Source organism: Ruditapes philippinarum, unplaced genomic scaffold (assembly GCF_026571515.1).
Source record: "Ruditapes philippinarum isolate M1 unplaced genomic scaffold, ASM2657151v2 ctg3249_1_1_1_1, whole genome shotgun sequence".
NCBI lineage: Eukaryota > Metazoa > Mollusca > Bivalvia > Venerida > Veneridae > Ruditapes > Ruditapes philippinarum.
In genome coordinates this window covers 85,672-229,850 of record NW_026864970.1, presented here as the reverse complement: position 1 = coordinate 229,850, position 144,179 = coordinate 85,672, and the positions used below count along the sequence as shown (strand labels likewise).

General features: G+C 32.2%; 2 protein-coding genes across 6 annotated transcripts; both read left to right on the top strand.

Moving 5' to 3' along the window:
* The first annotated feature begins 25,397 nt into the window (after positions 1-25,397).
* Positions 25,398-132,949, top strand: LOC132727446 (uncharacterized). 5 transcript variants are annotated; one of them, XM_060712968.1, is made up of 6 exons: positions 25,398-25,457; positions 67,634-67,698; positions 94,206-94,281; positions 122,627-123,032; positions 129,249-129,402; positions 130,132-132,949. In XM_060712968.1, the coding sequence occupies exons 4-6, from the start codon at positions 122,641-122,643 to the stop codon at positions 131,203-131,205; spliced, it is 1,620 nt and encodes a 539-aa protein (XP_060568951.1). In that variant the 5' UTR covers positions 25,398-25,457; positions 67,634-67,698; positions 94,206-94,281; positions 122,627-122,640; the 3' UTR covers positions 131,206-132,949. The 5 variants fall into 5 exon arrangements, with proteins under 5 accessions (XP_060568951.1, XP_060568950.1, XP_060568952.1 ...); XM_060712967.1 differs by lacking the exon at positions 25,398-25,457 and adding an exon at positions 29,350-29,652; XM_060712969.1 differs by lacking the exon at positions 25,398-25,457 and adding an exon at positions 46,875-46,954.
* On the top strand, positions 79,541-80,818 carry LOC132727445 (putative nuclease HARBI1). The gene has a single exon (XM_060712965.1). It carries the CDS (start codon positions 79,541-79,543, stop codon positions 80,816-80,818), a length of 1,278 nt encoding a protein of 425 aa, XP_060568948.1.
* Positions 132,950-144,179: the final 11,230 nt, after the last annotated feature.

Here is a 144,179-nt window from a genome sequence, read left to right as displayed (position 1 = left end):
CAACAGCTCAATGTAATTATATCAAGAACGCGAGACTGTATAAAGGAATTGTTTGTGAAGACCTCTTGAAAGAAATTGCATAGAGAAACACGTTTTCCCACAGACATTTTTATCAAATTGTAAATTTAATAGTTGTTTGTGCGTCCCTCGCCTCCTTTCTATACCTTCTTGCACTCTTTCTCATTTTTTTAGTTCAATGCCCTACTGGGTACCTTCCGGGGCGACTTGGTTAAGCCGGGACTGCGCTCTGTCAACGTCACCCACCCATGTTGATCTTTGATCTGATTTTTCTCCCACTGTAAAGAAACAAAATGGCGTTAATTCCATCCTTTAACGTGTTTTTTTTTTTAGAAATAGTTTAATAATCAGCAAGACTGAATGCTGTTTCTGTTGAAATTAACATTATTAAGTTATCTTTAGAACTAAAATAGATCCAAAGCACACATTACAGTCAGATTAACTTATCTGAAGCCATTAGTTGTGGAAATACTCGTACTGAATCGCATTAGTCACTAAATGCATACTTCAAGAGTTTTTAAATAAAAAATCCCAAATAACAGATAGTAAAAAAGGGGTTTTAAAATGAATACAAATGATATTTTAATGTATATGTATAATAAGTTCATCCAATTAGCGAATGCCTATTTATTATATGTTCAATTCTGCTTCATATGATTTTTCTTAAACGAGTTTGAAAATGTTGATTTTCAAAATTGTAAAAGTTAAATGACAACGCCACTTTTTAGGAATTATATAAAGTTGACTCCTTAATGCCTATATTATACTCAAATAAGTATATTTGAAGCTAATCTGTAACATTTTGCCATACCGTGTGTTGACTGTGGAATTCTTTAAAACAGAATATTAAGAGGATCGTGAGGATTCTGACTAAAAAAACTACCTTGGCGAACTTGTAGTCGTCAAATGAACCACTTTGATAAATTGAAAGCAGTATATATAAAACATAGAAACGATCTATTGCATACGAAAGACCGGTGCAGACATTTCAACTTCTTGAAATCGCAGGTTCATCTTCACTAATTCACAATTTCAACATCAGGAATTCACGATTTCAACATACATAATTTACTAATACACGATTTCAACCTCATGAATTCACAAGTTCAACTTTTCAACTTCACGATTTCAACTTCACAAATTCACGATTTCAACTTCGCAAATTTACGATTTCAACTTCATGAATTCACGTTTTGAACTTCACGATTTAATTTAAGTTTTATGAATTTACGATTTCAACTTTGAGACGTGAAGTTGATTTCTTAAAGTTGAAATCGTGAATTCGTGAAGTTGAAGTCCGAAATTCATGAAGTTAAAATGTCCCAACCGGTCTTTCATACTTTAAAAATGATCATCTACAGGATGAGTAGTACTTTTACGATGTTATCTTATTGTGACACAAAAAGAATGAATACATTCAGTTTGTTATTACAGTATCTGTCTAGAGATGGACCATTATTTGTATTATATTTGAAACTAATGTAAAACTGACAATTTCGAATATAATGTCCACAACGCAATGTCTTACTTTTCTGGAGAAAAGATCGTATTTGAACATAATTTTATTACGTTATTCCCAAGAGGAAAGCGTTCGCTCTATATAACTCATTTGGACGGTTTCCCAAAAATATGAGAAATAAATTGATCATATATAAACAAGGGTTATTTATTGTGTATATTTGATCGATACCAGTCCATCAATTATATTTTCTTTTCAGTTACATGATTTAGTTGCGTTAAGAACATTAAAGCTGCGTGCCTCCAGATGAACCAAAATATTTCAAGAAAATCAAACTTGAGAAAAAAGTACTGAGATTTTAAGAAAAGTAAAAAAGTTCAAGATAAAAGTAATAATTTCCATGTTATGTGCGATTTATGACCAATTTTGCAGTATTTTTCATCATATATCTACTGCGTTACTAACGTTGTCGGGCTATTTTTGCATATTTTTACCTCTTTTGGGTACATTAAATGGGTTGTAAGCGCTGGTTTCAATGTTATTTTCTTTGTTCACTCAACAATTCTTTACATTTTAATACATTTAAAAAAAATTCATGAAAATTATCATGAATCTAGAGGCGTGTTGGTTTAAAGTGTTGTCTTATTTTTCTACAACATTTCCTATTTTTTCTATTGGTCGTGCAATGGAAAAATGCATTGCTAAATGGTTTAAAGTAAATGAGTAAAATAAATATTTTATAAATGTGTCATATGTAAACATACAAAACAATAAACATACAATACATGAACTAACACTAATATACACCCGGTCTATTTGACTTAAACAAACAAACAACATGAAAACAATAATTTGAAAATACGTGAACAATATAAAAGGACTGTAAAGGAAAAACAAAAGGAAAAAATGTAATACATAAGATAATAGGATAAATATTCACTGTCAAAGGTAAAAATTGTATCACAAGGCAACCAACAAATATAATAAGAAAAATAAATAAAAAAAAAGGTAAATAAAAAAAAATAAATAAATAAAATAAAAAAGGAGTTACATCTGTTCCATGCAGTAATCATTGATACCAAATTAATGGGGGTATGGTTTCATCAAGACACGCTACGATTTTTAAATTATTATGGAACACCCAACTTTATCAAAATGTTAACATTTGTTCTTAACATATAGAGCAGATTACAAGATATATTGCCTGAACTTTGCTTTTTTCTCGTATAAACATGTGTAATACTGTCCACTGAAAGTAAATAAAATATTAAGATATCCCTAAATGCTATTTTTAATTTTTTTTGTTAAATTATATGGAATACTATTGTTAAGGTAACAATAACATAACCTTTCAAAACTGAATAATGATTGAATAATAGAATCAGCTTCAGTAGAATCTAAAATATTGATATTTTTTCAATGTATGTTTCTGCAGAACCAGTCTTAAGATTTAGGTTATTATTGTAGCATTGCCCTTCTTAACTTGTAGTCTGTTGGTGGAATTTGGCACTACCTAGACGGCAAGTACGGACTAAGATAAGCCGCTTGTGCCTTCTCATTATGACCTTCACTTTTCGCTTTTTCGTCCATATATATTTCCCCTAAATGATGAAAGGTTTTTTTGTCCAGATTATGGACACATAATTTAAAATATTTAACATGGTCATTGTGACTTTATGATACACCGTTATTTGATTGTATGCCTTTTTGTTTACATTTATTTTCTTGTAAATTGCGGTGTTGGGGGGGGTGACTTGGTGAAGGTTACACTGGCTGATGAAAGTTAATCACTATGATCACCCAGTTATTAGGCTTATTCAGCATCATTAAGGTATGCCGTTGCACAAGTGTCCATCATTCTGCCGACAAATATGATTGTTCGCAGCTGAAGCAATCCCATAATAATTAGTGTTTAGCAAGGATAACGTAAGTAAATTACTACGAGTTAAATAAATAATAATTGTGTGTTTATATGTCCAATTATCTAACAATAACATCTGGATTAAGGTTGTAAATAAACGCTAATCAAGCAATTATGAGAAGCTTTGTTTATGGTTTTATTAAGGACGTCTGACAATATTTATAAATTGGCTATTATCAGTCTACCATTTCGAATTAGAAAATCGTGAGATCTTCTGTTTATAAAAATGGAAGTTTTTGCTAGTCTATATATCTAATAATCCTAAAAATCTCGTAATAATTAAATTACAATCTCGCGAGATGTTCCTGTTAAAAAATACTCTGGATGTGGCAGCTTTGGATGTATTGTCTACATGCCCTGCCTGTCTTCTGTTTAAGAATTAAATACTAGACTATCCCCTGAGAAACTTCCTTTTGATGCATTTTAAATGTCATAAAACGGTTCGATTTTACCACAGTCATATATTAAGTGGATAAAAAAACATGTTTTTTTAAGGAAATACGAACGTAAAAAAAGCTCTTTAACTATGACGTATTTGAAGTCGAACCGTGCATTATTTTACAACAATTCTCTCAGAATTGATATTTAATTTCTAAATAATGTACGGAGGGAACTGGAAAGTCGACACAAGACCAATGCAGTGTCCTAAAACCCGAACAAAAGACGTTTACAAAAAGCAGCAAAAAATAAAACAAGAAAGTAAAGTAACATCTACTTCCTGATGAATTATTTTTTTAAAACAGCTATTATCGTTTTTATCAACATAAACAGGAAAATAATAAAATCTAATCATCACAATAAACTTGACTGAATTAATGTAACGGTAGCTCGTATCACATTTTATCTTATTGTATTTTTATGAGTTATGAATTTATAACCACTTGTTAAAAAACACAAAGCAGGAAATTTATCTCCACAATGTCCGTCAACAGATTCATCATATAACTTCCTTGAACCAAATTTTCTTTTACGACATCAATATAAGTTATAGTCTCGAATATGGTTTAAACAAGGTTCAGATACTTTAACTGTCACATTCGTTATTATATTAGACTATCAATTCAATTCAATTCAATTATTTTATTAGCATATAAACATAAACATGTTCATCGCCATACATTCAATTGCGGCGGTTACATACAACATGAGAAGAGCATGAGTATTAATACATCTATATCATGTGTATATTAGTAGTATTATTATATCAACATATATTAACATTAATATATCAATATCATGTGTATATTGTAGTATCATTATATCGACATATATCCCACACAATGTTTATATAAAACATAAACAGTAACGAAAAAAAAAACACAAGACCAAAAATAACATGAAAATTGATTTGATACACTGACCTAAATTATCGTGTTGATTGTCGATGGGTGGATACTTTACTGTCATATGCATGATATACGTACATGTTAGTTTGATTTTGCACGTGAATTCAGTGCCATATAATGTTGTCATTTTTTTCTTGTTATAAAAAGGCCAATGTATGAGATCAATTAGTTTCACGTGGCTACATTGTAAAATACAAATACATCATCATTGAAATATGTAACTAACACATATTTCTAAATAAAGTATATCATCCGGTACGTTTCTTATTTGCTATATAAATAAATTTTGCAAGTTTACACAGAATACTTGTTTGATTTGAAGCTAACAATCCTTTAAATTTTTGTAAAGATGGCCAATTACAATAATATTTTGGAAGGCATTCTTTTCTTTCATCTCTATAAAACGGACAGACCAATACAAAGTGATATTCATCTTCTACTACCTTCATATTACAATACACACATTTTCTATTACAACGTTCTATATTTCGAAATCTACCTTCCTCAATAGCTAATTTATGTGCTGAACAGCGTAATCTTGATAAAGCAATACGATGATTATTATTAACAACACAAGATAAATACTTTTCCTGACATATTTTTGTTTTAATTTTCTTATATGTACTTAGTTTAGGCATATTATCTAACTTACTATAAAAAACTTGATAATATTGATCATATAATCTCTCAACAACTTTATCTATTTGAACTCTAGTGACAGACATATCATTCCATAAATAACTAAAACCTAGTTCGTCAAGCAGATTTTCACACCCGAAGCCCAAGATCCCAATGTATTAGTATTAACTTGATTGATGAAACATTTATATATCAATGTATCTTGGGAGTTCAAAATTCTATACCAATATTTCAATATTCTCCCTTTACGAAGCAACATCTAATGGAACTTTACCCAGTTCACCAAGAACAGCTATATTTGTAGTTTGAGACCTTACACATAATAATTGTTTACAAAATTTAATATATACCCTCTCAATATCAAGGGCCTTATGAAATCCCCATATTTCGCATCCATAATTTAATATTGGTAAAATCATTGAATCAAATAGTTTAATCTTCTCGTTAACACCAAGTGGTACAACATCAAATAAGGAGTTCAATGTAAATATGGCACGAAGTGCTTGTTCTGATAAAGCTTTCTGAGCATTATAAAATTTACCATTTCCTGTCAAAACTACACCTAAATAACAAAATTTACTAACAACATTTAACCTTATATCATCATAATATAAATCAACTTGCTCAAACCTACTTCCTAATTTAAAAATCATAGCAACTGTTTTTGTAGTATTTACAGTGACATTCCACTTTAAACAATATGACTTTAATTTATTCAATAATATTTGCAAGCCATTAGACGAATATGAAAACAACACAGTATCATCTGCGAACATGAGCATAAATATTTGCAATTCTTCTAAAGTTATTGTATCAGCACTATTATCAGCAATATACCTTTCCATGTCATTTATAAACAGTATAAAAAGCAAGGGAGACAATGTTTCGCCTTGCTTAACGCCCATATAACTATCAAAATAATGAGTAACATTACCTCGCACCCTTACACAAATTTTCACAGAGTTATACATAGACTTTAACATAGTTATAAATTTAGAAGAAAAATTATATTGCATTAGTTTATACCAAATACCACTCCTATATACCATATCAAAAGCTTTTTTAAAGTCTACAAATGCACAGTACAATTTTTTACGTTCCTGGTGGATTATTTTATCAATTAATGTCTGCAATACAAAAATACAATCAATTGTGCTTCGTTTTTGTCTAAAACCAAATTGACAATCTGTTAATATGTTATTTTCTTCGGCAAATTTTCGGGCTCTATTATCTAACAAATATGAAAATATTTTTGAAAAGATGCTTGTTAACATTATTCCCCTATAATTGTCAACATTGCTAAGATCACCTTTCTTTGGAACAGGTACTAATATTCCCTTTTCCATGATTCGGGATAAACACCCTTACTATATAAAAAGTTAAAAAGTTTACATAATATTGGTGCTAATATATGTTTTGCATCAATAAATATTTCAGGTAGTAACAAATCCACACCTGCACTTTTATTCCGTTTTAAATTTTCTAGAGCATTATATATCTCAGCAATACTAAAGTCACAATCTAGTTCATTTACAGCAATATTTAAAAAGTCATGGTCAACAATTTGTTAGGTATCTGGGTCAGAATAAATGATATCATTTGAAAACAAACTCTTAAAATGTTCGTAAAAATCATTTGCAGTCAGATTTGAATCTTCTTTACATTTTTTTCTGTATTTACGAATCAGGTCCCAAAACCTTTTAGGATTTTGCTTCGCAGCATTATGTAACTCAGACTTCTGTTTTAATTCATATGCACGTTTAGCAGTTCGTTTAATCCTTCTGTAATAACGCCTTTTATTTATAACCAAACAATAATTTACTTGTGTTCTATGTTTCCGATACACTTTGTTTGCATGATTTAATTCAGACTTAGCGGTTCTACAATCGCACGTAAACCACGGATTAGAAACCTTTTTTTCCCGTGTACTTACAAATTTGTTTACACCAAAAATTTTAAATGCACTGTTATACAGTACGTTTCCAAAAGTGTTGATACCATCATCAACTGTGATATTTGACGATATTATATTGTTTACAAATGTCATTCAATATATCTGTTTCTTTTTTATTAAAGAATCTTTATATTGGTCAACATGATCATTATTCCATTTCAAATGGCATGTGCTATTTAACTTATTTAAAAACATACTTTTATTTCTATGAGCTGCAATATTGATTTGAATAGGTACATGTGTAGAAAATGGAAATATATCATGTACAATAAAGTCACTTATTATAGGAAATAAATCGTAAGATGCAATACCATAGTCTATAACACTTTTCCCAATATTTGATAAAAATGTTACTCGTCCGATATTTTTATCGTCGCCCATACGACCATTTAATATCTTTAAATCTGAACTTTTGCAAATGTCTAGAAGTTTTATTCCAGAAGAGTTACATACTGTATCCTCGCTCACCCTTGTGTCAATTTTGAATATACACTCCTCTGTTTCAGCATCAATAGTATGAATATATTTATCAAATAAGTCAACTGGTTCGATAAAATCATCTCTGGTACCCGTCCTTGCATTTAGATCTCCCATAAGACAAATTTTGCCAAGTTGAGAATATTTTCTAATACCTATTTCTAACTGTTCATAAAATCCTATTTCATGTGACTTAAAGTACACCGATTCATTTGGGGGAATATAAGTAAAACATAGACAAATATCAAATTCAAGTTTAAAATATTCTTTTTCAAGCTTTATCCAAATAAAACCATTTTGGTCAGTTTCAAGGATATGTATACCATCTACATAAGTTTCTTTTATAAACAAACACACTCCACCGTGGCCTCTATAAGATTTTCTATTGACCGAAACGCTTTCAAGTCTAGGAACACAGACACTTTTGTAACCATTTAGTTGAAATTCGTCATTATTAACTTGCCATGTCTCACTACAGAAAATTAAATCGAAATTTCTGACAAAATTAACAAAATCAGCGTCCGTTAAACAATGTTTCAATCGTAGTACAGACTACCATGGACTCATGATTGATATGAGTGATATCAATTACTCTAGTAAACAAACTATTATTGTTTTTGTAATATCTGTTTTACATTATTGTTGTTTTTTTTTGTTGTTTTTTTAATTCGATACGATCTATACTTTTTCTTCTTTTTACCTTTTAAAACTAAACATAAAAGTAACAGTTTGCTTACAATCCTTTCTTTTTCTAGTTTCCCTTCATGTTATAGATAATTAGTTGAGAAATATCACATTTTGACAACATTAACAATTTTTGATACCAGATCTCATTTGCCATGACTCCAAATGTATCGGTTTCATATATGGCTCATATACGTATTGCACGCAAATCTTTATTATCAATATAAAAGAGGGCAACACTGACTTATTGTATCTAATCTGAGTGGGATACTGAAACACCACAATCCTACTCGGAAAATATGCTAAATTCGCGTAATATTTTACCTTTTGTTAAGACATACGTAAAGACACACTTTTTCCCCATTCACGGAAGTTAACGCTAAAAATGTGTACACAATCCATTACTGGTAAAAGTATTGATGATGAAAATACACAAAAGGTAAAAATAAAGACAGAGCACTATACATGTATTTATATTGTTACACTGACCTTGTGAAACAAATTTTATCGTTTCTTAAAGCTATATTAATTTTGGTAAGTATTCATTATAAAATTGTTATACAGTCATGTATAATAATGAATTTATGCATTTTGATTTGTTTACATGCTTTTATATGTAATATGATTAAAAGATAATACAATTTACTCGGACAATGCAATTTGAATTAATGAGTGGTGTAATGCATTTAATGAGACAATAAGCTCATCAAATTGTAAGTTCAAATTTTAAGTTCGTTTCCTAAAATTTTTTCAAATTTATATCCTGCTCCCCAAAATTTTTATTTACCACTTTACAAAAAAATTTCCAGAAATAATTTCAATATATGAAAATTCGTTAAAAAAAGTGCGGGATACTTTCCACTTTCCCTTTTTTCCCTTTTCCCTCTCATTATCAAAGTTTGTTAATCACATTAAAAAAACCATTTTTTTTAAAATATATTCTAAGTTAACTCAACAAGGCATAAATGAGCATAATGTCATTTCAAACAATCAGTTTATATGGAATAAAGCTAGATTTCATGCGTCAAGTTTATGTTAAGTTGTAGCAGATATTATACTTCAAAGATGAAACGAATATTGTTTAGAAAGGATTTCAGCGTGAATTAAAGAAATACATTAAAATAACCAAACACTATTTCTAAGAAAAAAAAATGGTATCATAAAATAAAAGCTTTTGACATTTACCGGCGTTTAATGAATTTCCTTACGAAACCAACACTGTTGTTGCAATCGATAGCTAGGCAGGAACGCCTAGACAATCTATAGTATTGGAATGATATATCAGAAACTTACCGACATTTGCAATTAAAGCTCTAACAAAAATGTCGAAAAGAAATTTCGCACGCTGTCATCTAATTGAAATGTCATCTGAAAGTGACAATTTTAAATGTAGTGTCTGCAAGAAGTCGTCTGCTTTGTCTATATATCTTTTAGATGATAAGATTAAATAAATGTTCCATTTGGATATTGTTTTGTGTGATGTTGTAGACTTAACAGGTTGTTTTGCATCTCGCATCGTTTATGTTATAATTTAGCAATACAATATGTTACTGTATGAGGCTATATCTGTTTCTATAAAATTTAATCATAAATCTCCTGAACTAATTTCTTTGATGGAGATTTATTTCATCTTAAGAAAACTGTAATCTTCAATCACATATTGTTTATTTTTATTAATATTTAAAAGACATGCCCCCGATTCCCAAGATCAATTTTGTTTTGACTTAATGGTTACCGAAAACTGCTTCATTCTGGAATTTACGATAATATTTCTTCATGTAAGTATTTTACATAAGTGCCTCTTTAGATAATGCAGTATCTTGGAAAGTATTTCGGTTGATTCAATTGAACGGGTCTATGTTAAAGGTGAAGCTTATTTTGCAATAATTGATATATACCGAGGGACATTAGTCTTTCATTGACCCGAAATGTTCCGAAAATAATGTCCAATTTGTGTCAAACAGAACAAGATGTTCTTAAGTTATTTTTACCTGATTTTATGACAGTTTCGTGTGACTGTATTGGTGCCTATTTATCTACAATTGCTGTTATGTTTGTCTCAATTTAAGATTCTCCCTCCAGCCGCACAACAATAATAGATAATGGCATATGTGTAAATTACATTGAGGAAAACTATGACGTAATGCATTTAAAATCCGTACACAAATTGCTTATAAATCTCGCGCAAGGGATTGTGGGTCTGGACGGAAGAAAGTTCTATTTTTAGAGCTGCTTATCCCTTTGTAATAAGATTCTCTGTGTTTAGCAAACCTTATAAAGGTTTTATGACTAAATTTTGCCAATAACAGAATGCAAAACTTAATGTATATTTGCACGTCGATTGCACGTGTATAATATAGTGATATCCGTATATAGATAATGCTAGATCTTTGCATTCCCACTATTTCGTATTAAACAAGAAGAAATTTTTCGTCCTTAATTATAACTAAATTAGAAAGCATTACATATCAAAATGATTCAAGATAATTAGAAAATGTAACAAATTCGGATACAGTATTGCTATATTAAGAACTGCAATTAAAATCAAATGGAATTTGATCAAGGTCAGCTTAAAATAAGATATTACAAAACAATATCTCTGTAATTTTAGCTGTAAAATTTTATTTTCGTCCTTGACGTCAGTTTAATTATCTTTCTTAATTTGATGCAATATATGTCTTTGCCTATTAATGAACCTTATCTTATTGTCATTGTCGAGTTTTATATGCTAGACATAACGTCATATTATATGTAAGAACATCACGATGATGTGCATTATTGCGACCTTTATTTCCATTCATTCTAAATATAAATCAAAGATTGGTCTTTTATCTCTGTCGTGATAAAATACCTTTTTGTGCGAATATACCCATATACTTTATCAAAATAACGAAATAACATGAAAATAGCAGACTCGATGCGATTGAGTCTGTACATGGGAGATAATGAAAACGTGCAACATTCCTCACACACCCTAGCACCGGCTTGAGCGGTACTTAATTTTCAACACTGTCAGTGTTGGAACAATGATCAAGTAGAACAAGGAAAATATAATAACACAACACATACAATCAAATTCTTTTATTATTAGAATAAATGTAAACAACGAGACTAAGTGTAGCTCTAGTGTTAAAAGAAATGTATTCTACTTTTTTGTATAACAAATTTCTTAATACCATACCATTTAATATATTCAAAATCTGCAGCAGACAAATATAAAATCAAGTTTGACTGATTGGATATGCAGCTTTAAATGCCTCTTTGATTGACAACAGGTTTAACAAGGTGTGCAAATAATTCAAATAGCTGTGCATATTTGCATACACCGTTTTTATTGGGATTCTGATGTATAAATCGGATAAGGCACCAGTAATTTACGGCTCTGTAAATGAAAGAACACGTTGATTTAACGGAAAATGAGAATGCACATAGAAAGTGCTATTCAGTAAAAAGAGTGAAAAATATGATAGTAAACTGCATAGCAAATACATTTTAAAATCCCTGAATCCTGATTCATGAATTCGTTTAATGGGTTTTGCCTCTTCTCATTATATGGATTTCTTTTTTATCATTTATGTGAATTTCATTTTCCTCATATGGATTTTCCTTTTCCTCATTATATGGAGACTTCATGATCAATTCAAATTACCTAGGACATTTATTTAACAACCAAAATGTTTTGCTCCCAAACGGTGTTGCTCCGCAGAGGTTGCACTGCACTTAAGCAATTTCTTTAGAGAATGTATGATCTAAACGTGGTATTAGAAACATTTATCTCTAAAGACAAGATAACTATTATAATCATTATAATAAGTCAGTTATAATTACTTCATTATAATTATGTATTTTTCTGTATTTTCAGAATAGTGGATTTTATTCATACAAAGTGCTAGTTCTGATGCTTTCGAATGCAACAATGATATGATAAGGTAAGCATTTTAATCTTAAATCGCTAATGAGAAAACCTACACATCTTGGTGCTCATGAAAACATAGTACATATATAGCGAAATAGTAGGGCTATGTTACAAACTATATTAACAATCATGCATTTTGTACATGCAATGTCATTTTGTCTGATCGTTTCCAGCTAAAGTATTTGTTTTAAGGGTTTATTATGTCTTTTCCATTATTTAAAAAATCTATTCATTATCTTTGAACTGGTTATTTTGTATGGCTATGAACTTGTTATTTGTTTTATGCCAATACAATTATTTGAGTTAAGTTGAGTTGAATTTCTGAGTCTTTATTCGTTTCATCACCAACAGGTGTAAGAATAAAATGCTAAACACATAAATATAATAAGATTTTTTTTAATGGAATGTTGTATGTGCAGACGACGTTGTCATTTACAGTCAAGGTGATGTCAATAGAGAAATTACCGTGAGGCCTTCTACCTTGGGAATGATAAAATAATGCAGACCTCACACATTTGAAAGTTTCCATAATTAAAATGGATTTTCTAATTACATGGTGTGTCTGTAAGCGCCTTAAAGACATAAGGTTTAATTAGCTTCCTTTCATGACGGTCTCTCCTAGTCCAGCTACACAGATATACTCGAAATAGCTTGTTTGGCCTTCTATCATAACCTTTCCAGACTCATCAGTTTCAAAACAGATATAGTAGACAATTTATCAATGGCTTGATGTCATGATGCATTCCCCATGATTTCCGTATCTAATACATCAATATATCTTTACATAAACTGATATGATACGTGAATAGTTTCTTCTTCTTTGATAACAGTATTGCTCGAATATGTTGCAATGAAGTATAAACTTCTGTGTAAAATGGCATGCATCAATCAGACCATAATTGTACCCATTTTTGTTTAATGTTTCCATTTATTGTAAAGCAATGAAATATTCAAGCTGTTTTCAAAATGGTTATAATATTTTATATTGAAATATAGAAAAACAAATGCGCTGATTTCGTAACTACAACTTTTCGACACTTTCTTTCATGGTTCAAATGGTAAGTGACTTTGTACACAATAGAAGGTTCTCATGTGGTACTTGGGTTTAATATAAGCTTCAAACATTAAACATTTTATCAAGGCAAGGCTTGAAATTGTTGAATCGTTTAATTATTTAATTCCATCTAATTAAAGTCAACTCCTGCCATTCATTATTGTTTCCGAAATGAAGCCGTAATCTGTGAGGTGTAGAGAATATTTAGCTGACTTTGAAACAAATACGATTTAAGTTTTATGTTAGTTAACTTATTCTTTCTTTTCATTAAGGATTTTTATAGGTGTATCTGTAGTTACATTATAAAATCTAGTTATGACTCTAGTATTCTTTGACTGTAATACAGTTTACCAGATTTGAGTCTCATCACGTCTTCGTTAAATCATTGCGCAAGATGTGCACTTAATAACTTTTCATTACAGTATACTTACTAAGTTAGGTTCATTTAGGTCTAACAGATATAAAGTAATTAGAATGTTAATAAGTGTATAAACGTAACTTGGAATTATTTTCATAATAACAGGTGTGAATCTTCAACTAAAACAGGAAATTTCAAAGGTAATCATTAGTGCATTTTTTCATGTTTCAGTCAGAACATCAGAAATTGATGAACACGTATTTTAACACTTTAATGATGTGTTCCATTTAATGCTTTCCACATATTGTAGAGATGTTTTTATTTGTGATGCAAACCGACAGCATATCAGTATTAGATTTTTATTTTCTTGTAGCAGATACTTTATTTTAGATACATTGAATAGACAAAGTCTACATTCTTTGAATCTTTATGGAATTGAGCATGTTGATATATGCAGTGCAAAAATGAAGATTTGAATTGTAATGGTATTAGTTTTGTCAACGAACACCTATTGTAGTTTAGTTGTTCATATCTTTTACATGCTTAACATAAAAAAGTTTAATCATATGTATGTATTCTGAAGCTCTGACATATTATATTTGAAGAATAAGAACCCCACAGATTGGCCAAATCAGATTAGCAGCTAAACAAATATTATTTTATGTCAGTCTCGTAGGGGGTCGCTTTATGTTTTATTTAAGGCGGAGATGTTTTATAGTAAAATCAGATAGCGATACATTTACACAAAATTACACAAAAGTTATGATGAAGCTGTGGTTCATTCAGCAATGACATTCAGGGGGTCATCATTAACGCATGTTTTACTACGGGATACAAGATTTAGCTGTTGATGAAATAAGATAATGTTCGATTATGCTGTAATTGGTATCTTATCAATATAGGGACATACTTATATATACAATTTTCTTCTTTATTTAATGAAATTTCAAGGTAATCCCAGCTTACCGATAACTAGTTATTTAATTGCTGATGTGATGCTTGTTTAGTGCGCCATAAGAACAAGTGGACAATATTTTCTCCATTTCTTTATTTATTTTTTAATAATTTAATAAAGTGCAGGACAAGCGTTCCCCTAGAAATTTGATAGCTTCGCAGATAATAATAAGTATATAACACTTCTGATGAAATAAAGTTTAATGAAAAAATTGAATAACAGCACAATTTTGCTGTTTCTAATGCTCAATTCTTAAAGGATTTATAACATAGAATGCCTAGGTATTTTGATATAAATTAATATTGTTGTTCGATCACAAAATAAAATGTTCCGGAACAAAATATAAAGATGCTATGTTTGGCGATGATTTGATGCCTGAACAAAAAATATTGACCAATTTATTTCATTCTAAATACTCTGTTATCGTTTTAATTATTCACAATATAAACAATGATTATTTTTCAACCCACATATCAAATTATATAAAGCTTTATTTATTTGTACATAGTAGCAGTGCATGTATTCAGATTTTGAGGCCTTTTAATGTATAAACTTGAACATCTTTCGGCTAACATACTTAAACTTTTCTTTTTAATATCAATTTGGATATGTCAGCCAAACAAATATTATAGCGTAACAAGTACTTTTCAAATTATAATGCTTACAGTAGGGGGTCATGTAATTATTACGTATTAAAAAACTGACATGTGCCAATCATTTGTAAAACAAACTGTTAATGATATCATAGAAGGCATATGACGTTTGTTTTATCTTCACGCTATTGCAGATAAATCATAGGCCTAAATATATCTAATATATATTTGATAGTTATTAAGATAGAAAGATCTATTAAAGAAATATTTGATAAAGACTTATAAATAATCTAATTCGTACTGTATTCTGGAAAATATTTAAACAATAAATCAACTATGACTGGTTACTGATTTGATTTAAAACAAAAACAGTTTGCTTAATGTGCGAATTTAGAACGTGGAAAAAGTAGTTTTAAACATTAAGCTACGTTGCAATGAAAGTAGACTATGTAGTATCTGTAATACTGCAGTCTGTTTGAAATCTAAATAAATTAAATGAATGATATATAATTATGTGTGTTACGGTGATGTATCCGTGAAGGTAGAGGTATTATTCAAATAAGTAAATGAGTAGCCGTCACACATTTGAAAACATAATGAAAATGCAATATCTATGCCTTTATTTATAATGAAGATTATGGTGCTATTTGTGGGACTTTTTTCTTCCTTAATTTTGTTTACGCATTGTAATCGAATTGTTATCCTAAGGTCAACACAATACGAGGTATTCTTTTACTAAGCGCGTGTCTTTGTTATTGACAAGATATAATGCCTTGTAATGGTTATTTTTATCCGATTACATCGCGTAAGATGTTGATGGTTTGCTGAAGAATAATTAGTTTTCTCAAGGACATGTCTAGACTTTCAATTATTGTAAAAGTAATATTGCACGCTCTGTTAAGGGGATGGACATTTTTCAATGTATTACAGACTTCTTTACATTCTTCTAGGGAATTGTGCGGAAGTCGGTTAGTGCCATTTTAAGTGTCATATGTCGCGCTTGACTGTCGACACATGGCACTTAACACGATTCCGTACAATTGTGCAATACATTTAATAAATGACAGTATTTTATAAACAAAATTAGAAAGGTCTGACAAAGATTTAAAAGTACGATCGTCATAAAAAGTTGTTTAATATTTTCAAGATAATTATCAATTTTCACTTGTATAGTTACATATCTTGTATAATCCGGATAACAACTTAAAATTTAAGCATTTATATGAATAATTGTGCTATTGATTTATGAAATATTATATACATTTTTGTATATCTATCGACGGAATTGTTCTAGATTTAAAATGACCTTATTACTATGTAACGTGAACAAATCTTTTCATTTATTTTATTAAATGCGTTATTTTTATCAATTTACAAATTCATTTTTTAACATTGTAAAATGAAATGAGTTTGCAGAATTTTCTTTATAATTCATGCTGTCGGGATTACTAGGATAAAATGCTCTCAGATAGCTTTAATGTGCAGGCAATGTTTGGCTGTTTGGCATACTGAAGACTGTTTCATAAAATTTAAACTGAATTAAACTTTGCATGATTTTAAAATATGATAAAAGAAATATTTAATGTGAAAAAAAATAAGGTCGACGATTTGGCACGAGTTATCTGTCCTTGACCTTAAACCGTTCTTATATCCTGTTATTTACCCTTTGATACCCTAAAGAAAGATATCTATCACAGAAGTAAGTTCGAAAAACCTCGAGCCATATTAGAATATTTCTAACTTGTGATAAAACCCTATTATTCTGTCCTTCTGTCTTAATCATATTCTTTCACGTGAACCAATAAATGACCCGATTAATATAAAGATAATGTTAATTTTCAGTATCTGACAAGAGATTTATTTCTTGATACACGTGCGATACACGTGCATTTAGCGCCGTTTAGACAATGTTGATTTTCTAACACAGTATCAATGCGACAGTTATTACCACCATGGCTGCCAGAAACTTTTTCACATTATTCTTTTTTGGTTGTTAATATGATCAAGTGACTTTTAAATCTGTTTCTTCTTTAACGAATCCAAAACATAACGTATAAAAATCGACAAGTTTTCATGTGCTTTACTCAATCGAGCTGAAATAAATATGTTTAAACTTAACGAAGTGAAATTTTGCCTACAGGTCAAAGAAATACTTCCAGAATCGTCAAAAGTACCTACTGGTTAATCTTAAGAATCGTATGTATCTGAAACATCAGCCTCTTCTCCGGACGTTTGATCAGTGACATTAAACATTTAAACGTACATATTTATATTTTTTATACACTTAATACTTAAATGAATGTCCCACTGGCAGATATATATTCAATAAGCTACCACAAATACCATCCTAATTGCTTTATATCTTCTTTAACTGATGCGGGCATTTCGACATTTTGTGTGTTTTATCACCAGTTTTTCGTTTGGTGTCTTTTTATTACATGTAGTTGATAAATTAGTGAGTTTTACATTTTTCTGAAAAGGAAGTGATTCAATTATCTGTGGATATTTTAGTTTCGTAATGAAGGTAAGTTTTAGAAAATTTAATTTAGATACACAAATCCTGATGGGGATGTGAAAGTATGATATATTTAGTTATATATAATAACGAATTTCTTCTTGTTTTTATTTATTTATTTATTTATTTATTTATTTTTATTTATTTATTTATTTATCTATTTTTTAACAAAATAATAGATAATTTACAATATTTTTCTTTTCTCTTTTTAAATATTTAAACCTTGAAATTTGTATAAATACTTAAATATTTTAACGCGCAAATTTTAAAATTAAGCAGAATCTCCGTTCGCTATTTTTTTTTGAAATTTATACAAAATTCGCAATCATTTTGATTGTGTTTTCCATGTTATCTGAAGTGTTCCGATTGACTCATAACGCATGTCAATCAAGTGGTGGGGAGTATTTAATTTTACATTCTCTAACATTATGATCTCCCCAGGAGTATTTAGAGGTGTCAGTCTTGTTGACAGGTCTGAGTGGCTACTCTTCTAGAGCAGCTGGCAAAATTCATACTTTATCTTGGGCTTCTGTTGGCGATATTGAAGGAACCATGAGGATAATTTTGGTTATGGAGATAACGATAATTATAATGACGGTGATGATGATGATGTTGTTAATGATGTTGGTGATTGTGATGATGATGATGATGATGATAATAATGATTTAAATGTTGGGGCGATGATGATGATGATGATGATGATAATAATGATGATAGTGATGTAATTGATGGCGTAGACGATGATAATGATGATGGTAAAAATGATAATAATGGTGATAATGAAGATGATGACGATAACTGTTATGGCAGTGATGAAATAAATAAGTAATGTATTTTTTTTTTAAATGAATCATTTATTTATACATTGCATCGTGTATATGCTTTTTATAAAAAACAAGTTCAGTTTATGTAATAATTCAATTGTAGTTAGGTGCCGTCGAGTGCACATTTTCTTTGACATTTATTTAAATAATTTCTTTTAGTTACTTGTTTCTATTTACGCTTTATATTTTATATTATAATGATGATATCAAACAAGCCTAAACTCACTTTTACATTTGAAAAAAGTTCAAGGATATATTCTATTTTAATGTCCCAGTCATTTATTTTGTTCTAGACTACATATGATTTATATGCCATTAGTACAGATTAAACGACAGTTGTATCATAGTTTGGAGATCTTTCTGTTGAAAATGTGTCAGGGTTAAATCGTATACATATACATGCACAGTGCGTTAACTGGAGTGCGGGTATTAGTTACCCGCACTCCAGAGCATGCCCATTGATTGGCTCATTTTTGCTGGGGTTTACATATTGTGACGGCAGAGAAAGGGAAAGCGACAGAAATATCATATTGAGATGTTCGTTCATTGGTTCATTTTTGCCGGGGTTTCATATTGTTACAACAGGGAATGTGTTTTTATGTTTGACTATGATACAAAAGAGAAAGAACACCAAAACACTCGGTAATCCGATTAATACTCGGGGGCTACGCCCCCTCGTACAAATCAGATAACCTCGTGTTTCGGTGCTCTTTCTATAACTTAAACAAAGTTTACTTTACTATAAACTGTCTACTGTCATGATTATACCGAGTTAAGAATAAAGGGGAAAATAAATCATATCAATTGTTGTGAAAAACTACGGTTACCATAGAAACCCAAATATGTCGTTCAAATTTATGTTTGTATAATTATATTAATTTGAATGATAGACAAAAAAAATCAGCGTATAGTAATTACTGCGTATAATCAAATACTTAAAATTGGTTTATATTATATTTCTACGAACGTGGTTTGCTAATAAGAATAAACTTTGGTCTGTAAAATGATAGTCTAAGAAATAGAAGGAATAAAACTGTATGTTTAGGGTGATTTAGAAACATTAGCAAATTCTAGTCTTGAAACATTTCTTTTTGTATTTGTTCCCTAAATTAAATGAATTCTAGAATCTGACGTAATTTTTGACAGAAATCAAATTGTCATCTACACATAAAAATATTACAGTACTTTAACGCCCCTTTTGATACTTATGAAGTGAATAAATAATATTAAAACACAGCTGAATGCACATGTCATAATTTATGTAGTATTACCACTGGTCATTTCATTTTGGAGTCGACCGTGGCCGGGTGGTTAATGTCGTTGAATTCAAACCACTTGCCTCTCACCGCTTTAGGCCCGAACCGCGAAAGCATCTTAGGATTCCTTCATGTGCAGCTAGCTGACGAAACCTTTGTCGTTCTACTCAGGTGCCTGTTTGTGCTTGAAATACCACAAAAAGGGGCATCCGATGTCTTCCTTCACAAGTAAAGCTGGAAAATCACCATATGACTGTGTTGGTGCGACGTAAATCCCAATAAAAATATATACATTTTGTATATTCCTGGTATATTCTTCATATTTTTTGTGCAGAGCAGTTCTCTAATATATCGTATTCACAATCGGTTATTCTTCATGTTGCATGATAATCTATATTTAGATGTATTGAACACATATACTAGATGCTTAGTACCTCGAAATAGGTTTTAATCTATCCAGAAACATGTTCTAATGGATATAACAACTTGTTACGGCCATAAAGCGCATGTACTATCTTGTTGTCCATATTGAAAATGTTAATGGCTATAAAAAGAACCTTTCTAGAAATGGCACAACATGATTCTTTTACACGGAGACAGAAATACATGCTATAAATATTAATGTGTTACTCCGTTAAGACTTGCAAAGTACATTGACGGCAATATTTTACGGAAGGAATAGCAAAACCATTTATTTATACGAGTTTATACCGTTTGAATTAGCTTGTTATTGTAATAATTTGACGTAAAATAAGGAAAACATATGAGCCGTGTCACGACAAAACCAACATAATGGGTTTGCGACCAGCATGGATCTAGACCAGCCTGCGCATCCGCACAGTCTGATCAGGATCCATGCTGTTCGCTATCAGTTTCTCTACTTGTAATAGGTTTTGTAAGCGAACAGCATGGATCCTGATCAGACTGCGCGGATGCCCAGGCTGGTCTGGATCCATGCTGGTCGCAAACCCATTATGTTGGTTTTGTCATGACACGGCTCATATGTTTAATCATAATATCAAACTTTGCCATTTCGCATTAAGTTGGTTGAATAATAACAAGTGCATAACACAAGTATTAAACAAGCACTTATTCAACCCGTAAGCGAAAATTAAGAAAATATGCATTTAGGAACCCTCAGTGAAGAAAACAATACTCAGTTAAGAGACTTACTTGAACATTTGTTGCAGTCTAATAAGCAATATGACGATGCTTTTGAAAAAACGAGTACTTTACAACACTCTATTGTAACTTTAAGTCATTAATATTCTGTGCTAGTTCTTGCTGTATTACCAAATTAACCTATTTCCTCGAACGAAAATTAAATTATTGCGAACTTTAAAATAGAAGTTACAGAAGTATCGGAGAGCCTGATTTAAATTTTCCGCTTGCCATACTGCATTATATGTAGCTGTTTTAACCACCCAAGGTAATAAAAAAGATTGCGCTGTTGAAATTACTATAGTGTTTAAACTAATTAAAATGGGTTTTATTTTCGATTTTACAAACGAGTTCCATCGGTATGTTTTATGTTACTGTTTTAATTTTTTCCAACTGTTAAGTCTTTTTGACTTCGAGAGAATTAAAGCAAAATAGGCATGTTCTTACGTAAAAGTGCGTCTTTTTTATTGCGTTGCTGCAGTCGGTACTTTTTTGTTTTGTTTTACTGCGAATGTTTTAACTGTTACGATGAAAAACTGCGATTCTTTTAATGTTTGAAACTGAATGGTAACAAATCAAATTAATGTAGATTAAATAAATATTTTCTATCGGCGCGATTTTTCCTTACTTTTCTGAACCTTGCAGTTGTGTCAGTCTTTATTGACATGACTTTTCTTGAACATTTGTAAATTTATGCTATTAATTTAGAAAGCAATTAGTCCGTGATCCCAACGGAATCACCAGGCTGGAATCACAGGGATTTCTCCCGACTTATTTAAATAATCAGGTACTTACAAGTCGGCTTTTAGGGCCACAACACATAGAAACGCCCTTTTTAATTAAGGAAACATATAGTAACAAACACATTCTAGAAATAGACATGGCCTTCACCAAAAAGAACTTCGACAGAGATACTGTATGTCGGAAATAAAATAAATGTTATCATGGTAATAAAAATGTCTTATCATCAGTCATAATTGTTAGAACGTATATTAATTCTAAGAGTGCACCAAATCTAATCAATAAGCCCGTGCCATATTCCGAGCTATTGATACATTTTATTACTCGTCATAAAGATAACGTCCGTTTCCTATATTGCTTTTATTTGCCTGACATGTTCCTCTCCTTGCAGCCAAGTGATAAAGTACGTTGATAAAACTTTATTGTAATCATCCCTCGTTAGAATGAATTAATGATATACGTGCATTTGGCACGGTACATACATTGTTGGAGGATTTCTATGAGAGTGAATACCTACACATTTGTCATCGCTTTTCTATGAAAGCTCTTTTTGCAGCACATACTTCCCATTATTAAAATATCGGGGGCGCGGGAATATTGAATCGCAAATTTGTGTTAATTCAAAAATAACCAATTTGTATTACAAGTAGGTGAGTGGGTTTATTGACCTTTTTAAGAGATGTTGAAAAAGTTATTGAGCCGCGTCACGACAAAACCAACACAAAGGGTTTGCAACCAGCATGGATCCAGATCAGCCTGCGCATCCGCGCAGTCTGATCAGGATCCATGCTGTTCGCTTACAGACCCTATAACAAGTAGAGAAACTGATAGCGAACAGCATGGATCCTGATCAGACTGCGTGGATGCGCAGGCTGGTCTGGATCCATGCTGGTCGCAAACGCACTATGTTGGTTTTGTCGTGACACGTCTCATTTGTGTTTTCTGTACATTCTTTAAAGGTTTAAGTAAAGGTTTTGCAATATTTCGAGAAATATTATTTCAGCCAATCATATTATTTTTCCAAAAGAAAAATAGTGCACATTGTCATGTTTTATTTATTGGCAATGTATTAAAGAACATCATTTGTTTGAACAATAGTCAATTAGACTTCGCAACATATGTCTCACACTCGTTAGTGACATCGATAAATTGTTCAAGTGCATCCCAAACCTGTTACTTTCATCTAAACAAATTTACTATTCTCCCTTTGGAACTGTAAGTTTAACAAAGCCATCGATCTAGTGTGATGTTCTTGCTAAGTGTCAGACTAATTATGACTTCTTAGACACTTGTATTCTATCAATCAATACTGTCCTAGATACCTGTAATGTACGTATTATGTATCAGTCAAATAATGAAGAGACAGTTGATAATCAAAACACTATAGTCATCGGATATCTGTAAATGTTAATAAATAATCTGAAGTCATGAATGCTTTGACTTCAGATTTCTTTAATATAAAATATGTTGTTATCGTTTGTTTTCTTCGAATATGCTTCAAATAATGCATTTGTTTTTCGTAGTCTTCATGCGCCTTAATATCTTCATCATAATTTAAATTGCTGACCCTTAAAAGTTTGTTTTTACCCCTTGTGCTGCTTTGAGTTTCTAACACCCGAGGTCAGCCAAATTCATCTTTCCTGTTTCGGCGTCATATGACCTATACTTTGTTGGTAGGCCGTAAAAACCAAACAAACCAAACCAAACTTGAATATTTTAGTTAATATTTAAAATAATGTTTCTTAAATTTCCTTGTCAACTTCCTCATGTCTAAAAACTGAAATATCACAAATATCAGTTTTTACTGTTTTAAATTCAATTTCCCTTCAATCGAAATGGCAGATATCCTGCAAAATAACATATTCACACGGAAGCACACGATATAATTTTGTAATTATAATAGGTTTAAGTCCTTATTATTTAAAGGTCGACTTTAACAAGCAATTGTACAGAATGTAAAAATGACTAGTTTTTACTAGTGCGCATATTTTTATTAATTTGAATTGATGAAACAAGTTAAAGGATTTTTTTGATAAATGTATAATTAATTACTTTATAATAAATGATGTAAATAAGTTTTAAATCTGTTTACGAATGAGGAAAACAGTATTACTAGTGACATGTGATAAATTGTTCATGTATATACGTTATATAAGTAAATATCTACATGTTGTCTATCAAATTATTTACCAATTATTTAAAACTAAATGCTCAAATAAAAAAATATATATACATTTTCCGGTATCTTTTGTTTAAATCTTAAGTCAGTATAAAATTGTAATTAATGGATTTAAATAGTGTTAATATATTTAAATAGAAAAAAAATCAAATAATATGACCATGGGAATTTTTTCTTCACAAGGTCTTTGTAGGTTCCATATTTAATATCTTAAAAAAACAGCGCTTCTGATACAACTAGTACGGTAAAATATCAATTTATTTGGTAATTTACTTTGAGTCTTCGTTATTTATAACGGTCATCAAATGTGATCAAAGTCGGACGGCCATCTTCTGGCCATAACTGTTTTAAAAATCAAATTAATTCACATATTCCCTTTCCGGGATTGGAAACGTTTTATTGAAATCGAATTCTTGTTTTTGATATAATTCGTCTTGAATTAATGTACAATATATCAAACACATTTTGATTTCTTCAACTAATAACATAATTTTTATTGGCTGGTTGGTTAGATGAGCTAGTTCGTATTTCTTCAGTTGAACAGCTATTGAATAATTAGCAATTTTTCTCAACAAATGGTCTAGACAATCAACTGTTATAGCTGCATGCATCCAGATGAGCAAAAATATTTCATAAGAATCAGACTTGAGAAAAAGTGTACTTAGACTTTCAGAAAAGTAAAAATTATTCAAGATTCATGTAATAATTTACATATTATGTGCGATTAATGACTGATTTTGAAGCATTTATCGACTTATGTATATTTATCAACATACATTATTTCAACTGCGTGTCGAACTTGGCTGCTTTTGCATTTTGACATCTTTGTGGTAATAAACGTAGATTGTAAGACATTAGTGTAAATTACTTTCTTTGTTTACGATTTTTTTACCTTTAAACACATATTTTGAAATTCATGAAAATAAGTAGACATGAAGTGAACATGAGCTTAATTAAACTACAAAAATCATTTTAATATTTTCATAATCGATTTATAACGGATAATCGTTTGTTGTATTAAGCATGGTTGTTCATGAGTAGAAATCGTTACTGTTCATGAATCTAGCATCTATAACTTTCACATTAATGAGCTATTTGACCATTTTAACACATACATAAAATCACTTAATGGTTAATGCGTACAAATACGTGAGGGATCAAGTATATTTATTGCACACATTTATAGTGAAATTAATGTCCAACCGGCGCAGATTTAATAAACTACCTTAAATACGATCTTTATTGCTTTAAGCTAGCCATATACCGTCCTTAAATTGAGGCAGATAACAAAATTTATTCAAATGCCCTGTTATATATTTTTCCCCGTTTTTATTTTTCAGATTGTTGGATTTTATATTCCACCTAAAGTGATTTGAGGATTAATGATAGTTTCCTGAAAGTATTTAGGTAAGTTGAGTAAATATAGTTTCATCATATTTATCAGTATACCGTAAGAAACATTTATTTATCCAAATCGAAAAGAAAAAAGTAAATGTTTTTAATTTATAGACTGGTTCAAATAATTTGTATGTAATGACTAAATGTTAATGTCAAAAATATTACATGTAGTAAGAATGATTGTCAACCTCAAATGACCAAATGAATCTTTTTCCCTCGTCCAATTCGCATATGTCCGGCAGCTTTGCTGGAAAGGGAGAGCCTTAGATAAGTAATCAAGGGGTCATTGGTTCGACTCCCGGTCGAGGCAATAATTATTATCCGTGATAATTGATCTTCAACATTAAGTATAATGGTCATTTGTCTCTCAGCGCTGATTCCTGTGGGACTGTGTAGTAATTACCGGCTATTTATCAAGGCCTTTCAGATAGGTGGATCGGCGGCTAGGATATGGCAAAATATGTGTTATCAAACAAATCATGTCTAAGTAAAATTCTGAGTTTCCGTAGATCAATGAATGTCTAAACGAATAAAGTTTTTTTGTCATACATACATAGCTAATTAATCAAACAGTAGGGGTATCACATTTATTATTCTAAAATATTTTAAGCTCACCAAAGGAACTTAATGTATCAATTTTCTTGACAAATGAAAGTGGTTTTTGTGCTACAGTTTACTTCTAGAAAATTTACTGTGTTAAATTGATACATAGATTTCTTGCCCAATAATACTCGTATGTAATGATTTTGTAAACATAGGAAAGAGAGGAGATATTGTAACAAAAATGAAACCCTGGATAAAGCATGAAAGAGTGTATGTATATACTTGACCATCATGCGGACATTTTTTGTCTCAAAGTTTATATATGTTTTTAATGAAAAAATTGTCCCTTGAAAAGGGACCCTTATTTTCATATTTGAAAATGGTTGTGTGTGTGGTGATGATTATGATGATTGTGAATGGGAAGTTTTTTTTTTCTGCACGGTTTTTTGCTTTTGAAAGGACAACCGTGTTTTAAAAAATTTTTCTTCATTTATTTCTTTCTATAAAGGCGCCCGGGTTACCCTTTTTTTTTGACTTTCGTGATATTTTTTTAGCTTTTTTATTTCATGTAGTGTTTTTTTCCTTTGGTAAAAAAGTTTTTCATTTCTTTTTCTTCCAAAATTTTATTATTATTAGACCTGATGCCACTGGCATCGATTTCATATCAACTTTATGTGTTGACGATTGTTTGTTGGCCAATAAAAGTGTCTCGCCAATGAAAGCTAGCTTTACTTCTTGGACGCAATCAATCAATTTGTACATTTTAGATGATTACAAAACTAGAGTCCCCCTGTTGTGTTTTATTTATATAAATAGATTGTATGAACGTTTTTTGTTGATTCTTTTTGTCGTGTATGTAATTCGTCTTATAGACTCTAGTTACGTAATTGTGATTTCTACATCCCGTTTCTGTATAGGAGAAGAACTATATATTTGTACTTAGCCCAGGAGAGCACTGTCTGTAACATGGTCGATAGTTTTTTACAATTGAAGAAGAAATGCGATACTTAACTTTTCTGACACTCTCTTAGATTGTTTAACATGTATATACCATTATACTATATATAATATAGCTTTGACAATGTTGTCACAAACATGTGACCATATTTTGAAAAAAAAGATTTGTTGAGTTTTACGTCGCACCAACATAGAATAGGTCACTATGCGTCTTTACAGTTTCATTGGTTGAGGAAGACGTCAGGTGTCCTTCCGTGCATAATTTCAGGCACGAACGGGTACCTGAGTAAAACCGCCGATACAATTACCACTTTAACGATGTTTTACATGCAATTCAATGTCAATAAAAGATATATTAAATTTATTTATTGGTAAACCCTTCTGTGTTCTGGCGTTCAATTCACCTTTCTTTTGGTATGGTTAATTTACAGTTTGAACACTTCACCAAACATACAAAATAGCATTAAGTATGTCTTGATATTGATCATCGGTAATACTTTATCAGAGATATATAATCCGATATTCCATCTTAATATAAAGATGGTATACCATATAGACTATAATTATCTCTTGAGAGAGTACGTGTCACGTCAAAATAGACATAAAACGGCTTAGCTTTGGAATGTGTATGGACTAACCAAAATGTTGTTTTTACTAAAAGAAATCAATACACTTGTTTCAGATACCATCTCCCATATAATTATTAAAACTTTGGGTACTCCCATTATAGTAATTCAGAATTTTTCGAGATTGCTTTGATTCCACTGTCATATTAATCAAAGAGAGATGCGTGATCTTGTGTGAAGATAAAATTCGTAATTATTTACACTCATTTAGCATAATTGGCGAGACACGTGCGGTTGGCACGGAACATGATTTGATGTGTATTGCTCGATCTGACGAAGCCGACATTCTATTAATACTACTATCAGCTGGCGTTGATTGGTGGTAATCTCTAGCAATGCAAACAACAACGTAGCAGGTTATACTAAAATGTTTTGCTTCTATGAGATGATGCATACTCATACTATACGTGAGACTTCTATGTTCATTGCAACGGCCGGCAGCATACTTTTTATAAGTAATATGAAATTTTGTATTTTTATTTAAATTGTTAATTAAAATCAGCATAAAATATTGTAATACTTGTATAAATATAATGTTTATTGTATTAATTTATTTACTTTAGTATGATTTGAATGAAAATAAAAATTCAACAATGCATTCTAGTGAAAAAAGTCTATTTTTACGATAAGAAAGCAAGCGATAAGAGCATATATATTGTATAATGTTTTCTTAGGAGTAAGAATGCATCTTTCTTTACAAATGTTGCAACGTTAGAAATGGTTTGTAGATATCTTTTTTTGTCTGAACCGTTTGCAGTTAAGCACTTTCATGTATCAAAGGCAAATTATTAAGTTTTGAGTCAGTATATCAAGTTTGTTATATTGTGTACCATCTTTCAATTATTTTCTTGGACTATTTTCATTAAGCAATGAATGGTTTATACCTAGAATTGTTTTTATAATTTTGTAGAATTGTTAGATGTTAAGTGACCTGTTAGGCCTTGCTAAAAGACGCAAAGTTAGAATACCAACCCTAACAAGGAAATAATAGGTATGTTGCCATAGCAACATTGGCTCTGAAAAATATGCTTAAAATATAAACGTGATATAATCACACTATTATAAGGTTGTCTGTTGCGATGAAAGGTCGAGCTATTATGATCGCTGCATCGTCGTCGTCATCGTCGTCGTCATCGTCGTTGTCCTCCTGCAAAAACTTTAATGTAGCCTATTACTCAAACAATTTTAAAGGTATCATAATGAAACTTGAAATACTTGATTATCATGGCAAAGGGCAGTTGTAGGAAAATGGGGCATCATTCTGAAAGCTAAATGTTTGGAGTTATGGCCCTTTTTAACAAAGAATATTTGCCAAAATTTGATAATTTATCAGACGAACGATAACACCGAAAGAAAACACGTATATTTTAATATCAAGACGTTTCGTCTACACTTATGCAATTCGATTATCCAGAATTATTACAGAAATAAATGACAGTATGGGAAATCTTGAACGAGAAAAAACACATATCTGATTAACTTGATCGAGAGTCGGCTGTCTGAGAACCTCTACGAGAGAATATAGGTATGTCTAACAAAACACCATTGGTTTTATATGATAGAGCATTTATAAACAATATTGAGTTACTTCTAGGCTGTATTCTTTTCTACATTGAGTGTTATTTGAGAATACCTTTTTGAAAATATAGGGGAATCTTAAATGAAAAACAATTTAATTTGTGCATTAGACAGGGTTTCTAGTGTCTACGAGCGTCTATGGGAGAGTTTCACTGTGGTATCGGTTTTATATGATAGAGTATTTTATAAACAACAGTAAGTTACCTCTCTCGGAATATCATCAGACCAGCTGGAAAGATGTTGTTTTCTTTGCTTTAAAATATGGAATGGAAAATAAACGTGCATACCATGGATACTACAAATATATATTTTTAATAATGAATATTCATAATGTGGATAAATGAATTTATATGAGATTTGTTTATAAAGATACTAAACATATCCTGTCGTATTAAGAGAAAATTGTGACATACAGTTCCGGATTTAATATTAGAATTTAGTGAAATTGTGTAACGATAAGTAACGAAATGTTTAGCAACGATAAGGATTTCTAACTGCGGGTAAGTTACACTTGTTATAGAATATTCCCTATAATCTAAGCTTTATACTTTTGCTGAAAGGTAAATATTTGAAATTATAAGCTTAAAGTGGATAGGTCTGCAATGGGCACATATTCCAGTAGTATTTCAAATATTGATACAATCGATAGAAATATATCTTGGATTTTCTTAAAGATCCTGTATGTTTTGTGATTGATATTGTTACTGTGTGTATACGAATGAATGAAGTTAAAGCTTAATGAGGGTCCATCCGCCCTTTCGGGCACAAAATGCAGCTTGCGCTGTCGAGTACGGACCCCGGACATGTCACCAGTCATGTCCTGAAAGAGTTAATTTTGAAGCACAAAGTGGTGATAATTTACCTCCATGCAATTTCCACGGAGTATTAGCCAAAGATATGAATTTTGAGCCAAAAGTAGGTCACTGTACGGCGGTCAATGAGAACCTAAATGTACAGTAACCTGTGACAATAGGAAAGGTGGTTAGCCTTGAAAAGGGCTGTTTGCGCCAGCTATAGGCCTGCCTTTCAAGCCGTCTAACCGTGCAAGGGGCTCACGCACCCTAGCACACGGTCCTCGTCGACCCCAGCGCCTACTTTGTAGGGCCACTCCCCTCGGCATTAGTGAGGACACCGGCAGCTGGTCCGCAGTTGTTGACGAAGTAGGAGTTTCGTAGTTAGCGCCCACGGTTGAAGGCAAAGTTTAAGTTGTCTAGCAGCCAAGCTGTAAATCTTCTTTATATAATAGAAGTATATAATTATGCAAATAAAACAATTTTCAAACATCGAAGAATATTTAAAATGTGTACTGCAAATATTTGTGCACATTATATTTAAAGGAATAAGAATGGATCGATTGATGTCTGTCTAATATAAATATTCATCATTTAAAAAGAAGAACCATGACAGTTTCCCTATTGACATCAACCCTATAAGAGAGAAATTCGTGTTTAAAGACACTATTTTTTACTTGAGAAATAAGTTCATGGACGCCGCCATTTTGGCGTTCTGTCATTCTCGCGAGACAGACGAGACCGAGATTGTGACGTGTAATACCCACTTCCGGTATAGTTGTACACGCTGGTACAACTGAAAAATATCTTGATGAAGAACTTATTAATTTAATTGCGTACATTATATATTATTTATGAAAACATCATATGGAACTGAATTGCTTTAATTAATTAATTGAAGACGCCGCGACATTAATTATCATTTGCCCGATACTCAAGCTTGCTGATGACCCCACCACATGATTTAAGCAATGACTGCTTAATTTTCAAAGATAAACCATAAATTTACTTTGGGTACTATGAGAAACTTCTTCAAATTGACGATATATCCTTTTATTTTGTACTTAATTTTCGCTAGACAAGCTGTCCAAATAGGGTACATCGCCGGTCATATATCTTTTTTCAGGTAAAATATCAACTAAATCCAATATGCTGAGGACGCGATTTTCCGCCATTGACGCTAAAAATGAGAAAGGCGCAGGAAAATCGGCAGCCAGACTTATATCGTATGAAAACAAAACTGTCCGTAAATGTCCGTAGATGTCTATTTCGTCATTAGAATATTTGACAAGGGTGATTAACCAATTAGGGCAACATTGTGCATGATCAAAAGGTCTGTCGGCACAGAGGCATACAAGGAGCAATAAAAATCGTCAGTACACAGTGTGACAGGAGCATTTGGTGCAAATTAGGAACAATTAAAATGGACAATGCGCAGTATTAGACATAAGTAGTAAGAACCAGCAATTGTGTGAATAAATTATGCAAATTAGATTTTTGAGCAGCCAATAAAAATGATTTGCCTGCAGTTAATATTAGGCTACGATTACGATGCGCAGCATCATACGTTGACAGACATGTTAACAATTTACTTTTCAAAACAGTTGCTGATATTTTTGAAATGTGTACATCAATTATAACATATGTTCACACCTTTAAATTTGAAAGTCAGAATCAAACTGCAAAAAATTAATTATATGTACTATTAAGAACACGTTTTAGTAGGGTTTTTATAATGGAAGTGGCTAGCGTACGGGCCCGTACGGCTAGCCAAAAGTTTTAGCCGTACGTGAGTCACGTACGACTAGCAAGGACACGCTGTATTGGCTAGCCGTACGGCACTTTTTCAAAATTTTAATGGAAGTCGAAAATGCATATGTTATTTTATGACTTTAAGCGAGGATTTTAACCAAGAAACAGCATTAATTGTCTTTGGATGTTAACTTTTTAGAGATTAATCGCCTTGATCGCTATATATATCGATCTTTGTCATCGCAAGATGTCGAGAAAAAATAGCCTTTGCTTGCATTTACACCAATTGAAATAGTTTACAAATTTTTGATAATAATCCTTTTTTGTTTCATTAAGTTTAATTTTCGACACCTTTTTATATGGAAAAAAAACAACAACAACAAACACTGAAAATGATTGTTGTTAGGCTCTTTGATAATTGCGACAATTACCGACGGTACTGTATCAAGGAAAGTTTGCATGTTCCGTGAAAGGCATTCTAAAATTCTATTGTCAGTCCCTGGATATGTTTAAATTAAGGCTAATTAATTGATTGACTGTGCTTTTATGTTCGATATTTATCTACTGTTTTGAAAATTATATAATTATTTTTGCATTTCACCGTTTTTTCCCATTCAATGTTCTTTTTATTTATTTATTCCACTCCGATCATTTTTTATTCGATCCATGTGCTTAAAATTAACAAAAATGATTTAATAATTCATACAAATTAAACAACAAATGATAAGCATGAAAATCAACAATTTTATAACGTTCGACTTCCATATAATTTTGAAAATTGCCGTACGGCTAGACAATACAGTGCGTCCTGGCTAGTCGTTCGTGACTCACGTACGGCTAGAACTTTTGGCTAGCCGTACGTTTCTTTATTTTTTATTATTATTTTTTTTGATATTGTTTCGTATTTTGAACCATAAAAAATCTCCTCTACACCTCCTGTGAAAATTAAATTGTCTGATCAATACTTTATTATATTAATATTTCCTTACGATTCAACTAGATTTATCATGAATCTAAAAGATGTGGGGAAATGACATCACGCGCACCTGTTTTTATACGGCCAATACACAAACATGGCCGCGCTTACCGATTTGTAGAAATCGGTGATTTAGCGATTTAAATTTTGTTATCATTCGTTTAATATTATTATTTGGCGGCAGAAAATTTGCAGACTTATTATTTATAGTGTTCTTTTTCTGAAATCAAGTTTTTATTTTAACCTTGTCTTTCCCTTTAATCAATTAATTATATGCATTCATTTATTATTGGAAAATTTGACTTAGAAGTTATAGAAAATAAATTTTTAATTACCTCCCTTTATTTACTTGAAATGTTAAATTCGGTCATATCTTTATAAATAATGCTTATTGGAACTTACAATACTGACAAATCTTAATTTAAGCATCATATTTATGAAACAAAACCATAAAAAAATGTGTTACAGGACCTTTAAAAATGCGGATTAAAAAGTAGGAAAGACAAAAAGTAATTTATCTGATTCATAATAATATTTTGAATTATAACACTTAAAAAGACCCCCTCCCTAAATCTACATATGTTAGTTTAGATATGTCCTAGTGTTCCTTTGATAAAGCAATCTACTCGTTATTCATCATCAACATACTTGAGCCGCGTCATGACAAAACCAACATAATGGGTTTGCGACCAGCATGCTGTTCGCTATCAGTTCCCCTACTTGTAAAAGAGTTGGTAAGCGGGCAGCATGGATCCTGATCAGACTGCGCGGATGCGCGCAGTCTGGTCTGGATCCATGCTGGTCGCAAACCCATTATGTAGGTTTTGTCATGACGCGGCTCATTTATATGTTACAGGAGGCAAATAAACAACTGTTCAGTTCTTCTATTTATCTTGTCTATAAATTAATTAGCTTACGGAAGTTAACAGAAGCAGATATGTCAATTGTGTATAGGATCTGTTTCCAGCCTTAACCACATGCCGCAGTTTTTTGTTGTTGTTTTTTTTTGCTTTCTCCAAAACAATATATTTTCGCAAACGACCATCTGATTTAAAGAGAAGGGAATGAAACATCAAGCATTTCACAGTTTTGTGTTTTAATATGAATCAAATTAAACAAAGCATACACAATATTCTTAACAAAATTGAATAAAGTAATTCTTTTTTATATCTTACTGTTCCTTGATTTAAATATCATGTTACTTAACTTAAATTATATTACTTAAAGAAATATTGAAGCAGTTTTTAACTTGAAAAAGGCAAGACAAGTATCTATTCGAAGAGACTTTGATTGCATGTCTTATCTGATTGAAAACCTTTCAACACAGAACCGTTTATGTTTGTATGCAAAGTAAGCTTTTCTCGAATGCATTGTCACTGTATGAAAATTAAACTAACATCGAATTTAGCGGAAAAGTCTATTCTTATGGTACAGTAATAAACGAAACGGGTAATCATTGAAGTCATTTCTGTGGTATGAATTAACATCAGTGGTAAAGTCACGCAGTAGACAGTTACGTCAAGAATAATGGTATATATTTTGCAAAAGAGATGTTTATGTGTTGTGTCACTTAAAACAGAAACCTTGTGTTAAGCGCGGTGGGTAAATTCATTTCAACTGACAGTTGTCCCTATATGTCTAGTTCACACAGACATACAGCTTCCAGGTAATTTATGTTGACATAATGACCATCGGATAAAGGTCATATTAAATGTGTTGCACTTCATGAATAACAAGTACTGTATAGTTGAGCAAAACGCAGTGTTTTGTGTTTAACATAAAAAGTACATATTTTATAACAGTTCTTAAAATAATAATAATGATACAGACAATAAAACTAAATTGAGGTACAGTGAAATAAAAAAAAATACGACTAGAATTTGTTTCAATAACTATCATGCTAGATAATAAAGACCCCTCTTTACTGAGTCAAATTATTACTAGTATTTAATAGATCTAGTTTAAATTTGACTTGACATATTTACATATTTATTTTGCTTAATAGTTTCTTAACAATCTTCTATTAAATTAACTGTCATTTATGCTATATTATGCAATCATTCTTGAACGATCTACGATTATATTCAGGTGTGTATTCAAATATCATAAATAATTTAATAAACATATTGCTTGGCTAATTCCGATCGCTTCTGTATTAGAATCATATTATAAAACAAGGTACATGTACATTATATTAATTTGTGGATGGTTAAAAAGTAATATGTCAAATATTATCACTATTTTAATAAACGTTGAAAAATTGACTGACATAATCCACTCCGAACCGCTATTTCTTTGTAGCAAAGATGCGTTGACTATGCATCAAAGAAATAACGATGCGTTGACTACTCATTAAGTTGTATCAACAATATACGTGCATTTGGCAACGTACTGACATTGTTATGGATTACTGCAGAAGTCATTATCATACCTCTCTTAGAAGGTGTTGATGTGCGGTAATTGCTTCAGATAAAAACATTAATTAAATGATGAAATTTAGGCGTTAAATAAGTTATGGTATATTCGTGTGATTTGTGTTAATTTCCTACTAAATTTACATGCAAAGTCAAATCAATTAAATTAAACTGCTTAAGATGATTTTTTGTTCGTTCTATAATATTACATGTACACAATACAAATGTTATTTCTGCAAAATTGCATCGTTGTCAGATGTATTTGATAGGTTTACTTTGACTTTAAACGACGAGGGGAAAGCATTCTGAAAGTGCATTTTAGTACTAAAGAATTAACATTTATTTTCTGAGCACTGTTAATTAGTCTGGCAACTATAGAGAATATTAGTTAGCAAGGAAAATATCAACAACACGATGTGTATGCAATGCGTAAAAAGTTGCCTGTATCTGCTAATATTACTTACATAACATACAATAACTGACAGAAATGAAATAAACTTACTTCTGCAGGAGCTATATCTATGTAATCAATATTGCTAAATAAACACAAATACTGCTAACAGGCCTGGGAGACCATATGCTGGAATATCTTAGTATGATATTAAACGGCTAATGTTTTTAAAAAAATTGGAGTACAAAGAAAAGATACTCGGTAATCAATTTATAACACATCTAAATGGATACATTGCTTATTTATAATGTCCCTGTTATGTATGATAGATTTTAAAGGAACTCCACTTAGGTCCAAAAAGCCTGAACAAATTCTTACATAGACTAGTTGAGACACTTAAAACAGAATAATATGCAAAATTTAATTAAGAAATATACTCAGAAATGAATTGAAAATTGTAATTTTTTGCTATAATCATGAACCAAATTTTAGTGGTCTTTTTTAGCAGTCTGGAAAAACGAAGTAAGCGAAGGACCTGATTATTTGCAAACAAGCTGTTGGTACCTATATTATATGGAACCTTAATCTCGAAAATCTATTTCTAGTATCGCTATAAACCTTAATAAAGTAATAATAGTAATAAGAAGTACTACTGCGAGCATATTTTGCATTTACTATGCAGGAAAAACAATGAATTAGTCTGTATACGGTTCTTATTAATGTCCATTTACTGTGAAGTATTTAGACATACTAGCGCATGTCATTCAAACGACAGGGGGTATCTAATTTTATATACCCAATCATTATGAACACCCCGGGAGTATCTAGTGTTGTCCGTCTCGTTGACAGATTTCAGAGACTACTTATATACGGCAGCTGGTAAACATCTTACAATACTGATACATTAGCTTTATCTTGTGGAAGACACAATGGCAAATGTACAAACCAATTCAGAAACGCAACCTTATGTTGCCGAAATATAGTCACAACGACGCTAAATGTCGCACTTGCCGCTAAAAGTCGCAACCGCCGCTAAATGTTTCAGAATCATTTGCCGTTAAATATCGCAATGATGATATAAAATGTCGCACCATTTTCCATTACCGTTGAACTGTCAAATTTCGCAATATCTAAATTAATGCAAAACAACTGGTATTATGTCAACATTAACGGTATGTAAGTGCTCTGGGGACTAGCTGTCTATCAAAAAGGAAAGGATTTGATGTGATGTACAAAATAATTGGTTGAAATTGAAGTGACCTTAGTCGGTATTATAAATTGACGACCGCAATTTATGCCAAAGAGTCCAGTGGTGATAAAACACATTTATATACGTTCTTCATTTAGTAACCTAGATGAGGACACCAGCTTGAGATGGATCTAACAGAATGATTTAATTAAAATTCAATCTCAGATCAGACGTTTGTGTCGACCTTTCACCTACAAACATGTTTGTCCGCGGTTTTATCTGAAATAAAGGAATAATGCTATCGGTATTATTATTTTGGCACAATCAGATTACAGTTTTACAAATTTTAATGTTTAAGGTTGCATATGCAAAATGTCAACCCAGTGTGTCTTTTATTGAGAATGTTACATACGCCCGAAGTGAATATGCTGCCGTTGTAGGCAGAAATGTATCTTCGAGGCTGCATATGACGACTGAAAATGCTCTGAAACTAGCTTACATTCTCACAGAAAATCAAGCTCACTCTTTTATTAATTCGTTTTATTCGTATTGTGCATTTATCGACAATAGGGGCCTTTTAAACTATGATTTGCAAAAGTTTTCTGGTGACAGAATAAATGTTAATGCCAAGAGGTGCATCGAAAAAGCTTTTTGATGGCACGAAGTTACAGGAAAAGAATTAAACTATATTCACTACGACCAATTTTTTCTATATATGTAAGTAATCTATTACGTCACTCGTAGACGTAGGGTTATTCGTAATATTTTCAGGTGATGAAATTTTTGTATATATGACAACTATTAAAAGCTCTTCACCTCCACACTGCTGGAGCCGAAATGAGTTCACCAGTATAGAGATATATGTAAACAAGCCTGTACGTCCGTACAGACAGAGCTTATAGCTGACTAACTTTTGATTGACAGTTTTAAAAAATGGAAGCTTGAAATGTGAATTTTACAAAGATAAGGCTTGCAAATATGTACAGTCTTTATCAGTGTCAGTTAATCTGTTTTTCCTTGCAGCCCATCACATTACCAGTTTTATTACAAATGCAATAAGTCGAATATAGAAATTAAATGCATAATTTGGCAAACATGCCCCCAGGTTAATATTTTCAAAGCGTGAAAATTATCTCCCATATTTAATGCATATAAAACGTTTTTGAAACGTTCATGCTTTGCAAAATTTTATTAATTCTGTTATAAACATAGAACGCAAAGAAGAAAATATTGTAAATTCAAAACTTTCCAAGAAATTATATATGATCTTTTTAAAGTTTCATAGCGGACAAAAATGGACGTTAACAAATACCCCACTTGGTCTGCATTAATAGTGTTGTATATAAACCAATTCAAGACGTATTTATGAAAATGAGCCTCCTAATCAATAACGATTAGGAAAAGGCATATTTTTACAGTCTGCTCTTCAATATAAGGGCGGACGACTTTTTGTCCCTTTCTCAAAAGAGAAGGGGAATCCTGTGATGCGTGTATGTGGTCGCACGGTCACTTTCCTTACATCATGTCCTCGATGCATGTATGTGGTCGCATGGTCGAAAATCTTTAATAAAATGACAACGTTTTCTATAGTGCTTGGTATGGAAACGTCTGGTGAAAAATTTTAATGTTTCTAAAACAAATAAGGACTTTTTACTAATAGTTAGGAGAAATAAATCTAATAACAACTTTGTAACTCTTAATAAAATGTTTAAAAAGCCTAATTAGGTGAAATGAAAATATTTTAGCAGTTGACAAATAAAATCTTAATAAGGAGGAGCTTAAATAAGACTTGTAAGTATGACATGCACAGTCCAATCCAAAGTAGTGTTTAGTCATTAAAATATCCCACCAACACAGCTATAAGGTCATAAATAAACGTTTGTATCAGAATATAGTTGACAATAATCGATCAATATAGAAGAAGGTCTTTGGAAACTGGTGACCGTTGAAGACCGGAGAAGGTCGAACATAAAACGATTATTTCTTTTTAAGAAAATGATTAAATTTGCCTACCATTTTATGAATAATTCCGAGCAAAATATAAATAAAGTAAACACACAAGTTTACGCAGAAAATGTCTCTATTTATTATGGAAAATGCCACACATCATTCAAGTTTTTCCACCTTAAACGGTAAAATAATTATAGAAAATTAGAAGTAACACGTAAGTTTTTTTGCTGTCAATTAGGTATGATTTGGACTAATTCCCTACAGGTAAATCCGTAACGTACCGGCAAACGGTATTTAGCTGGGTTTTCGAAAAGGTCAATTAACCAATCATATACGGTTTACAGATCACATGCTCCTCCCTGTACCGAAAACAGGTCACGTGCTCCTCCATGCCTCAAAAAAGTTAAACGCGTACCAATAAATTTGCAAAAGTACGCAAGGTAATACACTTAAAATGTGGGTATTATATACACCTAACAGAGGTAAAGTTGCATAACTACGGTTAAATCAATGGTGCAATATCACGCCTAATAACAAACCATGAAATAATTTTATGTGTATGTTGATAGAACAAACAAAATATTGTGCAATTTATCACTACCATTGCGACTTTCGCGTCATTTAGCGGCGGTTGCGAATTTAAGCGGCAACGGTACGACAATTAGCAGTGGTGCCAAATTTAGTGGCGTTGCAACATATAACGGTGCTACAAACCCTCTTGTATCATAGTTTGGAGACCTTTCTGTTGAAAATGTGTCAGGGTTAAATCGTATACATATACATGCACCGTGCGGTAACTGGAGTGCGGGTATTAGTTACCCGCACTCCAGAGCATGCCCATTGATTGGCTCATTTTTGCTGGGGTTTACATATTGTGACGGCAGTGAAAGTGAAATCGACAGAAATGTCATATTTAGATGCTCGTTAATTGGTTTATTTTTGCCGGGGTTTCATATTGTAACAACAGGGAACGTGTTTTTATGTTTGACTATGATACAAAAGAGAAAGAACACCAAAACACTCGGTAATCTGATTAATACTCGGGGGGCTACGCCCCCTCGTACAAATCAGATAACCTCGTGTTTCAGTGCTCTTTCTATTACTTATTTGCTGATAGATAGATTTTTAAGGAGCGTATTTTATTAATGTCCTGTTCTTCTCATCCAACTAAATCTTGTTACCTTACTCAAGTAGCCATTGACATGAAATTACCCCGAGCATGTAATGTTTGTTGCAACTTATTACACGGATTATACTGATAATAATCTATCGGTTTTCTGCCATTTCTAGTTTTATAGCGTCTGATATAGTAGGGTCTGATTACATTTTATTTATTCATATATATGATGCTGCGAGGTCATCGATTACATATGGTATATATTTCGATCATTCATTAAACCATGTTAAGAATAATTTATGTTATTATTTCGCTCCTCTCCTTTTTATGTGCATTATTAATGCGTTGTGTTTCTTGTTGTTAATGTTTTTTTTATATTTTACTTTTTGTTCATGCACGCGATAGACAGATTTGAGTTGCTTTCTTATAATCTTACCTTGATTTATATATTACTAGGAAACTCTGATATTTTTCCTAGAAATTTACCGATTGATATGCTTTTATTACGACATCATTTCAAAGCTTAACTAGAAAAAAACGGTAATGGAGAAAATGTAGATACATACAGAGGGACATATTTCATTATTTCTATGTTTGATGCTGCTGCTCATCAAACGCTCTCTTCGATACACCTGCAACTTTAAAATGCTCGTTAATAGAACCATTAAAGTCTCGTAAAATAAAAAGAAAACTTAGCCTAGCTGTAAATGCTTTTCTCGTTCACACTTGTGTTTTAATGATGTATCCATCTGTTCAACAATAACAATTATTCATACCTATTTTTTTATTGCGATTCACGATAGTTTTCCGCAAAAAAACGCGGACATTAGACTTAAACTCCCGACAGTAACAGCACTCACATCTTGAAGTTATTAGTGTACAGTTTTATACCGTAGCAAAAAAAGGTTTGATCATTCGAGACAACAGAAACTTCAGAAACTTCTTTTCTTTTTTGCTTCAAAGAAAAAGTTTAAGTTTCATACTCTTATATTCTCATTACATCGTTTAATTAACAGTGGAGTGGTTATTTCTTTGTTTCTTTGTAAACAATGAGGGGATATTTTGAATGATTGTGAAGGCTAGACAATGTTTAAAAGTATAATATGCAACGTTCAGTTGGCAACAGTTGCTATAACAATTTATGCTTCCTCGATTTGTTTATGGACTTTCATTTATTTTGCTGCCCAAAAGCATTGCAGTCTATCCTATGCCACTTGATAAAATTGCTTCAAATATTTTCAAAATTGAATGCTGCTTAAGCCGGAGATTCTTTCTTGTAAATCTTATATTTCATTCAAAATTTTAGACCAATGTTGCGTTTGTAATTGCAATCATGTACAAAATTTATCAAATCTAAGTTATGAATTTTGTTAAATGGCATTCAAAGGCTCTAACATTTCTTCATATCGTTCAAATCAAACACTTACGAATGTTTCCAGATGTTTTACTGATATTAGCATTTCTACCTAAAGTAAAAAATTGCGTTCATTTTATGGTTCTATTTTATTACCGCTCTTACCAAAACAAAAATATTGTATAGTGCAAAGAGTTCCTGGTTGCAATTGCTTGAGAGAAATGTCGTTTAATTGTCATCACTTTCTCATTGTTTCATAGTCATCTAAGATTCCCAGAAGACATTGATAATGTATTGTATTGTCCTTCAGCATACGTGTTAGTTTAATAATCATCAATAACAGCGACAGATGACAAACATTCTACTAAATGTTTTTGACAAACCAGTAGTCATGTATGGGAATTTTGTGAAATCTTAACCACTGTTTATCATCTGTAGCTAATTCAGTCGGTGACTCATTAAGAGAAATATTTGAAGTGTTTCACGAAACTTGGGACATCATTTTATGTTCTGTGATGCATTTCGTAGACATTGTTACCAAAATCAGAGATCCATTTGATTTTGATCACCGTTTCCCTCTTATAGTACAGAATTTCAAATAGAATTCATTTGAATGACCTTAGGTTTCGATAAATGCATATTTGAACCTTGGATTTAGGATCACAAATACAAGCATTTATGCATTAATACAAGACTAAACAAAGCCTTTAATTGATTACATGTACATCCAAACTTGTTATGCTCGTGCTATCATGTTTGTGGAGATTTGTGCTTTTCAACGTTTCTTGAAAAATACTTCAAATTACTACTACTTTAATACATGTAATATTCGCTGAAATACATTTTGAGATCAAATACGTAATTATGATGAGAATTGAACGAGTTTAACAGGTTGTATAAACATACCATTAAATTTGCTTAACAAATATTGCTCTTTGCAGAATAAATAACATAAAAGATGTCTTGCTGCAAAAAAACGATAAATATTCTATTGAAGAAAAATGATTCTGTTGATAGGGTGTTGTTTTTCAAATAGCATATTTGTGCAGCCATTTCTTAATTTTGTTTAAAAACGTATATTTAATCCAAATGTGTTAGGTTATCTCTCTTTTTAAGACAAAAACGATAATGGTAGAGACTGAAGTCTACTTTACTTATTTGAAATAATAGATTGACTTACACGGCTTATTTAGCTTTAGTAAATTCAATCGGTGTAACAATTATTATACACAACACAACTTTGTTAAATTAATTCAAGAGTATGCTGTAAATTTGTTTATAACATATAGTAAATTAACAAAGAATTTTTAAGTAATGTTAAAGATATACTATGCTCAAATTGGATATCAGAAATCTTTGGTTTTTGCAACACAGTCTCTTTGTAAATATAAAATAAACATGTTTTGACTTCACACAAAGTAGATATTCTATGTTTAAAACTCTACACACTATAAGAGGTCACAATATGAATATATAGTGTTGTTAAAAAAAATGGCAGTTTTTTTAAGAAAATACCAACTTAACTTGTCCTGTAGAAAGGAACGCGACTTCCAATACATAGTTAATTCGTTTTATTATTCAAATTAGAGATATTCAGTAAGGATTTCATAGTTTTTAACAAATTTCTTTGATTAAAATATTTTACTTAAAGATGTGCATAGTATATCTTTACGATCTAAGTATTATATAACGACATAACAACATATCATAATGAAAGTTTTTTCAATGAATCGTATTCTGACAGTACATTGTTAATTTGAAAACAACATGATTTTACATTAAAGTTATTTCTATATTATCAACACATAATCTGTTGTTATAGATAGGATGAGACTGTTTTGATTTTTTTCTTTTTATATTTATTCTGGCATCATAATTTCAATATCAATTACATGACAATAATCCAGATACAAAACAATTCTACGCAATTAAATTGTAAAAGAAGATAATACAATTAAGTACAGATGTTCAGTTAATCAACACAAATTTTGTTAGAATCAAATGCATTTTACGACACGTGTTTGTTATAATTGCTCTTTGTTCTAAGTGCCATGAAACGTTTCATTTAGCCGCTGGACCTTTGATGCGCAATGCCATCAAACGAAAAGTAATTGACTATGTCACCTTGTTCATATCTTTAGCACCTCCATAAAGTTCTGTATGCTTATCACGTAAAATGGCAATACATTTTCTGAATGTTTCACGCTTATCTGCGTGGGAGCACGTTTTGTTGAATTGACTTCTATGAAATTATGCAAAATCTGACAACAAAAGTTTGGGTTATAAGTTTATAATCGTTTGTTTTAATTCAACAAAGGAAATATGCATTATTTGAAAATAAATGAGGTCACTGAATCAATTCTTTAAATTCAAATAATTATTTAAAATGAAAGTGCATTGTTTCCGCACTATATTTCAGTTTTTGGTTTATTTATTTGTTTGTTCTGTTCTTTTTTTGTTAATGTTTGGTGACTATACATATATTTAAAGTAACAAGAATAACTAAAGAATGAACATAGAAAAGGCATTTCATTTGTATAACAGAGGGTAAATGCATTTTTTAAAAATCTTCTTTTTTTCTTATGTTTTGATAATGACACTTCAAATAACAAGGCCGTCAATGCCGCGAGTTTTTTTTACATGGCGCCCTGAATCACACATATTAAAAAATGTGCAACAATGACCATACAAACGAGATTTTATTTGTTTATTCATGTTTTGTTCTCCGTGTATTTATGATACTTGCAAGTCTAGTTTTTATGCAAGAATAAAGGTTGCTACACGTTCGACTGCACAATTTGAAGTTTAGTAAAAACCATTTTGAGTTAGACATAGTTTTGTTTCCCTTAATTCTTTCTATCGGTATTTGAATAAATTATTTGTCCGAAATATATATTCGCCATCATATCATATACTACATTATATCATATAGGATAACAACAATTGATTTGAGGTTTATAATTGCGTTTACTGAGTAAAACACCACAATAATTACAGCATACATTGGCAATTTTAAGTTTCACTTTGCCATGACTTCAATAATTATTACTAATGTCATTCAAATCTAGACATTATATATTTTAGCCATGCTTTATTTTGAAATATATTGATCTCCAAAGACATATCCGCCTCTAGCTTCAATCGAAGTAAAACTTTTCTACATTTTAAAATGATGTAATGAACTTTACACAACATTTTCTGCAACCTTGAGCAAATACAACATCAAAGCTAATTCTCACTCTAACACTGTATTAGCATGCAACGCAAGACCTCACGCAAACGACACATAATCCCAGAATGTAACTTTCTCTACGACGACATCCAACAGAAGCTGCACGCTAATGATTCTTGATTGTAATTGTTTGAGAAGAAACAGGCTGTAATTAGCATCATTTCATTGAAGCCCCTGAAGCCTTACAGTTATCCAAGAATCTCCGAGGAGTTTGCTAATGTATTGTATTTTTCTTCTACAAGCCCGCTTGCGAGAATTTCAAGACAGCTGACAAGTTACCGCAAACTGTTTCTGACACGGACTTGTCATTTGTATGGGAAATATTCTGAAGTCTTACACGATTATTTTCTTTTTTGTCTGTTGATAAAAAACTGACTCATTTAGAAAACACTGATCAAAGGGATGTATCAACGAGATAAAAATCGGTTTGAATAATAAAGTCAGTTAGAAATTGTTATTCAAAGTAATTACAAAACAGATATAAAAACAAACAAACAACAAAAAACTTTCGATGGAATGATTACTGATGCTCAGTAGTTAAAGTAGAGAGCGGCGCATGCGCATAGAATAATTTTGTTGAATTACATACAATCATGTATGTATATCTTATATATCTAATGCTTTTACAGTATCTTCAATGTTATCTTTTTTCAATATCGAATAAAAATGTTATCATAAATATTCAAATGGAAACGTACCTCAGTTGGTAATTTTACAGTGTTTTACCTTACTTATACATTAAAGTATATGAATAATATTTTATTTTCATACTGTCAATAATGTCCTTTATAAAGGAAAAGATCATTGGAATATACTTTTGCAAAAAGTCTTAAAAGATGAAATGAAGGTTATTATCATACCCTATAAATCATTTGCTAATTCCATTCATCCTGATACGGCTTCTCTCGGTTTACAAAATGTTTTAATAATTAAGCAGGCGAAGAAATAGACAGAATATTTGTCGATATCGATCAACGCTAATGATTCTCCAGAGCTCCTTAATCCGATTTTCTATGCTAAGATGAAGATGGTTTACCTTATATATATTGATTACCAAACGAAAGTGTTGCGTCCAGAAAGAAAAAATCACCACGACCTTTAAATAAGTTGGAATGAAATAATGTAAATAAATACAAATCACGTATTAAATCAATACTTCCTATCATATGTTTTGTAATTATTTAAATTACCTTTGAATTCTCCCAAAATGCATTTTGAAAAAGCGATTTCTTTATTGCTTTGAATCGTACTGCAAGAGACTGAATATGCAGGTATAGCCTCTTTAAACTTTATATGATTTCTTATTGATACTCATGTATAAGTTCTTGCAGTTATCTTTAAAACAACAGGAACAAAACGTTTAAAATGTGCCCCTAACAGTAAGTATGTGCGAATTATAAGGACAAAAAGGAGTGGGTACAACTGATTTTTTTAGCCGGTCATTTCAGTAGTTAATAAATATATCGGTAACAAAACGTTACTTTGTTAATACCAAGTTGTTAATAAACAGTAAAATATACAATAATAATCTGCCCATACTACTTTGAATTAATGATCGCACCTTTATTCACTTTCATAAGTTACCATTATTTAAAACATATATACATGTATTCCCTTAGAGGTCAGCTGGTATTATTGTTACTATATAGCCTCCATGACTAATGAAGTCTTTTGAAGTTGATAACAAGTCACGTGCAATGCAATATATGACACATAATTAGAGTACCCAGGGGAGAGATAATGATAAGGTGTGGTGTAGACTCCTGGGCAGTAGGCGTGGTGAAATGAAGATGCCTTTATTGATTTATTGCTATGCTTCGTTACTTTACATGTATCAGTTATTTCATATACCTTGTCTTATTCTTTATTATAAAAACGTTTTTCTCCTTTATTAAAACAATTTGAAAAGAAGATACACGATGACTGAGGAAACAAAACATTTTATACGTTTTCCAATTCAATTTATTCAGAAAAGTGATTAACGTGAAACTTTTGAAGTTATTTTCTTAAACTTTAGTTGTTTTTCCTTATTTTGACGCCGATTTATGAATGAACTAAGTTTAAAAAAACCCTTAATTGACGCAAAAGTTCCTAATTCATTGCATCTGCTCTATATTTTTGTGTCGGTTCCTTTTTACGCCGATTATCTTTTTTTAAAATTCTTTTGATATAAAGATAAAGTAAGAAAAGAAAAGAAACTATGTTTCTCTTTGATTCATTTGTTCCATTTCTTATCTGAGTTAAACATCAATAAAAAGGTCGATAATGTAGGGACATCCTAAATAGAAAACAACTCTATAAATATCATCGAGACTAATCTAGGAGTCTTATTATATGAGAGTAGCTACACTATAGGAATTAATATATAAACAACAGAGGAAATAATAGAGTGATGTTTATATGAACTACTGGACGTAAAGGAAATGTTTATTGTGTTTATGTATATCAAAGATACTACATCTATCTACAGAAAAAAATGAACTTATAGTGATCTGGGATTTAACGTACTGTAATAATCAGTTGAAAATCTGTCATAGCAAATACCAACACAAGCAGGTGATGTGAGAAAAAATGATTTGTTGGAAATGCAGTCTTCGGTCAGGACGACAATGTGCTTATGAGCCATTTTGCTAAAAGTAAGTTCATAGTCATTTAATTTCGAATAATCTATCTAAATATCTTTGAACGTAAGGCAGAAGAACAGATATAATTATTAAGCAGACTATGTTTTGAAAAATATGCCCGATGATGCATATAAGTATCGCATGTATATCAAAAAAAGGCTTGTCTCTCTCATGTTTATATTTTCTATCAATTGCATGTTCAGGGACATTAATCAAATAATGCCATTTATGCCGATTTTTATTTTCCATTGACTCCAAATAAAAAACCTTCAGAAATGTTTAGGTTATGAAAAGATTTTGGAGAGAGTCTGGATAAAAACATAAAACAATAGAACCTTCCTTCTACACATTATCTTAGTAGTCTTTTGTTGCAAAATATGAGAGAACATTGGTATAATACGTCATGTATATACAGAGTGGCGCTTGCTGTCATACATTATTAATAATTCAATGTGTATTATGGCAGTTGAAAGCCTTCTGTATTTCATATCCAATTATTTAGAGTATACATCTCTCTCTGTGAAAAACACTCATAAAAGTACCGGGTTGCCTGTTGACATTTATTGGCGACGCCGGTGAGCGGCGTCGTCTTTTATGGAATACTTTTTATTTTGGCCTATGGAAGGAGCTGTTATTATTAGCAGTTAATTTCATGTTGTGTTAATTATATTTATTTTGATTCGTAAAAATCAAGTAAACAAATATGTTGTTATATTTGTATTTAATAACTTTATATAAAAAGCATGTGCATTGTGATATTATTTTAACGAAATTGCAGGCTCAGATTAACAGCTTGTCCCTTTGTTTTATTGACAATACTAAAACCCGGATTTCGAATATCGTTGTGGTCTACATTGATGCTCATTCATTTATATATTTTCAAAACTTTCCTACAAGAAGAAAGTTCACCTGCAAATGAGTATTAGGATAGGTAATGGACTGTTGTAAACGATTATCCTATTGATTTTATCCATATTACGTTTATCTGTTGAACAGAATGGTTGTTTTTACAAAGTGTACCAGTATCCGGATGTTGACAGCTATCCGATTTTCTGCAATTACTGCTGTCACATGGCCATCTACTTTTTTATGAATACTTTACCATTAATTTGCATGGCATAATTAAAATGAGCCTGCAACATTTATTAATTTTGATGTTTAGGGTGTTCTTTTGGGTTTCATGTTTTCTTTATTTCAAGGGGAAGTAACTCATGTTTACTAAATTATTTGTTCTTTTCTGTCTATCTTAGGTATTACTTACATTTTTTGTTTTATAAAATTTACCAGTTGTAAGGTCATCAAAAGCATAGAGGCCCTGATGAGTGAATATTGATATATATATACTTTTACTGGCTTTATATACCCAATATTTCATATTTATTTAATACAAACTTGGAATTATTAATGTTATGTGCATACATTTATATCTTAGTATATTGGTATGATGAGACTTATAATATTTCTGAATTTAAAGAGTTGCAGTTATGTCATTATTATTAAAGAGATGAGACTTTCATTTAAAGTTATAAATGATAATACATGTATTGATTGAAAATGTCCTGAAACTTGGATCAAGCAATATAATTGATAAAGCCTCAAAAAATCATGTTCTGAAAAGTTATTCTAATTTTTTTCTAACATGTGCATAGTTTGAAAAGGACAGCTTCTGCCTTATCTATTTGTAATGGAGGGATACCGGTCTCAATCTCCAGGTCTCCTGAGTCAACCCGACAACAGACTTTTCATAGAGTAGATTGATACTTGTCCTTGAATAAATTTGTACACTAAATTTTATAGTGGGTGATTTGTGCCACATGAAAACCAACAAAGTACAAAAAGTAACCGGGCGCCAGATGAAAACATGAAAATACAATCTACCACAAAGTGGTTCGTTTGTTGCATTTTCATGTTTTCGCTCGGTGCCCTTGATGTAAAATACAAATCAGCCTTCATAAAATTTCTTATCATAGATATTGTACATGTATTAGCACAGTTATATTCTCTTTCAAATTGACCTGTTATAAATAATGGCACAACCAATAACTGTCTTAGCCCTTTTTAGTAAAAACAATTATACAATAATAATTATATAAAGTGTTATTTTAATTAAGACTATGAGTATGTAAGGTTTTTTTTCTTATTTATTAATTAAGAATTAATTATCTGTTAATTCAAAAATCTAAATATCTGTCACGGTTTAGAACTGTTCACTATTTAGGGGAGAAAATGTGTAAGCGGCCAGATAGCTCAATCGCTACAGCCGCGGTACATTATTCTGTGGGTCACAGGTTTGAGTTCTGGTCAAGCTGAAAGTTTTTCTCATCCTGTTACTGCAAATAACCATGAGTTTAATTCACTATGCTCTGTAAACATCAGAAATTCAAGTACATGAATCAATATAGTGGGGAAAAAGGTTTAGGTTTAGAACTGTTTCATTATTACAGAGAAAATGTGTAGCCGGCCGATAGCTCAGTTGGTCTTCTGAAAGTCATGGGTTCGAGTCATGATCAGGCAGTTTCAGTCAGGGTTTAGAAGTGGTTTTTCAACTGACACATGTTTGATTCATTTAATAGATTGCATTTAATTTGAAATGGACAAAGGCAGTTTTGCTTGATACTTTTAAATCTACAAAAAGCATTTGGTACAGTTGATCACACTAAACTGCACATGAAGAAGTTCTTTTTTCTTCTTCTTCATCTCTTCAAGCATCTGCCATTGTAATGACATTCTTGCATGGTTCAAGTCTTATCTATGATAGCAGCTGGTGAATGTGGCTGGTACTCCTTCTCTCTGAATACCTATGGTGCCCCCCTGATGTTCATTTTAGGTCCTCTTTTATGTATGACATGTCTGCAACCCTAAGCAATAAGCTTTTATTATATGCACAGGCACAAGGTATCAGACCTGGGAAGAAAAATATTACCAGATTGATAAAAAAAACTGTGTTCATCTTAAAAGTGTCACAAACCAAAAAAAAATGTAAATGATGACCCCCTTTAAAAATATACTTTAAGTTAATAGTATATTTTTAAAGGGGGTCATTATTTACATTTTTTTTTTTGGTTTTTGACACTTTTAAGATGAACACAGATTTTTTTATTAATCTGGTCATATTTTTTCTTCCCAGGTGTGATACTTGTGCCTGTCATTATATGATGATGACTCAGGTATCCTTGTATCTGGTAAAGTAAATCTTAAGATTGGTTTATTGACTATAAATTGTCTTTGCATCTTGGCAAGACAGAGTCTATTCTTATTGGTTTAATTAAGTTTCAACATAAACTGGGCCAAGCCTCCAGGTCACATGAAATGGTACTGCTATAAAGTACACATCTTTTGTTAAGTATTTAGCACACCGTATTACCGGCGGCAGTGATGGCAGATCACTGCAGTGATGGCAGATATCTGAAAATTACCGATCGGTACAGGTAGGTTATAAATTTGGTTGGTTTAATTATATTACACAAATACGGCCCATATCATTGCTATAAAACTATTGTCCATTGAATGGAGATACTGTAAGGTAATTTTGGACTCGTTTTTTCCTGTTTTAAGACTATTTTGAGCAGGTTAAAAGTGACAGCCTTGGAAAAAATCCGTGAAAATGTCTGTTTTCTGTTCAAAATATCTCAAGTTTTAAGTAAATGGCAGGATTTCCTGTTATCAATATAGACGTTCATCCATTGGGGTCACGCAAGCCAAATATCTACCCCGTGAGTCTTTTCTTGAAAGTTTTACAGACGCTCAATCTTGTCCGGTCGAAGAAAAAATGCTGCCGTTGTAGGCAGATACATATTATAAATGCTGCCGTCGATGGCAGAAATACCATGAAAGTGGCTAACATTCTGACAGAAAATCAAGTTCAATCTTTTATCAATTCCTCTTTTCTTTGCGTCCTTTTAGTCGGAATTGAGACGTTAAACTATCATTTCTAATATTTTCTCAAGATAGAAAAGTTATTAATGCGGTGTGTGCATCGAAAAAAGCTTTTTAGCAACATGCAGTTACAATACAAAAAGTGATGATTTAGTACGACAAAATTTCACTATAAATAGAGAAATGAACATGAAAAACTTCATTTTTCTATGTTCATGCATGTGTGCTTGATCTGTTCATATGAATTGAAAGGTCAAAAAAGAGAAAAAGAATATAACAAATAAAAAAATTCTAGTTTTTTTTCCCTATAAATACAGGATTTCTTTTCATCTTGTGATATGAATCATCGAAAGGTTCATCTTTATAAATTGTCATGGTTACAACTAAAATGAATGAAAAAATACATAGTTAAATGGGAGCACGTGATGTTAGAACTGTTGTTAATAGTTTAGCATAGTAAATGTAATTCAAAGGCAAACTACAACGCTATTACAAACATGAAAATTTAAAGAAATGAATCCACGTTGTCGTGTTTTTCAAGAACTTGATAATATAGGAAAATATTTGAACTGTCAATAATATTATCTTTCCATTTTACATTAACACTGATACCAGTTGCGAGGTTAATAGTCTCCCCTTTATTACATCAATTTAATAATTTATAATCTGCGCCGATTAAGTAAATTTCAGCCTTTATTTGTCATAAAGCGATGAACATTATTACCTCGAGAAAATAATGTCATATGCTAGCAAATGAATATCCACTTACAGAAGTTACTTGCTGTAATATGCAATTGGCGTTATGTCTTAAAAGGGAGTGCGCTGCTAAACTTAAGATACATAATTATAGTATTGTATGCATGTAACTGACAGACACAACAGATCAAGCACACATGCATGAATATAGAAAAAATGAAGTTTTTCATGTTCGTTTCTCTATTTATAGTAAAATTTTGTGGTACTAAATCAAAACATTTTGTATTGTAACTGCATGTTGCTAATAAGCTTTTTTCGATGCACATACCGCATTAATGAAAAAAATCAAAAAATCTACAAAACAGCAATTTTCTTCAAAATTATATGTGAGGCCATGTTTTAACATGGAAAAAACGCGTTTTTGGGTAATTTCGTTTTTTTTCTTCATCATTTTCTGTTAACCCATTACCAGATATATACGCCTTTCTACGCCTGTTTCACCCCCCCCCTCCTTTTTTGCTTTCTCAAATGGTGAAAAAATGCCTTATTTAGGCCCCCAACACTTGTTTTTGTTTGATAAATGTTGTTTAAAAAATTGACCACTTTTTCGGCGCGGCCCCCACCCCCAACCAAAAGATACATCAGGGGGTTGCCAGAAGGGGGATGTGCCCCTTCTGTTTGGGGGGTTTGAAGAGGGGCTGAGTCCCCCTCATCGCCAAGAAAACTTTGGACTTGTGGGAGGCTAAAAATGACCCCAGGTCGATCACAAGGTAACGTGTAACCAATGCTGAAAAGCCTTTGACTCTATCTCAATCCATTGAGAAGTGGCAGCACTTTGAAATCAATTTTGATGGAAAAAATCAACGCAAAATAGTGATTTTTTGGCAATTTTGAGATGTCCCCTAGTTGCTATGGTAACAGGAAATTTCAGACTGAACATGTTGTTACAAAGGCAATGGTCCAGTCAACATTTGTGCCAAGTTTGATTAGTATTGAAGCAGTTTTTATAGTTTTATAGCAACTTGAACTTGTAACGGGAGACCTTTCAATGAAAACAGCCATTTTTCACAAGATGCTCATGGGGTAATGGGTTAATAACTTTTCTATCTTGAGAAAAATATTAGAAATGATAGTTTAACGTCTCAATTCCGACTAAAAGGACGCAAAGAAAAGAGGAATTGATAAAAGATTGAACTTGATTTTTCTGTCAGAATGTTAGCCACTTTCCTGGTATTTCTGCCATCGACGGCAGCATTTATAATATGTATCTGCCTACAACGGCAGCATTTTTTCTTCGACCGGACAAGATTGAGCGTCTGTAAAACTTTCAAGAAAAGACTCACGGGGTAGATATTTGGCTTGCGTGACCCCAATGGATGAACGTCTATATTTGATAAACAGGAAATCCTGCCATTTACTTAAAACTTGAGATATTTTGAACAGAAAACAGACATTTTCACGGATTTTTCTAAGGCTTTCACTTTTAACCTGCTCAAAATAGTCTGAAAACAGGAAAAAACGAGTCCAAAATTACCTTACAGTATCTCCATTCAATGGACAATAGTTTTATAGCAATGAAATGGGCCGTATTTGTGTAATATAATTAAACCAACCAAATTTATAACCTACCTGTATCGATCGGTAATTTTAAGATATCTGCCATCACTGCAGTGATCTGCCATCACTGCCGCCGGTAATACGGTGTGTTTAGGTGCAAACCTGGATCAAATTCTTTTGGCGTCGCCCTTTGATGCTTTGCATCAATGCTTTTCTTGTTTCATATCGCATCCATTTCTTCAATATTCATATACTACGAGAGTAAATTTGATGAATAATGACAATATGGGTTGGCAATTATGTTCATCTATTCATTTGCGTAATAGTTAAAATCTTCCATGAACTTCCATACTTGGACTGAGTTCTTTCACATGATGGCTGAGTGTTTGACGTGCCAGGATTTTAATAAATTTTTCGTTTTTTTAGTTTTTAATCATTTGATGCAGGTCTTGCCCAGAAATGTGTGTGAACAATTTCATGTCATTCGTTCCATTCGTTTTTTCAGAACAATCATTTTGATTGAGCAAAATGACTGCAAAACGAAACCCTTTTAACTCCAATGTCGTAAGGAATCGCAAAGAAAGAAAGAGAGAAAAAAAAAAACAAAAACAACAAACAAAAGACTGTTTTTAATTTAATGTTAAGTATCTAAGTAATCTTTGTGTATATCTTTATTTAAACTTTGTTTTTCTTTTCAAGTGCCCTAGTTGATCCATGTAAACATTACAACGTTTACATGTTTAGACCTTTGAACTTATGTGGAGTTCTGTTCAGGATTTGGATGATGTACACATATATCTGATGTGTTTTCAGATATCTTTGTTGTAGTAAAAAATGTAATTCAAGGACTTGAGCTACTTAAAAGATATTTCGAACTTCAAAAAACGAAATGTCTGTAGTTGTTTGAAGAACCAAATTGGATATGTACATCATGTACTTTTCGGGTATGTGATTATGAAATGTTTTTCATTATTTTGAAAATTAGCCTTTTCGCCAAATAATTTAGGTAGCAAGTAATCAAATGCTTTAGATAAGTTAATCGTTGACGCAAATGTTGATGTTTGTTTGATTTCTTTCCTATGAAAAGCAGCACACTGTATATCAAATAGAATGAAGAAGAATAAGAGAAATAAATCATCGGAATTTGCAAAATGTTGTATTAAATTTATTGTATTTGACCAAGTAAGTGAAATGAAAGAATTGTTTTATGCGTCGTAGACTGTTTAGATAATATTTAAAACCTATTTTGATCCAAACGAAGAGAAGAAAGAAAGCATAAAGAAAATAAAAGATAAACTGATAAAAGTTTATACTATACAATGAGATAAGGTCAATTGGTTTTTTTTATCCGGATTAGAAAATATAAAGTTTTCTAGAGAAACATTCTAATTTGTGATTCTATTCGGACCAATCCTCTTCCAGCGTCATTTTTATTAGCGTAATTTGAAGGTCATATCAAATTATATATAACTAAAAATATATATGTAGAATAAAGATGATAGCTTTCTGACTTGTAAGAATCCCAGGGTAGGTCCAAAATTGTTATTTCAAGGTTGGCAAATGGCAATGTAATAAAAGATAGCTACCAATAATCATGATTCTGAAGAAGAAAACTAAAAGGTCATTTTCTGGACATAAAACTGTCTTATCATCACAGATAATTGATAGGGTTTTACAATGAAGGCTTGCATAATATACGAGCATTGTTTATTTAATCAATAAGCCCGTGCCACATCTCCTATTTTTATATTTAATTACTTCTCATAAAGATAACGTTCATTTTCTATATTGCTTTCATTTGCCTCACATATTCCTCTCTAAGCAGCTATTGATCATGAACCGAGATAAAGATTCATTGTCATTATCACTCATTAAGTTTAATTGACAATTCACGTGCATTTGGCACGGTACATACATCGTTGGGGTTTACTCTAGCAGTTAATATCTACACGTTTGTCATGCCGCGAATAGATTGCGCTGATTTGTGGTAGTTGTGGGAGATTTTAATGCTAACTCGCCTTTGTTAATAACTTTGCAACTGATGATAAAATTTCCAAGCCTATTGCGTTATATTTTTCAGTACATACAGCTGTTTGCCATATAACGCGACCCGTTTGGCGAGGTTAATATGGCAGATTACCGTTTATACAAACCCATATAGCCTGTCACAAGTGTTGATAATAACACATTTATGAAATACACTGTCGTATTTGGTTTATTTAACTATCAAATTATCACTTATTGCAAAATGAATTTAGTTTAAAAAAATATAATTTTATCTATTTGTACTTTTTTAAAAGTGACACAATGCTCATTATTTAACTGTCAAACTAATATTTATTAGTTGCATGATTGCATGGTTGAAAATAGTCAAAATATATTCACCTGCTAAAGCTTGATTCTGAGATATTTTCTGGGTTAGTATCTCGCTTTTAGAGGCAAGATATTGCCCAGACACGAAAATAGCACAGTATCTCGTCGCGCAGTACAATTAGTTGGACAAGGTTAAAAAGAGTGACTATTATAATAATAATAATTATGGAAAAATTGATTTGTGAATTGACAAATGTTTTTGATAATATAGAAAAAACTTCCTAAGATATAATAAGACTGTCACACTCTTTTAAAATTAAACATTATTGATAATATGCGAAGGAAATTTATTAAGGCACGAATGTAATTGACTATTCAGATGACATGAGATGATATATAATTGGAAACAGAAAAGACAAAATACATGTGTATTAGGTTATTTTGAACTTAACCTGAACACCCACTATTTAATCTCTGATTGGCTAAATGTCACTATAAATTGATCATGCATGATAGATTCGTCTGTCAGTTCATTTTTGTAGACATGAAAACGAAACAAATTTAAAATGTAACTTTGAATTAGCAACCTTTTGACAATTCAAATCAATCAAACTTGACCCGTAACACGAGCATGAACTTTAATAAATTGAGAAATGATTAGTTAAACTTTCTATACATTAGAATGCGCAAGCAATATGCATCTGTCATTTATTTTGGATGTTTTACAAACTGTTTGAATAGTGTTTTGTACTGATAAATCTTTCGTTGTTTTTATAATCAATCACAACTGGTATATCATTTTATGCAATATACGCTGCATAAGTTTTAGGTGCTCTTGGATAAAATAACACAACATAGAAAAGGACAAAGTTAGTTTCATCCTCTGAAACCTAGTACTTATTATTTCTTTAAATACGAAGTATGTTAATTATATTAACAAATATATAATATTGTTCCCAAAAAGGATTCCAAAGTGTAAATAAAAGAAAAACATTACACTGACAAGGAAAAAAAATAAACGAATATAGATGTATATGAAATGTTATAAACCTCTACTTCTTAAAGAGTGTCTATACAGACCTATATAGGCATTTCTACTACTGATTCTACTGTATTGGATTTTTTCCTTTCACGGAAGGTCGTATCTCCGCAGTGACAGGAAAGCTGCTGTTATATTGATGTAGTTTTCTCTAATTTATAGAGTGTATGTGGAATTAAAAGTGGTTCACTATTTATTGGTTGTAAGGATAAAGCCGTCATGTGGTATTTTGTTTTCCGTGCAAATTTAACGGATTAAACGCTGTTGCTATAAAAGTAGGTATGTAGTTTAAAATTTAAAGTAGGATTTTATTGTGTCATGCTTACTAGGCTTACTAGTTTGTTTCTCAAACTGTGAGAATTATGTAAAAAAACAACAACATCTTGTATACTGTTACGAAAATCATTTCACTTTTGTGAAAAACTTTGTTTATTCACTTTTTTCGCTTAAAAGTAAACCATTTCTCTATGCTGGTAAAATGAACAAGTCAAGTCCAAGTGAAAGCAGGATTATATTTATTGCAGTAAATCAAAATAATGCATCATTTTATTCTCTATCAACAGTCAAAACCAAAGTAAAATCCTTAACAACTTCAACAAATACATTTCTGCAATTACTAACTAACTCAACTCAACCAACTCCAACTCACTCCAAAACTCCTCAAAAACTCCAAAACTAACTCAGCTAGAAAAATTCCCAGCTTATATACCCTTCTGTTTGCGCAGCTAGGGTGGTGTGCAAAAGTAGACTGTTGCGCGACCTCTTATTGCGCGACCTCTCCAGTTTTGCACACAACTCATTGCGCGACCTGAATGTTGCGCGACCTTTTAAAATGCTGACAATGCCTTAACAATGTTCAAAATGGCCTGCAACTGGTTCAGGTATACAGACTGTTGTACAATACAAACATTAGTACAAAAATACATAATAGTTATATAAATTTACATGTTTGAACACTCAATAGGATAATAATTATCTGTCCAATAATGCATCTTAATAGTGCAAAATATACTTGCAGTAATAAAGATATATGTACTATATATGGCTTATAAGACCAATACATTTACTACTGATTGACATTTCTATAAACTTATAATACTGACTGATAATTCATTAAACAACAGAAATATAATCTCTCCAGCTTTACAACATACAGCTCAACATTTGAACCAAGTAACCTGTACATAGATAAAGCAGGAAGGAATCCCATTCATAAAATCTGATATGACCAAATTATGCTTTGTTAACAACAATTGAGATGCTGAAGGGCTAAAAATAACTTAAACCTTGTACTTTTAGTCTGCGCGACCTCTTATTGCGCGACCTCTCCATATTTGGAACTAGCATGCCTGGGAAAGCTGATTCTGCGCGACCTTTCCTATTGCGCGACCTTAAGTGTCGCGCGACCTTTGTCTGCGCGACCTTTCCAAATTTGGAATGAGGTATGCTCATAATCTAAAAATAACTGAGCTGTGCCAATATTCTGGACTGTTAATGACTCAATTGTTTTACAACAAAAATGAGTAAAAGTTAACATAAACATTTTAACCAGCTTAGAAATATTGTCCAGATTTACCATCCTAAAAGAATACTCTTCTAGTAAAAGATTAGTTTCAAATTTCATAACACTCTCCCACCTTTGGACTTTGCTTACTCCGGAAGCAAAAACAATTAATTTACATATGTTAAGTTTTTAAATTTGAAGCAAACTTTGAAAACTCTTGTTAAGTGAAATTGAAATAAAAATAAAAGAATAATATTGGTACTAAACAATACATGTGAAAAACTACTAAGTGTTACTAAACAATACATGTGAAAAACTACTAAGTGTTATATGATATTATGCAGATTAACATAAGCAAAACTAAACAAATTAACAAATAAGCATAATGGATTTTTATGAAATATAAAACATAAGTATTCTACTGTTCAATTAGATAAAATCCCATAACAGTTTTCCCTGTCTCTTCAATTTAATTCACAATCTCCAACACACTTTTGTTAAGTTCAGTAAGACATTTTAGAAAGTCACTCATTGCTTGTTTTTTTTCTGTTTGAATATGTTTAATTTCTTTTTGAATGTGCGAAGTTAAAGTTCTTTGATAGTCTTGAATGCAAGCTGCACTATTGTTTATTTCTTCCTGTAATATTAATTGTGTTTTATTTACTTCTTGTGTTAATATGTCAATTTTCTTTTCAATGTTTTCCAAACGTTTTTCAACTGATATTTCGCTACATGATTTAGTGTGAGTCACTTTCTGCCTCTTGGTCGGATGTGGAATGTCCTCATCATTAGATATTACTTCGTAACTGTCCATGTCACCAACAGCACAGTTATTATTCAAAGTTGTTTTTCCAGAAATGCTGGTACTAGTAAGTGTTGGTAAATGATTAATCATTGTGCTAGATAAAGTACTAGTTATTGTAGATGTTGAACAAGCCATTGTTGTCTGAGTGGGTACTGTTTGAATCTGAGGAACAGTACTGGTAGCACAAGCCATTGTTGTCTGAGTGAGTACTGTTTGAATCTGAGGAACAGTACTGGTAGCACAAGTCATTGTTGTCTGAGTGAGTACTGTTTGAATCTGAGGAACAGTACTTGTAGTATCACTTTGGCAGATGCGTTCAAAGAAATTGTCACATTGTTTTACATCCATACTTTTATTTGAGTTTATTTTTGAAATAGATTTACAGTTACCATTTATTATATGCCTTTGTAATGATGATTTTATTGTATAAAAACGACCACAGTGTTCACACTTAAACATAATAACATAACTGTTTCAAATGTTTCAAGGCACTTTTTACAGTGTTCACACTTAAACATAATAACATAACTGTTTCAAATGTTTCAAGGCACTTTTTTTTCTTATTTAAATTCTTTTCTTCTTTTGTCTTGTGACATAGAAATATTATTCAAATATATTAGAACACAGCATATAAAAATAACTCTCAATCCGTATTTGCTTCAATCCGTATTAGCAAATAACATATAAAAGCTGCACAACTTAATTTTTTAAAGAATTCAAACAATATAATTACAGTTTAAAATGGAACCAAAGCACATTTGCAAATACTTTCGTGGGCTGTCATTTACCCTTTTATATAAGCTGACCCAAACCTGTGACTCAATTCCAGGGTTGCAAAATTCTAGGTTTGACATTCTACTTTAGGTTATCATAGCAAAGCCTGTCTGGATGTCTCCTGCATCTTTCTCCTCTCCGGGGACTGACATCCTTATTGTTATTTATTGGTGTAAATAAAGTGTTGTTCTTTTTTAATGTTTTAGTTGTTGTAAGCTGTTTTTGCAGGCCTACAACCCATTGTGGTATAGTTGTACACTGATATTTCTTAAGCCTGTCATGATGGACAATTTTTTGGTTTTGATTTTGAGGATCCTGTTATTTCAAATAACAAGTCACTGATTTTTCTTGTTATTACAAATGGTCCCTTCCAAACTTCAGCCTTTAACTTAGGGCTTTTCCCGACAATTCTTGATGAATCAAGACAGTAAACAACATCCCCAACATTATAATTATTCATGGAAATTCTTGTATCATAGTCACGTTTTTTGTCTTTGTGAAGATTTACTCAAATTCTCTCGAACAATACTGTATATCCTTGAAAACTTCTCATTTAAACCAACTACATAGTCAGTATAATTCTCAAAGTTTTCAGACTGACAAGAATGTCCTACTAGAAAATTTACTGGTAAGTTAAACTCTCTTCCAAACATTAACATGTTAGGTGTATATTGAGTACTTTCATGGACACTTGATCTGTAGGCACTAGTCATTATGGGCAAGTACAAATCCCAATTTGTTTGTTCTTTATTCACATAAGTAGTAATAAGGTTAAGCAATGACTGATTAAAGCGTTCCACCATACCATTAGAAGATGCTCTGTATGGTGTACATCTTGTTTGATTTATTTCTAGTAAACAACACATTTGTCTAAATAATTCAGACTGAAAATTCTTTCCTTGATCTGAATGTAAGTCCAGCGGTAATCCAAATCTACAGAAATACTCGAACACTATCTTATTTGCAACTGTTTCAGCACGTTGGTCCGTATAGCGTAACATTCAACATATTTCGTAAAATTGTCCATAACGACTAAAATGTACCTATTTTTTGCTCTCTGAAATGGGAAACGGACCCAAAATATCTGTTGAAACTCTGTCCATAGGAAATCCAACATAATATTCCTGTAATGGTGCCTTAGCTTTCTTATTTGGTTTCTTTCTGGCTCCACAGAAAGCACATTTGTTTAATCCATAGTTTCACAGAAGATGACATTTTATACCAGTAAAAGTTCATTTTTATTTTTTGCCAGTGTTTTCTTGACCCCTAAATGTCCAGATAGAATAGCATTATGTGAAGCTTTAATAACTTGATTACGTAAAAGTGATGGTAACACGAGTTGATCATAACTGGTAACATTATCTGTTTGAATAAACTTCCTAAACAAAATTCCATCTTTAAGATACAACTGAGACCACTGCAACCATAAACTTCTTGTCGCTGGGCTTTCAGCGGCAACTTTGTCACGTGGCGGTCTAATATCAGAACTAGACAGCCAAAATAAGATTTTGCCTATATCACTGTCTTCTTTCTGCATTTTTATAAGTTCACTTGTGGTATACGAACCTACCCAATTTGAGAACTATACACTTTTTCAGAAGAAATGTCACCATTTGGGTACAGACCCCCTGCATGTGATGTCTGTGCCATATCCTTCTCTTTGGGTGGCATCACTTAAATCAATGTTATCAGTAGCACCAGACTTAGGCGCACGTTTCTTCTCCGTTGCCCTAAGTCTTCTCACAGAAAACAAATTTCTCACAACCACGAAATTTCTGTTCAATTTGCCTGAGAAACGCTCCCAGATACAACGCAAAAAACAAACAGAAAATTCAGCACTGATGAAGAACAGTCCCTAATTAAGTCGGCAGGAACACCTTTTCCTCTGACTCGCTTGACTTTCTTAGACACCAGTGGAACCACATCATCAAAAAATCTGCAAGTTCCGACCACTGTTCATGCTTTTTCACACATTCTTTTACAACCTCCACACGGAAGCTCACTTAGAATAGAGTGACCACTATAACAAGTACACGAACAAGGGTCACACGGAATCCTCGACAAAAAGTCAGCATTTGCATGCTTAGTTCCCTTGCGATGCTCTAGCTTAAAGTCATATTGTGATAGCACTTCAAGCCATCTAGCCATCTGATTTTCTGGTTCTTTGAAGGACATAATCCATCTTAATGAAGAATGATCACTTCTCACTAAGAACGAACGTCCTAACAAATACTGTTTAAACATAGTAACAAATGTAACAACTGCCAACAGTTCCCGACGTGTTACACAATAGCGTCTTTGAGCCTTATTCAAGCTTTTGCTCGCATATGCTATTGGCTTCTCGATACACTGTCAAGTTTTTCACTAAACTGCATTTGTGACAAAACTCCTCCTATACCGAAATTCGACGCATCGCAATCAAGTATGAATAATCCATCATCTTGAGGGTATGCCATGACTTCATCACCAGTCAATGCACTGCGTAAATCGTCGAAACTTTTCTGACATTCATCAGACCATTCGAATGGTTGTCCGGCCTCCAACAACCTATTTAATGGCCTAGCTCTTGTGGAAAAATCACGAATATATATCCTGTAGTATGAACAAAGACCAAGAAAGGATCGCAGAGTTGTTAAATCGTACGGCCTTTCCCAATTTGCAATACAACTAACTTTAGACTTTTGAGGGCTTATTCCCTCCTTACTAACTACATGTCCTAAGAATGACACTTCAGTTTTTAACAGAAAACATTTGCTTGGCTTCAGTTTCATTCCACACTCACACAAACGCGTTAAAACTGAATCAAGCCTATCTAAATGTTCTTCAAATGTGCGGCCAAAAATGATCAAATCGTCAAGGTATATCAGCAAAATTTCCCACTGAAGACCTCTCATTACTAATTCCATACATCGTTGGAAGGTTGACGGTGCATTACATAATCCAAACGGCATTACCAAATATTCAAATAAACCGAATTTTGTAGTGAAGGCTGTCTTTGGTCGATCAGCCTCATCAACTTCAATCTGATAATAGGCTGACAAAATATCCAAGCACGAAAAAATATGATGATCCCCCTAAACTTTCCAAACAATCACTAATATTAGGTAAGGGGTATGCATCTTTTTCTGTTACGTTGTTAAGCTGACGATAATCCACACAAGGTCGTGTTGTTCCATCACGTTTCCTGACATATACTAATGGTGACGCCCAAGGAGAATTACTTTCCTGAATAACATTGGCCGCTAACTGATCTTTAATTATTTTCTCTTCTTCATTTGCGAAAGCTTTTGGTGGGCGCCTAGGGCGTTGCTTAATAGGCTTTGCTGCCCCAGTATTGATGTTGTGCTTTATTACAGATGTACGACCTAAATCATTTGGTGACTTTGCAAACACATTTGAATGCTTAATCAAAAGATTCTTAAGTTTCACTCTTTGATCATAATTAAGATTTTTCACTGAATTTTCATAAAGCTCATTTAAATGAGATGGAAGCTTTGAGTCACACTTTTCATAAACAAAACACTCATTTTTCTCACAAAAACTAACTTTTTTCAGCATTCTCAATATATCCAAGAGTAGTATTAGCTTCAATTTTTACATTTTCATTGCTAATATTCATTAAACGAATTGGAACACAACCATTTTTAGAATGAGGGTTGACCAGCGTATGGCCAACAATTAAGCTATTTTCACTATCATCACCTGTTTTTAATGGCGTAACAATTCCAAACTTGGTATCAATTTTGCCGCCAGAACAACTACCTTCTATTATCACTTCACTATTTGCTGGTACAATGACTGACTTTGAACTTTTGACACGCATCACTTTGAAAACTGAAGATTCCATCAACGTAGGATACTTCTTTCCATTTAGACGCAAACCATTTTCTGCACTTAACACAAAATTATTTTCTTGTAGAAAATCAAGACCTAAAAGACCATCTTCTTGAATTGGTGCAATAAACACATTGAACTTAAATATATCCTTATGAATTTTAAAACTCATCACAGTTTTACCTAAAATAGGGAGATACCCTTCATTTGCAACTTCAAGCTTAAAATTTGGATCAATTTTCTCCAATGATGGACGAATATCAGAAGGCACACTATGATAGATATTAGAAGAAACAATAGTAACAACTGCTTCAGTATCTACTACTAAATTTGCACTGATATCACCAAATTTCACAGGTAATAACAAAGATAATCCATTGCAGGTATCATTAAAATGAATTTTTATCACTTTTTCACTATGATTTTGGACTAACGCAAGGCCGTCTGCCTTAGTCCCACCTAGTTTTCCGCTTTATTTTTATCACTCTGCTGACTCGTGCAATCACGTGCATAATGACCTAAATTATGACACTTATAACACTCAACAGTAGATAAATCCCTTCTTTTGAATTTTTCTGGCTGCAAATCTTGCTTTTTAATGGCAGACAGAATTTCATCAAATTTTTTATCTATTTCTTTCTTGAAAGACAAAAACTGCTCTTGAGAAACATTGTTGTTCCCTTGTCGAACCATTCGAACTTTGGTGTTGGCCTTTGTTTCGTCCTTCAAACTATAGTACGTCTCCAGAATCTCACGTGCATTTTCGATACTGCTAGGATCCTTCATCCCTATAGCCAGAGCCATCTGGGAGTCACCCAGACCTCTAATAAAATGCCGTAAACAAATTGTACCAATAGTATGATCATCTGCAGTTGGATAGCCCTTTCGAACCAGACGCTTTATATCTGCAACATACTCCACGAGTTTTTCCCTTGAGTGAAGCTTGACATTTTCGAGCTCCATCAGATAAGAGGCAGTAGAACGTCTTTCTACAAATCTTGCTGCTAGACATTGCTCAAGCTGTTTGTAAGATTGTTGAGTTTCAGGACTGACCTGGTTGAATACAAACTCTGCTGCATCGTCCCTCAGACTATTCAGCAAGCGAAATGCCCTCTCTTTATCACTCCATTGGCATGTCTCGGCCAACACAGCAAATTGACGTATGAATGCAGTGTATGATGTTTTACCATCAAAAAGAACCTGATTTGGTAGTGGAACATTATAATCCCGAGAATTTCTTTGGTTACTTTCTCTTAATGCAATGTTCTGCAGGCGACTAAGTTCAACATCTCTTGATTGTAAAATATTTTGCAATTCATCAATTTCATTTGTCAATACTTGGATTTGTCTGTCTCTATTCATCTGAGTTGTATGATATAGACTGTTCAAATTTTCCTTATCTCTTCTAAATTGTTCATTTTCACTTTCTATAATTTCTTGTAATCCAGCTTTTTTCAGTTTGTTAAAATTTTGACAGTTTCATTTAATTTCTCAATATTTGCCAATGCATCAGTTAAATTAGCTTGTAAATCATCATTTTCATCAATTTTTCTGGAAAGTTGTTGACGTAAATCCATTGTTAGTTCTGAATTTTCAAGACGTGATGCTGATGCAGATCTAGCAGATTTCTTAGGTCCCATATTACTGACTTTCTTCTAAAACCTGAGTGTCATCGTCTAACATAGAAGCACGTAATTTTGCATTATATGATTTTAATTCACTGATTTCATTATTTTTCAATTCTAAAATTTCCTTCACTTTGTTACAATAATCACTAAATGCACTTGTTAGATTTTCACTATGACTAACTAGTTCTTTGGAGATATTTCCTATTTCTAAACAGCACAAAGAAACAGTCTGACGCAATGATTCTAATTCCTTTTCCATTTTGTAAGTCCATTACACTCAAAAGTAGAAAATTTCAAAGTCTTTATTCCTGCGCTGAAGCATGTTAAAGTCTTTATCCCACCGCTGCCACCAGTGTTACGAAAATCATTTCACTTTTGTGAAAAACTTTGTTTATTCACTTTTTTCGCTTAAAAGTAAACCATTTCTCTATGCTGGTAAAATGAACAAGTCAAGTCCAAGTGAAAGCAGGATTATATTTATTGCAGTAAATCAAAATAATGCATCATTTTATTCTCTATCAACAGTCAAAACCAAAGTAAAATCCTTAACAACTTCAACAAATACATTTCTGCAATTACTAACTAACTCAACTCAACCAACTCCAACTCACTCCAAAACTCCTCAAAAACTCCAAAACTAACTCAGCTAGAAAAGTTCCCAGCTTATATACCCTTCTGTTTGCGCAGCTAGGGTGGTGTGCAAAAGTAGACTGTTGCGCGACCTCTTATTGCGCGACCTCTCCAGTTTTGCACACAACTCATTGCGCGACCTGAATGTTGCGCGACCTTTTAAAATGCTGACAATGCCTTAACAATGTTCAAAATGGCCTGCAACTGGTTCAGGTATACAGACTGTTGTACAATACAAACATTAGTACAAAAATACATAATAGTTATATAAATTTACATGTTTGAACACTCAATAGGATAATAATTATCTGTCCAATAATGCATCTTAATAGTGCAAAATATACTTGCAGTAATAAAGATATATGTACTATATATGGCTTATAAGACCAATACATTTACTACTGATTGACATTTCTATAAACTTATAATACTGACTGATAATTCATTAAACAACAGAAATATAATCTCTCCAGCTTTACAACATACAGCTCAACATTTGAACCAAGTAACCTGTACATAGATAAAGCAGGAAGGAATCCCATTCATAAAATCTGATATGACCAAATTATGCTTTGTTAACAACAATTGAGATGCTGAAGGGCTAAAAATAACTTAAACCTTGTACTTTTAGTCTGCGCGACCTCTTATTGCGCGACCTCTCCATATTTGGAACTAGCATGCCTGGGAAAGCTGATTCTGCGCGACCTTTCCTATTGCGCGACCTTAAGTGTCGCGCGACCTTTGTCTGCGCGACCTTTCCAAATTTGGAATGAGGTATGCTCATAATCTAAAAATAACTGAGCTGTGCCAATATTCTGGACTGTTAATGACTCAATTGTTTTACAACAAAAATGAGTAAAAGTTAACATAAACATTTTAACCAGCTTAGAAATATTGTCCAGATTTACCATCCTAAAAGAATACTCTTCTAGTAAAAGATTAGTTTCAAATTTCATAACACTACAAATCATTTTGGCTTTGCTTTTTCTCTGCAACGATTTGATATTTCAATCACGTTTTGGCGCGTTGATTGGTCATGTCGCCAAAAAAAGATACATATATAATTAGTATTTTAGCGCTTATTTTAATGTGATCATAAAGACAACTCCTTCAATTTTCCACCAAATTTCAAAATCTTGGTACAAAATGGTAAATAATTGCTTACGCTTAAAGGAAACAAAACTGTCATTACAATGATTTCAAGTAATAAGTAGATATTTAATCTCGAAGTCACCGAATTTAACACACAATTAATTAATAATGATGTGTCAATTTGAGTGTGTTGTTATGATAAAAGATGGGTTAGCGATTTATTTTTAAAATTTACTGATCGTTTTGATTTGCCTGTCATAATTCCATTCAAACATGATTTATGACTGATTATAAACACTCATTAGTTTTTAATTAACAGCACTGTACAGAAGTAGCACTTTTTATTGATTTTGAAAAAAAAGCGCTTTCTTAGAGATGATACCTTATTTTATATAACAGAATGTTAAAAGTTCTCAACAGTTATCACATTTATAGTATTTATTAAAATAGACATGACCGTGTTAGTTTAATACCAGTTCTATTAAAATAACCTTATGTTAAACGAAATTCAATGCCCCTATGTTCTATTTTCGTGAACTTTTTTTTCAAGCATATTTCACCCTTGTGAAACATGTACTGTAACATTTAAATACATGTGTCAGCTTAGCATAGATACTTTCAGAGACGACATTTATTTTCTTTTTCTCATCTCATTAACTAGTTATTTTTGCGTAAAAAAGTGATATTAAGTTATTTATTTAAACGTATATTTTTCGTATCAGCTTGTCATTTTATCAGCGGTATTAAGTCATTGCGCGACGGATCAAGTACATTTATTGCACACATTTATAGTCTAATTAATGTACAACTGGACAGGAATACTAAACTACTACAAGTACAGTATCTATTACTTAATATGTCATATCATTTGTTTTCAGACATGCGCAAAAATGACCTTATTAGCTTTATGTCAGTTTTTATTATTTACCTTTTATCTTTGCAGAGTGTTGGATTTTACACAAGAAATAAAGTGATTCAGTTAAATGGACTTTTCTATACATACATAAGGTATGGCGTAGTCACATTAAGATTTCACATTTATTGTATCATACATTAAATGAAGATGCGCAATAAGAAACTGCAATGCATTTTAAAATCCACTTATTAATAATATTAGTGTGAAAGCATTTCTATAGTTAAATGCAAACTTACCCTATTTTTGGTAAAGTCAATGACCATCATCATGTTATTAATTATCTTATTGATAGGTGCTTTTTCAGTATTATAATTTGCTCATAGCGACTGTCAGCCAATTGATACATGTAGGGCTAGGGCTATCTCGTTCCATTCATTTTCCTAAAATACCATGTGAAAATATTAAAATATGATAAACAAGATCAACAAGGAAAGGCGGCGTTCAGTGAACGCAGCTCCCACAAGACGTGTCCATCTTTTTGGAATATATTTTTTATATTCTTCGAAGATATCTTGAAAATATGAAAACGCGTGTAAAATTAAGACATATCCATCTTGATGGAGATATTTTTATATTATTCAAAGATATCTTAAAAATATGAAAAGGTGGCGATGTTGTTGACGTACAAATTATAAGACGTGCGGAATTGATTCATTGGTTTAAATTATACTTGGCAAGCTGTCAGACAAGATGCTGTAATTTAACGCATAAATGCAAACCCGCCTCATCGATAAATGATTACAGTTGTTTCTGAATTTGTCATATTTTTCACCTAAAATGTTTCCATATTCCATTGTTGCACCTTGTGGTTGAGGGGTTGCCTTCTCAGGTAAAGGCATCAGAATTGCAGCGACTGTTTACCCTCTGTGATCATAAGCGGCGACAAATGGGTTGAAATGAGTCTATGCATCTCTTACCTCCAGCAGATGAGGTGTTTTTTACCCTTGGTGTTGCTTAAAGTTTTTAACACCCGAGGTTAGCCAAAATCATCGTTCCTGTTTCGGCTTCATATGACCTATACTATATTGTTGTGCCGAAAATCCAAACCAAAAAATAATGTTCCACAGTCAGTCTATGCACGACTCTATATGTACCCGCCCTTTATAGTTGAGGGCACTAAATATTCTTTTTTTGTGTTATTTTTTTCACCCGTAAACAATTAATTGCTTACCTGAACTTGCTCAGTGGCTTGAATATCAGCTGCAACTACTGTATTCTGACTTTAATCTATTGGTTTTCTGTCAAGGCTCAGTTTTATTGCTTCAGATAGAGCAGTAAATTCTGATTATATTTTAATTATTCATATCATTATGCTTATATACCATGCATTTCATATCATTTATTAATAGCATTTCCCCAAAGCATGTCAGTATTAATTTTCTACTCGGTAATTCCATTTTCGTATTATGCAATTTTATCGTGTTTTTATTAAAACTTAACCGCTAAGGTAATGTTGAACCACATCAAAGATGTATGAATTATCTAAAACACTGGCAAGCATGTTCGACATAATGAATTATTTATTCCAGGTTATTGTTATCAGGACAAGTGCATTTGAATTATGTTTGTCTTTAAAAACAATAACTTCTAAAGGAATGGTTCATGTAAATGCTTATATATTACTTTTAGTTAAATCACGAAACAGTACAAGCTCTTTAATAATTATTATCGGATTAAATATCTTTTTCATGAAAACAATTATCATCATTATACATGTAAGTAACATATGAAAGACATGAAAATGTAACGAAGTCAACATATGAAAAAGAATCAATCTTTTCGTTCGCTTTTCTACACAGACACTTCTTCAACAGCAATGGGACAATTTTGTATTTCAAAGCTGTTCTTCTGTAGTCTGCAAGGCTTCTGTTCCGATGGAATGTTTTTAAGCGTCATAGATTAAGAACAAGTTTATCTTAATGAATTATGTCGAGTCTTCGTTTTGTTTGCTCTATTTTAACCTCTCTGACTCTATTCAGATTGAATTCTTATAATCAATTACGAATGTAATTAAGGATAACAGATGTCGATAACTACTTCCCTGTCATCTCTTTATATAACTTGAACTACTTTGGCGCAACATATTGAACAAATAGAGCTGAAAACTAAACAAATATTACAAACAGCAGCCGTATTTGCTGTAATATAAGACGTCCCTGGAGTCAGTAGATTACCACATTACAATTGTTACAGTTAATTAAATAACATGACAAGTTAAATGAACTTTGACCTTTATGTTATATTTCTTTTCCTTATTTGCTAGTATTACAAATTATTGAACAAATTGCAGTCTATAAGCCAAAGAAAAAAAACGGATGCAAAGACAAAAATTATTATATGCAATCTTGAAAGGTCTTGAAAGTTTAAACTATTATTTTTTTCATATCGTTATAATTAAAATATATTGTATGATGTCTGTCTTATTCTTTACACTGTAATGTGATTTTTTTACTTGTATTTTCTTTTATAGCCTCTAGTATAAGAATCGTCATATGTATGTCTTTAAAAATGTGATGTTTATATGTTTATAAATTGTTAAGAAACAGAATAGATAAATAAATGAATGAATGAATGAATGAATGAATGAATGAATAATACTTGATAAATACATAAATAGATAAATATTAAATAGATGAACTAGATGAATGAATGAATGAATAAATAAATAAATAAATAAATAAATAAATAAATAAATAAATAAATAAATAAATGAATAAATAAATAAATAAATATCATAACTCAATTTTTGAAATATCGTTGGAAAAATGTTCTTTGTCGTTGAAGCCTAAATAACACATTAACATTTAGCAAAATGTGAAAGTTTCCTACTTTTAAGTCTGACAAATGTAACCTTTCAAAGTAGCATATAGAGGTCAATAACATGTTCAGTACGGAGTTGACAATACACTTGATGGTCATAACGAGTTATAATATCCATTAGAAATAATTTCCCCAGAATGTATTAAACCCAGTTTATAATCTCAATAAACGCTGTACAAATTATAGGTTTATTCCTTGAACATTTTTTCACAAGCCGATGACATATGCAAATCAAATATGTCAAATATCAAATATGTCGACTTTCTACTCAATTCGTTGATGCCAATTGCGATGAGTTTCGTTACGTAATATGTAGATATCAATAAATGTGTGTATATATAAACCAAGTGTAAGGTTCAGCTTGCCTCAAATTAAAGCTCTTCGTTCGCTTAAAACTACTATCGTTAATCTCATTGTAAATTAAATTAATCGGCACATAATCAGTGCAAAAGCCTGATGCGGGTCCTTTTTGACTACAGTAATAAATTGAATAATGCGTCTCAAGATTGCACAAATGATCACTGGAGCAAGAGCAGTTTTAAAACGACAGCTTTTAATTAATTTGATCAGGATTGCTTTACACGGGCAAACAGTTTAATAGCGATTATTTGAACATAAAAGCGCAATTTAAAATCTCATTTAAAAAGTTGCTTGAAAAGCGTGAAAATGCATTATGTAGTCCACGTTTATTTTTTTTGGACATAAATATCAATAGCAAGTAGAATTCGGTCACACGTGCATTAAGTTGACGTAATCTTTATTTAAATTTCAGAACGAGATGCAATTAGCGCATACATATTTAGGGCTTTTGTATAGCTTAGTCCCTTTACAAGAAAGAACAACAGCAATTAAGACCCATTTAAAAATAAGTTAACTTACTCAAGACATGCCATTTAAATGTTATTTTAACGACACATTAGTTGACATTTACAATTACGTTTTTCTTTGTATGAGATTTTTCTAAAGATACATTGTTTGAATAGCAGTCGTAGATTAAAAACAAATTAAATCTAAAATTGTTAAGAACAAAATGCTATATAATCCTATAACGTTTGGTTGATAACGATTATCAATGTCTTTCAAATACAATAAAATGTATTCATTGTGAATTAAATGTTATTAAACAGCCAATGTGTTTGTCCATTTTAACAAAATGTAACTGTATTGAATTTTATTTACATTTATATAATGATAAGTCAATTTCTTATCAATCTCGAAAATGTTTGCATGAAGGGGCCTCGTTGGCCGAATGGTTAAAGTCGCCGATTTCAGGTCACTTTCCTCGCCCACCACCGCTGTGGGCTTTGAGTCCCGCCAGGGACTTTGGATTCTCGTTTGTGAGCTAACTATTTAGCTAAAGTACGGAGGGTCGATTGTTCTGGTCAGGTGATACTCGCCCGTGTCTGAAATTATGCACCTGATGTTGTTCTCCGCAAGTAAAGCTAGAAAAAGGCCATTTGAATTTTTCAGTGTCGGTCTGGCGTAAAATCCTATAAAACAAAACAAACAAAAAAATTATGCAAGAGAGCAGTACAGTAACGCTTTAACAGCAGCTTCTTACTTGTATTTCATTTACACTAAAAGTTGCAATAATCTACAGATGTTCCGCTAATCAACATATACTTGTTAGAGTCAGATGCATTTTATGACACGTGCCTGTTTTAATGCGCTTTGTTCGAAACCACCACAAAACGTTTTATTTGGAAGCAGAGCCTTTGATGAACCGTATCATCAACCGAAACCTAATTGAATATGTCACTTTCCCAATATGCAAAGCACTCCCATGTGCTTTTTTATTTCAAAACCCAGTAAAATAGTAATATATTTTCAGAACAACATGCGTTCTATACAATTTGTGATCGGCCAATAAACAATGAATTTGTACATCATTTTTAATCTGATGTTGTAAAACAAGGGTGAAAAATGCAATGCATTTGTCAATTTCGTTAACATTTTCAAGTTGTAGTAAGTTAATATTTTCGTTATTTGTTATTATTTTGGTTATTTTTCTAAAATAAACACGTCATGTTTTTACATAAGTACATTGACAACAGCAACTGTAAACCATGAGAACTTTTACATAAAAATTGTGCGTTTTAAACAATATTGTACTCACTGTCATAAACATGAACGTCATATCTGTAAGCTGTCTCGTTTTCATAACGGAAACGACTGTTGTCGTACGTTAACGAAACACAAACCAACAGATGATAAATGAATAAAAACCAATGACTTAAAATATCATAAAGGGAAAAATGATAGCTCGTTGATTAAAATCATGGAGAGTACATGGCTAGTATTTGACTTCGGAAGTGATTATTTATATATAAACATAATGCCATCCTGAGTATTGCAGTCACTGTGTTAATGTACATATTCACGATATTAAATAATGTAGCTTAAATAATATAGCTTCCACCCACAAAGAACTATAAACGACTGGAATCCTCCTACTTGCAATGAAACATGTGTCTAATGTTAAGAAGTAATGAGAATAATTGACTTCAAAGGCAATTAAATCATAAAAGCACGCCCATATTTAACCTAGCAATAATAGGAAAATACAAATTTATTGTACCACTGAATGCTTTCACAATTCCACAACAGGCAATTCAACAAATTTTACAACTTACAGAAGCTTTCTTGATGCCCCTGAAGCTTAATAACCGTCCAGTTCCTTTGTATCCCGCTGCACAAATAGCCCATTCAGGCATTCGATGAAAGAAGAATCAAGTGATGTTATAATTGAATTTGTCACCTTTTGCAATGTTCCGTGGTTCCCAGTGGTTTTCATAAGCAACTTTATAAACATTTACCAGCAAATTGCAGTACAAATTTCAAGTTATCTTCTGGAAAAAAGGATTCTTTGTATCATTTCATAAGCATGTAAATTGGTTTTATGCAAATTTGAGAGGTTATAATGTTTTATCTATTCTAAGTATCACATAATTATCCAGGAATGTATCATTTCTGTAAAGAAAATAAACAACAACAACAAAAAACAACAAAAACCAACAACTGTAATTACCATTTTAATTTCATGAAATTAAGTTGAATCGTCTGTGATAACTAATAAAACATAAATTTCGCAATTGTATGGCGGACTAGAACTATGACATTTTTTTTCTATATTATTAACCTTATATTCCAGCCATGCATATAGCTTAAAAACTCCGATGCTTGTAATAACTTGTGGCCATGTATTGATTTCAAGTCAGATTTTTTATTATGTTTATCAACTAACTTCTATTCATTTCTCCTGTAAGAGAATGTCTGGCCGATGATGGCTAGCTTTTGTTTCTAGGACACAATCAATCACATTGACGGTTCCGACAATTGTTTTACAGAAATTTCTATCCTTTATAGGGCTACAAACATTGTATATAATGTATTACCGCTTGATTGTATACAGCAATTTACACACTTCTTTGATCTATTCACAATCTACCATTTGCTTCTTTGTCAAGTCAGTGAAACAAAGACAAGTTTGACCATATGGTACTTCAGATATACATAGAGAAAAAGTATTGTTGTAGTCAAACAAAAAGTTAATGGAAATAAAAAACGCAAAAACATTAAGGTAGGCCACCCGTAATGAATTAGGAAAAGTTCGTTCGATGACGGAAATTTTAAGTGTTCAAACTGCATGCATACATACCTACAAAAAATACAGATTATTACAAGTGATAAATTTCAATTCCTTTCAAAACCTGATTTTAATACTGAACATAAATTGGATGGTCTTTATGTAATGAGCGTCTAAATAACAACTATTATAAAAATATCTTACTAGGCTTCAGTCGACGAAAAGTAATCTTATTCCATGCAGTTACAACAGAAGCTTCCCTTAAATGATTCATGACGTTAATAGCTTGAGATGATACAAAGTGAATTTAGCATCATTGTCTTAAAGAATGTCTGTTATGCAAGATTCTCTAGGAGTAAGCTATTCCATTAGATAAAATTTTCCTTGAAAAGCCTTGTGTAGAGTTCACAAGACGACTACCAAGTAATTGCACACTCAACATTGTCTTTTTGTTTGGAAACTGTTTAGTGGACTCAAAAAAGATTTATGTTTATGTGCAGATTGTACTGAATTGATCCGATAAAAATTATGAATATATCATCTTACTTTAGTCCAAAAGTAGAACGAACGGTCCATCAAAGCAAGAAAATATCGCAAGCCTGGTGAGTAAAAGAAAACAGTCTAATTATAATATCATTTCTTTTTAGTATGCAAACTTTTAAGCCTTTTTTACCCTCTTAGATTGCAATTCAAATATATAGAATTTAGCTATTGGCCTATCAGATAAGTGCCTCTTGAGACGGTCGATCTTAAAAAAAAATAAGCTACTAAGTTTAATAGAAATATATTATTATTACTGTACAGTACCAGTTTTGCACTTGAAATGTGATGTCACATTGTTTGTATGAAGATTAGGTGCGAGTGGCTAATGAAATTATACAATATAGGGAAGAATAAAAGTCTAACTGCACTTGGAATGTGATGTCACAATGTTTGTATGAAGATTAGGTGCGAGTGGCTAATAGAATTATAGAATATAGGGAAGAACAAAAGTCTAACTGATATGTTGGTGGTCCTTTGGCTTCATTGATAAGTATGTAATATGCACAATTATGCACTAAAATACTTTTAATTGTGCCCGTCTTTGATACGTATTAGCTTTTAATACATAAAAATGATTCATGTGTGCTGTAATGAACTAGTTTAACTTTGAATTGGATATATTTTTTCTAATACAAAATGTACTTGTATCTATTTTATTACAAATTTTACACTGACATACTCATATAATAGAATTCTACGAAAGAATTTGTGACTTCATTTAAAGTTATGATGTAAAATTTACAGTGATTTGACATTTGGCAGCTGTTAATGATCGCTATTTGATTTAAATGCAACTTTGATGTTTACAGTTTTTGCATTGCATCAATTTTAATAAACAGATGATAAGTTCAATCTGACATTCATGAAAGGCTTAAATGAGAGCAGAAAACCATATTTAAGTTTCAAAAACACAGATATTATATGTTTTAGTGTTAAATTAAACGTTATCAGACACATACATTGCTGTTCTCCAGGCAAGACACTGTGACCCTTTCTTATCATACTGAAAATATTTCAGTATAACCCACTTGTACATAATAAAATGTAAAAGAAACTACAAACACGAACTATTCTTCCAAACATATAAGGGCTATTTTTGTGAGAATGTTTTTTTTAATGTCAATGCTATATAAAACTTAGAAAGGAAACATACTTTATTTGGATTGGCGTGGACGATTTTTAGCCATCAATAGTGTAAGCATTGTCTATTGTAGTTTCGTTTTCACTTCACATTTTGCCATAATAGTATGCTGTTATCGATCATCTTTAATGCTTCTCCTTTCCGAAAGTCTTAATCCGATTTTCTATCTTACGTTGAAGATGGTTTACCATATAGACTATAATTATCTCTCAGAGAATGAAGTGGACGCGTCAATAGAAACATGGTTTGGAAAATGTTAAGAGATATATGCGGCAATATTCATGACTTGGAAATAAATAGTCTCATTCCATTTATAACGTCCTTACAATTAATAAACCTTTAGAGGCATCCATGATAGTAGTTCACATTAGTCTAGATTGCTTTGATTCGACTGTCATATCAATCAAAGAGAAATGGAAGATCTTGCGCGAAGATAAAATTCATGATTATTAACACTCATTTAGTATAATTGGCGATACACGTGTGGTTGGCACTGAATTTGATTTGATGAGAATTAGTCTGTCAGTAAATACCGGTAGTCTAGTCATAGTGCTATCTGCTGGTGTTGATTTGTGGTAATTTTTAGGAATGCAAATATAATCTGAGCAGGTTTCTTTTTCAGATTGGACTTTGGTCTCACGTTATAATGTGTTCTGTCAGTAAATACTTCCTGGATATTTTGATGGACGAGAGTGAAATTGCTAAAGCATTTGGTATAATTAAAAGTAAATCAATAAAATCAGAATAACTGAACGCTAATGTGTAATGTGAAATTAACATGAACTATAAATTTAAGATTTTTGAGGCAAACTGATTTTTAGTTGCCTAATTTTAAGCATTTTGTCTTCAGATTAATGCTAATTTTCATGAAAATTGCATATTTAAAAGTAAAATACTATTAAAGTTAACGATAAAAGTAATTCACACATTGCAAACGGCACTTACAATCCATGTAAATTACCAAAAACATATTCAAAAAATGAGCAAGCAGCACTTACTGTGTTAGTATTCTGATAATAAAAACTGCAGAATCAGTAATTAATCGCACATAACACACACCATCTTAGATATCACTTATCGTTTAAATTTCTTAAAATAGTACATTTCACTTAAGTGTGACTTTATTAAAATTGTGTTTGGCTCATCTGGTGGCATGCAGCTTTAAATGACAATGCTGGGAACACATATTAATATAGCATTGGCAAAAAGCATACTCACAGAAATATGCTTTGCGTTTTTTCCTTAGTATGGAGCATAAACAATTTCTACTTATCACAAAGTGTGTTGCCAGAACCATAATTTTTATTTGTACAAACAATTTGAAGTTAAGCATCTATGACAAATCGTCTAGGGTTATGGGTTATGGTGAATGATAAAGTCGTAACTTGTCAGCTAATTAGCTCTTCTAGGAAAAAATAAAGATGTAGAAAAGGTATGTGATAAACATAAAACAGTCTGGTAAGAAAGCTCCCCGTTTCTTCGTAAATAACAATACAGTTGCAGTAAACCTTACAAAGATAATAAAACCTACGTATATTATGAAAGTGTAAGTTTCGAAATTAGTCATTTTTATTTTGTTTTATTATATTAAGCTTCATTTATGCAAATCATATCGCATTTAAAACATGAATAAGTCATATAAAATGTACTAGTAGTACATTGTGAATCTATATTAAGAATTAAAAGAGATTTATACATATAATATGGAATAAAACTTACAGATATGAACCCTAATATACATTTACATTACATACCATTCAATAAGAATTTTAAGACATATACGAGCTTTGACTGAAGTTAAAATTTAGGGATATGTTATGATTATGGGATAGATAGAATGTTGTGTTGTTGATTTTATTGTGTGTGTTTTGTTGTTGTTGTTTTTTTTTTGTTTGCTGTTGCTTTTTGTTGTTGGTTTTTGTTGTCGTTTTTTATGGGTTTTTTTTCTGTTGTTTTTGTTGGTTTGTATGTACATTGTATATATGAAACAATTATTTTATGCATTATTCTGTAATCACAAGGCACGAGTGTGTCTGTGTGAACATTCATATGAGCCGCGTCACGATAAAACCAACATAATGCGTTTGCGACCAGCATGGATCCAGACCAGCCTGAGCATCCGCGCAGTCTGATCAGGATCCATGCTGTTCGGTTACTAACCCTATTGCAAGAAGAGAAACTGATAGCGAACAGCATGGATTCTGATCAGACTGCGCGGATGCGCAGGCTGGTCTGGATCCATGCTGGTCGCAAACGCATTATGTTGGTTTTGACATGACGCGGCTCAATTATCTTCTCGTGCTTTAGAAGTCATGTGATGATCATGACTGAGGAAGTCTTGCGTAAATGATGACCGTTAGTGTACCGTAGGAAATGACGTACAATTAGAGTATTATTGTGGGAGAAAATGATACAGTAGTATGGACTAATGGACAGTGGGCGTGGTCACAAGCGATGAAGATATATTGATTTTCCGAATTCCTTTGTAACAATTCCTTCATTCCGTTCAGTACTGCATCGATATTTAAAATTATACACAGTGTTAGTGCTGATTTATTGAATTTTATGAAGCTGCACGTTTGTAACGTCCCTTTTCATTGGATAATTACAACGTTTATAATAACCATATTCTTGACTGCTGTTAATTTATAAAGTAATTCCAAGTAATTCCATTTTATTTTCACAAAGACAGGAAGTTTATCCTTAGCATAAATTCGTTAAAAAGATTATTGACAGGTAATATGACCCTATATGAACAATTGTTTGCAATATACTCCTCGCCAATTGGCTCGAGTTATAAAAGCAAACAGTCGTTTAGATAAGGTCATGTAACCTGTCAAAAATCATTATGGGTAATATTTATTATAGTTGTTTAATAATGAAACATAAAGTATCATATTAACTTAAAATGATGAATGTATATTGATCTAACGATTTATGAAAAAATGGCCATTATTTGTACACAATATGCGTAGTTAGAGTGACGTTACCGTCATGTTATCATTTGTTTTATTAAATTTGAATTTGAATTAATTTGAATTTTGAACATATAGAGAAGGCCTTTTATGTCATACTACATAGAGTGTTACGTCACTATTCAAGGAAATAGCTGAAGGGAAGGCATTTTATATTGCATTGGGGGTTTAATTATTCGCGTGCATTTAAACTGCCCTCACACATACCTCGCGACCTTACTGCGTCCTTACTACGACCTTGCTACGACCCAGGACGCAGCACAGTCGCCATGGACGCAGCAGGGACGCAGCGAGGTCGTAGCGAGGAACCCAAGGACGCGCAAGGTCGCAGACCGTCGGCGACTATTTTGAACATGCACAAAACAGTCGCAGAAACTCTGCGTTCTTGCTGAGTCCTGGTTAGGTCGCCGTGGGATCGCAGTGGAGTCGCCATAGTCGCAGCAGCATCGTAGTAAGGACGCAATAAGAACGCAATAGACGTAGTACACTCGTACTAAGGACGCCGTAGAGTCACCGATGAAATTACAAGAAATTGCTCGGAAACCTTTGGCGACGCTACTGCGTCCTTGCTGCGACTATTGCGTCCTTACCACATCCTTACTACATCCTTGGCGTTCTTGGTGCGACTTCAGTGCTGTTAGAACAGAAAATATGAAAAATTCTGCGATCTTACTACGTCCTTAGTGTGTCCCTTCTGCGTCCATTGCGACTCTACGGCGATTGTACTGCGACTATGGCGACCTTTGTACGGCTGCACTGCGTTTCTAGTGCGACCCTAGTACGATTACCATTTTCATTAGACTTTTGCTTAAAAATCTAGAATTTCAGTTCGCTTTCAGCAGTCAGTGCTTTAACATCGGTGTTTGAAAATGGATAATGTAATACTGGCTCAATACATGGTTCTTGTTCAGGAGCAACATGATATTGACTATCAGCTTGTTTTAAGTGTGCTTAGACAAAGGAGAAGGGCCAGGCGGAGACGATGTTGGGTGAGGCCATGGCTAGGGGAAGTACGGAGAGAACTGTTTGGCCACTACAGCCGTCTTGTACCTGAGCTTAGGCTGGAAGATCCTGCCTCATTCCACAACTTCTTTCGTCTCCCACCACAAATGTTTGATGAACTGTTGTCTAGACTTCGCCCACATATCACAAAGCAGGATACGCGCTGGAGGAAAGCTATCGATCCGGGGACAAAGCTGGCAGTAACTCTGCGTCATCTGGCTTCTGGCGACCTTTACGCTAGCATGAAGTTTGACTTCCGGCTGCCGGATAATACGATATCTGTCATTGTTAAGGAAGTCTGTCAAGCCATTGTAGACGTGTTCAAGGACGAAGTAATGAAGTGTCCCACCACTCCTGAAGAATGGACAGAAGTGGCACAAGGCTTCGAGCGTCGGTGGAACGTCCCTCATGCATGTGGTGCGCTAGATGGGAAACATGTAGCCATAAGAAAGCCGCCTGACAGTGGAAGCCTGTATCATAACTACAAGGGGTTCTTTTCCATTGTGTTAATGGCGCTAGTAGATGCCGACTACAAATTCTTGTGGATAGATGTTGGAGGAGACGGCTACATGTCTGATGCCATGATCTACAATAACTCAGAACTTCGGGAGTGCCTCTCAAATGGGTCAATAGGTTTTCCCCCACCTGAACCCCTACCACATGATGACCAGGACATGCCATATTTCCTCCTTGGTGACGATGCATTTGGTCTTCGGACATACATGATGAAGCCATTTGCAGCGCGGAACCTGACAAAAGAACAGAGAATATACAACTACCGTATTTCCCGTGGACGAAGAGTAGTTGAGAATGCCTTTGGTATTTTATCCCAGCGTTGGCAAGTTTTGTTAGGGACTATGCAGCAGCAACCAGAGACCGCACGACTGATTGTTGAAGCCTGTGTCTGCCTCCACAATCTGATGAGGATGAATTATCCAACCCAGAACATCGCCGCCCTTGACCACGAAGATGCAAATCATGACATTATCCCTGGTTCGTGGCGCAGCGACGCGAGTATGCTGGACGTGGAACGATGTGGAGGAACAAACAAGGACACCGTTGCAGCGAAGAAGCAACGTGAATATTTGAAGTTGTACTTCAACTCGGTCGCTGGATCAGTTCCCTGGCAGGACAGGATGATATAATCATATACTTGTGCAGGATAATAGTGAATATGACACAGATTAATGTACATATCGCTTGTCTTCGGTACTAACGTTTTAAGTATTTGGAATTAAGCAATCGCCAACTTGTTAATTATTGTACATTTAGTAAACCTTAAGCGTAGTTAATAAAGTGAATTAAGTGTGCAGTGTTCCATTTCGCTTATCCATATCATTGGTGTTGAGATCAAATTAACACTCGGTGCCAATTTTTCAAATTTGACTAGTTCAAATTTGATTTTAGACTAGTCTATTGCAAGTTTTATGGGATTAAGTATGATTTTGATTAGAAAATAGCCAACAGTGTAGAGCCTGGTCAGACTGCGTGGATGTGCATGCTGGCCTGGCTCGACACTGGTGGCCAAGGTCGATTAAAATCGCCTGTGGCGCCCAAAAGGTTAATAAACCAAAGTCATTCTGCATGTACATGTTATACTATCAAACACATTTTTGTCGTAATATACGTCATATAAGCCGCGACATACAGGCAGGGCCTTTGGATATGAATCTGCGACCAGCATTGAAATTAGGACAATAGCCTCTTCGTTTGTCTCGTGCACCTACCATGGTCATATTGGGTCGAATTTACAGCACTGCAACCCTTAACAATCTTCTCATAGGTTTTGATTGATTGATTGAGTTGGGTTTTACGCCTTCACCAGCACCATTCTGGGCTATTTGGACGGCGGGCAGTTTTACCTAACGGGCTTTCCTGGGTGGGTAACCAATATTTAGCACACCGACCAAGAAACTGCCAACTTTCTCACATAAAGGACCGTGGTCGTCAGCGGGCTCGAACCCACGACCCTCCAGCGATTAGAGGTTACAGCGGTTTACAAGTCAGCGACCTTAACCACTCGACCACAGAGGCGGTCTTCTCATAGGACTACATGTATTATATTTGGTGCACAAAGAATCAGTGACTTTTGTTGGGTTTAACGTCGCACCGGCACATGAAAGGTCACATGGCGACTTTCCAGCTTTCATGGTGGAGGAAGAACCCAGGTGCCCCTCCGTGCATTATTTCAGGCACGAGCTGGCACCTGAGTAGAACCACCGACCTTCCGTAAGCTTACTGGATAGCTTCCTCACATGAAAGAATCCGACCCGTTCGGGATTCGAACCCACAGCGGTGAGGGACAAGTGGCTGCAAGTCAGTGACGTTAACCACTCAGCCACGGAGGCCCCTAAAGAATCAGTGACACAGTCGTGTTGAAGATTATAAAACAATGTTAACACAATGCTTGACCTGCATCTCGGTAAATTGCTTTAAAATGTATGGAATTTTAAAATAATAGAACATGTCAAAGAACAGAAACTTTTAATTGCATTGACATACCTTGTCACTTTATCAAAATATGTGTAATCAGCAATAATATTTATGTAGCACACCAGCCAAACTAACGTTCAAAGGTGCATCATTAAATGAGTGGAAGTGAGAAATGCACATCACAAATTATTGGCTATTCTAATAGTTGAAACTCTATTATAGTTATACATGTATAGTCATACCTTGACATCAACGGTATTTTAACGTACTAGCGCATTCATGTATCATAACCAAACAAAAAACAAACGTCACCGTTCATAATCCATGTAATGTCACTGAAGTGAGTCCATGTATGAGAACGAATCCCTGATAATCCCACTGACAGCAGTTTCAGTCTTATCCGATGGCGAGGTGGCAGTCGGTACAGCAACTGAGGTGGGTGGATTCTGTGGGGTACTCGGCATGCACGGTTGTAGAGTTGTGAGAGTCGGCTCGTGTTGCATCTGAGCCTGTACCCAACTGGTATTCATGGAGTTCCATACGGATGTGGTTTCCACGTTTGTTGGCCAGTTCTGGGGTGGTGGCTGCCACTGTGCACACTGGGAGGACTGCTGGGTATGTTGAGTTTTAATCTTGTCGTTAAGCTCTAAGTACTTATAAAGTAACTGGCTCTGTTCCTGTTGGAACTGTCTCCACAAACTTGGATCCAGGTCAGCCATTACTGCATTAGCCCAATCTCCAAATGTAGCCCGTTCGCTGACAGGCGCAGCCGGTTTGACCGTCTGGAGTAGTTTCTCCTGTAGTTGTAAGGACTGGCGGCCCCTCTCGTCCAAGGCGCTTAGTAACTTCTCCTCCTCCGCAGTAAACTGGGACGACGAACGCTTTGGTCTGGCCTTGATGCCGGCAGACTCACCAGGGTCGTCGAGAGTTGACGTAGACTCTGTCAAAGACCTTCGCTGCGGAAGGTCATCTGTGTCCACAGACTCACTATCGTCGGTATCGTCTTGTGACTGCCCTGCCAGCTTCGTCTTCAACTGCAGTGAGCAAAGATAAACATTTTGGGGATAAGGGTCAACTGGCCATATGAAAAGTTATGTTGGAACTAGTAAAATAGGACATAATACCGATAAACGGAGGAAAAGAGATATCATTAAATTGCAATATTAGATAAGGTCAAACTGCTGTCTGTAGGCATTCCATACATTGTCCATTAGTGAAATAATTCTTAAAATGACTTGAAGAGTTATTTATTTATGTCTGCTGATGAAACTTGTTGTAGAAAAGCTATATTCCAAGTTTCATTGTTGTAGCATATACACTTTTTTGTTAATGGCATTGTAATAAAAGTGGGACGGGACGGACGGGACAAGTTATTGTGTGACATGACGGACCTAATTCCTATGTAACCCCCTTCTGGGGTATAATAAACTTAAAATATGAAAATTGATCTTACGCTGACTATGGTTCTTGACTGGACTTCATGAATATGTGGTTTCAGGAACTCAAACTTGGTCAGGATCCACTGGTCACGATCCGTTCGGTCACCTGTTCCAGCGCCAGACTTCGGCTTAGTCAGCTTTCCAAACCTTGTACGAATTGACCTGTACCATACAATAAGCATACTGACGTCTTTCCCAAGAACTTGTGCCTGTTCGGCCCAGAGAGCGTCCTTCTTGCCTTTATCCTTGTAGGTGGATAGCTTTTTGTTGTAAATTTGCGGGTTTTCTCTCAACCACTCGACCATGGATTCTTCATCTTCAGCTGTGAGGTCACTTCTCATCATCAACCTGGACTTTTTGGCCTTTAAAGAACTGTAACACTGTTCACCACTGGTAGATTGAGTGTCCGACTCGGAGACTTGGTCTGATAGCGGTGCCGCTGTTTCAACAGACTGTGGACCACTAGAAGACTGTTTGTATGCATATCCGCCAGTGGATGAAGCCGCGATTTCTACACACTGTGAACCACTACCAAACTGCATATCTGAAGCGGCGACTGGGTCAACTTGTAGCACTTTAGAGACCCTCGCTCTTTTGCCTCGTCCGCCTCTCATCTTTGGAATAATATGGATGATTTAACTTAATACTAATTAAATATACGTCTTCACTCGTAGAAGGTCAGACTCAGAATGAAATTTACTGGTAAAAAGTATTGTTTTTATAGACGTAGCAAGAACGTAGTAGGGTCGTAGTACAGTCGCAGGAAAGTCGCCGGACAAACGCAATAGTCGTCGTAGAGTCGCCGTAAGGACGCAGAGAACATAGCACAGTCGCAGCTGGGTCGCCGATGATCGCCGTGGGGTCGCCTTGGGGACGCAATACAGTCGCAGTGGAAACGCCATGGACGTAGAAGGGTCGTATTGAAGACATAGAGAAAACGTACTGAACACAAGACTGCAGAGCCCCGGACCGTCTGCGAGAGAAATTTGGAAATGTTGAAAGAAAACCAACGATTTTCGAAAGAAAAATGCTATTTTACTAGTTTTCAGGTCGCAGTAAGGTCGTGGTTTATGTGTGAGGGCAGCATAATAAATTACCGAATTTGTCTTTTGATAGGTTTTTGTAATTTGATTTTGCATGCACCACTTTCTTTGTAAGTTGCGTTTGTCTGGTAGTTATCCCCTACTGTTTATGAACTAATTTGTAAAAGTATATGTCTGTAGTATAAGATAATATTTATGTTCCATAGCCAGTAAGGATCTCAAACGGAAACAACTTGAAAAGCACCCTCTCAATCTAATAAGTATTTTAGTGAGGAAAATGTGCGGTGACGTAAACGCTACTTATCTCATACTTATCTCAAGGACATACTTTATAAGCTGCTGACCTTTTACAAACAATATGTCAAACCACAGTTGTCTATCTTATAGTAAGTAACCTATTAATATTCAGTGCTTGTGCTAATCTAAATTGCATATCAACCTGATTTCTGCAAAATGGAAGTTAAAATATGCAGATCGAGCTAATTGGTTTTAGGAAGGAAGTGACGGAAATATTACAATTTTCTATGGCCTAGTTTCTTTAGTGACGACTCGTTGTTATTATGTTGTCTTGTGGTTTTTGTTTTTTGTTTGTTTGTTATTAACATTCTGAACACAACGATTTAAAGCCATAATATGCAACAATATCAACATCATATGTGAGTGGTCCTTGGTGTAGAATACACGACAATATCCTACATTATTTATAGAGATACAGAGACTATTGCTGCCATGTTTTTATCATTCAATTCTGCGTCTATAAAAGACTGTCTCTATATCATATTCAGTTCTCGAGGGTATATCATACACGTTATTTTTCTCAAGAAATTATTTATGATGAAACTGCGCGGAAGGTGTCTGCTAATACAATAAGGACAATCGTTTTCACGTACATATGACGCCTAAACAGGAAAAAAATGATTTTGGTTAATCTCGGGTGTTACAAACATAAAGCAACACTAGAGGTCAAAACCACCTCTCCTGTAGAGATTCATAGACTCCAGTAATCGAACGCAGGGGTACACGGTGACTGTGTGAACTTCCATATTGAGATATTCCAAACCACCTCTCCTGTAGAGATTCATAGACTCCAGTAATCGAACGCAGGGGTACACGGTGACTGTGTGAACTTTCATATTAAGATATTCATAATTCAGACTGCAATTGTGATAAGGCAACATCTCAGCTTTAAAGGGCAAAAGATTCACTGTAGCTGGGTGTTAAAAATAGTTTGAAAAATATTCAAGAAGAAAGCATTGAAAATGGCTATGGCCAACGTTTTCAAAAGCCATTTGTCATTCTGTTTAATGAAAAATAGAACGAAAACAATGTTACCTTCTTGGTGCTGAATTAAGGAGCATGTTATATGTGTGAAAACATGTTTTTCTTTAGAACATACGTAAGGTTTTGTTACAAAAGCAATTTGTTTAACTAGATAAACTAATGTCAAAAGAGGCAATTAGAGAAAGGTGCCTGTAACTTGTTTTACTTTATCTTTAATGCTAATCTTATAAACAAATCGATCTATATACCTATTTTCTCGTTGGTTTTCATCAAATCACTCGGAATAAGTAAACGTGTTCCGGCAAGTTTTTGCATTCGCTTACTTTTAACATGTATCGGTTCTTTTTTCCTGGAGCTACAGCATATATTTAGGTTATGCCATAATTTACATGAAACTTTTGGTTTGTTCACGAACACCGTTTTCGAGTGTAACGAAGCAACATGTACAAACTAAACTAGTATTGTGAATATGTAGTGCTTTGAATAAGACATTATGATGTCTGTGGAAGTTTTTATCTCCAATTTCGCATATTTAATATATTTAATTCGGCATATGACAGTGCCGGGGGGAGGGGGTGACAAAGCTAATTTCAAATCGCCGGTCATATTAAACCGAGCCGGCCGCATAACTTATAATGTTTTATCCCTTTTTCATAAAATTGATGACTTGTTGAACAATGCATACGTCCCATTCATTTGCGTGGGGGCAAGTTATTATTCGGGATTACGTAGGATTACTCGCGGCTTAGACAATCGAAATTGATGCTGATTTATTAATGCCAGTAATTCTGTCAGGACATTTTGAAAGGGAAAAAACAACAGCAGTATGCCATTCCGCATTCTTGTCCATATAATATACAAGTTTACTCCAATATTTTGGTTTGTTTTAAAGATATTACTGGTAACATTACTTACTATATACAGTAGTTGAATACGAAGTTATAAAATGAGAGGCAGATTTTATTTATTTAATTGTTAATCATTATGACTGAAACTTTAGTACTGCCCGACTTTTTGTTTTTGTGACCTTGTGACTGTCCCCTGTTTTTATTCGGTGTTCTGCTATGTTTCTTACCAGTGGTCTAATGAAGCTGGATTTGCTTGAGGCAACGTTGAATGTGTGTTGCCCTTCCTTATGTTTTTTTTTTTTCGTTCTCATTTTGTTGAATTTAACTTTTCGTTGTGTGGCTAAATATTAAGTCACTAGTAGCCGATTTTTTTTTGCATACTTATAGTAATTAAAGATTATAAGCGGTGCACACCTAGTATACGTTGCATTTGAAAGGTAACGCTGTATGTACACTCAAGCTCAAATCTGACCGCCGAATGTCTAATAAGTTGAGACAAACATGTACATATATGTTATATACCGAAAACCAATGAGTTATTTAGTTCTTGAAAAACTGTTTGAAATATCTGAGGTGAAGACATACTTGTTTTGTCGCTTTTTTCATAGATATTTAGGGTGTTTTTTTTGCATTGAGAGATATTTATAATAATATTCCACTCAGACAGATAAAAGCTCTTTTATGTGCGACATGTAATGTATTTATATTATCAAACTGACAGTTCACACAGACACACGACTTCAGGCTCATTTAGTTTGACATTATAAACATCATTGAAAGGTCATATGAAATGGGATCTACATGATGACAATTAGTACTTAGTCTACAATAATATTTGAAATGTAGGTTTTATACATAGGGCAAAGTGATAATCAAAACAGTGACCCAAACCTTAAATGTTAAAATGTTATGAAAAATATATGACAAGGACTAGAATGTTTAAGCATTTTAAGGTACATGTATTAAATTGTGCAACAAATTGATTTGATTTTACTTATAAGTCTATATATAGAAGCAATTTTCTACTAGTTTAATGGACTCGTATTTATATTGAAATCTAGTTATTTTTAATGTACAATTTATTATTTGAATGGGGGGGGGGGAAGTTGGCACGCTATTATTATGACTTAAATGACAATACTTTTCTGGTTGATCCTGTTAAAAAAAGTTAACACAATTTAGGTCATATGACACCGAAACAGGCTAAGCTCGGGTGCTGGAAAGAATCTATTAATTCGAACCCATTTAGTCGCCTCTTACGATCACGCAGGGATAAACGGTGACTGAAATTCTGATGTCTCAACCCGCTGGCAATCCCTCAGCCACAAGGGGTAAACGAAATAAATATCATTTATAAATGTTCACGATTTTTATAAAAAAGTGGCGGTCTACAAACGAGATATATAGAATATTAAAAAGGTCATATTCTGGAAATAAAAATGTCTTATCTTCAGAAATAATTGATTGGCATGATATTTAATGCTTTCATATTCTACGAGCGTTGCCAATTTTATCAATAACCACGTAGTATATCTCGACCTATTTTTACTATTTTAGTTCCCCTCATAAATATAACGTCCATTTTCTATATTGCTCTAATTTGCCACACATATTCCTCTTCAAGCATTTATTGATCATGAGTGCAGATAGAAAAACTCATCGACATTATAACGCATTAACTTTAATTGACAGTGCACGAGCATTTTGGCACGGTACTGACATTGATGGGGATTAGTCGAGCAGTTAATATCTACACGTTTGTCATGCCGCGCATAGATGGCGCTGATTTGTGGCAATTGCCTTCTTAAATGATAAATATTTCGGTGATGCAGTTTTTAAGTGACGCCTGTTGCTTTTTTTTTTTTTTTTTGCTCTTTTATTTTTGTCCTGAATGTCAAAAGAATAATCTTATTACCTATGTTATCTTATTTACCTATTACAGAACAACTTCAGTGAGGTTAGACCCCTAGTGAGACAAAGAATTGATTGCTGAATAGAATTGCCCATTGAAGGTTTAATTTATTATGAAGCCTTATTTTTTGGGAAAAAATACGATATTGTTGGCCGCTCTGCAGAGGTTGTATTGTATTGTTTATTGAAGGCATTCTGTGTACCATCTTCAATTAACTAGAGTATAATTCACATGTAACCCGCTCAACCAAAATTATTTTTATGACAAATCTGGGACTTGTAAAAGTGACAATTCATTTAGCGTACTCCGTATAATTTGTTTATCATTGGGACTATAGCAATAAAACTCCAGATGGAAACTGTCCGTTATGTCCAAATAATTAGCAAGTTATTGAAAAACGTTTACTCTTCTTTTATCTCTAATTGTTAAAAGTTTAATTCAAAGCGGAAGGTTAAATGGTGTTAAATGTATTAAATTGTTAATCTGATTTAACTTTTAAAACGATTCTGTTGTAAAAAATATCCGCCTAGTTTCATTTTTAAAGTTCAATCTTCAAATCGTTTACCACTTGAGTTCACAAATTAAATTTGTGACATTTTACATAAAACATGCAAGTTCAAATAAAATAGTTCATTTAGACTTGAAGTCCAGTTATTGACTCTATTTATCACAAGATTTATATTTAAAATATTAAAAACTACATTTTTACAATATATTAGACTAAGTCTTAATAAAAGATATTATTTTCAATGACTTCTGAATCAAATACTTGAGACATTTCAAGGGGTGATGTTTGGTAATTCGTTATTTGTATTTCTAGCGGTAAATCGGTAATCAAAATAGAAATGTATAATAGCGTTCTATCATGATGTATAAAAAATGTAAATGATGTCCAGGGAGTTTAAGCATTTAAATAATTTTCATACAGTATAGAATAGACAAAAATATACATTTGCTTTCGTTTGTCGTGCATTCTAATAAGCAAATGATCTGCATGACTTCCATTAATAGTGCAGTATTTTTCACCATATCTCTACTGCGTTACTACCGCATATTTGCTTATATTGACCTCTTGTTTGGTTATTTGCGTGGAATGCAAATGCTGTTTGCAATGTGTAAATTATTATTTTGTTCACTTCACAATAGTTTGCATTTTTAAAATTTCCCAGTACAATAGCATGAATCTGATGCATGCTGGTTTAAAGTGCATTGTAATTAATAAAGTATATCACTGGGAGGATTATTAATTATTTATTATGTTAAAAGGATAACACCGTCAAATGGAATGCGGTTAATGTGCATGTTTTGGGAATTAAATACGGCTGTCACAAACGTGGTAATGTTTTACCATGAATTTCTCTTAAAGGTAGACTAGACTTAGTATCGACCATTTCTTACTTTGACTAAGTGTATGTATTTTTAAACATTTTGAATTTTATATTAATGATGAAATGAAGTCAGCGTGCTAAGCCTAAAAGAAAGAGCATCAGATTTGTAATTTCTTTCCTCAACCATGTAAACTTTGATATCGAACATTGAGTTTATAACTGCTGATTCCGACATCATGTCAAAAGTCAATAATTACTGGTTAGTTATCCAGGAAGCTGGCAAGGTGAACCGAACGTCAAAATATGACCAAACTGTGTTAACATCAACAAACAATTTTATTATTCTGATATATTAGCTTCCATTAAACTGCTGTCCCATTAAACTACTGTCTTTAAGTTGGTTAGTGTCAATAATATCTAATGGTCTTATTTACAATGTCAATATTACTTAATACCAGATAGCCAAGTAGTTTATAATCATAGTAACAACTCTGATGCTAAAACAAATATCGCTAACACCGACCATATGTTTGGAGGTCAATATCATAACGAGAGGGTAATGTCGGATTACTACCGGCTTTAGAAAATCTAATTTGATGAAGAGTTGTCAATTGCAGTATCATTTGGTTTAATACGTTTATCGAAAATCTTTACCCTATAGTCCCTTTGTTTATTAAATATTCTGTATATCTTTACATAATATCTTTAAACTTATTTAACATTAATTTTTGTCCCGATCCTGTTTACAACTGGCAATCGTAGTTACTGGTTTTAGAGTTTCTTAAAAAAATACTTGAGAGAAGTACACTGAATGTGGAATTATTTGTAAAAAGTAAAAGAATCAAACTGTAAACAAAGTAGAATTTTGACTTCTATACATTTTTTTAAATTACTATAACTGTACTAATTGTCAAAAAAGCAAATGATGATAAATGATTAATGCTATTAGCCAATGAGCAACATTTTTGAAACTATAACAAGAAAAAAAATTTTAGAAATCAAAATTAAAACATTTATTAGACATAATGGGCCTTAATCTAATTTCTGTTATCGTTTGATATCTAATTGTTCTTCACTTCTTTGCGTTCAAAATTAGAATTTTATTTGTTTTATTCTAAGGTGAAATCTTGTCAAATCTTAGAACATACATATAATAAAAAAGAAAAAAATAATCGTATGTGATTTATGCTATAATTTCTTGGCTGGTTGGAAATCCATCTTATTATTTTAGCGGTGGAACACTTATTGCACGTGTTAATGGATTTATCTAAGTGTTATAGCTAGTTAAACAACAGGTATAATGATGTTATCAAAGTAAAACGATAAAAGAAATAAATCCTACACATTTAGTTAAAGAGAATGATGTCCATGTAAGAAAATTGTTTTCAGATTGACTGTGAACAATGTCGTTAAAGTTAATCTTCTATTCATATAAAACTCAGCAGTTGATTGTATTCTATAAAAGTCTGAAGTTAAGTTGTTGTTGTTTTTTACCAAGTTACTATAGTCTGATATCAAAACAAACTGATTTTTAAGCGCATTTCCAAGCATATTTAACAGATTTACGGGTGTTTTCTAAATTACATTTCCCGCAAAACTTTATTAGATTTGTCATTGAAGTCATAGTTAGATATATTCAATACAATTTAAACGTCCGATATACAATACAATACAGTACAATACAATACGATACAATACGATACGATACGATACGATAAGATAAGATACGGTACGATACGATAAGATACGATACAATACAGTTTATTTGCTTTAAAGACTGTAGAACCTTTCTATCATAATAGACCGTCTCCGTTGTCGAGGGATTAGAGTCGATGACTTCTTATCCAGTTACCTCTCTGGCGTGGGTTCGATCCCCGGGAGATGCTTTGGTAGTTTAGCACGGAGGATGGTAGTCTAGTACTGGTGTAACTCTCCGGGAACGATGGTTAGGAAACTACCCGCCTATATGACTGAAATACTGTTGGAAAAAGGCGTAAAATGAAACAATCAAACAAACAAACAAATCTATTATAATACAATGAAAAGCAACAATTAAAAAATGTTATTAAATTTGAGTTAGCAGTAGGATGTGTGTTTAAATACCCATATTATGGAACATGATATATTAGTTTTTGACAACACGCTAAAAGTTAGACGATTAAAGGAAAACGTTTATTGTTTTTAAAATGCAGAGTGTATCATTCTTGATAGATTCTGTATAAATTATGATAATAATACTTTTATCAGTTAACAACGGATGTCAGACATGTAGTTCTATACAGATAGGCAATGATTCGACGGCAGCTGCAATGATATCTATGTAATAGTAAAAGAATCAAATAGTTATGATAGCAATATTTGATAATGAGCGAGCGGTGTTTATAACTGCTACAAATCACATCATTACTACACCAAACGTTTACATTGATTTGCCTGTCATTAACCCATTCAAACATGATTAATGAATAATCATTAACACATTAGCCTTAATTGCTATTACCGATAGAACTGTACATTGCATGATGCTGCTTTTATTGAGTCCATCACCACTTTAACCATTTCTTTATAGTCTACCATAGATACAATCACATGGATAAAATTGATTGGTTAAAACAAATTTAACTTTCATTCTAAAACGCTTCATAATATTGCTCAAATAGACAGGGCAGCTATTTTTATACGGTATGAAAAAGGAATACATACATGCCAATTAAATGCCGTAAAATTGGATTACATTAAACAAAATGTAATATAACATATTCGGCTCGTAATTGAAATAATGCATGTAAAGCCACCTATAGCTAATAACTTCCACAGCCAGTAGTTCTCAGCGCTAGACAATATATCATTTTGTTAAATTGAACACGATGTTACTTATGGAATACATGAATTACACGCCGTTAAGTCATATGATGTCAAAGAAACAGTTGACGATTAATAGGAAAGCGGAACCGTAAATGCGTTGAAATCCATGTAAAGGAGCCTTGAAAAAGACGCGAAATGTCGTCGTGGTCATTAACGTTTGACTTGCACCGTGGTTCGAATGGTTTTCATATATATTTAGAAATCATTTACGTTTGTGAGGATACAGCTTAATGAAATAAATGTCCGTGTTAATATAAACATTACAGCCCACAACTGAAGCTGCCATTTTCTCACATATGAACTAATGTACAGACTATGTTTATTGCCAGGATGAAATTCATTTTGTGTGTCAGTCAATGGTTAAATCGCTTGATTCTCCCTCTAAACATATGCTTTTGGCACCGATATATCCATTTTCTTTCATCAGTGTGACAGTTAATACGTTTTCTGTGATGCTATCTCAATTCTATCTGATCATTGCTGACAATTTATAACTTGAAATATGTTTTACACATCTATGTTCCTTATTCATCCACTATTTTGCTTACAAAAGCATTTATATGGAACAGTTGATCAAAACAACATGTTTGTGAATACAAGTTATTCAAATGTTGCCGTATTCATATAGTAATCAGAATCTCTAACTGACACGAAACATGTATATTCCAAAATAATGGAATATATTCTCTTTGCTTCTTTTCTACAAATAGCGGGACCTTTGTGTTCGTATGAATTGTCACTGACCCTGACCTGATATTTTGTGCCCATCATAAACACGGATCTCATGCCTGAAATGATTCACGCGTGATCACCTTGAAGTCATCATCCTTCAAAAATTAATATACGGCGTTTGAATTGACTATAAACTGACAGATAAGTGCTATATGTACAGTTGCATTGTACTATTTTTAGCCCTATTTATTTATTTTTTTAAATGCGTCCTTATTTTGATTATGTCGGTTTTGATTATAATGAAAATACATGTATGTATTTCATTTTTCATATCCAAGAATATGTACATGTGATGAAAATCTGCATTGTTTATGGTTACTACATATTTGTATGATTTTGACATTATATGATTATTAACAATCGTTTGATGTCAAATCATTGATGCATAAATATGAGTACAAACATTAAGTTTCGGTAGTGAGTTCATGTCATTAAATCATTTACGCATACATATTTCCGTTGTATAAATATGTATATTGCACACCTTTACAGTCAAATTAATGTCCAAGTAGCAAAGATTTAATAAATTATCGTAGCTAGAAATTTATATAGCTCAAAGCTAGTCCATATATCTCCGTATAAATGAGGCGGACATTGAAATATGTCCACATGTCCTTCTATTTCTTATATGATTTATTTTTCTCTTTACAGATTGTTGGATAATACTACTGAAATAAAGTGTTTTAGGAATTAATATAAATGGAGTATTTCTACGCATAACAATAAGGTAAGCAATATCTTTAGATAAAATGCTTTTGGTAAAATACTACTACGGTGTCCCGTTAGAGCCACCGCGAAACACAGATAACCCGAAAGAACGAGACGGCGAGGGTCGAAATTTTCACTATCGTACTTTTGACTTTTCATTATCGTTACTTCGGATTTTTATCATCGTAATAACGTTTTTTTTGTTGTTTTTTCGAGATAAGTCTGTGAATCAGGATGATCATAAACTGTCTGTAACTGTTTATTTAAGCAATTTTGTATAATATACAATACAATTTAACAAAGGAAAATATTTTATCTAAATGATTACATTTTGAATATCCCGCGCAGTTTTTTTTTTTTTTTTTTTTTTTCATTCTTTTCATAAGCCCTAGTATTTTTTCTTCTTTTTTCAAAGGAAAGTTATAAACCATTCCTTCTGGTGTTTTTGTATTGATATACGAATTCATGTAGTTATTAATGTGTGTTATTTTCTGCGCCTTTAGAATTCTGTAGTATTTCAGTATTTCGATACACTTAAACCAATTGTCAGTCAAACAGCATGGGGTAACTCATTTTGTATTCTCAAACAAAATAAGCTTCTAGGGAGAATTAAGCCGTGTCCTTCTTGTTGACAAGTGTGAGATTAGCACGTGATTAGCACGTGATTCAAGCATGCAAGATTGAAAGATTTGGCTTTTAAAATCGCGTTCTTGTTAATGCACTGAGAGCAAACGGGCGACAGAATTTAATTGAACGCAACCTTGTCATTTTTGGTCATCTATAATTGGCATGAAAGATTTTAAATGAGCATATTTTAAGCGGTCGAAATTAGCGTCCTTGACGACTCATTGGCTAAGTTTTGTCACGTGACATGGCAGCAGCAGACATGAACCTGTAATGCCCGTGTTGCAACCATCATAATATTACATGTATACTGATAATAATCTATTGGTTTTCTGCCATCACCAGTATTATTGCTTTTGGGAGGGAAATTAATAGTGATTACATTTTATTTATTCATAAAATGGTGCTTCTGGGTAATCGATGGTATATTTTATATTAATATTATTTCCCAAATGTAATTCTAGAATAATTATTTAACCAGAATTTTTCAGAATATAATTATGTTTCGTATTTCTTGTGGGGAATTTTTACATGTTTCCAATACAATATAATAATAATAATAATAATAAAACTACAATATATCAAAAAGAAAAAAAGTGCTACGTTTACATAATTTTATAAACAGGAGAAAAAAAACGGTTAACACCCGCTCAAGGAAATTCATTTATTGTTTGTTTTGAGTTGGTTTTTTTTGTGTTGATATTGTTTCAAAACATATCCTTTCCTATTTTTTTTGTTTAAAATGCAATTTGGAATAATAGTCAAAAGTTCTATGAAAATTGACTTATTACCAGAAACCAAGAGAACCAGATGTTGATTTTTTCCGCTATCTTGTATTAATATAGCGCCGCAGATTGTGCAAATAAAGCCGAAAACTAAACAAATAATTGCACAGGGCTGTTATATTTAATGTCAAGATTACATTGGATTACCGAACAACAACAGGTAATTAAATAGGATGCTGACTTGTCAATTACTGTAACATTTTGACCTTTACTTAATGGGCTATTCTCCCATATTTGTTTAAAGCAAGCATGCCGAACAAGGTGACTAGAAAGTGTATAATATAACAGAAGATTTATATTTAAGTATATCTACAATGGGAAAGTGATACATGTACATGTAAGTTTTAAAGCAGACGATACTGTCAGCGAATAAAAATGTCATATGAGCAACTTTAAAGCATACAATTAACTAAGATTGCAATTAGTTGCATCTATGCATCTATGAACATATGAATATTTGAATAAATATTTTAAAACAATCATGCTTTACTGTAGCATATTCATCATAAATACAAAAAAAGACAATTTTTACAAAAGTTACATGTTAAAATTTCAGCCATTAAGCAATGATCACAAATCGTTTTAAGAAATAGACTTACACATGCCTTTAGATTTTTACACCGCTTTAAATCAATGTGATCTAGTATACAGTAAGTGCCAATGTACTTTAAAACGTTCATTTATAATGATGAAAGTACATTAAAATGTTGTTAATTCCTTAAAATAATGATTATTTAGTTACCTTTTTGTAAACAATTTAATCTCCTGCCCAAATACTTACACACCCTTTGAAGTGCTGGAGTTATCGCCATTTTGTTTTTAATTTGACTTAAAACATCAACAAAACACGTCTTTAGCTAGCCTGTGCTCTAAATTGATGTAATAATTTTCATTTGTCTTTAAAATATAATGATTGAAGATCTTAACAAAAAAAGTGTTTCAGTGTTTTTATTGTTAAATGTTCAGGATTTTTTGTCCACAAACCAGAAATTGCAAATAATATTTTTATATCGCCTCTGCGCTTTCTTCTTAAGCAAATGCGATACATTTTGAATGATTGGTATGCTAGAAATGCAATGTTTTAATGTGTAACGAGTGTGCCCCAAAGGATTGATCAATGCGTTTAAAACACTAAGAAACACATATTTTTGTATGCGATTATGACGATCATAAAATGTTGACGATATTGCTTAAATATCTAAATATAGCTCTCTTAAGGAGCTGTCTAGTCGCTCAATTAGACGCTAGCAGTTTTGATAAGTGTTGGATAGAAGTGTTAGGTAATGAGGCATTATACAATACCTTGTGTCTGAAGGAAGAAAGAAAGAAAGAAAGAAAATAAGAAAGAAAGAAAGAAAAACAAAGATAGATAGAAAGAAAAAACAAAGAGAAAAAGAAAGAAAGAAAGAAGAGAGAAAGAAAGAAAGAGAGAAAGAAAGGAATAAAGAAAGAAAGAAGAGAAAGAAATTCCGCACACAGAAACTTAATATAAGAAATTGTAATTGAAATAAATAGATCGCCAAGACGTGGCGTAATTTATCTATTATGTTCGTTTGATACTTCTGTACTTCAAACATTGACTACAATAAAAACTTAACAAAAAAGAAAAAAAGGTCATAAGTGTAGGAGTACGGTCGTTAAAGTGTCGTAAAGTAACTTACAATTTTGGAGCTTTGTTATTCAGCCACCTCTTATAAAGATGATGTAGCAAGCTGCTCTGTAAATAAACGATGTTATTCTATGATTTTATTGTTCGCCTGTTTGTGTGGTAAACCTCATTCAAGGAGTGCGATAATAAAGGGCGAAAAAGAGAACCTTGCTTGTTTTTTTCATTTAACCGCTACAGAATCCCAATTCGATAAACTTGCAATCAAAAAATTGACTTTTTAGTGTTACAAATGTTTTGATACCATTATAATTGTTGTCAATTTTAACACTACTTTAACTCGACAATTGATTTAGAATTATGATTAAAAGTTCTTTACAAAGTTTATACTAAAATGTAATAAAGGCAGTATATGATTAAAGTAAAAAAAAACTTCATGAAATCTAAAAAAGAGAAACAGAGCTTTTAACTTTGTTGTTTGTTTATTTATTTATTTAGGTGTTGGTCAAATTCAGTGTGAAGTTTATCTATCGTGTGTATTGAACGATTGAACACAGCGTACTCGAGTTACTGCCTATTTTCACAAATTGGGTTCATTTTGACACAATATCATTAAATCATGTGTGATGTTGAAAAGTATTTGAATATACATTTCTTCTTTGCTTTTTTATGTCAAATTCAGTGTGAAGTTTGTCTATTGTGTGCATTAAATGCAGCGTACATAAGTTGCCGCCAATTGAAACACAATATTTTCATTAAATTCAAATTGACATACAGTCATTAAATCAGGCGTTTTGATAAACTGTAAGTTTGAAAACAATTTAAATCATGATTTTTTCTCGTGTATGAACTGTTCCGTGGAATTCATACATGTCAATTAACAGACGTTTTAAAATGTTATTTAAAGGCATACAAGAAAAGCATTGATGCAAAGCATCAAAGGGCGACGCCAAAAGAATTTGATCCAGTTTGCACCTAAATACTTAACAAAAGATGTGTACTTTATAGCAGTACCATTTCATGTGACCTGGAGGCTAGGCCCAGTTTAAGTTGAAACTTAAACCAAAAAGAAAAGACTCTGTCTTGCCAAGATGCAAAGACAATTTATAGTCAATTAACTAATCTTACGATTTATTTTACCAGATACAAGGATACCTGAGTCATCATCATATAATCACAGGCACGAGTATCGGACCTGGGAAGAAAAAGTATGACCAGATTGATAAAAAAACTGTGTTCATCTTAAAAGTGTCAAAAACCAAAAAAAAAAAAAATGTAAATAATGACCCCCTTAAAAAATATACTATTAACTTAAAGTATATTTTTAAAGGGGGTCATTATTTACATTTTTTTGGTTTGTGACAATTTTAAGATGAACACAAGTTTTTTTATCAATCTGGTCATATTTTTTCTTCCCAGGTCTGATAATTGTGCCTGTGCATATAATAAAAGCTTATTGCTCAGGTTGCAGACATGTCATTGACATATATTAGACATAAAAGAGGACCTAAAATGAACATCAGGGGGACACCATAGGTACTCAGAGCAGTAGTAGGAGTACCAGCCACATCAACCAGCTGCTTTCAGAGATAAGACTCGAACCATGTAAGAATGTCATTACATATGGCAGATGCTTGAAGTTCCATGAAGAAGAAGAAAAGAAACTTCTTCATGTGCAGTATATGTGTGATCAAACTGTATCAAATGCTTTTTTGTAGATCTAAAAGTATCATGCAATACTGCCTTTGTCCATTTCAAATAAAATACAATCTATTAAATGAATCAAACATGTGTCAGTTGAAAAACCACTTCTAAACCTGACTTAAAACTGCCTGACCATGACTCGAACCCATGACTTTCAGAAGACCAACTGAGCTATCCGGCCGGCTAGACATTTTCTCTCTAATAATGAAATAGTTCTAAACCACAACATATTTCCCCACTCTATTGGTTTATGTCCTTGAATTTCTGATGTTTACAGAGCATAGTGAATTAAACTCATGGTTATATGCAGACACTGGATGAGAAAAACTTTCAGCTTGACCAGAACACAAACCTGTGACCCACAGAATAATGTACTGCGGCTGTAAGCGATTGAACTATCTGGCCGCTTACACATTTTCTGGCCTAAATAGTAAACAGTTCTAAACCGTGACAGATATTTAGATTTTTAAATTAACAGATAATTAATTCTTAATTAATAAATAAGAAATAAAAACCTTACATACTCATAGTCTAAATTAAAATAACAATTTATTTATTATGTATTATTATTTTTACTAAAAAGGGCTTAGACAGTAAACTATTGGTTGTGCCATTATTTATAACAGGTCAATTTGAAAGTGAACATAACTGTGCTAATACATGTACAATATCTATTTTTTGTACGGATAAAAAACTAACCTTTTTTCTATGATAAGAAATTTTATGAAGGCTGATTTGTATTTTGCATCAAGGCACTGGGCGAAAACACGAAAATGCAACAAACACACCACTTTGTGTCTGGCGCCCGGTTACTTTTTTGTACTTTGTTGGTTTTCATGTGGCAAAAATCACCCGCTATAAAATTTAGTGTACAAATTTATTCAAGGGCAAGTAACAATCTACTCTATGAAAAGTCTGTTGTCGGGTTGACTCAGGAGACCTAAGCTTGGAAATTGAGACCGGTGTCCCTCCATTACAAATAGATAAGACAGAAGCTGTCCTTTTCAATCTATGCACATGTTAGAAAAAAATTAGAATAACCATTCAAAATATGATTTTTTGAGACTTTATCAATTATATTGCTTGATCCAAGTTTCAGGACATTTTCAATCAATACATGTATTATCATTTATAACTTTAAATGAAAGTCTCATCCCTTTAATAATAATGACATAACTGTAACTCTTTAAATTCAGAAATATTATAAGTCTCATCATATCAATATACTAAGATATACATGTATGCACATAACATTAATAATTCCCAGTTTCTATTAAATAAATATGAAATCCTAACATTAACATTGGTACTAATGGATGGAATTCAAAATCTAGTAGAAACAATTCATATACAAACACATAGAAAATAATAATTTCACATAGTGATTAGAAGATGCCTCTAGCAGAATACCTATAGGTATGTACCAACTGAACAAACTAGAAAAATCTGGCCTAGGGTATATCAAGCCAGTAAAAATATATATCAATATTCACTCATCAGGGCCTCTCTGCTTTTGATGACCTTACAACTGGTAAATTTTATAAAAAACAAAAAATAGTAAGTAATACTAAAGATAGAGTAGACAGAAAAGAACAAATAATTTAGTAAACATGAGTTACTTCCCCTTAAAATAGAGAAAACCTGAAACCCAAAAGAACACCCTTAACATTAAAATGACGAAATGTTGCAGGCTCAGTCAGTTTTATTAAGCCATGCAAATTAATGGTAAAGTATTCATAAAAAAATAGATGACCATGTGACAGCAGTTATTGCAGAAAATCGGATAGCTTTCAACATCCGGATACTGGTACACTTTGTAAAAACAACCATTCTGTGCAACAGATCAACGTAATATGGATAAAATCAATAGGATAATCGTTAACAACTGTCCATTACCTATCCTTATACTCATTTGCAGGTGAACTTTCTTCTTGTAAGAAAATTTTGAAAATATATAAATGAATGAACGAACGGATACAGCATCAATGTAGACCACAACGATATTCGAAATCCGGGTTTTAGTATTGTCAATAAAACTAAGGGACAAGCTGTTAAACTGAGCCTGCAATTTCATGAAAATAATATCACAATGCACATGCTTTTTATATAAAGTTATTAAATACAAATATAACAACATATTTGTTTACTTGATTTTTACGAATCAAAATAAATCTAATTAACTCAACATGAAAATAACTGCTAATAATAACAGCTCCTTCCATTGGCAAAAATAAAAAGCATTCCATATAAGACGACGCCGCTCACCGGCGTCGCCAATAATGCCTCAGAAATCCATATTTTTTTTAATTCGTCAGAAATGTCAAACATGTGTTTAGTAATAGAAAGAGCACCGAAACACGAGGCTATCTGATTTGTACGAGGGGGCGTAGCCCCCGAGTATTAATCAGATTGCCGAGTGTTTTGGTGTTCTTTCTCTTTTGTATCATAGTCAAACATAAAATCACGTTCCCTGCTGTCACAATATGAAACCCCGGCAAAAATGAACCAATGAACGAACATCTGAATATGACATTTCTGTCTCTTTCCCTTTCTCTGCCATCACAATATGTAAACCCCAGCAAAAATGAGCCAATCAATGGGCATGCTCTGGAGTGCGGGTAACTAATACCCGCACTCCAGTTAACGCACTGTGCATGTATATGTATACGATTTAACCCTGACACATTTTCAACAGAAAGGTCTCCAAACTATGATACAAATAATGTAAATGATAATGGATTAAGAGCATGTTAAATGTTTAGCAACTGAAGAAGTAGCGCTTAACATGCAGTAATGTGTCATAAAATTAGCATCTCGTAAACAAAGTAGTATTTTGAAATTAATACAAAATACTTATTCACTGTAAGAGGGTGTCATAACTTGTCAAACACGAAAATTTTGCCCGTTTTTAGCTTAACATGACTTATCAAAGAGGCTATGTACTATTTAAACAGTTGATTTTAAACTTTACACTATGTGGTGAAAATGAATGGGAATTAAGACCTAATCAAAAGCACAGTAATTTTAGACATGTCATTTTGATTTTATCTTAATTGACCAATTTGTTGACATTTTAGATTAGTTATGCTGTATAAGGGATAGTTATCATGATAAACGTTGTTTGAATAGATTAAAGTCGTTCGAAACTTTAATTTTCAGTTTAAAGTTAAATAGGCTGTTAAAAAGAGCAAATAAATGTTGTTGGTTTTTTAAAAAAAAATGATAATTGACAAGCAACATATTACTAAACAATTCTTTAGTAAAGAAGCACATATTTCAAATATTATATAGTTTGTTATTTAATTAGCACTGTCAGTTGAATCAGTTTAATTTGTGTAAGTGTTTGTTTATTTAAAACAAAAAAGAAGGATATTTGTTCACGTTTTCAGTAAGTTATATTTTCATATTCATTTGATATTAGTATGATATTTGATATAAAGATGCATTTTATGATAATTGTATAACTGTGCTAACTAAAGGTTACAAGAAAATGCTCCGCTCATTATTACAGACCAAAGACTTTAATTGTTCAGGTAGGGGGTAAAATGTCACTGGCTTGTCGGTGATTATGTTTGTATCATTTAAATCGGCTAAAATATTGAAACTTTGATATTCTAAATTTTGAAATTGCTTTAAAAATGTGTGAGTGCTAAAATGCCCACACCAATGGTTCATTAACTGCATTTCAAAGTGAAAAAAAAAACAATATGCACGCAACATGAAAATTCGTGTTGCATATCAACGTTACAGACAAGAGCAATTTTGAGCTTATCTTTTTTGTTAATGAGAGCGTTTAATATATTACTAATCCAGCAGTTGTAAAATGGACGATGTCATTTAGAAAATGAGTCTGCGCTTTGCCCGACAACCTAAAACCCGCATGCAGTCAGACAATCTTTGATGTGTAATAACATCAAAGGAAAACGTACAGAATATGGTCCGGACTAATTGTCTTTTATTGTCCTACTTGCTATTTAGACCAGTAAAATGGTATAAACTACTCACTTTTATCACTACATTTAATTTCGTGACATTTATCTTTTTACACTTATTGGCACCTATTAAACACATTTGTGTCGCATTTAAAATCGCCCAAAATGTATCTAAATGGAAATGATCGTGTTACAGTGATAAGTTATCTACATGTAAACGGGATTAATATGTTAGAAATACGTAATTGTACGCCACTTTTATTATGTATATGTTACAATTACTAACGGAAAATACTGCATTGTTTGCTCATCATCAGTCATCGTCGTTAACAATGATGACGTCAGACTAATTTATTTATAGAAAAATGTGAACTACACAAGAAACTTAATACAGGTTTTTAATTATAATTATAAATGTATATCAACCTTTTAAAAGAATAATGTGAATGTCGACGTTCATTTATTGATATATAACTCTCCGAAGTTCTGGATGCTTGACTTTTTCTTAACCTTCACACTGAATCTTCACACCATAAATAAATTCCACATATGTATATATCTTTTCCTTGTTAAAAATGCAAATATATACCACAGAAAATATGATATTCAACAGGAATAATACACTAATTGAGAGTTGAACGAATACAAAAAAAAACTGTTTTCACATACACATATACGTGTTAAGTAAAGTAACGTAAGATTTTCGGTGTAAATTAACTAAATTACTTAATGAAATTTACCAAAAATGCTTTAATACCCTTCCATGTTAGGTGTTTGTTTAGCTTTGTCAACGTCAATACATTTGAAAAGCCGGGTTACAAAACTGTTCTTTAAATGACATGAAGTAAATATCATCTCTCATACAATGTAATAAATCCTTAGATATGACATTGTGTGATGAGAAAAGTATGAGCGTAACAGATTGTGCAAATAAATTAATAGCTCGACAAATATTGCCTACTCCAGGCCAAATTAATTTCAAAGCGACCAAGTGATGCGACCAAGTGATATATGAGTATTGATGATGTTAATAATAGTGAATTTGGTTGAGTTATACATTAGTTATATTCAGCAATAAAATAAATAAGTTTATTGAATTTGCTAGCATATTAAAGGAACTCAATCAACATAGCTTAAAACCATGAAATTTTAATTTCTTATATAGATAAACTGGGACACTTAAACAGAATGTACACAACAGATAATTATGAAATATACTCAGAAATAAAGTGAAAATCGTATGTTTTAGCCTTTCTTAGACCGATTTATGTGCTTTTCAGTTCACGATATTTTGTTCACAATTTCAATAATTATTCTGGAAAAAAGGAGTGAGTAAATGATCTGAAATTTTGCACACAATTTACTAGTCTAGACCTGCATCAAATGGAACATTATTCTCGAAAAACCTATTTCTTGACTTGTTATGTCAATAAAACACAGAAGATTCCCTTTACAAGCGTGTAGTGTCCCTTTAAAAGCGGCGTGTAATTGAGTATGTTGTATTCTTATCAACTGCAAATTGTACATTAATCTAAGAACTAAATCATAACTCAGATATATGGGTTCTTTTGAAAGAACCACAGAGATAATGATTTCAATTAGCGCAATTAGTTTACTATATCATGCGTATGTAACCTTGCTTGTCCTTTCTTGCTATGTTTGTTATCAGAAGTCAGAAGGCTATGTTTTAAACAATTATTATCTTATAGCAGGAGCCGTTATCGCCTATTCTATCCAGGACAACTTTATTATTATTTACAGTCCAACATTGCAGATACAAAATTTACCGCTTCGTTTAATTTGCACTAGAAGACAGATGTTCCGTTAATCAGCACACACTTGGCGGAATCAGATGCATTTTATAGCACGTGCGTGTTATAATAGACCTTTGTTCCAAACGTCATAAAACATTTTTATTTCGTTGCTGGACTTTTGTTGGACCGTATCATCAAACAAAATATAATGGATTATATCACCTTGATAATTTAATTCCCAAAGCATTCCCGTTTGCAGCACATAAAATGTCTGTACGTTTAGGTATATTTTTCTGGTCAATATTTGAGAGCAAGAACAACCATTGTGTCAAAGCTGAAAAAGAAACTTGAAATCATACGTGCAATGTCATGCAATTTTTATCTTCATGAACTTTAATTAATAAGCGTATGTAGGCGAGTTTCAAACTCCAGCTTATACAGTTATTCTACCGAGTAAAACCGTTGAAATAGTGCATATATTATTAAGTGATTTATTATAGTATAACACCAATATTGTATCATAGTTTGGGGACTTTTCTGTTGAAAATGTGTCAGAGTTAAATCGTATACATATACATGTACAGTGCGTTAACTGGAGTGCAGGTATTAGTTACCCGCACTCCAGAGCGTGCCCATTGATTGGTTCATTTTTGCTGGGGTTTACATATTGTGACGGAAGAGAAAGGGAAAGCGACAGAAATATCATATTCAGATGCTCGTTCATTGGTTACTTTTTCCCGGGGTTTCATATTGTGACAGCAGGGAACGTGTTTTTATGTTTGACTATGATACAAAAGAGAAAGAACACCAAAACACTCGGCAATCTGATTTATACTCGGGGGCTACGCCCCCTCGTACAAATCAGATAGCCTCGTGTTTCGGTGCTCTTTCTATTACTTATTTAGTCGAAATATTTAGAAAATACTCTAATCATTAAAATAGATAATACCCTAGTTTGCATAATATATTCAAAGGTTCATCTAGATTAGGAAACTAGCATTTTTTAAACTATGTTTTTATTTATTATCTTGTTCGCAAATTTGATTATTTGAAGATTTAGCTTACTCATTAAAAGGTGTGTCCATTTTAAATGACTGAAGTTATATAATATTATCATATTTCTTTTCATTGTGTTTTTGTCGATTTTATTGCTAATGTTTAACGCAATTTTAAAAAGTAACTGTTATGTGAACACGATAACTTTAAATGATGGACCGGTGCCAAGAAAATATCAACTTGGAATTGAACATGTGTCTAATGTTAAGACAGCGACAAAATAGTAATATCTAAAGGCATTTTATTTGTAAAAGTCCGCCTTTATTTGACCAGAAAATAATTAAAATATTCGGATATTAGATTGATAATCGCACCCACAATGATAACAGAAATAAACACCCATTTGGATGATTTGCTGTTGTTAAACACCGTCTGTTATCATTGTCTATCTAATATAAGATAACACCTTTCCAGGCTGATATTCGAAGAGCAGAAGCATCAAACGATTTTATAATTGAAACTGCCACCTACAAAATGCATACTGATTCCCGGTGGCTTTTATTTGCAACCTGGTTCAACATTTATTGCCAGTTTACGGCACCTGTGAAACAACCATAATCATTAATCCCATTCTGTATCGACATCAAATACCTTCGCGAGAAGACCATTTGTTTCTTAATTATGACTCTCACACAATAAAATATTTGTTGAAAGCATTCATTATCAAATTGTTTTTGAAGGTCACTAAAGTTTGTATCAGCTGCTATTTTGGCTCCACTAAAAGAAGAAATCTGTTGTGAAACTTTTTTTGTATGATTTTACATCGTAATGACTTTTCATTGCCATAACTTACGTTGTTTAAAATATGTGTTCAGTTTTGTGAAAAAATCCATTTTTTCAGCATTTATGTTGTAATAGATACGCTGCAGCTGACGAGTTTAAACATAAATTTGTATATTTTTAGTGACCCTTAGTCTAATGTTCCCTTATACATGTATTACATAAACGTAATCATTGCAAATTCCGCCACCAAGACGTTACAGTTTGTTATACATCATAGAAACAACATCAAAGCTTGTTGTAATTACTGAAAAACAAACTCTGAATTGCTTTGCAAGACCACACCACAGGCATTCGAAATACAATACCAACATACAGTATTCTCTTACACAACATTCAACAGAAACTTTGTGTTAATGAGTGTTGAGAAGGAACAGAGTGTCATTAGCATCATCTAGTGAAGCTTTAGAGATATTCAATACTCTCTAAGGAGACAACTGTTGCATTGTTCCCAAAGCTAACTTGTTAGATTTTACAAATTTACAAATTCAGAAGTTGCCTAACCATTTCATTTGAATGTCTCATACTTTGAAGTATCATAGTTCTGTCTTTTTGTCAGCCAGTTTGGAGTTTATGCAAAAGCGATGTTCACAAGATACAATGCAGACATACAAAGTAACACCGATCGTTTTAAATAGAATACTCAGTTGAATTAATATATTCAGTAGAGACTTTTACATATCTTAAATCTGATACCCCTCATTTTATCGAGAAAGTAAACCATATAAGTACTAGTTACCCGAATGTAGATTGTGTCCAGGGGCGACACCGGCTTGTAATATGTTTCGGGCATATAAAGCGAAATATCAATGCTATTGTCATTAAACTTTCAAAAACTTTTTTGTCAGTTATACGCATCTTCGTATACGACCCCCCAATTCGTATGTTTTAATAACGCGTATTACAACTTTCCTACGTTATAAGTATATAAGGCAGTGTGTTAGAGTTTCAAACATTACAACAAAGTTGTGTAATAGAAATAAATTCATTTGATGCAATATATATCATTTTAAGTAGCGTTTGTTAACTTGAAGGGACTAATTTAAGGGCGTATCAAACTAATGTGTATATTTTCATTCTGTGGTCTGCATTTAAAATTAATGAAACATTTAATAATGACGATGGAATTATTTTTCAAGAGAATAGTGACAGGGCGTGTGTCTGGGGAAATACCATACAAGTGGAAATAATGAGATAGTAGCGTTCCCTTTGGGGCAGTAGGCGTGGTAGATACAGTCGGTGAGATTGAAATGTTTGATATGGATTTATCGTGTGCACTTATAATATGATCAATGATATTTATACATGTATTGTAATGATTCATTTTTTACGAACATTTTGTATATAAATGTTGGCATATTGGCTTATTACATTTGCTGCGAAAGTTTTAAAACATTGCATGGTTTTAACTGTTTTGTTTTGTTTCATGAGGAGGGAAATATAATGCTGTCACATGTACTTTGTTTAAAACAAATTGTGCAAAATAATAAGCAAATTTCAAACATAAAAGTTGATGTAGAATATTATACATTCGATACATTTCGTAAACTCGATGTAGTATTAATAAAAACAAATATAAATATTAAAATGAAATGTAAAACATGTACGAAAAATGTTACTTAAGACAATTACATGTACATGTACAAATTGTTATGACCATGGATAAAGCATTGTTTGTGCCGATTAAGAAACACTTTGATATGGTACATATATTTAATTTACTTATGGAGCTCTCTCTCTCTCTTTCCTGGACACCTCTGATGGGTCAGTAAGTACCATTAAGCAGACGACAAAAATAACAATAAGAAGTAGTATATCAGATGTTTTTTCACCCATTTCTCAAACACTGGATAATTACGTTGTTGTTCAGCTTTAATTACAGAATGTCATTCAACTATAAGTGCCTCTTATGCGTGTGTTGTTCAAATTCAAGAAGCTTCTAATCGTGCCTCTCTTGTAACTAGAAGCTAATCAAGAACAACTTTGAAAACACTTCAAAGAAGGAGGCTGTTACGTAATTTGCAGGATGAGACATGAGTGGAACGATTTCATTATAGAACAGACCATAGCCAAGCAAAATAAGTCGCAGTTGAATGTAATATTCCTTAAAGGGACTCCATTGAGATGTTTTGATATGACGGGGCTGTTAATAATTTTTCGAGATTAATGTTTCATTTGATGTAGGCCTAGACCAATTACTTATGTGCAACATTTCAGAACATTCGTTCACCCCGTTTTTCAAGAATTATTATTTTACTGTGTAAAATGGCCCACACAATTGAAAAGCTTTGCAACGCTTTTCACTTAAATCGGACTAAGAATGACACAAAAATGTTCAATCAATTTCATTATATATTTCTTTAGTATCTTTTCCTGTTTGTTTTAAGTGTCCAAGCTGATCTGTATATGAAATTCAAATTTAACTATAATGGTTTTATGCTTCTGAGCCTTAATGGAGTTCCTTTGAGACATATCTAAAAAAAACTTCGGAGAAATACCCCAGGTCATATTCGACGTTGTATTGATATGGATGATTCCATTTCAATATTACAATTATGAAAACCGAGCAGATACATGTACGATACAGAACAACATAACGGAACATTTTTTCTATCTCCGGCACATGGTTCGATTTGTCTCTGTCCCGAATTGTTACGTAAACAACCGGTAATGTAGAGAAATGTTAAATGAAAAACAATTATATTGGTGCAATGGAACGAGATTCGGCTGTCTGAGAGCCTCTATCGGAGAGTATAGGCATGTTTCACTATGGTATTGGATTTTATATGATAGAGTATTTTATAAAACAACACTGCCTCGCTTCTCACAATAACAAACGACCTGCTGGAGTAAAGATGTTCTTCTGTAAGACTTAGGAAGTTATTGGAATATATTTGTATCGACGATAGTAGTAAAAGTATGGTGTGGTGAAAATTAGATAATCGAATTAAAGCTGTGATACTTGGAATATGCTACTTGTTGCTGGATTTAATTTGAAAGAACATTTTGAAATTATGTGCTACCGGATTTAAAAGACATGTTTTGTATAATCATGCATGGGAGTTAACGAAATGGGATTTTAATGACAAGCTGGGTAAGCACATTTTATTGAAAAAATGTTATTTATACATTTATAATAATGCAACTATAATTTACTAAAGAAAAAATCTTAAAACTATTTATTGCGCGACTATTTTTACATTTATGTTTAGTTACTATATTAAATGTAAATAATTATGATAAATATATTTGCTCAATTTATTCAGATGAGTTTGTTCTTTTTTTAATTTTCATTTCAATAAAATATTTCAAACAACGGATTTTAAGTAATATAATTATGTTTATATAAAATATATATTATAATGTGTAAGCTAATACCACAGTATCGTGTGAAGGTTAACTAATAATTCTGACTATACGAGGTTATGAACAGATTTTTGTATGACAATGCAACTGTTATAAAACTTAATTGTGTTACGAATCGCTCCTGAGAAAGATAATTAAAACGTTTAAAGGTAATGTTCATGTTAAGTGGATACACTACATTCCCTTTAGTTGACGTTACTGCAACTAAATTGTTGTTATCTGTATTGAATGTTGTTTTTACTGATTGACATATTTTTTAGCACAATCTTGTCTTTTATACTTTATATTTAATTCTAAACTTCAGAAATAAAATGTTTTCAAATGATGTCAGAGACAAAGTTCAGTAAAAAAATGAAATCAACCTTTCCATGCTTTGCTTATCAAATATATTGATCATTAATTACAATTATTTAATGGAACAATGATTTAACAGTAAACGTTATTAACAGTAAACGTTATTTCAGTAATGATATTTTTCTACACAATGTATAAAAGGAAATTTTATGTCTTATTATTATTAATTCAATTTTCATTACAAGGGTCAACGAACACTAACTGTTTATTAAGTCAAATAGAAACTTCTATAGGGTTAAATATACGAATAGAATTTATAAGCAAAAATTATGTGTTTAGGATTAAGGTAATAATTTAGATAAAGGGATTGTGTAAATGTAATTTTCATACACAATTTGTTATAAAAATGAATAAACAAATGGTCGTTTTCGATTTACGAAATCCTTTCCATTTTTTTGCATGTTCTGATCCTTTTTGGTTATTTATTTATACTTTTAAGTGCCAGTTGTAATGTTTAGATTACATTTTCTTCTTTATTATTTTTAATACACCTAAATATAATGAATATCAGTATGAATCTGGAGGCATACTTCTTTAAAGTCCTATCATAAACAAGCAAAAGAATTTTTATCATTATTCATTTATTACTGGAACAGCCTGCATTTTTATTTTTCGTTTAAAGAATTGGATGGGTACTAAACATCCATCATCGTAAAAGAAACGGTTGCTAATGTTCAGTAAGTACCTCCTTAGCCCACTTAAACAAATTAGGGAAAACGTGCCTTCAGGTTTCTGTGGTAAAATAAACAATACTTGAGTCAATGACTTACTTAAATTACTTTTACAACCCGAAAAAAATATAGTATTTCAAACTAAGAGTCATAGAAAAGATTTTCTATTCATACATGATGTTCTTTAAGACCTTAACATATTTTTATTGAACGAACATGAGTGTAAAAATAAGAACTAGCAATGTATAAAGGGCTTTTCACAGAAGAGTACATTTTCACTATGATAATTAAATGTCTATAAGACATAACTGATAATTGATATTATCGCTCACCGTTTACATTAAAGGTATACCATGCTCAAATTTGATATTTTAAAATATTATAAATTGCCAAAAAGTATATTTGTAAATATGCAATAAACATGTTTCGACTTCTCGCAGATTCTTTAAGAAAGGATCGATTTTACATGACCTATATTGGAAATGCAGCTTCCCATACAAGTTTTACATACTATTTTATTCAAATAAGACATATTCAGTAAGAATTTCATATATGTAAATTAATTTCTTTGATAAAAAATATTAAGCTGTTTCAGACGGAAATTCTCAACAACACTTTTTTCTAAATTATGTGCTTTTTATGGAAGAGTTATTTCTTTGCAGATAATTTTATCACAAATACCGGTTATTTTCTTGATGATAGATGAACTATTTCATCATTTTGCAAAAATGTAAAGTGATGAAATTAAATAGAATTATGAATTAAATGGATAATAATCCCTATGAATTATTGCTTGCCTCGTCATCAAATTTCGTTAAAAAGTTTTCTCCGCAGGCTTCAAATCAATGTATTGAATAAATCTATTTTTTCTCTATGTTCCCCTTTTAAAACTTATTTTGTTCGATTAAAGAATCGTGGACAATATGCATTAGATATAATTAAATATATAACACTACTCTTAATATCTATCAAAATCAGCTCCATTTTCACAATTATTCAAATTGTATGACAAATATACTTTCAAGTTGTCAAAATTATCTATCTCAGCAAATTATGACGAAAGCTTTTAGCATAATATACTTAATGAATATTAATTCCGTTATATTGTCAAGATTTATGATATTTTGTAATTTGAAAATGTTATGTAGCACATGGAATAAAACAATACAGTATTTTTATTGGCTTCACGCCAATTAAAATCAATTACAACTCTTTATCTGAAAGGAAAAGTGTAATATCAGCAAGTTGTAGACTCTAGAACATTAAAAAAGGTTGCTCAGAAAAGAATCGGTAAAAAAGCATTACTTGAACATAAACGCTTACAGCGTCATTTGTTTAGGATCGGATTTCACAGGGTTACAGTCTGCTATCACTTATTCTATCTTATCGAACTTTACCATCATTCCGTTTTAGTTGCACGTAAATTAGCTTGATTGCCTTTTGTTGTTATGTGAAGTTCACTGTAATACATTAAATATGTAAATTAAGAATCAAATATAAAGTTAAGTTTGTCGTACGATTAATGTTAGCCTATGGATTGGATTAATAAGCTTATAACTATACTCGAGCTCATGTGCATTGCCGACCAACTGCAAAGAGCAGTTACATTGTATTACGGTCGTTACACGCAGTTAGCGTAAGGTCTATTGTGCTGGCGGCTCTAAAACAAGCCTGAGGACGCGCAGAATTAATTAATCTTTACAGCAGTTTTCTGAAACAACTCTCTGTAAAAAGATGTTATTTATTAAAACATTAAGCCGACACTCAAAATGTTTATCTAGAATTTGTCGTGTTGTAAATCAGTTTTTGAAATGTGGTGAGTTTATCTCCTAGAAATGGTGTACAGTCTCCGTAAATGACATAAGTCAAGATTTGGCGAAACAATGTGCATTAAAACATCAATTTTGTATAAGCAGTGGTGTTTTCTATATCCATGTATAAATGAGATTAATGTTTTTGTATGCAGTGTGAAATATATATAAACTGACGGCTGTGATTGTTTTGTCTAGTTCACACATACATTCAATTTTTTGAGATGATTATATGTGACGTATATTGCTTCATCTAGGGCTCGTATAAAATGTTATATGTTACAAATATCAGTATAAACATGCTGAACTAATCTTTGCCTATCAAATGCGATATATATTACGAGTATCAGCATTAACATTTTGAATTAATCATTTCTTTATGGGATTGGGGTTTATATGTAATAGTTATAAATCTAACATGTCATGTTAAAGGGACTCCACTGAGTTTTTTATATGACTGGGCTACAAATAATTTTTCGAGAATAATGTTCCATTAGATGACGTCTAGACCAATATCAATGCACAATGTCAGATCATTTGCTCTGTCCGTTTCTTCCAGAATAATTAGTTTAATTATGAAAAATGACCCAAAATTGAAAAGCGTTCTAACGAGTTTCACTCAAATCGGACTAAGAGTAGCACAAAATACGACTTCCATTTTATTTTTGAGTAAACTTATTGATTATCTTTTGCATTCTTAAAAATTCTAAGTGCCTCTGTGATCTATGTGTTAAATTCAAATTATATGTTCTTAGTGGAGTTCCTTTAAGGCATATGTTTGTTTGGCATATTTCATCAACTGGAACCATTTCTTCTTAAATTGTTACCTTACTTCTCGTTTTTGTTGCACTCTTATATTAACGTATCAAATACTTTATTAAATCTGTTTATTACTCTATTAGATATTGATGGTAATAAAGTAAATATACAGAAGGAATAAGCAGGTATATGATTTGAAGTTCCTTAATTATATTATATTATATTATATATGACTAAATGACAATATTCAAGGTCAATCAAAAATGTGTATGGTAATCAAAGACAACGGCCAAGGAACAATCTTGAGTACAAATGTTAAAAGGTCATATTCTAGCCATAAAAATGTCTTATCATCAGTTATAATTGATAGGACTTACAACGACCGCTTGCATATTCTACGAGCATTCTACGAGCATTGCCAATTTAATCAATAAGCCCGTGCCATATCTCGTGCTATTAATACATTTTATTATTCGTCATAAAGATAACGTCCATTTTCTATATTGCTTTAATTTGCCTGACATATTCCTCTCCAAGAAGTTATTGATGAAGTACGCAGATAAAAAATCATTGTCGTTATCACTCATTAAGTTTAACTGACAATTCACGTGCATTTGGCACGGTGCACACATAGTTGGGGATTACTTTTGCAGTTAATATCTTACACGTTCGTCATACTGCGCTTAGATGGCGCTGATTTGAGGTAATTGCTGCTGATTAAAAGCATTGGTGAGACAGGCTTTGACTGTAAGGCATATTTGTTCGTAGTCGTATTCGTTGGCAGCTCAGGCTGTCTCCAAACTTTTCTGTTTAATCTGACGATATGTCATAATCATGGAACAGTAAATATTTTTTAAAGTACATTTTAAAAATTACTTTAAAATAGAGTGTTTCAGAACTTCAGCTGCACAGCATGGTTTTGTATACCTCTTTCCATAACACACATTAATACACTTTTATTCTTGCGCAGTTATTTTGTTTGTCGTAAAAAGGACGTTTCATCAATTATTCTATGTCAATAACATTTAGCTGTAATTATCTCTTTAAGTACTAGTCCATAAACATAGTTGCCTAGTTGGCCGTCATCTTTCATTTATAATTCCGTTTTTTGTTAGAACGTTTGAAGGCCTTCTGTGTTATATCGCCAATTCTCTGTAGCAAAATACACGTGTAACATTTCCCCCAAAATTTATTTTTACGATGAATCTGGGACTTGTTATAGCAATCATTTCACTTAGCGGACTTTGTATAATTTGTTTTTCATTGAAATTGGGCAATAAAACTGAGGGGGACGGCAACTGTCCGTTATTTTATAGATAATCAGCCATATATATTCTTTTGCGAGCATTCATTTTTTCCGCTTTTTATCCTGTTTTAATAAGGTTGATTCTGTTTGAAACATGAACGTCACAAAGTGGAAAATAGTGTGTATTTACGTAAACATGGAGGCGTGCTTTAATTAAGAGAATACTTGATTATATTACAAGAAATATGAAACTTGCAGTTATTATTATTATTAGTTTGATATTACGTGACAGTAGAGTGCATTATGGCTTTACTAAATTGATTAAACTGTTTTAAAAGAGCTTCACCGAGGTAAACATGATTTGAACGATAAGCGTTATAACGCTTTTCATTTTTTGGTCACTTTACACGACTAAAATTACTATTCTAAAATCTGGGCGAGGGAATGATCTGAAAATTTATTAAACAGATGATTAAAAACAGATGCATCATCATCATCATCATCATCATCATCATCATCTTCATCATCATCATCATCATCGTCCACATCATCATCAACAATAACAACAACAGCGTCAACAATATCATCATCAACAACAACACCAACAACAACAACAATGGCATCATCATAATATTATTATTATCATTATTACAATATCATCATCAACAACAACAGCAACAACATCAACAATGGCATCATCATCATCATCATCATCATCATCATATTATTATTATTATTATTATTACCAAGCAGGAGGCTCTGATATTAACAAGTTTGTTTGACATTTTTGATATACCACGCTTAACCGAATACATTAACATTAAAATGTCAATTTCTATTATAAGTACGTCAATTTCGTAATTTATCAAGCCCTATTCTATATAATTGTAATACATAAAAACAATATTTGTTCAATATCTTAACCCTTGAAAAGGAGATATTTGCAATGACTTCTTAATTGAACACTTAAGATTATTCGAGTGTTGATGTTCTAAAGTCGTTTAAATGCATGTGTTCTGTAAAGGAACATGCTGAGGTATTTACTTAGTCTGATTTTGATATGGAAAAACTGGATTTGTTTATGTTTTTATCTATTTTGGTGATGTGTTATTTTTCGTACAAAACTTATGAAAAAATGCTTATATATTAAAAGTTCAGAATTCTTTTTTTCTATATATTTTTTTCTTTATATACATTCCTTAAACATTTTTATAAAGATTTTAATAAAAAAAAAAAACACATCAAAAATCTAGTGTTTCATTTTACGGCACACAGACACTGTAAATATGATGACTTTTCAGTCTGAAATGTTTTAATGACACTAGTAATTGGACGAATCTATCCACCGAGTTTACGGGAGGTGTGTGGTTCAACTCAGATTCCCAGCGCTCATGCCTGAAATAACGCTCGAAATGGGTACCTGAGTTATTTCCGCCACAAGTAAAGATGGAAATTTATAGTGCTTTTATATAACTTAAAAGGATCCAACAAAACAAAAGCAGTTTGGTATGGTGAATTCAATATCATTACGTATTTCGAATATGACTTTTTGTACGGAGAAATAATCCAATATACTTCAAGTATTGTATAACGCATCTTATACTATACCAGTTTATCGAGTAGAGTGTCTCTAAAGAATTGTATGGGCATTTCAACTACTGTTTTGCAGCGTACGGTATTGGATTTTTCCTTTCACGGAAGGTCTTTTCTCGTAATAACACAAAAACCGTTGTTATATTGATGTAGTTTCCACTAATTTATAGAGTGTATGTGGAATTAAAAGTGGTTCACGGGGAAGGGATATATATTATTTATTGCGTTGAAAGGATAATGCCGTCAAATGGAATGTTGTTTGCGGATTAAATGCTGCTTTCAACAAAAGTAGGTAAAAAATTTGTTTAATTCTGGGAATGATTTTTTTTTGTTTTGTTGTTTTTATTGTATAGATGTAAGAACTGTAAAAAGGTAACATACTTTGTTATTATTTCGACAATAGGACATCTGAAAGTTGTTAACCCTTTTTGACATTTGATGGCAATATTTTTCGAATCGGTTTATAATATAAGAAAGAAATAATAGCTTGTTTTACTGTTTTATTATTTACACTACAATTGATCTAAATACTTACTTCAATTTTTCATTGAATTGTGCGAAATGATAATACAATTGTTTTCATCGGTGGAATCTTTAAGTTTCCTTAAATTTGTGAAGAATGGTAATGTTAAGCTACTGTATTTTGCATTGGTACAAGTTTAAAGGCATATGCAAAATGTGTGAAGGATGAAAAAGTAAAGCTACTTTATTTTGCAAAGGTACAATTTTTCCAGGGCATTTTCTGAAGTTCGGCCTTTTTTCTATGTACATTTTTCTATTTAAAAACCACTTTAGATCATGCTAAATATAGGGTCTTGAGTTTTCTTTTACATTTTGAACATGCACCCATAATTCTACCATTATTAGATCAGCATTTATATCGGTTAATTTCCAATGACAAATTGCTTTAAATTCAGGGTGTAACGGTTATGACGAACTGCTGATAACACAAACAAAACTGATACGGAAGTAAATATTGCTAACACCGACCATATGTACGTAGGTCGTATCATACATTACAAGCGGATTATGTAGGATTACTGGAGGCTTTAGAAACTTGTATCTGATGCTAATTTGTCATTCATAGTCACGTGTAGTTTTGTTTTGTATACCTTTAAAATATCAGAAACCCCCTTCCCCCCCCCCAAAAAAAATAAATAAAAAATAAGAATAAAAAAAATAAAAATTAGGAAATAGGGAGAAAAAAAGAAGAAAAACATACGAATAAAGAGGAAAAGGGCAAGTTGTAATTGTCTATGATATTTTCAAGTAATTTCCGTTGGTTTAAAATGGCAATTATTTTCTCGAAAATTTTATCATACGGAAGTTAATTTTGTAAATAATCATACATAATTATCAGTTATATAAATGTCAGTTTAAAAGTGCACTTTTCGTGCAAATTTGACATTTTCACTATTTAATTACATACATAATCATGTGAAAATTTAGATGTAAAAGTAATTTACAATTTTGATACATTTGACAAGTTACTATTTTGATACATTTGACAATACCTTTTCTTAAAAACAAATATCTGTAAATGTTTTCTTTCATTGGTGAAAGATTCTTTATTTATCGTATAATTGTTCAGTTTTATATTCATTTATTAAGTTACTCACAAATGTGATGTCTCACTTTTGATTGCCTTTAAAATTGAAGAAAATGCTCATCAAAACTGAAAAGCGTACCATAAGACACTTTATTTGAATCGATTTTCACCATTTAAAGGCACACTATGATTTTACAGCTTTTCTGATACTTACCTTTCGAAGAAAGAAGAGCTGAATGTGAAATTATCTGTCAGTATAATAGCAAAATGTAAAGGAAGTAGTATTTTGACTTCCATCACTGTATCTGCACTAATTACAATATGTAAAGTTTTGTAAACTATAGCTGGACACCTATATATAGTAAGATAAACAGCTTTTGAGAAATAGAAATAAAAGCATTTCTGGGACGTAATGTGTCTTTAAAAAATTAGTTTCAAAATGTATTTTCATAATTTCTTTCATATGGCGTGGTACAATATAATGTTATGTGTCGGTGTTGCTATTGTTGTTATATTAGAACCGTGTTGTTAAAACATGGATGAATCTGTAAGAAAACAAGATTGATTTAAAGATTAGACTGATGATGTTCAATAATGAAAGTATACTGATCGATGGATGGGTAATTAAGTTGGCTATAATGTGATTTAACCTTAAGATATCTTATCGAAAATCTGTTTTAATGAAAAGGCGAGCTGAAGACAAACTTACTGAAGATATATGAGAGCCTATCTCTTGCTTTATAGCCAATAAAACAGTGTGCATTGCGACATTTAAACATGTTAACTTCTGCTAATTGTACAAATTACGTAATACCCATGGTGGTAAACATGCTGCTTTATTGGCTACCAGCGGAAGTGTTACTGTCACTACTAGGTATGTCTTCTACTGTATGTATAAACATTAAATCTAAGGATGAATTATGGAAGTAAAGTACGGTTAGCTCAATAGTTAGGGCGTTGGACTGTGAATCGGATGATCCGGGTTCGATTCACGGACGGTGCAGTACACTTTCGTTGTGATTGATAATTCTCTCTACATTCGCACTGTACGTCTGCTCATGTAATTAGTTCTTTGCAAAAGTCAAGGCAACTAGTACTGCTTGACAGCCTACCCAGGAACGATGCGGTGCTGAACTATGCTCTGGTAAATTAACTGTAGCTTACTGCAGTGATCCGGAGTGAAAACTACCTACACCACCAACGTGAATTATAGAATGGTTTTATAATATTTTGTCGAGTTAAAATATCATAAAACTCAGATTTGTGTGTGTATGTCAAATCCATGCGATTTACCGTTTTCATATCCACTGTGCTCAAAAGTAAATTTAATTTTTAAACGATTATCTATTACGCTGTGATTCACTTAATAATATCCCTGAAGTTTTGGAAACACATTTCCAGGCACATAAAATGTGACATAACATCCCCATTAATATGATACCTCTAATCTCATGCTGAAGTTAAATTATCAGTCTAAATTTAGAAATAAATATAACCAGATTATATTCCCCCTAGAATCAATAACCGATTAAATTCTAATAATACCAGATTACTTCATCATATAGTGAAATCACGGTTTGAGTTTCAAAGAAAACTTCTAACAACCAATGAATTTTATATTTCATATAATTTTCTTTGAAACTCGTATTTTGAAATAATTTGATTTTTTTTTATTAAAATAATAGGAAAAGAAATAGAAATTTCTAATATTGATATGTTGAAGTATTCCTATGCCTCTCTCAATTTGAGCATTTACATAATTATATCTAGAATAGGGAATACTAAAGTATTTAATCATACTCCTGCCTCGTAAAATTACCAAAGTATCATATTTTCTTTTTTAATTGTTTGCAAGCCTTATTTCATTCAAAATGATCATCATTTATTCATCGATGTCAAGGGGGTTGCTCCTACTGTTAATTATTGTTGATGCTTGCATTGCAATTGCGCCAATCTTTCTACATAGCCGTTTTTGTCCGTCATAATTCTATTCAGCCATGATTAATGAATAATCATTAACACCCATTAGTTTTAATTGTTGATGCACGTGCACAATGCACGGTAATAAATGATGATGAATTCTGCATGAAATTTTGATTACCCAATTTCATCGGTGAAACACAGATAACGAAGCGATGTATTTTGTTTTTATCACGGAATGATTTTAATATGCTTCCGGCGTCTAAATATTTTGTACTTATAACCCCACTCAGAATAGTGGTTCACCTATAAATCTAGAAAAGAAAGTTAGTTTCAAGCATATGTGACAACTTGTTTTTTTTGTCTGTAATGAAAATATCGTATCTCTCCCATACGTTACGGCAAATACACGCTTTGACGAGGTGCAAATGGAATATTCAATATGTCGTAACAGCTTTTATGATCCGATAAGAAATCTTGAAATCTAAATGTATAGAAACTTTCCTTTCAGTAACCACCTGTGATCGACAGCAAGACGGGCTATGTCCTGATCGTTACTGATATTCAATTAAGCATCCGTGACATGCACGTGATATGCACGTGTCACCTAGCACAGATATTGTGACAAAATCCCCTCCAAACTGTCATCTAATTTTTCTCATGGCATTATATAGAGCGTATATATACGGATACTCCCCGGTGTATATTACATGATGTAAGAGCTATCGATCCGTTATTATTCTATTACCCTGTAAGTAGAAGCTTTGAAGTATCTCGGCATGCAACTTCTGCATCAATAAAGAGACTGAATCTTCCTCAGTAGTGTAAGTAAATGGGCAGACGGTGAATAATTTATCATAAGGCATTTTAAATAATGACAAGGTGAAATATTATAGGTAATTTATGAGTTTTCTTCTTGGATTAGAGGAGTGAAATTGTGGTTTATAACCGCTTTTATTGCCGCCGTACAAATGCAACTGCCATATGTTCTTGGAATTTTAGAAGGCAATATTTCATGGTAAAATGTTCAGAATAATTGATAGGACTTTGATTTTTCTTGTCAGTAACGGTAGATGTGTTCAGAAAGGAGTGTGCGTGATTTTTACATTTGATGAAAGATTAGAATGGATGCTCTGAAAAATAAACTGACATGTTTTTTTGGTGTGTTTTTTTTCCTTCTTTTTTTTGTAAATGCAAGAGTCCTTAAGCGTATATTTTTTTCCATACACACCTGATAAAATAGAAATTTTACACTTTAATTACACTGTCTGATTTAACTCATATGTAACTTTTCTGTTTTTTATTTCTTAACGAACGTAATCCTGCAATTATAGCCATGTTGCATAATAGAAGTAATATGACAAATATTAATATCAAAAGTAAAAAATATCAACATTAAGGTTCATCAGCAATATCATTTCTGATACTAGTATTAGCTAACCGAGATAAAAATTTGGATTTAGCCTTTGAATGAATTGCTGTGTTCTTAAAAAAACTATTCATTTAACTTTTCTACAGTTTTACAATCATATTTTACTTCATGCTTATGTTAAAGTTTTCATTAAATATTAAAATAATTTCCATAAATGGAGAGGAAAATTTTGAAAATTTTATGTTGATTTATATTGATCTTAATATTGATGCTGATCCTGATCGTAATCCTTAATCTTAATATTGATGCTGATTCTGATTCGTAATCATTAGAAATGGAGTCAGTCGTTGGTTTTAGAAGAAAAACGCTTTGAGTATGTTATGTGAACACTTTATTTGTTTTAAAAATTTAATATGTGGGCTACTCCCGTCCGCGATATGCCACCATGATAGCAGAACTATCCCGATTAACGAAGCTAGCTATATGCCATGTTTTATTAATAATTCAATTTTCATTACAACGGTTGAAGGCCTTCTGTCTTTCATCGACAATTATCAAGAGTATAATATACAAGCAACATTTCTCCCCGAAATTTATTTTTTATGATGTTGCAGGAATTTATTTACGCGAGGAATCGCCGATCGATGTAGTTTTAGTTCCATATGTATAATGTTTATCAATCCGCATCTGTTACCGAGAAATCGGTGTGGAGTTACACCATAGCAACCGGGGGAATTAATTAGTTCAATTTTATCAGTGAAATGAACCACAGGTTTTTCTTGATTGACTTTGTTTTTATTCAATAAACGTTGATAATGACCCTGGAGTCTTTGATAAAAGATCCTGCCTCTGCGGCGCTTTATTTTAACTACAAGTCAATAAAGATTTTGCAAACGCCGGTGCGATAGCAATTTCAATGCCTTTAGATTTACACAGAAGATAAGCAACTTCCGGAAATAGTAACAAAAGATAGGAAACGCGTTAAAACAATAGGAGCTACCTCGTCGAAGCGCTTTGCTAGGAATGTTTTCAATGCAATTAGTAAAATTGGATTTATCGGCACATTTATCGTAATTTAAAATAAATGAATTTTTGATTAAGTCGAAGCTTTAAATGATGAATGAGGATTTTCCCCTCTCTCTCTCTGTATCCCTAAGAGAAACTACGGAGCATTGATCGGTAAAAGAGGCTATTATGCACGTAGGCGACCAAGCTTTTTATTTCATTAATGGGCATGAAGTATTTAAGAAGCTTGAGCGAACTTTGAACACAACTTTACTTTTACGACATTATCAGTCTGTATTTTTGTAAAATAGAATGGTGTGGGTGTTCTCTTTTGTTTCTAGTGTTTTGAACCAGAAGTTTAAAACGAAAATTTCGATTTTCTAATGATTTTATCATTTTAATAGACTTGTGAATGCTATGTCAAAGGACCTCCGAATCATCATTTTCAATTAAAAAGATTTCTCTTTATGCTTTCAGACCGCTAACAAAAAATGAGGGATGTTACAGACGCCGACACGTGCCCTCGATGCCAAAAATGCGACAGGTGGCGTAATGCCCCGGAATACATCCGGGACCCGTGGGTTTTATGGGACAGGTTCCCATGCCCGCCTCCTGGTACTCCCAACAAAGCAAGGCTATTAATAGAATTAGATTGGTCGGGACGGTTAGGAGCACGTGACGGTTGCAAAGCGTTGCGTCGCGTGGCGTCCCGGTGTAAAGTGGATTTGACATCTGTGGAATTATCAGCGGAGAGTTTAAGTGACTGTGATGAATTATTCACTGTGTTCGGATTATGTGGGACTCAATGTGTGATAGCCATCATTCTCGCCTGCATCTGTCTCATGTTTGTCTTCTTGCTAGTGATCGTCTGCTGTCGTTACGTGTAAGTATTTTCCTATATTTGTCGTCTGCTACGAAAATAAGTAGGCGCGAACGTGTCAAAACGATGACAGGTTCGCAAGTTTTTCCCCGTCTTGTTTGTCGAAATGGTGTAAAAATGCTTATAAATGATGACAAAGGGCAGTGAAGATAATTAACAGACTTAAAGTCGGTATCTCCTTCGGACTTAATATGCTATTCTTACGTCTGTAAAATTGCGGGGATATAATAAGAATGGAAAATGTTTTCTTCGTATTTACCAAGGTCTAGTCAGAACTTAAAGTACTTTTCTGGTAATTAAGTTTAACAACCTTGGCCTGATTTTTGTATTGACAAGAATACTTGAAAACAATAATTGAAACAAGTCTCGAAAGACTGTAAATATAAGTAGGTAAGAATAACTACATTAACGCTCTTCATTATAAGTAAATTCTGTCAGTTTTTTAGAGTTTAAATCTCCCTAGTACGCTTTTTTATGTCTTAAAATGTAATTAATACTTAACACAATTCCAATTATTCGCTTCTTAAGTGAAATGTTAAAACATGGTGAAGATGTAAACGTCAAAAATGCTTAACACGGAACATTTCTAAGCACCATAATTCTACTATAAAAAGTAAAGTTTTATCTAAGCATCACCATTTCCGCTCTACGCAATACATGTACCATTTCCGCACTACGCATTACCATTTCCGCAATACGCGAATCTTCAGCGTTTTAAAATTCTGACTCTAGTTAGACATAATGATAAATTTTTCTTCGGTATGAACTTGCAGTTCCCATTATCATTTTTTTACACTCAAACTTGCGTTCTATTCGTCCGTGTCCTTAAATCTATAAGTCCTTAAATCTATAAGTCCATAAATCTTTAAGTCCATGTTCGGTATCTTGAACTCAAGCAAAACTATTTGTTAGGCTTTAAAGCTGCAAAGCTCACAAAATGATCGATTTAATGTTTAAAAAAGAATGAAAAATTAAAAGTAATTAAAAAAAATAGATAAAACTTAAAGAAATGTATGAATGCTCTTTGCTCATAAAACGATATTCCGGTATTTATTAATACTATATGAAAAACTTTCTGTACACTGAATCGACATACACTAACTATATATCTTGTTATTAAAACTGAAGGTTATTCATTTTATATTTTGAAACGTTTTATTCATTTTGAATCATAAGTGTTTAATGCTAAATTACATTATTTGTTAATATGTAGACAAGTACATCCCCCCCCCATTTTTTCATAATGTTTCTTTTCCCGTACTTTTTGACAAGTTTAGATAAATCATTGGAAAGTGTCAGGCAAATTAAATTGAATCATTTGTTAACTTAAAAGTCATTTTATTTTTACGTACAACTTAATTTCTTCCTTTCATAGGGTCTATTTTCCCAAACTTCGACACATTGAATGTAATTCATTTTGAATCAAATGTGTGTTATGCTAGCTTAAAGTGGATTGGTCTACAATGGGCACATTCTCCATAAGTATGTTAAACATTGATAAAAATTTAGTTTATCGTATGAAAAATTTCATAAAAGTAAAATGCTGATAGAGTTTGAAGTGATTTAGTATGAGCATTTTATGTGATACAGACTAATATTCTGTTCTAGAAAGATATTAAATATCTGGTCATGTATCTTACAGTTATCAACATGTAATTTTTCCGGGATTTGTTGTCCGGTATAATACTAAATACATGTACCATAGACATCATTATTCATGGTACGTATAACGGACCTGGAGCTTACATTTTAGACCAATTCACTTTAAACCAACATGACATTTTTTTTCAAACATTTTTTTTTAAACTTACGTTTAAATAACAATGAGTATAAATGTGTGTAGCTTTGAGCACCAGTTGATATAGAGATTAGGCTTGAAAACATGCGCGTAAACAAGACGTTACAGACATGGGTCTGGCTGATCATTCAAAATAATCAAATTACACCGTTCGTAAATAAAGCATACACGATTTCTCAGATACCTAGCGCAGACATCGAAAAGTCTGATTGGGTATTTCTTATGTTCCCCGAATTTTCATGATTAAGATGTAAAAAAGCTAGATCCTGTACTTTCTCTCAACGCGAAGACAAAAAAAACACAACAGAGATTAGGATGATTCTGTTATCGAAGAGGGATGTAAAAGCCGTACGGAATAAGTTCACCAGCACTTATTTAAAATGGAGATAATTTTTGTTGATGATGTTGCTAAATGAAGTTATAGCTTAGAACTGGCTGATGTAAGATATGTTATATATTTGTCGATGATTCATTTGATTAAAAATAACTTTATTACATATTTAAATGATAGTAAAACAGAATCATTTATTTTTTCCTTTTGTATGTTCATATTTTTAAAAAAAATTTCACTAGACGTTCAGGGCTGCATCCATAAATCAGTTTATTTCTAATTATGATAATAATTATGGTCGTTAACGATTTTATTGCATTAAGCAAGCTAGAAATGTCGTTTTTTTCATAAGATACTGAGATAGGTGTATGGATATATGTGTTTAATGCAATACCTACTGTCTAATATCTAGTGTCTAATTATTATTTGATACAGCTGGAAAGTTGCTACTTTCGGGTTATCGCCCGTGCGTGAAAAAATATACAAATAAGGATTTTACTAACAAACTATCCCAGGTCAAGCTAGAAAATCGCTTTCTGAGCTAGTGAAATATCAATTCAGAATAATGTAATTAATATTGTGTTACTATTAAACGATATTTTATATATGTATTAACTAAATGTATTCTTTCCTATTTTTTCGTAAAAAAAAAAATATTGAACTTTTTAGTTATTTTTGTTGTCATCTGTTAAATCAATATTATTATGATAGATGTGGCCACTAAACGCGTGCACGTTTCAATCAGTCAGTCAATCAATCAATCAATCAATCAATCAATCAATCAATCAGTCAATCAATCAATCAATTATACCAGTTCTTTGGCTTCTGTATACAAATAAAGCAATGTATAACAATAATACTTAATAACACTTATTTTATTGAATTCATCACCAACTTCAGTGGAAACGAAATTTTCTTGTGATCCGCGAAGAATTGTTCCAGTGCCCACATGGGAAATCAAATAAGAAATATATACATTAAAGTCTGGTCCAGAAATTTAAAGCAATTACACTTTCGACATGATGGTAGACAAGCAAATTAATCAACGGTCTCTATTTCCAACAAGAGTTTTATACATACATTTATTTTAAAGACTTAAGAATAGTTATTAGTGTAGTATAGTGGTGTATTTTTATCTACTTCCAATATATTTTTACATAATTCTTGCACTATTTTATCATTTATCTGTTCATTTTACATAACATGAAAACCTTTTTCATGCACGTGACCAAACAAAGCAAAAGCACAGTAAAATAAATATTAGACTGCTAACTGGAGAAATCAGCACTGGTCAAAGGGAAGTAACTTAGTCTCGATTCTGCTGGCTATGAATATTTTGTGATATCAGAGCAACTATCGTGTCTCAATGTGTTATGCATGTACTGTAGAAGGTTTTCGTCCTACTTGTGCCTTTTTATTGGAAATATATCCTCAAAGACATTAAAAGTAGTAAAATACGACGTTTCTCTTTTCTTTTTCGTATTTCTTAACAATATGATAATTAGCTGTAAAAAAGAGATATTTCGAAATAAAAAGCGTCCCTTTTACTTTTAAATTACCAATCATCGAGAAAAAATGCAGTTTGAACATGGTGGTGGCTTCAATGTCAATAGTTATATTATATTCCTTCAACATTCACCTTTAAAGAGGAAATAGAAAATTTACAATCTTCCGACCGGTGTCGAGTGTTGCCTGTGATAATATTACGCGGCAACAATATTAAAGGAAAATTGATATTCCTACTAAATTACGGATTTATTATTAGAATCATTAAGCATCAGGTGTTATTAACATTTTGATCATTTGATCTAAAAGGGTGTATCTGATACTTTAATTTTTTTATTGTCTGTGCAAAAAGGGTACAAAATGATTTTGTCAGATTTATCAGTCATTTTTGTTATAAAAATATGTAAAAAAAATCAAGATTAAGTTAGGCAGGGTCTTTCAAATAGAATTAAATTTGAATCTATTTGAAAGACCCTGGTTTAGGTTATACCATTTTTGTCTGATGCGCACATTTTTCTGTACGAAATCTTCTGTGGTCATTAAAATTAGAGGAAATAAGGGGAAAAATTACCGTCTTCCCTCATCTAGTTTAAATTAAAATGAAATAGATAAGGTGTTTATGACAATATAAAAAGCTGAATAAATGCTTAAAGAAATAATTAATTTTATAATTGATTAAATATACTCGTATACCTCAGCTAAATCAGCCTAAATTAGAAAAGAAAAATGCTTGTTTTTATATTTGTAGTATGAGAACGTAATTAGCATCTGATTTATAAAGATACTCTCTTCATTTACATGACATGCTATTTAAGTTTCCAACTGCGTGGAAAGAAGCTTTGGGGAATTTCGCATATTCCCATCCCTTCTATTGTCATTTTCCGTAATGACTGGAGAATATTTCGGCAAAAAATGAAAGCCTGCATTTGGCATCTGTGGAAGAGATCGCCATTTCACAAGGGATAATTATTTATCCGATATAATTCAAGGATCATAATTGAAAGAAAGAAAACATATAATGCGTCTGAACTCGTGACATTAGGGTTATCGATCGCTCTTAAAGCCTTTCTGCCAATCATAATTAATGTAAATTACGCTGGCCGGTTCAGCATTGTCTCGCGCGCGTTCTTTCTGAAACGCTGTTAAACGCTGGGAAAATAATAGGAGGCCATTTACATAACGTCGCAAATAAGAAATACATGACACTTTATGAGCAAAACAGAGCATTAGTCACATTTATTCGATTAGGGATCCATTTCCGTTACTCAAAGATGATTAAGATTAATTATTGAGTGTTCCGAACTTCTTCGCAAATGTACATGTACCACTTAACGAGCAGTCTGAATGCCCTTGTCTAGTGAATAAGGGGAAATTAAATATTTAATTACGTTAAAGTAATTTGTTTCGAATTGATAAATAAATTCATAGATGGGGGCGGGTAATATAAGTGTTTCAAGATACTATCTTTTTTTATTTAGATTTTTGTTTAGATTACCATTTTCCTCTCAAAGTATAAATAGAAATGTTCACATTTATAATCAAACACAGTGCATATTGTTAGTACAAATCTTAATTAAAGAAAAAAAAAGTTAAAAGAAATATCTGTTAAATTTTGTTCGTTTATTCAGAGTATCTATGAACAAAACGAACGTAATAAAAAAGGCAGTGCTCAGTCGGTGTACGGACTAAAATTATTAATAATTGAAAGACCTAGTTATAGTAGAAATAAATTAATATCTTATCATATTTCTCCGGCTTCACATTTTAGTACGTCTATTTTAACTTTGAAAGATTTTATTTATAGAAATTCGTAGACTATGCTCTTTACACCAACTTAATGTCGCCTTGCGCCCAACAACCGACCTTTCGCTCCATCTCTTGCCCTTTGGCTCCACTACTTTCGAAAAAAATTGAAATACAAATTTAAGAAATCCACCAAGAGTAGTTTATTTTGCACGAAAGACTAGCTCTTGTTACGGGTTGATATTTTTGTTAAACACTTTTTCAAAAAATCCTAGGTGTAGAGCGTTTTCATGGTTTGAAGTTTGAAATCTAACAAATCGTCGTTCACTTCGTCAGGGAGAAAAGTTCTCCCAGGCTTGATATAATTTTCTTTTTGTAACATCTTTACCATTGGAAATCTAAATCAATCCTACACGGAACTACATTTTCCGTTTTTCGAAAAATACAACTGAAAAGAATAACAAGACAAAAACATAAACAGCACTTACAATTATCCGTTTAAATCGGCCTTCCGCTCGGTCTCGGAAATGCCGTTCGCTCGTTTTACCGTACACCACAATTTTGAAGTGGAGCGACAGTTTGCCGGGCGTGTTTTGCTCTTAACAGTATTTGAACATATAGCCAATATGATGTCACATAGCAATTATGATATCAGGAAGTCAGTGCCCTTTCCGGTCTGGCGGAGTTCATCTACACATATATATATGCATAACAGTTATTCAGTCTTGAGTGTGTAAAATTGATATGAACTCAAATGACTGTTCTTAAATTATGCTGTTATGATACCTTCTCACTTGGCTTAAAATTGATGACTATGTAATGCTTTCATTTTTTTTTTCAGCCGCCGTGTGGACAAAACCACGGAAGTCCCGTGCACTAAAACAGTTAACAGTGACCAAACTGCCATTAACACGCAAGTTAACAGATATTATGTTCAAAGCCAATATTATTATAGAGCGGGCAACATTCCAGAGCGACGAGGGCTTCCATTTGAGGTAAATATTAATATCATCTATATAGCTGTTTTATTATTACTATTATTATTATTATTGTTGTTGTTATTGTTGTTTTTATTATAATTATTATTATTGGTATTGTTATTATTATTATTATTGTTGTTGTTTTTATTATTATTATTAATATTATTATTATTTATCATTATTATTATTTTTATTACTATAATTAGTTTTATTATTATTATTATTATTAATAAGCCCATTGCGACAAAACACAAATTTTACCTTTTGCACGTGCAATATTATGGGGCTATTATACATTGTTGTGTACAATACTGAATTTTGCTGGACGAGTACACCTCCATGAATTCAATATTGCACAAGGCACAGCTGTGTACGACTCTAGGAGAATGAAAAATTACATTAATTAATTTCACACCATCAACTTTAACATTTTGACAGAACTTTGTTAACTCGAGCTCATTGTAGATTTTATATGGATATGTTTGATAAGCGAATTAAAACTAGTCTAGATTGAGTAAAATATGGATTTGATTACGCGTTTTAGACACAGGAAATAAAAACAAGACTAAATTAATAAGATTGGAGCAAATAATGATTAAGTGGTGCAAACGCATTTTGGAAATGGTAATGGCGTCCTTCATATTTGCATGATGTTGTATGCACAAATTATTGTTGAAATAGTAAGTATACCACTATTTTAATTACTATTCCGTTTGATTTAAGAATTTTTTTGTGTGTTTTCAGGCACGTTCAACTGAAAATGGTGTAGAAGCGCGTCTAATTAAAGCTATACAACAGACACCCTTACAGGGTTACCAGTTTGATGATATGTGTACACAGTGTCAAAGAAGTATCTCCAGACAAAGTACTTTAAGTGGGCGTAGCCGTCAAGGTTACGAACGTATATATTGGCGTGATAAGGAAAACCTTGATAAGCGGGTGCCTTCACACGAATCTCTGACGCACCGTAGGGCGTCTGATCGACACAGATCGATCACCGGAAGTTCTTCCGACATGTCACATTATTACGAATACATAGGTGATCAACTTGATGGCTCCACCGGAAGACGTTCGAATCATTCCACTTTGTATTTTCCTAGAAATAGCTCATCTAATTTTAAGGACGTATCTAATTATGGCGATTCAAGGTGCTCGGATGATGAACGCGTACTTATGTTGTCAAGATTTATTAACACGGAAATGGAGTTACGTAATAGTAGTAATCCGCACACAGAAGTAGTTCCATATAAAACGAATCAATTTTTACAATATGAAAGGGATCAACAGTATGTTCATGGTTCACAACCAGATCAAAATATTTACCATGGTTCTTTAAAAGATCAAAGCCATTACCATGGGTCGTTAAACGACCCTTATATATCGGATAGCTCTGTGCCAAGTAGTCAAAATATTGTTCCTGGAGTACGCGAAGAAAATAATAAAGTTAAGTGCTCAACGCCAAAGTTATTGGATGGTACCGTGTTTGGGGAACATATGAAAGGATATAAATATACATATAACCCATCTTACGATGAAGAAACTTCCACGACTAGTAAAATCGAGCCTGGGGATTTTAGTTCGAGCCCATGCACTCCAAGTGATTGTTTAGAATTTGACGATTTGAGCGGAAATCGAGACTTTTGTGATAGTAGTTTAAGTCCAAAGTGTAGAAAAGCAAGAAGTAAAAGCCGTACACCAAGTTTAAGGTCTAACAGAAATTCTGAGAGTACATCTTTAAGTGATAATAACTCCTTATCTAATAGTTTGAATATTCCAAAGACAAACGGGAGCTTTTATAAAGGAACCCGTCAAAAATAAAATTGTGGACTTTATTTAGAATTTCTTTTAACTTCTCTCTTTACATGGCCTCAAAATGGAACAATAATATGAATATTTTTGGAATATTGACAATCGGCATTTTTCGTTAGATTCCGTAAATTCTGTCCTGTCGTCATTAACTGCCGTTTACGTCATAATTTTGATTTCATATATTTGAAACTTCATTGCGATGGGATTATGACTCGAGTATGACGGAAAAGTTTACGATAACATGTGATTTTTAATTTACAGAAATAAGTGATTATAACTTCTATTATAATTCCTTTCATTGTGGCGTCAATTAAGATATAACCATACATGTTTCTTACATACCTTTTTTCTACAATGTTAAAACTTATGTGTATAATATTACATTTACCAAAAATTTTAAACGTGTTCTAAACATTGTTAATACCTAGTCGTACATATATAAATATATACATTTGTTTTTTATTATTATATAATATATGAACTTTTAATGATAATAATAATTCATGCTAAATATTGCCTGCAAAATGTTATCGTTATTGTGTTTCCTGGACTCTAAGAAAACAATGGCGAAAGCAAAAATACAAATGTACATTTGCCATGAACTTAAAGTGATTGAGTTGTTTAGTCTATTTATACTTATACAGAAGCGTTTCATTGGTTGATCTAACCTTTCAGCTGTTGAATTTATGATATGGATTTGCCCAGATTTATTTGGAATAATCTGCTTGGCTATAAGGGAGTACACAAAAAAACACTCAACAGCATAAAGCATGGGTAAACTGCACAAGTGTGCTGGTTGGCTTGACTCTACACTGGCCATAGCAAAGGTTTTGGCTTGACTCTATACTGGCCATAGCAAAGGTTTAAACTTTCAGCTCCCACAGGGTATGGTTTAAAGGACAGCTGAACGAACACTGGGTCGAACATAAAATTATAGTACAGACATTGATGGTATCTGACAGACAGATAAACAGACAGACAGACTGACAGACAAATGATACAATTGTTAAAAAGTACTGACACACGAATAGAAAACGTTTGGGTGAAATTTTATTCGAATTTTATTCAAATATTTAATATCCAAATCAAAACCACGAGGACTCAATTTAAATAGACACGGGTGACAAGTGCTTTATTACAGAAGCCTGACTGACAAAAAATTGTTCCGTCAGTGTTATATATTATTGAGTGACAGAAAAAGAAGAAGAATTTTATCCATTACATTATGCATAAATTTAAATTGATTACTTATCAACAACTTTCACATTTTGTATACATGTGCAAAACATTTTTTCCCAATTCATTGCAGTCATTAAGTAATAAGTTTATGAAATGATATAAAAAAAACCTAATCGTGGTCGCAAATTGTCAATATTTTCCAAAACATATGACATCTAGACTAAAAGATTAAAAGATGCTTTGATAACACGGAAAAGAATATACAACTTTGAAATAAGAATGTTCAAGATTTAAAGAATGATTTACGTTTAAGTAAGTCAAAAGTGTATTCAGTTAAAGCTGTTTTACTTAAGCATTCGAGCTGATAATTGAAACATACTACAAATTGTGCCAGTCATTGCTTTAAAATTGGGTTAATTTAAATGTTATTTGTCATGTATGAATAATAGAATAATGAATTATGTATATGTTATTTAGAAACAATTCAATGAAACGCATCTGTATATCAAAGTGGCATATTCTTCTTTGAAAGGCACAAAATATACCAATTCATAAAATAAAAAATTGTGAGTTGTGTCATGTTCTTTTTTAATAAAACGTAGGACGGCGGCGGGGTAGTATGTACAGCTACCGTACGCATTTCCAGTACTGTTCTGCAAAGAACTAATTGTAACTTAATTATGTATCAGTTATTGACCCGTTTATTTAGCAAGAAGCCGATAACTTTTCCACATCGTGTTATTTGAAAGTGAAATAGAGGACGAATAGCATTCAACATATGACCGTCAAGAAAAGCTGCCAAAAAATGCTCTTGAGTTTCCATATTAATATCAAACGCATCATTGTGTGAAGTTACTTATTAAGAGCGGCGTTCTGAAAATTACTTTATACAAAAACAAAATGCAGATTAATATACATAATTATATAGTGATATTTGTCTCGTGACTGACCTAGAAAACGGACTGTAAATTTAACGAAGGGTCTGGATATTATACATAACAGCTATAGTGCTTATTTTCCGCCTTACATATTTCGCTTTTATCCCAGATTTCCAGACATTTACGTAATTTTATTCTGTCTATCCGTATTACATAGTAAATGTGGATTTATCTCGTAATCTGAAAAGTAATGCATCACTTTACGCTTGGGAAATCAAACGAGAAAAATATACCTGGAAGTGTGGTCCAGAAAATCTCAATAATTTAACGCCATCAGTATAATATAGGACAAGCAAATGATGTCTTTTTTCAGGGATATTGACCGCAGTTCCATCAACAGACAGCAGTGTGATCCTGTTGAATTTTCAGGAAAAAGAAGAGTTTGCATTGACAAGATACTTTGATTAATGAGTCTAGATGGCTGTTTGTTTTTTTTGTATCGGAACAGTTAACGATAGTTTTTCAGCAAATAAAAGACAGGGATGAATCTGTTTTAACCCGTACATATAGAGTTACCTTTCTGTCCTTTTTCTTATCTAAAATAGTCATTACTTCTTTTGAAAAGATATCCATATTAAACAGAGAAACAAAAGCAACATAATTTCAGGCCTGATTATTTCCATTTTAAATACCATTAATGTAAGACAAAAGAAAGAAGAAAAAATCGCTATGCTATTTTGCTTTGCTATGAATGTTTGAATTTAGAAAACAACTATTTATTTATCTCCAAAAACATAAGAATTACAAAATTTATCTCAACCACAAAACAATTTCATTTCTGTCAACCACATCTGCAAAAGGACACCGATATTACTTTTTACAAATGTCTGTATCATACGATAAAGCCGACACCAGCTCACACCTGATGTCAAATAAAAAAATATCATATTTGACAAAGATGTTTTATCCTTCATTTTGATTTTATTTAACCACGCGTTCTTAAAAAAAAACATGATGAAAGACCTTCATTCCTGATTGGATTTTTAAACTATGAAAGAACTACACGATTGTCCACCATGTGGTCCACCATTACGGTATTCAACATAAGGTGACGTGCATTGCAAGAATCTTCGTACAATGCGGTGTAAACTATTTATATCTTAGAATTTGTCAATAGAAGCTTTACGGCATTTAAAGTTATGTTGTTGATGATTCGTCTTATATTATTATTATTATTATGTTATATTTACCTTCCAGCCATACGTTTTGTTTACGTAAAAAATCGTTCGGAATTCGGAGTAGGTTTTTTACTATTGAACATAGAACGAATAAATCGGGACCGGACACTTCGTTTCGGATAAGAAAGGATTAGAAGGGTTCGGATTAGCAAGGCACTATTGTACAAGCGTTAATACACTCATAATTATAGATACTAGCATTCGTGGCCATTGACTTCGAACTACTTGCCCCTCATTGTCGTGGGTTCGAATGACTTGGTTAATTTTTTTTTCGTTTTTTAGGGAGCTTTCCCAGATAACTTAAGGAACAACAGTCGTACTCTCGTGTCTGAAATGAAAATGCATAGAGGGACACCAGAGGTCTCCTACATCAGTAAAGCTGAAAAGTTGCCATATGACTTTTAAGTGCACGTAAGACACTAACAGCCCTCATACTTTCAAATAAATAAAAAAATAAATAAATAAATAAATATTAAATAAATAAATAAAATTAATGAATTAATTAATGAATGAATTAATTAATCAATAACAAATATAATGCATACGTAATGTCACAATACCGTTTCTATTACAAGTAGGATGAATAAAATGCCCCCAGGTTAATATTTACTAACAAAGTGTGAAACATACCTGCCATATTCAATGCATATAAAACGTTCTTTATACGTTCATGTTTTGCAAAAATTGAATAATTTTACTATATACATAAAATGAAAAGTAGAAAAAACTGTAAAGTCAAAATTTTCCAAGAAATAATATATGATCTTTTTAAAAAAATCATAGCGGATTTGATTGGACGTAAACGTATACCCAGTTTGTTTGCGTAAATATTGTTATATATAAACCAATTCAAGACGTATCTGTGAACATTAGCTTTCTTATTATTTGAATAAGGCTTATTTTTAAAGTCTGCCCTTAAATAAAGGGCGGACAACTCTATGTCCCTTTCACATAAGAGATGGGGAACCATTTGACGCGTGTATGTGGTCGCACGGTCACTTTCCTTACAGCCTGTCCTCCATGCATGTATGTGGTCGCATGGTCGAAAATCTATCTTTACAAAAACATTTTGGTATGCAAAATCTTAATGTTCTTACAAAACTATTAAACTCAAAAATTGAGTTTTAAAAGCCTAATTTGGGATTTCTTACTTCTTTTTAGGAGCTGTTTACAGTCGTCTAAAAAGGACTTAAAACTTTAAATTAGAAGTTATAAAGACCTAATTAGGAATGACATACTCGAAGTTACCTATTACTATGGTTTCTTACTTCAAATAAGTTTTTTTAAAAGAGCAAATTTGATAAGAATTTTATTTCACCCTATAAGTTTTAAAAACTTCTAATTAGGACATGCAAAGACCTAATTAGCTTTAAGGCATTAAAACGTAACACCAACACAGTAAGCTCATCAAGCGACTTTTAAGCTTTACAAGTAGTGGAAGAATTCTGATGCCCCGCCGTGCACGAAAGGAACCTGAGCACACCCAAAGACGTTCCGTAAGCTAGCTGTATAGCTTCCTCATATGGAAAAACCCTTGTCCCTTGTTCGAACCAACAATGGTAAGGGACAAGTACTTGGACACTAGGAAATATTTTTTTGAAAATGTGCTCATTGTATATTTTGGATCAAGATATTTCCTTATGTACCTAAGTTACTAAATATATACCAACATTTAATCAATGTTTATTGTAATCTTATAGCACTAGCAAACTATATTTTCATATAAATATTCATCTTGCAACATTAAACGGTAGTATTGCGCTATTTAACGGCAATGGACAATCGTGCGACATTGAACGTTAACATTGCGACATTTAACGACATATAACATACACCGTGTTACAATATAAGATAGAGAGCCTTGACGGTCAAAGATCGCTATTTTGTCTCTAAATAGATTAACAGCAATAACAATTATCATTCAAAAACTGGCACACTCATCTGATAATCAGTTTTGAAATGTGCGCTTGACACAGTGCATGTGGTCCACTTTACATAGCTTTATCACAAATTACAAAAAGAAAAAGGTTACAGATGGTCAAAAATAAATCGGAATCAACTGATATCAACCTCCGATGACCAATTTAAGGTCATAGCTATTGTCACGAAATGGTCACTATGTCAAGCTCTAAGTCAGCTGAAACCAAATGTGACCTTGAGCTCAACAATCACATCATGACAAAGGTCCATAAGACAATGAATCAAACATGTACCAAATTTCTTAGCGTCATAGTTTCAGGCATAAATAAAATCATCTATCAAAAACGAGTTCTTCCATTATAATGCCCGGCGAGAACCTAAATTTTGATAGGAATTTCTTACAGCTGAACTGAAAGTTTTACTTTGATGCAACTGTGGACGGGAATTTACATACATGTATATATAAAATGCACCTGACAGCAGATCTATGTACTTTTAAAGGCACATTATACATCAAAAACAAATATTTACTTCTTTAGAAAGGACAAATATGAATATTGTAAATGTTAAAATGGCGTTACCTGAAGAAAGTAGCGAATCATGTAAATAAGTTTGTCATAAAAGTAGCAAAATGTAAACACACTTGTATTATGACTTCCATACGGAATACTAATTCACTATAATTGTACTCTACTTGAAAAAGAAACACATGAAAAAGACGGTTCAGATACTTGGCCAATAATTTCGTTTAAACTATAAAGGTACACACAAATTAAAAAGCTTTAATGAAATAAAAACAAATGCATTTTTGAGGCATTATGGACCTTTAAACCTCAACAAATGTTTCTGTTTCAAGCTCATGTACATTATGAATGATTATCTAATCTACACAACTGATAAGCTTAACCACGTTTTTCTCTATATTATCACACTAATTATATATCATTGAATAAACTTCTCTGTCAGTTCTACGTTCGCATGTACATGTACTACCATCTACGTGCCTTGGTACAAGAACCGGGTAATTTATCCATGGCATTAAAGGGAGGTTTAAAAGCCTAAAAACATAACATTAGAATTTCTTACTTAAATAAACTGGGGCGCTTTAAACAGAAAAATATGCAAAGATAGTTAAGAAATATACTTAAAAATAAATCGAAAATCGTAGTTTTATGCTTTTCTTATAGTGGGGCGGGAAATTGAGAAAATAGTGCAAATTGTGATACAAGCATGAAACTTTCAGGAAATCATCTTTAGACCATGTAGATTTCAGAAGTGAAGTGGGCCCAAAAATATATCTGCTCATTCAAGATGGCCGCCATTTTCAAAATGGCCGCCATATAAATTTGAGTACATTCTAGCTCATTCATTCCAATTTTTTGAACAGACCTTTAACTCACACCAAAAGCATGCATATAGTTTCCCCTTTTCAAAAATTTAATTCTCACAAAATTTCTCTTTCATACTTCTTCCAAATCCAAGATGGCGTCCAATATGGCCGTCGATTTTGTGCAAAACTGTTATATCATTTTTATAGTATAATTTGTTGCACAAATTATGTTTATTATGATAAAAAAAGTGTTTAAACATATCAGAGATAATCAAATTATATGTTAATCTCAATAAAAGTAAACATTTTAAAAGTTTTTGTCTAAAAATATCTTTAAAAAAGATCAAGAAAAAATTCCATTTTTTTTTCATATTTTTCAAATTTGATTTTCTAAAGTAATGTACAAAGTTAAAAAAGTTACTTTATATCTTAAACTGTATTTGACATTCCATTAATATCTATGTTTATTGTAAAGAATGTAAGAAAAGCATTAAATCTGTAGGTTTTATATTTTGTGAAAGTGGGTGGGGTAATTTTATATGATAATTTTGAAAGAAAAAACAACAGAAAATCTACATAGCTAAGTTCATTCTATTTCTTTACCTTTTTACTTTTCTATGAATTCTTATGCAAATGTTCCAACTTAAAAAGTACTTTTTATTGGATGAAAGTATTTTTGTCTTCCTTCGGGCCATTTGGTGGGTGAGCAAGAAATGCACATACAAACATGTGTATACATTCAGTTATTAAATTTGGTTGCATGATAATTCTTGTTTCAATATATTTGATATCATATATTAATTGTTAATCGTAAAGACATATAAGAAGACAATAAATCAACTAAACGTGCTTAAAATAGCAAACATGTACTTGAATGTAAGGTATAAAGGTAGTCCATAAACGCATATTTTTGACTCCTCCACAATTTTATATTTATAATATAAACATGGCTTAAAAGCCAACAAAATGTATGTGATGTGAAACATATATATCAATGATATGGCCTGGCCTGCATGCAACTTTTTGAAAAGTTAAGATACAAACTAAGTGTACTAGTATTTCCTAAAGTAATCATATCTTATTTTTTTCTTTCAATAAGAGGGTAATGATGACCCTGGATCACTCACCTAAGATCATTGTTGGAAAAAAGGTAACAAGATCATTTTGAGAGTGTCAATTATGTCATAACACACATGATTTGTGTCATAATTGAATCCGGTTGTTTTTAAAGAAACATGCTCAATATCTGCTTTCAATTTTTTATTTCACACGAGAGAACTTTAATAACCATATCTATATACGAGTCAATATAAACTTAGTGACCTTTTGTGTTTGGTAAATTTGGACCATGTTGTCCATGATATATCATTATTATAACATAATTATGGTGATACATGATTAATGTATATGCTTCGGATAGTGTAGGTTAAGAGAAAACAGATTTATTACAGTAGTCTTTGTAAATTCAGTGATACCATTGCAAAACCATTTTAGACTGCAGTAGCATCATACAAATTTATGCATGTTATATCAATCTACATCCCAAATATCTTATTTCAAGTCAATGAAGTTTAACACTAGATGTTTTTAATGTGTTTTCCTATACAAGTCTGTGAACCCAGGTGATTCTATGAGCATGATTCATTAAATTGGTTAATAAAGACCCAAGGTGGTGCTACATGCCAGCTTAGTACCTGTGCTCTATGCATTTTGATTTTTGAGAAGATTTTTTTATTGCATGTCCACTAAATGATACAAAAGTGTTTTATGTAACTTTTAAAGAGGTCTTCTTTACTTGGCAAGGTTATATTTTGACTAGAGCTATATTATGACTAAAGCTCTAGGCATTACAGTTTTTTGTTTGTTGATTTTTTTTAATAACATCAACAACAAAACAACTTCAATGCAATTCCCTACACAAGTCTTTAAAAACTGTGTTCCTCGTGATGGCCTTTAAATCATGTTCCTGCTGTCCAAAATGGCTTTCCCTGTCACTTAGTTTACATTGACTTATATATTAAAATTCTTCTCCGAAACTATGTGCACAGAGAAGAGACAATATTGTATATCATAACATTGTGATGCTACATAAAGATTATAAACTATTGGCATAGGGTCAAAATCACTTAGTTTACATGGACTTTTATTGGAATATAGTTATATGAGTCTTCTTGTAGTTCCGAGAGCCTAGTTATTGGACATGATTCTTTAAATCATGACTGGTGAAAAAAAGATGATTTTAGCATTCTTCAGTATAAAAGAATTATAGACCTTTTCCAGCAGTGGGTCTTAGGCGCGTGATCTAGGGTCAACAATGCTCTCTTGTTTTATGGGAAAAATAAAGTAGGAATACATTTAGTTTATATTCCAAAGTATAAGCTATGTTTGTTATGTGGGTCAAGCGGTTTTATTGATACCTATTTTAGCACACCTAGTCATTAGATAATATGATGTATCAGTCGCCTAAATTTTTGTTTCTTTTGAAAATATCATGTCTACATAAGTTATTAGAAATGGACGGTACTTATTCAATTATACTTGGTCACAATGATGTCCAAGTAAATATAACTTTGAATCATTCTGTTACAAGCTTTTAGCAAGACTAAATTGTGCAGGAAATAATTGTATTCATGAATAGACAACATTTCACTAAGGTTCAGACATGATTTTATCTAACATATGGTTCGTTGATGAATATTCAGTCTTCTTTCTGTACAATTATCAAGTTATATTATGACTATTGAAATAACTTATATCATGCAAACACATTTAATAACTGAATGTATACATATGATTGTATCTGCATTTATTGATATTTTAGTACACCCTCTAGACCTAAAGGAAAACAAAAATACCTTAATACAATAAAATACTTTTACAGTGAATATTTGCATAAGAATTCTTAAAAACGTTATTTTGTACTACAATGGTCTGATAAATTTACCCCACCCACTTTTAATAAGTATAAAACCTTCACATTTTTGTTTGTTTTTGTTACAATTATACAATAAAACATAGTGTTGATTGAATATCAAATACAGTTTAAGAAACTATGTAACTTTTGGAAATTTGTACATAGACCTAGAAAACCATGTTAGAGAAAAATGAAAAAAATGGCACTTTTTCTTTGATTTTTTTTAAAGATTTTTTTTGTACAAAAAAACTTAAAACATGACTAACAATGTGGTTAACCTAAAATTTGATTTTTTTTCTAATATATTTCACAATTTTATATGGAAATACGCATACCGTGTGCAAAAAATTATACTACAAAAGAGATATATCAGTTTTCATTAAAATTGGCAGCCATATTGGACGCCATCTTGGATTCTGAAGAAATATGCAAGAGAAATTGCTTAAAGATTTAATTTTTTGAAAAGGGGAAACTAAATGCATGCTTTGGTGTAAGTTTCAGGTCTGTACAAAAAATTGGAATGAATGATCTATTATGTACATCAAATTTATATGGCGGCCATCTTGAAAATGGAGACCATCTTGAATGAGCAGAGATATTTTTGGGCCCACTTCACTTTTGAAATCTACATGGTCTAAAGATAATTTCCTGAAAGTTTCATGCTTGTATCACAATTTGCACTATTTTGACAGCAGATACCCTATTTCCCGCCCCACTATTAGCCTAATTTGAGTGAAAAGCGTTTAAACGCTTTTCATTTTGGGTCATTTTTTTACAATTTGAATAATTATTATGGAAAAACGAAGTGCGCGAATGATCTGAAAGTGTGCACAAAGAGTCGTGGTCTACACCTACATCAAATGGTACATTTATCTGGAAAAAAATATTTTCAGTCCCATCATGTCAAAAGACCTCAATGGAGCCCCTTTAAGGTTCGTAAATTACTGTACCATTTCCCCTGCAATTATAGAGTAAGTTTTCTTAAAGGGAAACCCTGAAAGTAAAACTTTCTTTCTAGGCTAAAGATATTACTGTTGCTCTATTACTTTATTAAAACAAACTGGAAAACGCATATTGACATTTAAATCTTTGTTCTAGCTACAAAATATTTCTATATTAATTCTAAATTGAATGTAGCCAAATTGCTAAACAGTTAATTTTTAATTACAAGTGAGACATAGTCGATTCGTTGTAAAACTAACAAAAAGCAAAACAGTTACTTACGTGTTTTTCATGTTTGTTGAAATAAACAGTTCTTCGATTATTTTGCTGTTAATATATGGTAGTTTCGAAGCGGCTGAAGAGTAGAACGATTTCAGTATTGCTGTCACGTGATTAGTAGAATTTTTGTGATTGTTTAATGTTTAAAGTTCACATAGCCACATAAAATACAATAAATAGTTATAGATTTTTTAAAATTATCTTGTAGAAGAAATGGAATTCAGTCATAAATTAAAATTACATTAATAGCTCTGATTTATCACTGAAAAAGAAAATGAGTAGTTATTTTTGTCTCTTCTGTCAATACCTAGTTTTTGCATGTTTCTGCATAATGAAAATTACATAAATTCGTTTAAAAACCTCATGATATTCAAATTCTGCAATACGATTGCTATTACAAATGATGGTCGCGTCTCGTGACTTTATGGATATAAACTAAATATATCCACGAAAATCTTAAATGGAGATGTCTTTGTTTTAATGTGAACAACAGCATTCATTATGTATAGGGGGAATTCCAGAACATGTAGGCAGAACATGATCAAATGTGACATATGGTGCTGGCCGAATTTGGTCGGCATTGGTCGCATGGGTAAATGCTGCAGCCACTGACAGAATTTTTAGTTTACCTAGATATTCTGTAATATTAAGTTTTGATAAGGGGCAAATAATTGTGCGGTTATACAAATCTTTATTTGCATTAACTAAATGTGTCTCACGCAGTAATAGACAGAGTAAATACAAAAACATATTTCACAAAACTGAAAAGAGAAAATATGCATAGATGTCTGGTTCTGATTATTTTATCAATTAAAAGCTATACTTGAATCTGAAACCATAAAGGTATAGTAAATTTGAGAATGTTTGATTAAGCATGTTTATAGACGACAGAGAAAAGTAAATATTATACAAGCTTCCGTTCAAGCTCCCTAGCACCGGTTTCAGCAACATAAAATCTTTAAATGACGATGCAAGGACTGTGTATACATATTTCGACACACAGTGACTATAGGTAAAAATGTGGATAAATTGCATCTGAAGCAACTTAGAAATAGGACGCAAACATTTTACTTACTGAAACAATTTTTGAATTTTCAATAAAATAGAGAAAAAGGCGTGTGATAATTATATAGGCAACGTAAAAAACTTTATTATTAACTTTATTGAAACATTGCATAATCTTAGAATACAATAACAAAAATATTTAAGGCGTAAATAAATTGGGGGTTGACAAGCTTGTTATTTCAAAATGATTCTTTTTGCTTAAAATGTTTCTATTACATGTATCATGTTCTAAGACTGTTTGTTTTGATAGATTTTAACTCTATTGAGGTCATACGCTAACTGATGGAGGAAGAAGACCCTAGGTACCCTCTTTGGTTTTGTTCGTTTTTTTTCTGGCACAGACAAGTTTCTCAGTAGAACCATCTACATTTCGTAATCTAGCTCGATAGCATCCTTATGAATGTGATTTAAAAAACTAAGACTGGATTCTAACCAACTGCGGTGACAGGTGAGTTTCTTAAAATCAACGACCTTAATCACTGGGTCACGGAGGCCCATTTATTCTAAGAGCTTACATTTGTTAAATAAAATTATATCATACAGTTTTTATTCTACCTTTATGCGTATAACATACTTTAAACATACACCTCTTTTTAGAAAAAAAATGTTGAAGATGAATGCAAATAGATGGAAGAACATTTAGCCGAGAGTGTTTTCTCGAGAGGCTGCATCTACATAACATAATTTAGACAATGCACGTTTGTTTATAAATGGATATAATATTTTGCAGTTCTGTGCTTCTTCTTGCAAAATAGACTCTTATATGCCCGTAATTTGTTAAAATCTAAAACGAAATGTTTTAGTTACTTGCTATGAATTGCAACATAATTATGTAGTTATATTTCAAAGTTAATGGGATTTTACATCAATCGCATAGGAGTGCTACATTAAATACTTCTTTAGCCTCTTAGCATGATAAACGAGCTTCCACAAATGTGTTTTAGTTAGAAATAGTTCACCCCATTTCCTTCCAATAACTGACAAAGCTCATTGCATGTCCGCCTCACGATATTAAGTGAAATGGTACAATATGATTTTATTTTATAAGAGTGTAAAGTAAAGTAAACCAAATCAATAAATAAAAAAAGGCATCAAAGTAAACGAAAATTATCGTTATACATTGTTTTCTTTTATTTTCTAATATATCGTCGAAATATATAGAATATAAAACAAATAATCTATCAAAGACTCGACGCCGCTTGCCTTAATACAGTGGGGAACCCGTTTAAAGTACTCCT

Excerpts from the sequence above, each read along its gene's own strand:
- LOC132727445 (XM_060712965.1), top strand. The coding sequence starts at position 79,541 with ATGGATAATGTAATACTGGCTCAATACATGGTTCTTGTTCAGGAGCAA.
- LOC132727446 (XM_060712968.1), top strand. The coding sequence starts at position 122,641 with ATGAGGGATGTTACAGACGCCGACACGTGCCCTCGATGCCAAAAATGC. Across the intron at positions 123,033-129,248 it reads ATCGTCTGCTGTCGTTACGT|CCGCCGTGTGGACAAAACCA; the intron begins GTAAGTATTTTC and ends TTTTTTTTTCAG. Across the intron at positions 129,403-130,131 it reads GACGAGGGCTTCCATTTGAG|GCACGTTCAACTGAAAATGG; the intron begins GTAAATATTAAT and ends GTGTGTTTTCAG.